This window comes from Hippopotamus amphibius, chromosome 6 (assembly GCF_030028045.1).
Source record: "Hippopotamus amphibius kiboko isolate mHipAmp2 chromosome 6, mHipAmp2.hap2, whole genome shotgun sequence".
In the NCBI taxonomy this organism is placed as follows: Eukaryota; Metazoa; Chordata; class Mammalia; order Artiodactyla; family Hippopotamidae; genus Hippopotamus; species Hippopotamus amphibius.
In genome coordinates this window covers 170852620-170974515 of record NC_080191.1, presented here as the reverse complement: position 1 = coordinate 170974515, position 121896 = coordinate 170852620, and the positions used below count along the sequence as shown (strand labels likewise).

Genomic DNA, 121896 nt, shown 5'->3' with positions numbered 1-121896 from the left:
AATAGGCAATGGGGGTTACTGAATTTTAGGAATTAACATAACTTCCCTGCTTCTTCCTGTGTATTTTACATGCTAAAAGTTTACTCACTGAACACAGGGGCAAAAGCTTCACTCCAATCTCAGTAACTCTCTCCAGCTCTGCATCTCCCATCATGCAGAAAAATAAAGTCCTTTCCCTACTTTCACTTATTAGAAATATATTATGGCTACTCCTATAAGATTCTACTTTATAAACTCAAAGCAGTAGGATCAAAATCTTGGCCAATCCCATTCTCTTCAATATAAAGCACAGAAACTGGTTTGTTGAATATATTCAATAAATGTTTTGTCCTACCCTGACTCCTTTAATAAGAATCACTAATAATTGACTTTTTAAAACCTTATACAAGAAAATTTAGACAATATGATTTTCTTCTCAGAGGAAAATAAAAGTGGAAGTAGAAATCAAACATACACACACTAGGGAATTAGTTTCCTATTCATCTTTAAATATTGGTAAACCTCATCTGAATACACTGAGAAAAAGGAATTTCAGTTACAGAATGGTATCGCATTTCCTTGTTTTATCAAGCTTTTAGGTGAAGAGATTTCAGACAGAAAGTAAACTGTAATGGCAGGGGAAAAAAGAGACATTCGAAGTCAACAATTTATAAACAAATCTCTAAATCCCTATTAATAGTCCACAATAGTCCGAAATTCTTGTTGTAAATGCTTGGGGTTTATTGGTGTCATTTTTAAAAAGGGGCTACTCCAAATTGATCTATGAAAAACAACTTGCTTTTAAGGAAAGCTTAAATCACATGCTTTTTTTTTTTTTTTACAGTGGCAAAAAACAAATAATCATGTAATTCTGATGAAATTTCAAAGGTATACTGATCAGAAATGCAGAAATCATTTTCTGCCCTAATACTACCTGCATTCAGAATATATGGTATTCATTCTCTGTAGTGCAAAGTCAGCTATTTCATCTCACTCTTATCTCCTTAGAATAACATAAATCAGAACAAAAGTTACCCTGACATTGTGTATGTTGTGTGAATTATAAAGCTACTGACAGCAAAATATGATACACATATCTATTATAACAAAATATAACCATTGGGCAATAAAGTCTAAGTTTCTTCATACTTAGAAGTATTTTATGATTTGCTTATAATTAAAATTGTGGTGAAGTTAATGCCCATTAGATAACAATACATAATGTTTGATTAGGAACATTTGCTTTTACTAATAGGTCTACCTAAGTGGAATACCAAAGTGATGAAATCTCATAATCATCACTGGAAGAGTGTATTTACTTCCCCTGCTACAAATGCTAAAGCATGGCTACGACCACTTAGGTATCTGACAAGCCAAACACCATTCCACTACTTTCTGCGGGTATTCAAATGAACTGAGAATTTTAAAGATCTGAGCTTAAAAAGTGACTCTACCACACACGTCTTGGAAAGCTGAGTCTCACTGAACCAAGATGTAAAAAGAGGGGTTAAACCGGATGATCTTTAAAGGCTCAATCAGCCTAATATACTGCATTCTAAATAAATTCGATTCTCTATTCTAACTCCTCCTGGCTACTTCCTGTTGGAGCTGTGAATGAAATGGTCAAAAGACAGTGAGATTGTCAACACGCGTCTAGATTGATTTAACAATTCAATTGGTAGGTAGTTTTTCAAATCCTAAAAATTATAGTCACTACAAAGTTCTTTGTAACACAGAACAATCTAAAAACCACAACTCAATCTTTATAGCTAAGAATAAACCATGTTAGACCTATAATATTTTATTTGTTAAAAATGAACAGCTTCAGAATAGATCTAAATGCAATGTTTCCAAAAAATGCCAAAAAGTACAGTGTAAAGTATCTCCTCATTAAATACAAACTTTCATTTTGTGATGCACTGCATCAATGTTTTGTATACACCTTGATGCAAAGGGAAATTTAAGTTGCATCCTATTTAAAAAAAAACAAAACTTTAAGAACTGAAAAAGAATGACTACAACCACATTCCAAGAAAATTTTCCTGCAAAAAAAGCATATTCTTTCGTTTATATACAACGTTAGCACTCAAGAATTTTAATTTGGCTGTAACAAAGGCAAGATTTTATATTTAAAAAGAAAATGAAGTATAGGTGCATGAAGAGCAAAAGTTTAATAAACCAAAGACTGTTTGATGCACTTAATATTTGGGGCAATTTTTAAGATTAAAAAAAGGCATTAATAATAGCTCTCTACAGTAATACTTAAAATAACAAGAAAACGAAAACATCTTTATACCATATTTTCACAAACTGTTCTAAAGACAGCAAACTTGTGTTCAGTTGTTTTTCCTTTGCTTTAAAATAAGTTACCAATAACTCTAAACCAGCCTAAAATGTATTGTTCATGGATCAAATCTAAGCATTCACACTTGCAAAAATGTTTTGCAGTGAGTCCTTGGCCTACGGAGAGCCTAGAATTTACTTTCAAATTGTATGACTGGCTTCCAATAATCCTTTATCAGTAGACTTACAAGCAAAATACCAGATATTAAGGATCAGATTTAATTCTTTGGTATAAACATGAAACTGTTATTGACAGCTTTCTGTGGCTAGCATAAACCAAGTAACCCAAGGAGCATGAGAGACAACGATGAAGTCTAGTATACACCGCAAGGCAGGCAGGAGCCATAACTTAATGTTTGTGTTTTTTTAACAGGGAAAACCAACACTAATAATACATTGTAGGGAAACTAAGACCTACTTAGAGATTTTACCATTATAGCAAACCAAAAAGTTAAGCTTCAAAATGACCAAACGTAACTTGCAGTTTGAATATTTTGCTGCATTTTGGCATTATACCATAACTTAAGTTTACAACCATCTGAGGACTTTTAGCACTAGCTTGGCACAGCAAACTAACTCCTCCTAACCCTCCAGAGTGTGTGGGGAAAAACCCTTTTTTCACCATAAATGCCTGAACTTTATACAAGAAATCAGAAGCAAAGGTACAAAACAAGGCTATATTGTAACACTATTATCATTTTGCACCTTTTACCTTGTGACATATACATTTTTTTTAGAACTATATACTGTTTAATTTAGCAAACTTAAAATTTAACTTTTTGAATAAGAAGTCTAGAACTTTATGGCTAATTTTACTATCAAAATATCTAAGGGACTCAATTTATTTTAACAATTATAATTATTCTAAATATAATTTGAAGAATTCTTTGTGGACACTAGACTTAAGACTACACTAAATCCAAACAGTATACCTGTGACCTAGGTTTTAAAGTTTTTCACCTCAGTTACCTGTCTTCCACCTGCTACTTCCTATCATAGAAGTAAACATTTACTAAGCACAAATTTTCAGATTTTTATACTGGACTTTCCTGCGAGGAGGCTCTATCAGATTAACTTTGTAAACTCCCAGTTACAGCCTTCAAACATTAACATTTTAAACTGAGCCTATGCTTAGAGTCACATTTCTTGTTAAAAGTTCAGCATTAAAGATTTACAACTCTGGAAGATTAACCTAACGTTATTTGAAAAATGAATCAAATTCCAGATATTCCCATAAATCTTAAACCCCCAAACTGGAATTCTAATAATTTTTTTATATCCCTAATGAAGTCAACTGCACTTATTACAGAAACACTATTAAAGGATAAGTGACAGCAACAAAGAGACCTACTTCAAATCTTGAAGACCAAGATTTACCATGGCAAGGTGTAAAGGGCAAAGGTGATGAGATCCTAAATACCACTATCATAAAAATAATCAATTTCTATCTTTCCACCCTCTTTCTGCTGTATGAGGAACCAAAGAAGTCAAATAGAGAATTGTTCTGTCTGGGCTAACCATGAAATCTTTAAGAACACATAGGTATACTCCCTGTTATTCTTTTAGGACATTACTTATACATGTTAAAAAAAAAGAAAAAACTTCAAAAATAAAAAATAAGAGTTATTTAGCCTTGTGAATATTTTGAAATAAAGTTTCTTGAATTTCTGTGATGAACTCTTCAAGCAATTCAACTTTTAAAAGAGTCATCACTCAAAAGTCCCTTTGACATGGGATCTATCCCACAGTTACAAAGCGGCTTCCTCCTTTGTTGAAAGTGAGAGTGGCTCTTTGTTCCTTCAGGATCCCAAATCGCTCATTCAAAGTCATCCCTGTCTAGACAAAACAAAACAAAACAAAAATTAACAACTTGACTGTAAGCCACATTTGCTTTGGGACAATAATGTAATCATAATGGTAATTCACAGTAACAACAGCTAACATTTCCTGAGTATTCATATGTATGAATTCATTTAATTCTAACAAACACCATATGAAATAGGTGAATTTAGTGAAGTTTAGAGAAGTTAGTTAAGTTGCCTACTTGCAGCTTTAGAATTGAAACTGACTCCGAAACCCTATCTCCTAACCATTATAATGCCTACATTATAAACTATATAAAACACATATACTCTAATACTTACAAGTTATATACCCAAAGATTTCTCTGAATTATTTTTAGGCTCTGCAAACACTGCCAACAACTCTAATGTTGCCGCTGATAAGTTATTTAGACTTGTGAATATTTTGTAATAAATTTTCTTGAACTTCTGAGTTCATAACAGAAATTTAAATCAAACTCAAATCAAAATCTGGTTTTGATTAATAACAGAAAAAGCACCCAAATTACATTTCAGCATTTCTGAAAGGAAAGGAATGTGACAAAATAAAATAAAAATAAGCGAAATAAATTTGGTCAAATTTCTGTCCATACAGAAATTCTTATCTTCAATTCCACAGATTCTTATGTCAATGGACACACACACAAAATTTGACAAAATGCAATGCCCATTCATGATAAAAATTCTCAGCAAATTACAAATAGAAGGGAACTTCCTCAATCTGATAAAAACAACCTACTGCTAACACCATACTTAATGGTGAAAAACTTAATGCTTTCTCCTCCAGCCTGGGAACAAGGCATGCAAACAGGCTCCCAATACAGTACTGAAGGTCCTAGCTGTTAATAACAAAGAAGAAAAAGAAAAGGTTTAAAGATTGGAAAGAAACTCAAAGAATGACATGACTGTTTACAAAGAAAATCCCAAGTACTCTATAAAATTACTAAAAGTAGTAAGTGAATTTTAGCAAGATTACAAGATACAAAGTTAACACAAAAACTGTCAAAAACATGGTGACATATACCACTTCACCTGCATTTGAACGTCTTAAATCAAATGACAAATAACAAATGTTGGCAAGGACATGGAAATATTTAGAACCCTCTTACATGCTGGTAGAAACTATACTGCATCTACTTCTCTGGAAAACAATCTGGTACTTCCTCAAAGGTTAAACAGCATTACAACAAAACCTGGCAATTCCACTCTTAAGTATTTACCAAGGAGACATGAAAACATATACTCATATAGAAAAACATGAACGTACAGGTTTTTGTGTGAGCATACATACATGAATGTTCAGAGGAATACTATTCACAATAGCCTAAGAATGGAAACAATCCAAATGTCTATCAATTGATAAATAAAATCAGTATATCCATATGGTGGGATGTTATTCAGCAATAAAAAAAAAAGTACTGATAACCACTATGATTAAACCACGAGAACCCCATGCCAAGTGAAAGAAGCCCATCACAGAGGTTCACATATTATATGACCCCATTAACATGAAATGTCCAAAACAGGCAAATCCAGAGACAGAACACAGATAGACCAGTGCTAGGACTGAGGAGAGTTAGGACATCCTATGTAATTCATTATACAACAGTTGTTTTGTTAATTAAAATATTTCAGTGAATGGCCTAGAGAAATACAGGGAAAAAAATTTACCTGTTTTCCAACACTATTTATGTCAAATTGTAGGGGGACACCTTTAGGAACTTTCTTTACATCAGATTGCTCCCGTTTTGTCAAGAATGAGGGCACACCAGTACGAGTTAATCGTGGTTTCTGAGTTCTATTAAAAAAAAATTAAAATGAGACCAGCTTAACAATCAAAAGAAGAAAAATAAATCATTTGGTACATAAAACATCTTGACTTGTACACAAGTTTAAATGTATGAAGGCTACTTTATTTACATTCTCAAAAAGAACCCCAAAACCTGGTTCTTTTTATTTTTTGAAATATAGTTAATTACAATATGGTGTTAGTTCCAGGTGTACAGCACAGTGATTCAGTATTTTTGCAGATTATATTCCATTACAGGTTGTTACAAGATAACAGGTATAATTCCCTATGCTTTACAGTAAATCCTTGTTGCTTACCTATTTTATATAGAGTAATTTGCATCGGTTAATCCCATACACCTAATTTGTTCCTTCTCCCCTCCCTCTCCCCTTTTGAGTCTGTTTCTGCATTGTATATACATTCATTTGTATTATTTTTTAGATTCCACATATATAAGTGATATCATACAGCATTTGTCTTTCTCTGACTTATTTCATTAAGCATAACATTCTCTACGTCCATCCACGTCGCTGCAAATAACAGTATTTCACTCCTTTTTAATGGCTGGGTCACATACACACACACACACATATATGTCACATCTTCTTTATCCATTCATTTCTTTTTTTTTTTTTAATATTTATTTATTGGCTGTGTTGAGTCTTCATTGTTGCATGCAGGCTTTCTCTAGTAGTGGCAAGCAGGAGCTACTCTTTGTTGTGGTGCGCAGGCTTCTCAGTGCGGTGGCTTCTCTTGTGGAGCACGGGCTCCAGGCACATGGGCTTCAGTAGTTGTGGCACATGGGCTCAGTAGTTGCGGCTCACAGGCTCTAGAGTACAGGCTCAGTAGTTGTGGTGCACGGGCTTAGCTGCTCTGCGGAATGTGGGATCTTCCCGGACCAGGACTCGAACCTGTGTCCCCTGCACCGGCAGGTGGATTCTTAACCACTGTGCCACAAGAGAAGTTCCCATTCATTTCTTGATGAATAATCAGGTTGCTTCCATGTCTTGACTACTGTAAATAGTACTGCTATGTACATTGGGATACACATATCTTTTTTGTCTAGTGTTTTTGTTTTTTCCAGATATATACCCAGGAGTGGAATTGCTGGATCATATGGTAGTTCTATTTTTGGTTTTTAAGAAACCTCTGTGTACTGTTCTCCACAGTGGATGCACCAATTTACATTCTCACCAACAGTGTGCAAGGGTTCCCTTTTCTCCACACCTTCTCCAACATTTGTTATTTGTAGACTTTTTGATGACAGCCATTCTGACAGGTGAAGCGATACCTCACTGTGGTTCTGATTTGCATTTCACTAACAATTAGTGGTGTTGAGCATCTTTTCATGTGCCTGTTAGCCATCTGCATACCTTCTTTGGAAAATGTCTATTTGGGTTTTCTGCCCATCTTTTGTTTGAATTATTTTTTTTTTGATATTGAGTTATATGAGCTGTTTGTATATTCTGGATATTAACCCATTGCCAGTTGCATCATTTGCAAATATTTTCTTGCATTTTATAGATTGTGTTTTGATTTTGTTGATGGTTTCCTTTGCTATGCAAAAGCTTTTAAGTTTAATTAGGTCCCATTTGTTTATTTTCGTTCTTATTTCTTTTGGCTTGGTAGATTGATCCAAGAAAATACTGCTACGATTTACATCAGGGTGTTTTGCCTTTGTTCTCTTCTAGTAATTTTATGGTTTCATGTCTTACATTCAGGTCTTCAGACCATTACAAGTTTATTTTTGTATATGGTGTGAGGGAATGTTCTAATTTCATTGTTTTACATGTGGCTGTCCAGCTTTCCCAGCACCACTTGTTGAAGAAACTGTCTTTTCTCTATTGGATAGTCTTGCCTTCTTTGTCACAGATTAACTGACCATAGGTGCATGGCTTTTATTTCTCTCTATTCTGATCCACTGATCTATGTGTCTGTTTTTGTGCTAATACCATGCTGTTTTGACTACTGTAGTGTTGTTGTATAGTCTGAAGTCTGGTACGCTCGTATCTGCAGCTTTGTTCTTTTTTCCTCACAATTGCTTTGGTAATTTGGGGTCTTTTGGGGTTCCATATAAATTTTAAGATTATTTGTTCTAGTTTTGTGGAAAATGTCCTGGGTATTTTGATAAGAATTGCATTAAATCTGTAGATTGTTTTTGGTAACATGGCCATTTTAATAATATTAATTCCTCCAATCCAAGAGCATGTAATTAGCTTTCCATTTCTTTGAATCATCTTCAATTTTCTTCATCAATGTTTTATAGTTTTCAGCATCTAGGTCCTTCACCTCCTTGGTTAACTTTATTCCTAGGTACTTTTAAAATGCAATTTTAAGTGGGATTTTTTTTTTTAAACTTTCTCTTTCTGATTTTCATTATTAGTGTATAGAAACACAACAGATTTCTGTATATTAATCTTGTATCCTGCAACCTTGCTGAATTCAAAAAAAATACTTGGTTCTTGACTGACTAATCTAGAGACCAAAATTTATAAATCGCTCACAGAATACCTCTGTAAGTAGAACTACAAATTTTTCAACAACCTGGAATGACTGGTGGTTTACAAGTTTTGATCTTCCGCTAAAATAAAGCAACCTTTAAAATCTTAGAGAATCATCCTATGTTTTCATTTCAATCATTAAAATGGCTGAACAGGTAGAAAACAAAAACAAAATTCCAAAAGCGTAGAAAGTTAAAAAAAAAAGTTATTTTATTTTCTTTTAAAAATATGTTCATAGCGGGCTTCCCTGATGGCGCAGAGGTTGAGAATCCGCCTGTCAATGCAAGGTACACGGGTTCGAGCCCTACCGAGCCTGTGTTCGACAGCCCACACTACTGAGCCCGTGCTACAACTACTAAAGCCCATGCACCTAGAGCCCATGCTCTGCAACAAGAGAAGCCACCACAATGAGAAGCCCATGCACCGTAATGAAGAGTAGCCCCTGCTCGCCGCAACTAGAGAAAGCACACGCACAGCAACAAAGACCCAATGCAGCCAAAAATAAATAAATCAATTAAAAAAAATGTTCATAGCAATTCACAGAATTGGTTTCATAACCTACTAATGGGCCACACACATAATACGAAAAACATCAACACAGAGACATTTTCCTCTTCTGTGTTAAAAGCTTGAGTACATCTACATAAAGTTCCAAGAAACTAGCCAATCTGCTAGACTACTGGCTGATACAGGACTTTCTTTAAATTGTAATTATACAGCTTAGATTTTCATTCCTGATACTTTCTGATGGGAAAAATTTAAGAGTGCCAGTTATGGTCTGGTCTAGTGAGGATCCAATGAGGTTTCCCACGGCTAGGTCAACTATCAGGTTGAATTTGATGATATGGTTTTATTAGAACTTTCCTGAAATGCATCCTTGACCTCCAGGCCAGAGCTGCAAGTCTCACAGCTTGCCTGTCAAATCGGAGGTCAGCTCACCCCCTCTTCCCTAGGCAACATCACTTCCAGCTTCAGCCTAGAAAGTTTATAATGCAATAAATATAATGGAATGGTTAACTAAATTAAGGTCATCTAGATAAAAGAATACACTATGAAGCCTTTAAAAAGAAGGTAGATCTGTATGTAATGAAAAGTAAAGAAGTCCAAAACATTGGGGGAAGGGGGAGAAGGGAGCAAGTATGTACGATATTATCTCATTTATGATTATACACAAGAAGTAGATGTACATATTATGTTATACAGGCATCAATTTTTTAAAATAAATATATGAATTGTTAAATGTGCTTACTTTGGGGCTGTAGAATGAGGAATCAAGGGAGCTTTTAAATTTTTTTATTTCTAGTTTTTTTGTTTGTTTCTTTTTTGGCCATGCTGCGTAGCTTGCAGGACTTTAGTTCCCCACCAGACCAGGGATCAAACCCAGGCCCTAGCAGCGAAACAGCTGACTCTTAACCACTGGTCTGCCAGGGAATTCCCTACCTTTAACATTATATTATACTATTTCCACTCTGTACCACAAGTATTACTTTTAACCTTGTCTCAGTTTATCCTAACTTGGACATCATACTCTGAGCAGAAGTCAAATATTTTTCTATTATCTTATATACTGAGAGGTTATAATTTTTTGCAAAATAAAAAAAAAAAAGACTTACACTGGGCACTGCACTGCTCCTGGATTATCAATGGATACAGTTAAAATTCCTCCATTTGTGGTGGAAGTCCGCCATCTAGTTTCAAAAAACCAAAAATTTCATTAAAATGAAAGTTTATAAATCCTATAGTACACTCCACATAAAAACATACATTTTAAAATAGCCATTACTTTTTATTAGTTTTTAGGAAATACAGACACCTGGGCCCCACCATGATACAATTAATCAGCATCTTAGGTGTAAGAACTGGACACCTGAATTTCTTAAATATTTTTCAGTGTAACAAATATATGCACATAAAAAAGTCAAACACAAAAAGGCTTCTAATAAAAGGCAACAGTCCTTTACCCCACTATTCTCCCTTTCTGCTTCCCAGAGGCAGCACTTTTAACATTTCCTGTTTTTCCTGCTTGCTAGTTAGTTACCTCCAGTTCACTAAACAAGATGCTTATGTAATATCTTGCTATGATAAGGATTCGGCTCATCACACTATCTTCTAATGTCTCTTCCTAACTCTAAATGTTTTGATGGCTATATGACTATTTTACTTCCATTATAATTTTAAATGTACTTAAATCTCTTTTTTTCAGTAGTCTCTCTTGACATCATTCCCTTCCCACTATGTATAAAAGGACAGTAGCCTCTCTAATTTCTTCCCTCTACCTCTCCACCCACTCTGTACCTCCCATTTTTTTAATCAGCTTTACTTTTATATTTAAGTTGGTCAAAAGCTGACATTTAAATTACACTGTTACCAAATTATTTTGTGCTTTGTTCTGTAGGTTGATTCTCAAATTTCAAAATAAATAAACAGCATTTACTTTGTTATAATTATGGAAATACTGTTTATTGCTGAAGCAAATAGGTCCTGATTATTATTTCCTTCCTTTTGGTTTCCAATGCCTGACTCCTGTGCAAAAGAATATTGCCAGCATCAAGTTCAAAGAGGTGCCTTTCTACACTCCAATTGCTCAAAATCATGCCATTCTACATGGCATCACATCTGGACCATGATGTTTTATATGCTTTGTTTTCCCAGAAGTAGCCATAATTTTAAATGATTTAATTTTAAAACCTGACCATATTGATGTAGTGTTACAACTCACACTCGGGGAGTGCAATTCTAAAAGACAAAAATACATTCTTAAAAAAACCTTTTTGGGGTAAAGAGAAAAAAACAATATATGAAAAGAAAACATCCTATTGTTTTTAAAAATTTATAAATTTTCTAAAAGCTCTACCAGATTTTCTTCTATTTATTCCCTGAATTGGTTCATTTATATGAAAGTAGTTATAAAAAAGTTATTTCATTAAAAAGGAATAAATAGGCAAGAAAAAAATTAAAATATAGAGTAATGTATTTGGTGCTAAAACAGTGATGTGAAAATGCAAAAGGTTTCTGGGGAAAAAACAACAAAAACAAAATAGGATTTATTTATTTCAGGCTCAATGGTTAATTCACTTTGGGTCTCATTTAATGTCTTTTCTACTAGGGCACAAAGTAATTTGGGTCACTACTATTCTGGGAGTTCTGAAATGACATCTTGAAAAACAAATTGAAACTTACTGACGAGTTCTCTTTGCTACTACATCGTCTAGCAGTTGTTCTGAGTTCAACTGGGCCTGAACCTGAAGGGAAAAAAAAAGCAGTAGATCCCATAGAAAGCAGAGGAGTTGAATCTAAAGAGCTATCCTGCTCTGTAACTTTATAACCCAGTGTGGTGTGTGAATGCAGGCGAGGAGCATGTGCCTATTCTTGACAACACCTCTTTGCTGAGGTTCCTGTATCAGAAGAGTAGTAAAAACAAGTTTATTCCTAAATAACACATTAAATTCTTATAAGACACTGCCACTGAGGACAACAAAAGAGAAAACAGGAAAAAAAAAAAAAAAAAAGAATTAATCCAATGTCATGTTCTCAATGTCCTAAACCCAAACCCTACCTCAATCATGGGCCATGTCTATGATAGAGGATTACTAAAGGTAGATGTTCAGGATCCTTTGTTTGGGTAAAAAGAAAACACTACCATGGGTTTTTTATACCTTCAGGCCTCTTCTGAAAAGAAAAGTTGCCTGACGAGTATCTTTCTGATGACTTAATTTATTTCCACTCCTGGGAAAGTTGGCTGGAATGTTATTTCTGCAACAAAAATACATACACCGTGAATAGTCTGGGCCACTTAACAGCTTTCAAACATCTTGAAAAAATAAGCAAAAATAGTTAAATTCATAGGATGAAAATCTGAGGTACACTAAACACACAGACTCTGAATTACATCCTTCTTTACATGAAGCTATTGAGATTTGATTTACAAATATCTCCCTCTGTAGCATATTATTTTGTTTTCTATTATCTCCTATATGAGATGAATAAATGGCATTTGAAACTGAAATAATAAGAAAACTTTGCAGCTTGTCAACTTCTACTTTATCTTACAGAGAACAGAATGCCATAACGATAGGCCACAATTTTAAAGTTTTGTTATACCTTCTTAAAATTAATATAGAAATAATTTTAGCTTAAGAAGTGCTCATACAAAATTCTTTCAGGTTTGCTTTTCCCACAAATAATGTACACTGTTCTATTCCTGACAGACCATTGAGACTATATAACAAATTATATAGTCATTAAATAGTCATTGAGACTATATAACGAATTCAGCTTTCAGAAATCTCAATTTTGAATAATTCTGGCTGAGGTGTTTTTACCAAAACAATCACCTTTTGCAACTTTATATGTCAAGAGAGACAAACAGAGTGATGCTTTTTAAAAAAGTTTATAATTAGTTAAATTCATCAATAACACTGGTTCTAAGAAACAAGGACACTATTACTGAATGCTTCCATACTGGATGTGCAAAAAGACATCCCAAATATTTGTCTTGAAAATGACCAGATACCTACAAACATTACTGCAAATTCATTCCTTTGAACTCTCAGTGCAAGAAATCCATCTTTATTTATGAAGGATAACATAACTGTCTTATACATGAGTACTTACTTTCTATTTAACTGGTTAGGTCTCTTGAGAGCTGCAACTGGTTTTCTCTGCACTTCATTTTGTCTCAGAAGGTTTGCCTTCCTTTTTAACGCTGGAAAATATCGTTCTATATTCTTTCAGAAGGCAAGAAACTATGTTACTTAGATTGCTTTTTGCTCTATGTCCTACTACAATAAACATTTCCGAGGCAGAATGGACACGGACTGACCACTGCTTAGATGTGCAGGTTAGAGAGACAGAGAAGCTACAACAATTTGAATATTTCCCGTCTAAGCGACCAAAAATATAACCACATTATACTTAAAATACTTGCAACAAAAGAAGAATTCAAACAGAAGAATGAATTTTTTCTATTTTGGTTATGTTCGGTTTGAGGTACTCTGAGGGATGCATAGGGGATAAGGAAACATGGCTCTGGAGCTCAAGAGAAAAATCAGAGAGCCAGAAATGTAAATTGGGGCATCTTTTATATAAACATGATTTTGATATCCAGTGAAGGGATAAGAGAGCCAAGTTCCAAAACATATGTGTGACAAGGAAAAAGGGAGGTTGCAATAGCAAAGAAGCCTGAGTAGAAAAACAGGAATTAAGAAAATTCAATGTCATAGAAAATAAGCACACAAAATGTCCACTTTTTCTCTCTCCACATACATAAATTCAGTACATCATTAAAGCCTAATTCAGGTTTCCACATTTTCCATGAAGTCGTTTCAAAAGTCTTTGACAATAATGTCTATATCTTTTACTTAATCTGGATTCCCTTATATTCTAAGAATCAGACAAGGGATTAATCTCTAAAATATACAAACAGCTCATGCAGCTCAATATCGAAAAAACAAATAACCCGATAAAAAAATGGGAGAAGATCTAAATAGACATTTCTCCAAAGAAGACATACAGATGGCCAAAAAGCACATGAAAATTATTAGAGAAATGCAAATCAAAACTATAATGAGGTATATCACCTTACACTGGTCAGAATGGCCACCATAAAAAAAATCCACAAACAACAAATGCTGGAGAGGGTGTGGAGAAAAGGGAACCCTCCTACACTGTTGGTGGGAATTTAAATTGGTACAGCCACTATGGAAAATAGTATGGAGGTTCCTTAAAAAAACTAAAAATGGAGCTACCATATGAACCAGCAATCCCACTCCTAGGCATATATTCAGAGAACATCAGAATTCGAAAGGATGCGTGCACCCCAATGTTCACTGCAGCACTATTTCCAATAGCCAGGACATGAAAGCAACCTAAATGTCCATCAACAGAGGAATGGATAAAGAAGATGTGGTACATATACACAATGGAATATTACTCAGCCATAAAAAGGAAACAGTGCTATCTGCAGAGATGTGGAGTAGACCTAGAGAGTGTCATACATAGTGAAGTAAGTCAGAAAGAGAAAAACAAACACTGTATAATATCGCTTATATGTGGAACCTAGAAAGATGGTACAGATGAACTTATCGGCAAATTGGGAGATTGGGATTGACATATATACACCACTATGTATAAAACAGATAACTAATGAGAACCTACTGTTTAGCACAGGGAACTCTACTCAATGATCTGTGCTGATCTAAATGGGAAGGAAATCTAAGAAAGAGTGGATATATGTATACGTATAACTGATTCACTTTACTGTACAGCAGAAACACAACATTGTAAAGCAACTATACTCCAATAAAAATTTTTTTAAAATATGAGAAATATTTTTTAAATAAATACTGATTGACTAAAAAACACAAAAATTATAACAGTCTTCACTTTCACGAATGTTTGGAAAAGAAGTAAACGTAAAAGCAGGAATAAAGAATAACAAGAGTACAGGAGAAATACTATGAAATTCAGACTAATGATGGCCCATTCTGAGCTTTGTATTTTGTCTTTAATAAAAACACCAAGGCCCATTTTATAGGTAAATGTAAAAGTTCCTTCTATGATGCTACTGTCACATGTTGTTTTCCTTCAAAATACCTGCCATATTATAATCACAGTTATTTGTGTGATAAATTATTTAAGTTATTTGATTTCTCTATGAGGACAAGGATTTTCTACTGAGTTACTGCAGAATCCCTTGCATCTAGGACATACTGAGTATTCAGTCAACATGAGTTAAATGATGAATACATAGACAAGAACTGTAACAACCCATTACTATATGGGGAATATGTATTCCATGAATTTAAGGTTTGTACATGTGTATAAAAAAGTGTTTAAAAAATAGCTAAGTATAAGTTTTTCTTAAAGAATTCTGATATAAAAAATTATTCCTTGGGACTTCCCTGGTGGTGCAGTGGTTAAGAATCCACCTGTCAATGCAGGGGACACGAATTCAATCCCTGGTCCAGGAAGATCCCACATGCCACAGAACACTAAGCCCATGTGCCACAACTAGCCTGTGTTCTAGAGCCCGCGAGCCACAACTACAGAGCTTGTGTGCCACAACTACTAAAGCCTGGAGCGCCTAGAGCCCGCGCTCTGCAACAAAACAAGCCGCCGCAATAAGCCCGCGCACCGCAAAGAGCAGCCCCTGCTCGCCACAACTAGAGAAAGCATGCACTCAGCAATGAAGCTCCAACGCAGACAAAAAATAAACTAAAAAAAAAAGTTACTCTTTGAAGGAAAGAAATTAAGGTAGTTTATTTTTAATGCTATTTTATTAAAGTAATATTTATATACAATAAAATTTTAAGTATACAGTTTGATGAAGTTGGGTAATTACATGTAATCATGTAACCACATTATAATCAAGATACAGGACGGGACCCTCAACCTTAAATGTTTCCTCGTGCCCCTCTACAGTCAATTTCCTTCCCTCACCTGACTCTAACCCCAGGCAATGACAGATCTGTCACTGTAGTTTAGCCTTTTCTACAACTTCAAATAAACAGAATCATAGTACATAGTCTTTTGTGTTTGAGTTCTTTCGCTTAGCATGATATTTTGAGATGTATCCACACTGTCTTGTGCATTAACATTTATTCCCTTTCTACTGCTGAATAGAATTCCATAGTATGAAGACAGGTATTTATAACTGTGAAAATCAGATAAAAGATCAAAACTACCCACTGGCAGAAAATAACTGCTATATATGCAGCAACAACAAAATTTTTTTAAGTTCACAGAACTACTAAATGGTTTAGTATCATCAGTCAAGTTAATAGTTCTATAAAACATGACATACCCTCAGTTTTAAAAAATGTAAATCTAAAAGGGAAAAGTTATAGAATTGATACTGACAAGGTTATATATTCCAGTAGAAGAATCCCTTAAGAACTTTCACTAGGCAGATATTTTAAACTGACTTTCTCTAAACAAAAGAAAATTCATTCTTAGAGATAAGCATTACCCTCCTAGCACAGCCATTTGCTCTCTCAGTAAATACTAGTAATGTAAACGCGTATGCTGTCTTTCCCACTTGGTAATTCACTTCATAGGTAAGAAAATGTACATGTATTTTATTGATTTATTTTATTTATTTGACTATTTTATTGAAATTGATTTAATTTATTTTATTGAAATAAAATCTCACTAATTCATATAAACTGTGGAAAGGAAGAGAAGTAACAAAAAGTCTAATTATGGTCAGGACTTTTTTTTTAAGGTACACAATTTCTAAGCATATATAGCAATTCAAGGACAATTAAGTTATTTAGGTGATTTGTTTAATGAGTAGAAAACGATGGTGTAAGTTATTTATATGTAGAAAGAAATTTTCTAAATTGCTAGAAAATGATCTGCTTCACAAGTACCATAGTCCATCCTGTTCAGACATTAATCTATATTCAGATTGAGAGAAAGGTTCTTAAGAAACAGCAAATTTCAAACCATATCTTTTCCAAAATCATTCCAACTTTGAATAAAAGGATCTTAGCACTCAGCACATTCTTAGTATTCTATTACTTAACACTTCCAACTGTCACTATTTTTAAACAACTCAAAAGACTACCACATGTGGTGACTGAAAATTTTTACTGGAGCAAGTTCTGTGATAAAGTTTTAGAGAATAGTTGTTGGTGATAGCAGAATTGAAAAATTAAGGGGTGAAGACAGAATACAGACACTTAAGATAATCTAAGAAATGAATGTCTTAAATTTTATTACTAAAATATGTATTACTTTCATAATCAGAGAAACTAAAGGGGTTAAAAAATATAAAAGTGGAACATTAAATTCCTTGATGGCTCAAACTTACTAAACATAAGAAGTTAAAGAAAAACCATTTGTGAAACTATTTTAAATAATGCTTTATTTAGCCTTTTCAAAAATTACTCATTGAGATGTAAATAAAAATTCAGTTAAGATTTGAAAAGTAGTTAATTTATAGTGGGTAAATAATTGTAACTGATTAAAAATATCAACTATGGGAGATAGGTACCTACCCAAGAGAAATGAAAACCTGTGTCCATACAAACCTACAGGCGATGTTTGCAGCAACATTATCCACAATACCCAAAAAAGTGGAAACAACCAAAATGTCATCCATCAACTGGTGAATGGATAAACAAAATATAGTATATCCATATAATGGAATATTATTCAGTAATAAAAAGAAATGAAGTACTGAGATGTGCTACAACATGATGAAACTCAAAGTATTAAGGCTAAATGCCAGCCCACATACTATTGTATGATTCTATTTTCAAGCATACCTCAGGAGTTACTGGGGATTTGGTTCCAGACCACTGCAATAAGCCAAATATCTACGAATTTTTGGTTTTCCAGTACATACAAAAAGTTATATTTACACTATACTGTAGTCTATTAACTGTGCCACAGCATTATACCTAAAAAAACAATGTACATACCTTAACTTAAAAATACCTTATTGCTAAAAAGTGCTAACCATCATCTCAGCCTTCAGCGAGTTGTGATCTTTTTGCAATAGTACCATCAAAAACTACTGATCACCGTAACAAATATGATGATGAAAGAGCTTGAAATATTGCGAGAATTACCAAAATGTGACACAGAGACACAAAGTGAGCAAATATTGTTGGAAAATCAGCACCAACAGACTTGCTCAATGCAGGGTTCCCACAAATCTTCAATTTGTAAAAACAAAACGCAGTATCTATGAAGCACAATAAAGTGAAGTGCAGTAAAACAAGGTATGCCTGTATGTGAAACACTCTGGAAAGGGAAATTTATAAAATATCTACAGCAAGTAGATTAGTGGCTGCCTAGGGCATATTACGGGGTGTGACTGTGAATGGACATGAAATTTATTTTTAAAGTGACAGAAACATTCTAAAAATAATTATTGTGATGACTGTTCAACTCTGTAAATTTTCTAAAATTCACTGAACTGTACACTTAAAACAAATGAACTGTATAGTATAAAACTATACATCAATAATCCGTTAAAAACTGCAGACACACACACTAACCTGTTAAAAACCATACACACACCACCCCCCACCCCCACACATACAGAGCAAGTCAAGAACCTGTAAAAATAATTTTTATATTTGAGAATGTGGAAGTTTAGGTATTCCTCATGAATAACAATAATTTTTATTTAATTATTAAATTTTTTATAACAGCCCAAAGTACATTAAAAAACCCAAATAGTCTAATAAAATGCTCTCTCAAGCTCATTCATAGAAGTATTAGTACAAACAAAGGAAAAGGGTTTCTTTCCTTTCTTTTCCTAATTGAAGTATAGGTGATTTACATATTGTGTTTGTTTCCGGTGTAGAGCAAAGTGATTCAGTTATAAATATATACATATTTTTCAGATTATTTTCCATTATAGCTTATTATAAGATACTGAATACAGTTCCCTGTGATATACAATAAATCCTTGCTGCTTATCTATTCTATGTATAGCAGTTTGTATCTGTTAATCCCATACTCCTAATTTATCCCTCCCCTCTCCCCATCCCCTTTGGGAACCATAAATTTGTTTTCTACATCTGTGAGTCTGTTTCTGTTTTGAATACAGATTCATTTTTAAGGAAAAGAGTTTCTGACTCAGGATTAGCCATCATCCTACCTTGTCGCTTAGAGGAGGTCGATTCATAGGACTAATTCCTTTTCGAATTCCAGTTGCTTTCCTAGCTGCAAGGCCAGTGATAACTCCATAAGGACGTCTCTTTCCAGGCATCACTCTTCCTCTACGGCTCAGACTATTCTTACCAAAACCTGTAGGGGAGGGGGGGCGGGGGTGGGGGAGGGAAGCAATCTAAGAATGCAATTGAGTGGCACACAGGTCACAGGATACTCTATTTCTTAAGTAGGGTGGAGAATATGAGTTTTTTCATTTATTATTATCTATATAATATTTTTTATTATATTACTATTATATTACTATTTATATACATTTATTTAAAATTACACAAAATATTTCATTTTTAAAGAGGCAATAAGCTGCACTGGAAAGGGTTCTGCTGCTGTTAATGAACTGCAAAGGACTAGAGGATTCTCACATTTCCCTCCAGCTATTCTCTCTTTGGCGTTACTTTCTCAACAAACAGAAAGGTCTCACCTTTCTCTGTGCAGTACGGTAGCCACTAACCACATGTGGTTATTGAGTACTTAAAATACAACTAGTCTGAATTGAGATGTAACAAAGAATGTATAATATTTCATTAATAATTTTATATTAATCATATGTTACAATGATATCTTGGATGTACTGGGTTAAATAAAAATACATATTAATATGTGGCTCACATTTTATTTGTTGGATGGCACTGATTTAGAGTGGAATCACCATCTCCTCTCCTATTTATTACTGTGTTGCAATCTGGCTTCTTTCTTTTCTTACTGTATTCAAACTGCTTTTGCTAAAGTCTGCAGTAAACTCCAATGGGTATATTTTAAACTCTGCAGCACATGACATTAATGACTTTGCTTTTTTCCATTATGTATCTTACCTATTTAAATACTTATTTTCTAATTATGAAAAAGTAAACATGCTCACTACAGAAATCTTAAAAAAATACAGAGTACAAATAAGAATATAAAAGCCACCACCATTAGCCCACCATTTAGACACAACTACTAACATTTTATATTTTTCTAGTCTTTACTTGTATACATATATTTCAAATTAACACTTTTAGTTTCAACTGTTAAGTAACTCAAAAGACTATTGCATGAAGTAATTCACAATGTTGTAGTACGACACACCCAGAAAGTGGACTGAGTCAATCTTCCAGCAATCACATTTCACTACTCTATATACTACTTTGTAGTCTACATTAACACTGTATTGTAAATATTAATCTTATGTCTTCAATATTCATACTAATCATTTTAGTTACCTCTAATGTTACACTACTATAAATAACATTACAATAACACTACAGATAACATTTTTATACACATTCATGATTATTTCCTTATATAAATTTCCAAAGGGCAAAATGCTATATCAAAGAGTAAAGCAAAATTCTTAAGGATTTTGATTCATATTGTAAAAAATCCCCTCCAGAATGACTATATTTATTTATGTTCCTTGGAACATAAGGGTGCCACTTTGTCCATATCACTTGACTACTCTGAATATTATTCTTTTTACTCTTTATCACTTAGTGTTTGAAATAAAAAAAACTTGTTGTATTTGGTAGTTTACTAGTAGTAATGAATGCTTTCCATGTTTTTTTTGGCTATCTGTACTCTTCTATTCACAAACTGTCATGTTCATAAATCAGTTTTCTTGGGTCAAGTTCTAATTACCTTTGATGCTTTGATAGAAGAATTACTTTAAATTTATAATTAATTTTTCAAGAATTGACATCTTTACAATATTCAGGAACATGTTATGTCTTTCCACTTATTTACGTCTTCTTTTGTCACTAAATTGGCTCAGTAAAGTTTCAAGCTTCTCCTCCCATAGGTTCTGCACATTTCTCGTTAAGCTTATTACTAGGTATTTTATACATTTGTTGTCGATCACAAAAAAGATCCCTTATTTATGAATAATTTTCATATTGTCATTCCTGGGATTACAGAAAGCTACTGAGGTTTTAATTAATACCTTTTAACCAGCCATCCCACTGAATTTACTTACTGGTTCTAATAATCTTTCAAATTATTTTCTGGGGATTTCTGAGTGACAATCATTTCAGCCACAAATGATACTATCTTTTTCCTTCATATAATTACACCTCAAATTCTTTTACTTATTAATGCAATGGCCAGAAATTCCAGAGAATTATGCTAAGTAACAACTGTGATATTGGGCATTCTTATCTTAATTCTAATTTGTGGGGGAATGTCTTTAGAATGGAATCCTGTATAATACTATACAACCTGTTTCACAGTCAACTAAACAAAGTTAAAAAAGTTTACTGTAGGAATTCTCAGGACTAATGTGTGTGATGAATCTCTTAAGCCATAGTCTTGTATATGTCATTCTCAAACGTCTCTAATTCCATAATGCTTTTTTCTGGTGTATCTATTTTGAGACCAGAATTCAACAAGACAGTTAGAAAAACCTGTTATGATGGTTGAACCATTTACCAATTTATTGCCTTTCAGCTCCCAATTCACTTTCTACTGCTCCGCTTCCGTTACTGGAACATTTCTCTTACCAGCTGGCACGATGTTAAGCTTTGTCAGCAGAGGGCGCTGAAGGGACTCTAGAAGAAGGAGCTTTTCTTCCAGGTTCCAGTGTGCACCTCAAGACTTGTTCCTGTGGCATAGGACACCCAGTGGCACTCACTATCCCTCCCCCACAAGCTGAGACTATGGTGAGGCAAGAGAGACGCCTAGGGCAAAAAATCTGAGAATGAGTGATGCCTTAAATTTTAAGCCCTAGGGATCTATCGAGATCTAATCCTAGGCATCACTCTAATTCTGGCCCTGCTCACCCTCCAGTGATTTACAGCTGCATCACCCCTATAGATCAGTTCCCAGTGAATTCTACCAGCATGGCAACTCAGTGCGGTATGAAGTCCTTGTAGATTTGTTCTCTTTTTGGGTGCTCTGCCTCAGTACTAAAGGTACTGATTTTATTACTTTTATAAAAAGCAAGCAATAAAGCAATAAAGATACAATTTTTAAAAATATTAGTATCAAATAATTGCTGCTCTATGTGTGATTTCCTTCTAGAACTGCAACCAAATGAAGATTAAGCATGTTGGGAAAATCTGTCTATTTAAATTAAATCTACAACTACTTGCTATTTTTATTTGTATTAAATAATGAAGCAGCTACCACTATGCTAGGCACTGTTCTGAGTACTTTAATTTAAATGAGAACTTGATGTTGATGCTAATATCCCAATTTTGCAAGTGAGCAAGTGAGGCTAAGAACAGTGACTTACGCAGAGGTCACAGTTAAAAAATGGCCAAGCCATAATCTAAGTGCAAGTTTGTATGGCTCGAACAATTGAACACTTTTCCAAACTGTTATATATAAAAATTAAAGAATAATAAAAAGCAGAATATCATCTATGGTACATTTCCAAAGAGAAAAAAACAGCTATGACAAAAAAGGCAGGCTCTGAGCTAGGTATTATAAAACAGGCAAGATGTGAATAGGCAGACAGGCATAAAGTGACAAGTATGAAGACATGGGCCACCACAGTGTATTGAGAGACAGTCTAGAGAAAAGGATAAGAAGTGAATGGATATGGTGGGCACAAATCAGAGGGCATTAAGTGAGGATAAAGACTATACTTGAAAAGGAGGGACTTCCCTGGTGGCACAGTGTTGAGAATCTGCCTGCCTATGCAGGGGACATGGGTTCGATCACTGGTCCGGGAAGATCCCACACACTGAGGAACAACTAAGCCCGTGTGTTGCAACTACTGAGCCCGTGTGCTGCAACTACTGAAGCCTGTGCACCTAGAGCCCGTGCTCTGCAACGAGAAGCCTGCACACTGCAACAAAGAGTCGCCTCCACTTGCCACAACTAGAGAAAGCCCGCGTGCAGCAACGAAGACCTAATGCAGCCATAAATTAATTAATTAATTTTAAAAAATACAAAGATTCAAAAAAAAATTTTTAATAAAAAATAAAAAGAGGTGGAATCCATTATTATACCAAAGTTTGGGGTTTAGATGAGAAAGACTCATGAAAAAAATCTCATTAGCAAGAATAAAAGGGAGTGGGAGAGGGAAGGATTGGGAGTTTGGGATTAGCAGATGCAAGCTAGTATATATAGGATGGATAAATAACAAGGTCCTACTGTCTAGCACAGGGAACTATATTCAACATCCTGTGATAAACCATAATGGAAAATAATATGAAAAAGAATACATATAACTGAGACACTTTGCTGTAGAGCAGAAACTAACACAACATTGTAAATCAACTATACTTCAATAAAATTTTAAAAAAAGAATAAAAGGAGAAAAGTATTAGATAGAATTCTATTCCTGAGTGCCTTCTATTTTTGACTGTTATAGTCATTGTTCCCATACTCATCACCTTTCTACTATCTTTTATTTCTTTCTTATCAGTGGCTTCTTCTCCTCTACCTTCTAACAAGCCTAGATCATCTCTTCCTCCTCCCTCCTCTTCTACCTTTGAACATACTTCACTAGCTCTATCTCAGTTTTAGCAATGGTTTTTTTTCCCCACCCTTTCATTGTCATGTTTCATGCAACAGTCTTTTCTTAGTTTTCATCCATTTAGACCCTTTAGAAAGTTCTCATCTTTCCAGAGTACCTTCATTCTCATTACTTCAACTACTACCTCTATGAATATCCTTTCACATTTTCAGCTCCACTAGAGCAGCAGTTTGACACTACTAGCTATGTACCAGAAGGACATACGGAGCTTAAAAAAAAAAATACCCTGGCCCTACTTCTGCAGATTCTGGTTCAGTAGCAATGGAGTTCAGCCAGAGCATCAGTCTAATTTATAAAGTTCCACAGGTGCAACCAATGTTCAGAACAATTAAAACTAGACACAGGAATTTTCATCCTTCCTTTGAATCTTTAGCCCAATCCCTTTATGAATTTCTTTCATACACACATCCAGCTTCCTAAATAATTTCTGTAGACTGATCACTTACACGAAGATTTAAGGGATTTTCTGGGAAATACCATATCACAGAGTGTATGCAATCATATTACTGGCTCCTTTCCAAAGCAGCATACAAATATTTCCCTGTCTCTCCTACCTCTAAAAGAAATAGCATTCTCTGGGCTTCCCTGGTGGTGCAGTGGTTAAGAATCCGCCTGCCAATGCAAGGGACACGGGTTCTAACCCTGGTCCAGGAAGATCCCACATGCCAAGGAGCAACTAAGCCCACGCACCACAACTACTGAAGCCCTTGCACCTACAGTCCGTGCTCTGCACAAGAGAAGCCACTGCAAAGAGAAACCCTCGTACCAAAACGAGGAGTAACCTCCGCTTGCCACAACTAGAGAAAGCCCATGCGCAGCAACAAAGATCCAATGCAGCCATAAATAAATAAATAAATCTTAAAAAAAAAAAAAAAGGAAATAGCATTCTCAAACTTTCGGGTCTCAGGACCTCTTTACACTCTTAAAAATCATTGAGGACCCCAAAGAGTTTTTGTTTTTGTGGATTTATGTTTACTAATATTTACCATACTACAAATGAAATCTAAGATATTTAAAAACAATGTTATTTTATTAAAAGAACAATAAACTCACTACATGTAGAGTAAGTAACATTTTTAATGAAAAATAACCACTATTTTCCGAAACAAAAATATTTAATAGGAAGAGCACCATTGATTCACATTTTTGCAAATCTCTTTAGTGTGTGGCTTAATAGGAGACAGCTAGATTCTCATTTCTGCTTCTGCATCCAATCTGTTTTACTTATCACATGTCATATAGACTTAGGAAAAATTCCACTGTATGTTCATGAGAGAATAAGACTGAAAACATAATTAATGTCTTAGTAATAGTTTTGACCATGTGGACCCCTTGAGTCTTGGGGATTCCCCAGGATTTCTGGCCAACACTGAGAACTGCTATTGTATAGTATTCTATCCCTGAAGGACATTTAGGTTGTTTGTACAAATATGTATTGAGTGACTAAATTATATTTCAGGTGCAGAATTAGGAAGACTTTATTCACTTACTTGTTCAGCCATCAGAAATAAATTATTGGGACTTCCCTGGTGGCTCAGTGGCTAAGAATCCCCTTGCCAATGCAGGGGACACGGGTTCAAGCCCTGGTGCAGGAAGATCCCACATGCCACGGAGCAACTAAGCCCGTGTGCCACAACTACTGAAGCCCGCACACCTAGAGCCCGTGCTCCACAGCAAGAGAAGCCACCGCATCGCAGTGAGGAGCAGCCCCACTCGCTGCAACTAGAGAAAGCCCGAGTGCAGCAACAAAGACCCAATCCAGCCAAAAAATAATAAATAAATAAATAAATAAATAAATAAATATTTTAAAAATAATAATAAATTATTGAGTATTTGCTAGGGGCTCTCTGTGCTACTTATTCTCTTACCTCAAGCTAACATCCTCACTGACATTACGACATAGAAATCTGAACTTTTCCAAACCAATCAGAGGTTAAGAAAATCCCATATTTCTCTGAACATTCAGTGACAGCAGCAGCTATTCTATTTTAGGCCCTGTCACATGTAAGTGGAGAACATACAAGCACAAATTCAATCTGAGAAGATCCTAAGCTGCCCTGGGTATCATTTAGCTCAAGGCTCAGAGTATAACCGCTGTAAAAGGAAAGCTTTTCTGATCCTTCATGAACCAGATCCTATTTCACCTTATCCATTTAAATCACCACCAATTTTCTTAGCACAAAATCCCTGTCTAAAATCCTATAGTACAATCAGAATTTCTCTTATGATATTTCTCAACTCTATGTTTTCTACTTTATCTCTGTCACCAGAAATTCCTTGAAGTAAAAGCCTGCATTTTTACATACCCTGACAACCTGGTCAGTTCAGAGCATTAATATAAATCACTTGAATTAAATACTAATTTCCTATAGCCAAACACCTATCACAAGATTTACTCACTTGGATTCAGGTATCCAAGAAATTATTATGGAAGAATAAATTTTTCTGAAGGGTCTAATCTTAGTTACAGGCATATGTTGAGGCTATGTTGGCACAGTAGCTTTTAAAAACAGGATTAATTATGTTCAACCTACTGGAGATTATTTTTTACATTTTTTAACACATAGGATAAAAATCAACTTAGGAATTAGTTCATCAAATATTTTTTCACATGTGTAAAAAAGACCTAGAGTTTTAAAAACCTGAACAAATGTTTATCCTAAAATGCTGATGTAACTGCTAAAAAAGTTAATGAGTCACATATAATTAACAGTGTTCAGTTACTGCCTTAAGTCCATTTTGGAACATGATGTTATAAATGAATAAGCTTCTAGATTACCAAAAATAACTGTATATGTAGAGTTCCAAGATCATTAGACCACACCTAAGCATTTAATTCTGTGTTACCTTTGGTGGATTTAACAAATCCTAAAGGTCCTGGATGATAAGATAAATAATCTAGAAGTCATTTTCTATGCTGAATAGTAGTCTCCACATGTTTATAAAAGGTTTTCATATAGAAGAGGGAGTCTGTTTCCTATAACTATAGAATTAACAAGAAGGCGTGATTTAATTAAAATAAGAGAATTTTCTAGTAAACAGTGCTGTCTCCAATAATGGAATAAGTTATTTTGTGAGGTGGTATGCTCTTTCACCAAATATATTTAAGCTGGAATTATAAGTCATCCATCAGACAGACTAACATCTAACTGTGAAGGAGATTAAGACTTCACGATATGTAAGATCTTTTATAAATCTATAGCCCTAAATATAATCAAGACTTTATTCACTGAGGTTATTTTAAAATGACAATGTTTTTAAGAAACAGTGTTATCACCTATTTAAGGAAATCTGAATTTTTATCACATTTTAAGATTAAACAAAACTCTGAGAGAAGGAAAAATACAAATCACAAAGGGTGATTTATTTCCTCCATGTTTTAAGTATGTATCAAAGATAGTATACTATGAACCCAGAAATAATGGCTCTTTATTAAAGCTTACTTGAAAAACTTACCAGAATTCTGCTGAATTCCCCATCTCACTCTCATCCTGAATTGCCGGGCACCGCTTTGCTGGAGTCTTCTATTTAGTCTCGGGAAATTCTGCTTCTTTCCTTCCTTTCGATTCAATTTGATGATATCATCTGTGATAGATGAAATGCGATGAGATGATTTTCATTTTAACCTAATGACTCAATTACTCAGTCTCATTTTCTAGTTGATAGATTTCCTATGTCCCTAACTTCTTTTCTACTTTGAAAGCACTTTGATAAGAGGATAATAATAAGAACATAAAAGCTCAAATCAGTCAATATGCTTGGAGCAATGAAGAAAAGTTTTATAGGAAAAGTTCAATAGCTCAAAACACAGCTACCAATTAATGAAGATTACTGTTGTTCACAGTATTTCTTTCCCAATTAAATGTAAATAAGTAAAAACCTGTTTACAAAAATTACTCATACTTACTTTCCATACTCACAGAAGTCTCCAGTTTTTAAAGTTGACCACCCTTTCAATAAAACCACTGGCAGTCAAAAAATAAATCATTCAAAGACTAAATTTCTAAGTTCATCTAAATTCAGCAAACATTTATTGAGTATATACTATGCGCAATGAATACACATGGTAATCTGTGCTGTAACAGAAACAAACAAAAGTAAAATACGATCCCTATTCTCAGTAAGTTTAAAATTAGTGATGGAAACAGACATGTAAATAGTAAACAAAAAGTTAAACAAGTACCATAATAAAGGTGTAGTACAAAAAGAAAATATTATTGGTTCTTTGCTCCTTCAAGCAAAGCAATTCAGGGTTACCTTATTTTTCTTTCTACAGTGTTCTCTCTCTCTTTTTTTTTTTTGGCAGCACCGCTGTGAGGCATGGGGGGATTGCAGGATCTCAGTTCCCCAACCAGCGATGGAACCTGTGCCGTGTGCAGTGGAAGCATGGAGTCCTAACCACAAGACCGCCAGGGAATTCCCTCTACACTGCTCTAAGTCTCATTATTTCCAAAAATACTTTCAAACTGTCCCAAGGTAATTCACAAACATCACATTGCTCTAATACCACAACAGAACAATGTGAAGATCAGGAAACTAAATGTGCTCCAGATCCCTATTCACATCTGCTAAAAGGAGATTACTAGAAGACAAAAATACTCATTTAAGAATATCCAAACACTTTCTCTAAAGTTCCAAGTCCCAACTCCAATATTAACTTTGCCAACTGAAAACAGAGTAAATAAACCAAATAAATTGAACATGGTCAACAACTTCTTAATAAAATTAACAAAACTAACCTCAGTTATTTTTTTCCAAACTGCTCTTAAACACAAATAATCTAACTATATCTATCCATATAACTAGTCTTTTCTGAAGTCAAAGAAGGAAATATAGATTATAGGGATCCTTTCTTACATACTACTACTCTACCTCACCCACCTCTAATCTTTAGGACTCTAAATTACACTCAAACAAATATTAATATAGAATAATTCAAATCTCCTCAAAGTAGTTTATCTTCTTAAGATCAATCTTTCAGCTACAAAAAAGTTCATCAAGGGTAAAGACACTCAAAAACAGTTTTTTACAAAACAGAAAGATTTCACAAACATCAGAGGTATGAACATGTTAAATTCTCAGTAAGCAAAAAGGCAATAGTTAGAAAGACACTACTTTTGGAGCATTACTTTCCTTTAACAGGGTGCTACTTATTCTTCACCAGAAGTCTGAAATCTCAGAGCCATGAGAGTACCCCCCCAAAAAATGAATTTGGTCTGGGGAACCACAAAATAAAAAAAGGCAGAGTATAATTTTGATGAATCAGGTTAATTTAAAAATAGACCACTACAGAGTATAAACATAACTAAAAATTAAAAGCAAAGCATATCAAATATAAAATTATGTTTTATATTTAAACATTTTATTATCTAAATCCTCAAGTTAAATGGAGCTACTATGAAAGAGAAGATTCTTCCAATCTAAAAGAAAATGGCTTTCTCCTAATCAAGGAGCAGACAGGGTAGGTATCAGAAGAAAAAAAAAACCCACTATGAGCTACTTCTATAAAAAAAAACTAGGGGTATATACATAATAACAACAGTAATAGTAGTAACTGAGTACTAATAGGATTGTTCTGAAAACATGTATTCATTCAGTTCTCACAATAATTCTATGAAATAACTATTATAATACCCATTTTCAAATTAAGAAACTGAGCCACAATGAGGCCAGCTATTGGTAACCTTGGTAGATAATTCTATATGAATATTCACATAAACCTGATAGAGCCACAATTAAAAACAAAACAAAAAATTAGATTCTAAAACCTCTGCACACCTGATAAAAAGGGATATTCACAAAGCATAATAATTGCCTAAAACACCTATCTCTTCATCACATCTCTGTAAAGTTCTCAAAAAAAAAAGAAAAAATAAAAAAATAAAAAGGCACCAGACAGAATGCCGTATGTTCTTAAGGGAGAAGAGAGACCAAGCTCTATTTTAGCTTTCCATTGCACTATTTCTACCTTCAAAGAGAATTATCCCGCAGTTTTCTTCACTTGAACATCCTAATCACCAAACAAAATATAAACAAAAAACTTAGAAACTTAAGAAACGTAATGGTTGTGAAAATACCTGTTTAACACTTCCTATAGCTATAGCTTGGTGCTCTAGAGCCAGAGTGAAATCCTGACTCCATCACTTATTTGCTGTATGACTTTGAGCAAGTTTTTTAATTTCTCTATGCCTGAGGTTTTGGAAAATGGGAAGAACAATGGCTTATATAGTGTGTGTGTGTCTCTACCTAAATATGGTGCTTACTGTGTACCAGCTACTGTTCTGAGCAGTTTATGTATGCTTATGGACTCATCTACTACTTACAGCAACGCTCTGAGGTAGTGCCACACCTTTTTACAGATGAGGCACTGAGAAGCAATTTGCCCAAGATCAAGTGGCTAGTAAGTGGCAGAGGTAGGATTTGAACTGGGATATGAGATTCCATGGTCTTTATCATTAGGAGCACCTACCTCACAGGGTTATCAAGGGGATAATTTAGCACATATAAAATGCTGAGCCAGTGCCTGGCAGCTAGTAAGCGCTCAATAAATATTCGTGATTATATTTTTTCTTGGCCTTCGTTCAAAAGATTCCTCCTTTCTTTAGAGGTCTCTACTGACTAGCAGTAAGGCAAGACTTGAGGCCAAACCTATGATTTCTGATGATTTGCTTAATTCATATATTGGGTTCTAACTTATGACAACCACAGACACCAAGAGTTCTTGACTTCTGATTAGAACTTTGCAGAAAGACCACAACAAAAAAGAAAACCACCGTCCTCGGAAAAGTTAACACATCTGCATCGCCTGGCAGGGTACTTTTCAAATACCAAACACTGCAGGCCTCAGGCAGAGCTAACCACATTTAATACCATAATCCCGACAAAACGGAATTACTTTTAAACCAACTAAGCCAAACACAGAGACTAGTGCCTCGGTGGTGGTAGGTCTGCATTTTTAATTGAGTCGCCAATCTTCCTGCTTTTTTACCTAATCGCCACCAAACCACCCTTCTCGATCCTACGCTTTACCTGGCTTCCCATCAACCCACGGAAACGCTCCTTCGGTTTTCGCTTGGCGTTGCTCTCGTTCGCTAACTTGCAGGGCTGGACGAGGAGAGAGTGCCTTCCTAGGCCCCGCCCGAAGCCCTGCCTGCCTCTCTCCTTGCTGTCAAGCGCCCGGGCCTGGCTGTGCTCCGGTGCCGGCCAGGCAGGGCCAGCTCTCGGGCGTCCCCACGCCTCTGCGCGGCGCCAGCGCAGGCCCGGGGCGCACGAAACGCCCACCCAGCCCTTCGCCGGGGCCACGGACGTAACCGAAGCAGCCGGGCTCTCGAAGACCTGCCCTCAGAAAGGACGACTCCGCCAGACCCCCGCCCCCGGCGCACACGCCTGAGGCGACGCCCGCCGAGGTGGCCTCACAAAGAGCCGGGGTCGCCGCGAGTGGCGGCGGCCCTCTGAGGGGAGAGAGGGGCCGCACGCCTCCGCCCCCTCCGACGCAGCCCCGCCGAGGCCGGCCCTCGGGCTGGACCGCGACCCCGGCGGCCCCCGCTTGGTCCCGCCCACCCGCGCGAACACTGCCTCCACAACCGCCGCCAACTGCCCCTTCCCCCACAAGCCGCGGGACGCGCTTTCACCCACACCTCCTCCCACCCCGACTCGGTCCGGCTCGGCCCCTCACCCAAAGACATATCAATTTTGTCCAGGTTTTCATTGCTGCGGGCTTTCGGCGGTGGCGGCGGCGTCGCGGTGGCTCCCATTAACCGGGTACTAAACCGGTTCATGGCTGGAGACGGCGCGCTGCAAGAGTCAGCGGAGAAGGCCAGAGGCTGAGGCCTGCCACCTCCCACTCACGCACGCAGACCCGCCGCACCGAGGGAGCGCGCACGCGCGCGAGCGGCGTCCTCGCCCTCGCAGCCGCGGCTGAGGGCGGGGGAGGAACCACCGAGATGAGCGGCCTGCGAGAGTGGCCCCACGCCCGGGGTTCGCGGCTCGCGCCCCTTGCCGGGCCGGAGGAAACACTGCACCCGCTGCTCTGTCCGCCCGCGAGGGGCGCGGTTTCAGCCGTCCGCCTCTCCGTCCAGATTACGCCGCACCCTGAACACCTCCGAGGCACGTGTCTTAACTGCGATCGTGTCCCTCCGGGCCCTTCCCGTGCCTTCTGCCAGAGAAAGGCCCCCGGGTCCTGGCACGCACGCACCTTCCACGCCGCGCTGCGGGCCGCGCCGGAGCAGCTCGGCTGGGCGCAGAGCGGAGGCCGCGCTGCTGAAACCAAAGGCTGAGGGCTCGCGCGGCCGCGCTGCTGCTCCGCCGGCGCTCGGGACGCGTCGCGCCGTCCTGGCTGCCTTGGGAAGCGCTCACCTTCCCGTGGGCGAGGGGTGAGTGCCTCTGCTGTTTGGCCGCATCTTTTTCTAATTCACTTGCGCGGGAATTGACAGGGGGATTCGTCTTCTTTCTAATCACCGCTGTGAGAAAACTTCTTCATGTTTGATGAATTCCTGCACAGCAACTTTTTTTCCTATTTACAAAGCGTGATAGTCCCTCTCTTCTTACCTCCTCCTCCTGCAAAGTAACTGCGCTTGTGTGGAAGCGTTTAGGTCATATCATCCTCATAGCAGCTTAATCGAAGACATTTGTGTCTAAGAAAAAAATCGGGCGGGTATTTTGTTCATTTAGAAATCCCTACCACCTCCCCCCTCTGCACTTCCTAAAGTTTCTTCTTGCATAGAAATGAACCAGTGACCTAAAGTATCTCAAATCCGCAATAGCCCATACTTTATTTTTTCCCCAAGACAAAAATACAACCATATGAGAAGAGTGAATCAGCTGAAGATGCACCTATGAAGGGATACAAGAAACTTAAAAGGTGGAGGAAGGTTAGGACTCAAAAAAGACCCACGAGCAATATTCAGCATGTCAAGGAGAGCAGCACGTGTGCTCTTAGCACAACGTGCTTGATTTTATTACTGTTCCACTCCTCAGCTGCCACCCCTTTCCCAACTGCTAAGAACTAGGGAACTGGATTGTGGAGAAGTACAAGAGAGACCTGGGTTTTATTGAGTGAGTGGTTTCACTCACTTCAGTCATTCGCCTTGTGTACCTAGGAAAGTGTCTGGGCCTCATAACCATCTTGGAAACAAGAAGTAGTTGTGCTAAACATGTTCTACTGGATTACTTATAAGAGTCCTTACAGTTCTAAAGTCTTCTAAGCACATTTTCTACATACTATCCTTCTCTCACTAGATATAACTTCTGCATTCTCCCTTTAGTTGTAGGAGCAAACTACAGAGAGGAACATTGGGTTAAGTTCTTAATTTTATGGAAGAGAACTAATGAATTTAGAGTTGGGATACATTCTGTACTTCAGGTGATATAGGACAGATAATAAAAATCCCAAATGTGCAAAATCCTTCCAATGCCTGTTTATAAAGATTCCCTTTTATCCTGGTCTTTTTCCCAAAACTGAAGCCCCATACCAAATCTCCATACCAAATCTAAAGGGAACATGCTCCAAGGTTTCATGAAGCAATCCTAGCCACTGTATTTCAGACTTTCAGATTTCTCCAAGGGCTGAGGCTCTCAGAGTCTCAGAGCAATCACTCTAATTCCAAAGGGAAAAACAGGAAAACGAGAGGTACTGTAGTTAGATAGGTCAGCCACACACGAAACAATACAAAGCAAAAGAGCAACCTGAGACATACAGCAATAGTGAAGTGGGAGAAAAGCCAAGAAATCAGAACTGGGGCTTGTCCAAAAAGTTGGCCAGTCAGCTACAGGGCTGGAGTTAAAAGGTCAAGCCTGCATTTTCTGGGGCACCAGAAGCAGCTATTCATCTAATCATATATTCATTGAGCACCAGGCATTGTAATAAGCCCTGGGGATAAAATCATGAGCAAGATGGATGCTATCCCTATCTTCACGTAGCTTGCAAAGCAAAAAACATTTTCTGAGGATGTATTCTGAATAAGGCACTGTGCTGGACACTGAGCGGACAGCCTTTGTCTTCAGTTCAGCAGCTTCATCTAAGTCAAAATAAACATGGAATTCAATCAGCTACCCTTTCTGGAGGCTTGATTTCATACAATGTAGATAAGACAGCGTCTAGGATTGCCAGATAAAATACAGGACCAGTTAAATCTGAATTTCAGATAAAAAATGAACAATTGTTTAGTATAAGTTTTATCCCAGGTTTCAGATAGACAGCAGTTGTTTTTTTTACCACAGAATATCACATGTAATATTTAGGATATATTTATACTAAAAATTATTCGTTGTTTATCTGAAATTAAAATTTAACTGGGAATCATATTTTTGTTTCTAAATATGGCAACCTTAACCACATCATACTTTTCCATTAACATGTTCCAGCTATCTTTTCAAAATGTGCATAGAGATCTATATTCTCTTTCAAGGTAAGCACAACTCATGTATTAACCCCTTATCAGTTTGATATATCTTTTAAGTACCCCCTGCTTTTTTCAGTTTTATTGAGGTATAATTGACAGACAATAAAAGGCACATATTTAAAATGTGCAGTTTTTACAGGTGTGAAATATATACCTGTGAAACTACCACCGTAATCAGGATAATAAATATATCTATCATCCCCCAAAGTTTTCCTGTGCACCTTTGTAATTCCTCTCCTCAACCTCTACCTAAGCAACCACTGATATGTTTTTGTCACTACAGATTAATTTGCACTTTTTAGAATTTTATATAAATAGAATCATACAGTATATACTCTTTTATATTTGGATTGTTTCACTCAGCATAATTGTTTCCAATCTGTATGCTTTTGTTATTTTTCTTGCCTTATTGCACTGACTGGGGACTCCAGTGCCATGTTAAATAGGAATGGTAAAAGTGAGTATCTCTGACTAGTTCCCAACCCCAAGGGGAAGGCGTTGAGTCTTCACCACTGAGTATGATGTTAGATTTTTTTGTTGATGCCCTTTATCAGGTTGAGGAAGTCCCCTTCTATTTCTGGTTTGCTGAGAGTTTTAGTTATGAGTGAATGTTGAATTTTACCTAGTACTTTTTCTGCATCTGAGATGACAAATGGTTTTTCTTTTTAAATTTATTAATATGGTGAATTTATATTGGCTGGTTTTCAAATGTTGAACCACCCTTGCATTTCTAGGATAAAACTACTCGGTCATGGTGTATTGTTGGATTTGGTTTGCTAATATTTTGTCAAGGATATTGTTTATTTTTTCATGAGTGATATCGATGTGTGATTTCCTTTCCTTGTAATGTCTGTCTGATTTTGGTATCAACTCTTGATTTTCAGAAGAGTATTTTTAGAATTCATGTGTTGATGTAATTTGTATTACACTGGAATAATAAGGGAGCTAGGTATGCATTAGTTAAGTATGACTATTATTATCATACCTAACTACCTTAAGCTACTTGTATGTACAGTACAGTTTTTCTTCTCTTTTCTCCTCAATTCTTCTCATTACCCCCTTTTGCCACTGTTTTCTGCTGTGGTAGCCTTTCTTTGCCACCTTGCTACAGCTTCCTCTTTCTCTTTTGTGTAGCCCTTTTCTTTTGTTCTAATTGTTTCTAGCTGTTTTAGTCTTCTGCCTTTTAATGTCAGGATTCACTCCTTCATTTATTCGAACAGAGCTTGAGTCCCTACTCTGGGCAAGACACTGTGCTACACAGTGCAGTGCTACAGCCAAGGACATGCGAGGCAGGATAGCAGGCATAGCTGGAGGCATTACTAGTCTCCAGGTCTCTGGCCATCAGTTTTCTCTGACTAGGTAACCTGGTTGGATAGACAGGGGAACTTGAAGGGGAATTCTTCCTGGGCCCAGGGGTTGGACCTCTAGCCCACGCCTTATTAGGCCTTTATCTTCTCTGGCAGGTTAACCTTGGCAACCAAAGGTTCTAGGTCAGTTCACTGAATGACTGTGGAATTTTCTAAAGCTACACAAATTTACATAAATCACACAATTTCCCCCTAGTTATGTAAAGATTGTTTCTTTTAAAACTATATACCTTCGGGACTTCCTAGGTGGCGCAGTGGTTAAGAATCTGCTTGCCAATGCAGGGGACACGGGTTCAATCCCTGCCCCAGGAAGATCCCACATGCCGTGGAGCAACTAAGCCTGTGCGCCACAATGAAGAGTAGCCCCTGGCTTCTCACAACTAGAGAAAGCCCACGTGCACCAACAAAGACCCAACATAGCCAATTAAATAAGTAAATAAATAAATAAATTTATTTAAAAAAATATAGATATCTTCAATTTCCTCAATTTGCAATAATAGATAGATGGGTAGTCTAGGAAGGCTCTGGAGAGCCAGGATTCTAGGCTCCGCATGCTGTTGGACAATCTAAGTGTAAGCTGCAGACACCATGACTCTGTAGAATATATATCTCTAAGGATATTCTTTTATATAACCATGCTAAAATGATCAAATTCAGGAAATTTAACATTGATGCAATTCTGTTCTCTGACATATAGTCCATATTCAAATTTTGCCAACTATCCTAATAAATAATTTCTTTCATGACAATTTTTTTCCAATCTAGGATCCAATCGTTTCATATGTTGCATTTCTTTGTACTGCCTATTTTGTCTCCTTCCATCAGAAAAAGTTTGTTACTGTTTCTCAGTCTCTTATGATACGTACAATTCTGAAGACTGAAGACGATGCATAGATTGTCCTTCAGTCTGGTTTTGTCTTATCATCAGCCTATGATTAGATTTGAGTTACTCACTTTTGTCGGGAGTATTACATAAGTGACTTTGGGTCATATCGGTACTTATCAGGAGGCACATGATGTCATTTTGTCTTATTGGTGATCTTAACTTTAGTCACTTGGTTAAAGTGATGTCTGCCAAATTTCTTCATTGTAAAGATACTTTTCCCCCCATATATAATGAATAAGTAATCTTTGGGGAGATGGTTTGAAACTGTAAACATTCAGAACAAATTTCACTAACGGCTTTAGCATCCATTGATGATTCTTGCCTGAATCAATTATGATGATGGTGGCTACAAAATAGTGATTTTCTAACTCTATCATTCCTGTATATTCATAAGTTGACATCCTACTGTGAAAAGAGCTTTACCTCCCTGCCCCCTTTCTTCCTTCCTTTTTCTATTTATTTATTTGCATACTTATTTATATATACATATGTTTCCATAGAAATTCACAGACTCACTTCGTGTTCAAAAATTCTCTTCTGAAAAGCAAAGGGGTCCAGAGTGTAAGGGTCGTGCTTACCTTTGAAAAAAGTGTAGATATGTAGACATATCATGAATTAACTCATTTTGATGCTCTAGTTGTTTTTGACTTGGCAAGTGGGCAACATCCCTCAGGTTTTAAATTCTGAATATTTTAAAAAATGCTGCTAAGAATAATTTTAGTGAATATAATAAAAAAATATTCATGACTATGATATTTGTTGAATATATTCAAGAAGACTATTTCTTAAAACCAAACTTTTAGCAGATAGGTAAGTGTAATGAGCTTTAAAAATCTGTTATTTGAATAAATGATTCTTGAGTGAAATTAGCTTTCTGCCAGTAGTACTCTAGGACCAACTACCGTTTGTATAAAAATTGCATCCTGGTGATCTTGAAAACAAACAGATTAATCAAGATCAATAAAGTTCTTTTTTGACTTTTAAAATATTAATTCAGCAAGCAGTTGGTGAGTAAGGCCATTACATTTACGTGACGCTTATTTGAACTCTGATGCTAGATACTCTTGCCTATTTGACTTTTTGCATTTGGATCCCAGATGCACAAAATTGGGTAAATCATAATCCTTGGTTCATGATACACTCTCATCATTTTCCATGCATGACTGATTTTTGTTTGTTAATTATTTTAAATAACTGATTATAATTAGTTATGGTTTCATAACTAATTGGTTATTTTTTAAATTGTGCACCTACAAACCCATCACTCAAAACAAAAGCTAGAATAGACAATAACCCTATGACCTGGCAATTCCACTTCTAGGTACGCACCCAGGAGAAACCCTTGCTTATGTACAAGAGGCGACATGTAAAAGAATATTCATAGCAGCACTGTTTACAATAGCAAAAATTTAGAAACAGCCCAAATGCCTATCAGTGGAAGGCAACAAGAATAAACCAATATATTCACACAATGAACTATTATATAGCAGTCAAAATCAGTGAACTATAGCGACACACAATATAAACAAATCTTAATGTAACATTAAGCAAAAAAAGGCCTCGAATAAATACAGCTTAATATCCTTTTTTATAGTTAGAACACAAAAATTTTTTTAAATTTATTTATTTATTATTCTTTTTGAGGTACACGAAGTTCAATCATCTGTATTTATACACATATTCCCGTATTCCCTCCCTCCCTCGACTCCCCCCCATCCTCCCTGTCCCAGTCCTCTAAGGCATCATCCATCCTCAAGTTGAACTCCCTTTGTTATACAGCAACTTCCCACTGGCTATCTATTTTACAGTTGGTAGTATATATATGTCTATGCTACTCTCTCACGTCATCTCAGCTTCCCCTTCACCCCCCGCCCCCCCAAACCTCGAGTTCCCCAGTCCATTCTCTGCATCTGCGTCCTTGTTCTTGTCTTGTCACTGAGTTCATCAGTACCATTTTTAGATTCCGTATATATGAGTTAGCATACAATATTTGTCTTTCTCTTTCTGACTTACTTCACTCTGTATGACAGTCTCTAGGTCTATCCACCTCATTACACATAGCTCCATCTCATTCCTTTTTATAGCTGAGTAATATTCTATTGTATATATGTGCCACATCTTCTTTATCTATTCATTTGTTGATGCGCATTTAGGGTGCTTCCATGTCCTGGCTATTGTAAATAGTGCTGCAGTAAACATTATGGTACATGTTTCTTTTGGGATTATGGTTTTCTTTGGGTATATGCCCAGTAGTGGGATTACTGGATCATACAGTAGCTCTATTTTTAGTTTTTGAAGGAATCTCCAAACTGTTTTCCATAGTGGCTGTATCAACTTACATTCCCACCAACAGTGCAGGAGAGTTCCCTTTTCCCCACACCCTCTCCAACATTTGTTGTCAAAAATTTTTTAAATAATACTTTTTTAGGAATATGGACAGATGCAAAGAAACTATATAGAAAGAGAAGCAGTGGAATTATAAACAAGGGATTTAGGATGTGGCTACCTGGGGTGAGGGAAAGCAGAGGGATGGGATGGGGGAGTGGGCACATGGCTAGTGTAGGTTATTGTCATGTTTGTTGACTACTTTAAAGAAAATAAGTGTAGGGAGTTCCCTGGCGGTCCAGTGGTTGGGACTCCACACTTTCACTGCAGAGGGCCTGGGTTCAGTCGCCGGTTGGGAAACTAAGATCCCTACGAGCTGCGCAGCGTGGCCAAAAAAAAAAGTGTAAAACCCAGTCTTGGATATATGAGGAAATTCCTGTTTTCTAGAACTTTTACTACAATTTTAGTTCTAGAATTTCCTGATAAAGCTGACTCACTTTCATGTAAATATATGTTAAAATCATGTGGCATTAACTTGGGATTATACTTCAAAAAGTGAAGTACATAGATTTGTAGAAACAGAAGGTACTGAAATACCAATAACTGACACTGCCCCTTTCCTAAAAAGTATAACCCTTTAGTAGGAAAATATGAGAAAGCTTGAACAAAGAGTATTTTTTATATAAATGGAAGCTGAAAAATCATAATTTGCATTAAAAGGCTCTCACTTTTAATTCACAAAAAGTTTTCTCAAGTTTTAAAATTTCTGAAAATCATGTTTATTTTTTTTTTGAAAGTCATGTATTATTTCTAACAGAGTAACTAGTTTTTATGGAGTTAACCTAGATCCCTGCCTAACAGAGTAGTGCTGATTTTGTTGCCTTACCATGGCTCGAATCCCAACCTCCTTGTTCCCTACCACCACTGCCCAAGTTTAGGTCTGGACTTGGAAACCCAATGTCCACATTTAGCCTACAGAATTTTTTTTTTTTTTGGCCTGCGTAATATTTACATTTAAAAAAATTGTTGCCTTTTAAAAATTGGAAATTGTACTTAAAATGCAGATTCCAGCTTTATTGAAAAATCAGAATATTTGGCAACATTCAGCTATAGCTAACATGAGACTTCCCTGTTTGGAGGAGGCGTGGCGGTTCCAGTTCAGAGTTTCTGCCATTCTCCCACAGCTGGCTCTCTTCATTCATTGGCACTACCTGCTTGGCATCACCCTATAGGGACTTCCAGCCTCTTCTCACATCCATTCTTTTGCCCTTCCCTCCAACATGGTACATAACGCAGTACCTCTTAATTGTCAAAAGCAGCTTTCTAAGCAGGTCTGATCAAATCACTTCTTGATCTGCATATCCTTGATTTGCTCCTCATTGTTCTCGGGATAAAACCCAAGCTCAGAACGGCTTCCTGATTCGGTCTGCCTGCGCACTCACACCATTCCGCTCTTCGCCTCTTCGCAGCTCTGAGTACTCCTCAGAACCGGCCGTTCCCAAACCAGCTTCCTCGTGGCTGTGCTGCTCTCTTCACCTTCTCTTCCCTTCTTCTCCAGGCTAACGCATACTCATCCTCAAAAGCTCTGCTCTGACATCATTCCTCCAGGACACCTTCCTCCGAAGCCTTTCCCTTCAGCTCTTCGTTTGTGATCCCACAGCAGCCGGAGTTCTTCGACTTTGTGAGTTCTTCACTAACGTTTTTGAGGTCTCCACACAGCACCAAGAGGTGTTAAACCCGGGCACGCTGAAGTGGGGTTGACCGCACTTGGATTAAGACCAGAGTCTAGACCTCTGCCCCAGTTTGGTCCCAAAGGTGAAGTGCGACAGGCGTGTGTAAGGGTCCCAAGAGCACCAACTCCGGAGACTGGCGCTGCCGGGCGTCTCAGACACGGGCTCCGCGCGCGGCGCACTACGGCGAGCTCGCCGCCAGGCTCTGAAGCCGCTGCGAGCGCGGCCTCGGATTGGATAGGGAGGTGCATGCCGGTAGCGGCCGGGCCTTCGAGGTGCTTGCTGGGAGTTGTAGTTCTTGGAGCCGGAAGTGGGGGCGGCAGGGATAGAAACCGCCGCTGAGGCAGCAGTTGCTGCCGCTGCGGTCTCCCGGCTGTAGTGCATCTCTCCGAGCCCACCGGCCGTGGGTGCCTCCTCGGTTCCCGCGGGGCTCCGGGAGCCCTGAGGGGCGAAGCGACAGGGACGCCTCTCTTAAGAGAAGAGGCGACGTCTGAGCCCCGGATGCGGCCAAAGGGCGCGGGAATGGAGCTCGGCGGCTGCGAGGAGGGCTTGCCGGAGGAGAGCAGGTGGGCTGGGAAGGGGCCGGGGAGTCGCGGGCGGAGCGAGGCGCTGAGGCCCCGCGGGGGGCTTGCGAGGGCCCAGAGGGCCGGGGAGACCTGCCGGGCGCGACGGACGTGAGGGCGACTGCTGTGGGCCGCGCGTTGGAGGAGAAATTCTGAAAGGAGGGACGGGCGGGGCGTGGATGGGGCGGACGCGGGTGAAGGAGCGGGGATAGGGCACGCCGAGGGCGGGCGGCGGCGGAGGTGGCGGGCAGCGCGCGGTGAGGCTCAGACCCGCGGCTGCTGAAGAGGCGGCGGGTGTTGACAGGTGCGGCGGGGAGGTTTCCCAGGCCAGAGTCTGTGCGTAGGTGACAGCATCTCGGGCCGGTCACGGGAGGGCTGAAGGAAGGCCTTCTGGAAGCAAAGGTTGGGTGTTAGGAGCGGCCTGGAAAGAAGCCTCGGCAGGACGAGTGTGAGGAAGAAGGAGCGAAGGGGGCCTGTGGATGAAAGCGGGCGGTGGTCCTGGCGGTGGAATGAGGGTGGGGGCTTGCTCTGGAGGCCGGAGATGGCCTGCGTGCCGTTTGTCAGAGCGGGATCCCCGTCAGAGAGGGACAGGACCTCCCTGTCGTGTCCTTTTCCTCTTTAAACCCTTTCCTCCTTCCCCACAGTGCAGCTAAGCAATTTCCCATTTCTTTATATGAAATTGTTACTGAGTGCATGCCTTCCAGAAATTAGAGGATTTAAGAGTTTAAAAACTACTTTGAACGGTGGCTTGGACTCTGCAGAGGCGCTTCCCCTGTGTAGGGGTTGCTTCATTAATAACTCCGGTCTTAACCTCTTAAGAATCTGGAATGGACAGGATAGAGCAGGCACGTGGCTTAAGGAAGTCTTCCTTGACTTTTAAAAACACTCGATATAGTTAGGGTCTGAGGAGCAGTTGGGATCCAAAGACTGGAGGTGGAATATTTACCTCTGAGAAAAATATCGACAGGGGAAAATTAATGAGATGTTGTGCCTGGGTGACTCCTCTTTTATGTGCGGTTAGCCTGTGGCCTGCTGTACACAGCTTGGGCTGACAGGACCTTGGGGTTCCTGCCTGAGACTTGTGAATGATGTATTCAGTGAAACTGAACATCTTACTTCCCTTTTCCATGTTTCAGTTTGTGCTTATGTATATTTGGCTATTTATTCTTCCTCCAGATGTCTGTGAAATGCTTCATGTAAAAGGTCCTATATACATTCTAAACAAATTTTAGGATTATTTTTATTTTCCTCTTCCAGTTCATGTGGGAGAAGCTGGGTTGGAAATTCAAATTTCCTCCCCATCTACTGAGTTATATGTTTATTTAATGTATTTAACAAATAGTTACTACATGCCAGGCATTGCTTAAGAGCATTACAAGTATTAGTTAATCCTCATAACAGCTGGGTGAGATAGGTACTATATTACCACTGTTTGACAGGTGAGGAAGCTAAGATACAGACAGGGTAAATAACTTGCCAAGGTCACACGGTAGATCCTTGGTGGAACTGGGATTCAAACCCAGGCAATCTTGCTCTACTTTTAATGCCGACGCCTTACTACCTCTCACTATGCTAATATACTGGGACAAAGAAATGTATAAGGTAAAGAATTTTGTAGCATTCTTTGCCTGTCATTAAGGCTAGTGGGACTGCTCCTTTGCAGGTATCTTTTTCTTTTTTCTTTATTTTATTGGCCGTGTTGGGTCTTTTTTTGCTTTGCGCAGGCTTTCTTTAGTTGCGGTAAGTGCAGGCTACTCTTCGTTGTGGTGCGCAGGCTCCTCATTGCTGTGGCTTCTCTTGTGGAGCACGGGCTCTAGGCACATGGGCTTCAGTAGTTGCGGCACATGGGCTCAGTAGTTGTGGCTCACAGGCTCTAAAGCTCAGGCTCAATAGTTGTGGCGCACGGGCTTAGTTGCTCCGCGGCACGTGGGATCTTCCCGGAGCAGCGATCGAACCTGTGTCCCCTGCATTGGCAGGCAGATTCTTAACCACTGCGCCACCTAGGAAGCCCTGCGGGTATCTTTTTCTATCATTCTTTCCATGCTTGCCTCTTAACCAAGGAACTTTAATCAAAACTTAATTTCAGCAGTGGGATTATCCCCACAAAATCACTATTATATGTTGCCATAGCCTACTCTCTGTGGGTGGCTGGTTAACTCAGAATGTGTTATTTAATGGGACATCATGGCACTGGTGGCCTCCTTATTTCCATATAGTCAAATGGTAAATAAAATACATGCCTTGTGCCTGAGAATTGAGGCATTGTGGCTGGGTCACTGCAGACCTAAACTTTATATGGCCAATAAAACACCTAATTCAGAAGACATCTTCTTGATGAGCTGACATCATTTTTTTAATGTGAAGGATAAAACTCAGTTCTTTTCTGAAAGCAGTTGATGTGGTGAAACATGCATAAGCTTTATAGCCAGGTAGATCTGCGTTTGAATTCTAGCTCTACTGCTTAACTTGGCTTATCCTGTCTGAGTGGGAAGGATGATGCCTTCCTGAGCCGTAAGTTGTGGGGATTGGATGAGATGATGTGCGTGAAGCTCCTCACAGACCACCAGGTGTGCGGGGTGCAGAAAGGGTCTACTGCCATCTCCTCCCCAGTTTTCGTGGAGTAAGGTGAGTGTGTGCTCTTCCAGTTGCTGTTTGCAGTGGTATCATTGCTGCTCTTCCTTCTTCCATCGCTCCTCTATCCGAGTTGAACACAGTGAAGACTGGGGTGTTGGCCTAGCTTTTAACTTCATCCTTGGAATAGAATGTCCTAGATTCTCCTATTGTTTTCCATCTAGCTGGTCATCACTAGCAAAATACTACAATGCTTAGGGAGGATACTTCACTTTTACTAGGGTTTCCTAAATGCCAGTTGTTTGGAGGTTGGCTGGTGAAACTACTAAACAATTAAAGGAATGGTTCTTCTAGCATTGCTCTGTCACCCTCAGCTGCCTTGGGCTATGCAATCTACTTCTGAGCTTGGAACCCAACTACTTCCACAGTTTTCCTGGTACAGTGATTCAGATAGTCAGAATTCAAGTATTAAGATACTTTTTCGTGTCTCCAAACTGAACCCATTCTGTTGACCAGAACCTTTTCCTCCTCTGTCCTCTATCTCAGTTAATAGTGTTTTCCACTTAGTTAACCAAGCCAGAAACCTCAGAGTGAAATTTGATACTTCCCTCTCCTTCATTTCCCATATCCAAGCAGTTACCAGGTCCAGTAAGTTCTGTTTCTGCTTTTTCTCTTGAAGCTTTCTTTTTCTCCATTTCTAAATTACATTGGCTTAAATTACAGAAAAGTCCAGGGAGTAGTATTGCTTCAGGAATGGCCAAATGTAGGTGCTTAAACAAAAATTTGTCGCTGTCTGTATGCTCCTTTTCTAGATGTGTTGGCTTCATTCTCAGGCAGATTTTTCTGCGGAATAAGCCTTGGCAACTTCCAGTTTAGCAGTCCACTGAAAAGAAGGAAGCAAGCAATCCCAGTCGGTATAGCAAAAGTGAAAATTCTGGGGCTGAGTCTTTTTGGGCTGACTTGAGTTATGTTCCTGTTCTTGTAATCAAGGTATGGAATATGTTGCTCAGTCAGGCCTAAGTTATATGCCCAACGCTGAATCCTGGGGTAGGGTGATACTTTCTTAGGACTTCATGGACCAGATGAAGTGCCAGAGGGTTGATTCCCCTGTGAAAAATCAGTATTCTGTTACCAAAAGAAAGGGACGTGAATTCTGGGCAGACATAAACAAAATGTTCACTAAGGCCTTTATTATTTCTCATTGTGGATTCTTCAGTAGCCTCCTGACTAAGCTCCCAATGCCAAACAGCTTCCACGCTGCTACCAGCTTAATTTTTCAGAAGCAAAGTTACTGTAGTATTTTGCTCAGAATTGTTCAGTGATTTCTCATTGAAAATAGGGAGTCAAAACTTTCCTGGTAGTCAATATGGAGTTTCCAGTTACAAACCATGGCATTCACTCACTCACATCTCCTTCCTCACTGTTCCGATCTTGTTCCTCCACATTCCCGGCATTACTTCCTCCTTTGCCTGGAGAGCTCTTAGCCCTCTTTTAAATCACGCTGCTTTAGAAGGCATCCTTGACCTGCCCTTTTCCATCTCTATTATAGCACTTCTCACTCTGTAGCATTTTTTTTTTAAATGTAAGTGCCCATTTCCCCCATTGCATTTTGAATATTCTGAGAGCTGGGGACTCTCCCTCTGTAACCACTATAAGCCGGGTGCCTGGCACAGTGCCTGACATATAGTTGGTGTTCAATGAACATTTGCTCAAGGAATGAAAACAGTAACGGTTTGGCCATGCTTCTTATAGTTGGGCAGGTGTCATTGGTACTGTTGCTATTGAACGGTCCTCTTTTTTTCCCTTTCTCTTTATTCATTTTTCACATTAATTTTCATTTTCTATTTCTTCCCTTTCTTTCCCTTTCTCCTTTGATCATGCTCTAGCAGTTTATATAGCACTGGTAGCAGAGGAAGAGGATGACATTTTTGAGCAATCCATACTGCTAGTTAAATTATTAGAACTCCCCCTCCCCACCCCCTCACCACCAAAACATACTCTTGAAGCTTTTGGGGAAAATGCTATTGTCAGAACCCAGAAGCTGGAGGTGTGTCAGCTGACAGCAGGGACCAGAAGCTGAAGCTTTTCTTAGTATCTACCTTCCCCACAGCTGTTTCTGCTTTTTATAGCCGCTTTATCACTTCTTCCATAAATGGATTTTTTTCCTGTTTTTTATTTTGTTTTGTAATCTTTCCTCCATAAACAACCTACCTTGGTGTTTATAGACCAGCTCTGTCCAACGTGATAGCCACTTAGCCATCTGTGATAATTTAAGTCTAAATTAATTAAAGTTAAATAAAATTTTAAAATTTCAGTTCTTTTTAGTCACTTTGCAGACTTCAAATGCTTAATGGGCCACAGTGGCTAGTGGCGGCCATATTAGACAGCATAGATAAAGAGCATTTCCAGCATCACAGAAAGTGCAGTTGAACAATGCTGCTGTAGATTTCAGCTAGCGTTTTCAGGATAGAACTGCAGCGTGCTTACATATTTTAGCTCCTCTGGATCAGGCTCACTTGAAGTGTTACCTACACTTGTTTAGGAGGAGAGATTATTAAAGGAAGTCATCAATTGTAGTGACTAAATAGGGACTTAGCAAACTGTCTCTCAGCATTTATGGGGCCATATCCTTTGTCAGTGAAACTCACAGGAGCCCTGCTGGATTGTAGGACTGAGCGATGATTGATTTTTGACTAGAAAGCAGCAGAATCCCATAATTTCTAAAAGGGTCCTCAGACCGTCTCTCTGTGAGCTGTCCCATTTGCATACTTTTGAGAAGAAAGCAGTAAGAGTCATAATGCCATTCCTCTTCACCCACCTTCCAGTCCCTGATTTTATTTTTGTCTCCTAAAGAGTCCTTTGAGTTTTAGATTTTCCGAGGGTGGTTTTTGTGGTGGTTGTTGCTTTTTTTTTTTCTTTTTTCTATTTGTTTGTTCTACTTTTGTTATTTGCTCACTGTTTTATTGCTTTCTGGCCAGAGAGTATGTCTGTACTACTTCTACTTTTGAGGATCTATTAACTTTTTGACTTTTTCATGCGTGTGCCTTAGTACAAGGCCAATTTTTGTGACTGTTCTATGTGTGCTTAAAAAAAGTGTTCTTCAGGATGTAGTTTTCTAGATGTAATAGAACAACCTTGTTAATTATATTTTATTCAGCTCTTCTAATCACTTTTTTACTCTTGGTCTTCATGATCTCCCATTACCATTGTTTTTTCTTTTCCATTTCCATTTTTCTTTTTGTTTTCTGCAGTTTTTATTTCCTGTTTGTGTGTGTGTGTGTGTATGTGTGTGTGTTGTTTTGTTTGATGTATTTTGAGGCCATGTTACCAAGTACATAAAAACTGAGTGCTGTATCTTCCTTATTCCCTGTTTGTCTTTTTAAATGATTCTTGCCTTGAATACAACCTTGATATTAATATAGTTTCCTCCTACTTTTTTGTTTGATTGGCTGTTCTGTTTTAAATAGTTGTTTATTCCATTGACACTTTTTTTTTAAGCTCTTTATTGGAATAAAATTGCTTTATACTCTTGTACCAGCTTTTGTGGTACACCAGAATGAATCAGCTGTATTTATACATATATGACACTTATTTTTATCTCATATCTATTGGGTCTTAATTCTGTCATCTTTTAAAATTGATTTTTATAATGTTCGCTTGCTGTTTTCTTTCCTCAGCAGTTTTTGAGATAGTTTAGTTTTAGTTCTAATGACGGTTATCTTTTACTTTAAAATAGCCTGCCTAAAACTGAGGCAGCTGAGGCAGTGTCTTTCCTCTTTTGCCTTTGCTATTGGGGTGGTGGTGTATGCCTCCTTTGTCTTGCTTGTAAAGCACTCTTCTACCCACACAACACAAGATGTGGCTGTAAGCTACTGAGATTGGCTTTCTTATGTGACTTACAAAATCAACCCTATTTTTTTGCAGTAGAACCTTACAAGTTTCTTTCCTTCTATCCAGTAAGCTGATTTGAGTCTCTGTTATATACAAGGTCATCCAATATCGAGGAAGTCTTTCCAGCTATCCTGCTTCAGTGAGAGCGCCATGAACATAAAGAGGGCCTTGGGATATGTGCTGAGAAGAGAATTGACTCTAGTTTAAATGCAGTTAAGATGTTATTTGTATGTGGAGGACTGTGACTAGTCTTAATTATGTCACATACTGTCCAGTCCCAGAATTTTCTCTGAAGCAGAATGGGTAAGAAGCCTTCATACTGGGTACCCTTTCTGATTTAATTGGATTTATTAGATTTATGCAATGGAGGTTCAAAGGAAAAGGACAAAGAAAAGGGAAGTAATACTACTATTATCTGCTCGATGATGGTGCTTTCAGTAGATTATCAGTTATACTCCTTTATGAAGCACTTGTTCTCTCCAGTTTACAGATGAGGGAACCGAAGCTTAAAGAGTTTAATGGCTTGCCCAAGGATGTACAGCTAGTTTGTGCAGAGCTAGGATTCAAATTCAGGTTGGCCTGACCGTGAAGCTTGTTTTCCTTCCACTGAGTGCCATTTTCCCTCTGCTTATTAAAACATAAAATGCAAAAGAAATAGAAAAAAACGTGATCCTTCTCCTTAAGGAAATCAACCATATACTGATAAGTAACAATGTGTTTTGTTTTGTTTTTTAAGGATTATTATTAGGATGAATGGTGTGTTGATAGCATGTGGTCAGAATTTCTAATAAAAAAGTTGTAGCAGGTCAGATTATTTAGAATTTCTTGGAAGACAATTGAACTAGAGCTGAACCTTAATCCCTGAAAGGGACAAAAAGGGAATCATTCCAAGTGGAAAGGTCTCCATGAATAAAGTCATGGGAGTAGGTGTGAGGTTAGCATGTTTGTAATAGAGTGTGGCAGAGAGAGAGAGACTATTCAAATTGAGGAGTACTGAGCAGGATGGAGAATTTTGAACTCCATATTAAGGAATTTGCATATTATCAGTGGTTAGGTTTATGACATAAGGGGTTTTCCTACCTTTTGTTAAATCTATCCATTGTTGAAATTCAAGAAGTTTTATATCATTAAAATTTAGTATGATTGGTGAAGCATTTGTTGAATAGGTATTAAGTTACAAAGACATGGATTTAGACATGGATTCCTAGACATTGAGGTTCCCTCCTAGAGTCTGAGATTCTGCTGTCAACCACTAAAGGGATGAGACCGCCAATGGTCAGGTTCTCCTAAGTGCCCCAGAGCTGAGAGCTGTACAATAGAGTCAAGTATGTTTTTTCTATAAGCATATTGTTTATTTAAAAAGCATAATAAATATTTAACCATATGCTGTACAAGTTAAATACTGTGTAATTAAAAACAGAAAATATGAAGCCAGATAAGAAGTTAAATGCAAATTAAACCTGGTCATTTCCTGCTACCTTAGTGTTACCACTATTATATAGTGTACTACTATAACTACAATAATTATCTCCCTAATTATGTTTTTCTCTACTTTAAGAATGAACCCATTACTTCTTTCTAGGAAGTGCTTTCTGGCATTTAAAGTCCTAGGTGCTTGCCTGACCACAATTTTTCAGCGTAAGATGCCTTTGGTACTTGAGTATTTAAAAAATTCTCTATGGTACTTTCCAGCTTCTTGTTCACTACCTTTGTTCATATTATTGACCTTTCATTAATTGCTAGCCTCAAGGAAGGCCGAAATAGTTCCTCTCTTCTCTACATTCCACTTATATCACCAAAAGTAATCGCTGTTAACATATCATTACTTCTCTCAGTATATTTATGTTGAGATCATAAATATAATTTTACATTCTGCTTTTTATACTTCTACATACTTTCATTAGCTTTGGAAACTGTTCCTAATCAAAAATGTTAATGGTTTCATGATATTTCACATATGGATATCACATACCTCACATTTCAGGGATCAAATCATTACCTGACTTGGGACAAGCTGACCTTGAACTCTGGTCTCAGGTAGATACCACATTCCAATCCAGATGACTGGCATACTGTAGATGGGATACACTAATACGTTGAAGCTGTTTCCTTTTACTACTAAAAAAGCGCCTTGGGGGTGGAAGATATGCCAATACATATTTCTTGCATTGAATCTCATTTTGCAGTTGCACAGTATTTACTATTTATTTGCTATTGATTTCACTTATTTTTAGTGATTAGCTTTATATAAGTTGTGTGCTATAACACTTCTTAAAAAAAGAACATTTGCTTATAACTTTACTGTTTTAACCTGAGTGCCACTTCTAGTTGTGATTTGGCAAGCTTAAGATTGAGTTGGCATTTAGGGAAAATGTTTTCCCTTGGGTATCCTTACTTGAGTTGCTTAAGCAATTCCTGTTCCTCTTCAAAGAATGTAGTCAAAAATCCTCCCAAAAGAAAATAGGTAGGACTTCATTCTGAGATTGGCTTTGCTGTTTGTTGATAGAAGTGATTCCTAGTTCTTCCTTGACATAACGACGAGATACTTAGACTAGCTTTTAATTTATGGTGATTAAAGAAAAGCACTCTGTGTACTTGCAGAAGTAGCTATACAGAGGGCTGCTTTGAGCCTAATACAGTCCTTGCCTGTGCCCAGGTGAAGGTTACATGTGAATGCAGGTTGATACCTTCCAAATAATTATTACCAAACAGGTTTAGCCTAGGAAAGACGGACCTCACTTGCTAACAGTCTGGGTAAAGAATGAGGAGGGATATTTTATTTCTCATGGTGATCTGTTCATTTGCATCTAAGATTCAAGTATGAATGGATTAATCCAACCACTGTGTATGGCTTCAGTTGAACTTAGTATATCAGCTCTCTGAAAATGATAACAGTATCATAGGATAAAGGATCCTAAAAAAGGTAAAGACACTAAACAGACTAGCTATTTAAATCAAAAATTTTTTAAAGTTTACTTTTCTTCTACATGAGCATAACCAAATATAGATTGTTTGGTACATCTTAGAGTAAGAGCCACCTTCTTTTGTAGCTTTGGTATCTCAGGAACACTTCATTTTGGGGAAGAAAAGTTCTTTAGTTTGTCCAGAAGTTGTTAATAGATCTGAATGCTCAAGGTTTCTAAGGTTTCAGTGCTTTCTGTAAAATTTTGGAATCAAAACCCTAGGGGGATAGGGTAGTTGGTAACTACTTTCAGGATTTATTATACGTGCTTTGACAGTTAAACTTGTAATACAGAATGAATCAGAACACAGATATACAGAGGAACCAGACTGGCTCTCAGGTCCTGCAGAACTTGATTGTAACCTGTTGGAATGTAAAACTGTGTCAGTTATGATAGGCCAGATGAGCCCTGGGGAAGCATAGGAGATGGGGAATCACTGAAGCAAAAGCTGGCAGTCAGTTGGCCTCTGTGAAGGCAGTTTCTCACTGTACAACAATAAATGACCTTTTAATGACCACCTCAGTCCTGTGTGCATCTTAGTTATCTTGAAAATCTCTCAGGACTGGTTTAGAAATAGAACAGGGAAATGGCCAACAGGTATATGAAAAAGTGCTCCACATGACCAGTCATCAGGGAAATGCAAATCAAAACCACGGTGAGAGGTCATCTCATACCTGTTAGAAGGGCTAACATGAAAAAGACAAGAGGCAACGAGTGTTGGCGAGGATGTGGGGGAAAAGGGACCCTAGTGCACTGTTGGTGGGATTGTAAATTGAGGCAGCCACTATGGAAAACAGTGTGAAGATTCGTCAGGGTATTAAAAGTAGAATTACTATATGATGGAGCAATTCTCCTTCTGGGTATATATCTAGAGGAAACAAAATCACTATCTTGAAAAGATATCTACACCCCTCCGTGTTCATTGTAGCATTATTTAAAATAGCCAAGACATGGAAACAACCTGAGTGTCCACTGACACATGAATGGATAAAGAAAATGTCACACACACACAGAGGAATATTATTCAGCCATAAAGAAGGAAATCTTGCCATTTGTAGCAGCATGGATGGACCTTGAGGGCATTGTGCTAAGTGAAATAAATTAGACAGAGAAAGACAAATACTGTATTATCTCATTTATATGTGGAATCCAAAAAACCCAAACTCGTAGAAACAGAGAACAGATTGATGATTGCCAGAGGCAGGGGTTGAGGGAGAGGGGGAAATGGTTGAAGGTGGTCCAAAGGTACAAACTTAGAAGTCAGTTTTGGGGGTGTAATGTACAGCATGGTGACTATAGTTAACAGTACTGTTTGTATATTTGAAAGTTGCTAACAGAATAGATCTTAAAAGTTCTCATCACAAGGAACAAAATTTATAACTATGAGATGATAGATATTAATTAAACTTGTGGTAATCATTTTACAATGTATACGTATATCAAATCATTATGTTGTATGCCTTCAACTAATATAATGGTATGTCAGTTATTTCTCAATAAAACTGGGAGGAAAAGAGAAATAGAACAGGGGAGTCTGGTGACTCAAATGTTTGATGATGTAAGGTTAAAACAGCCTGGTGTTTCCCAGTTTGAATAAATTTTCGGTCCCAAGGCCGTCAGAGCAGAAGACCTGAGTGAGATCTGTCTTGCTTTCCCTTTCTAGATAATACTCCTGTGTCAGACCTAGCTTCATTCATTTTATTTTGTTTGTCTGCCTTTCATCCACTTTTTAAAAATGGCTCAGAGGTTAGTTTTGAGCACTGATAGAGTTAGAAAGGATTCCAATTCAGGACCCTCCTACCCTTATAGGTATTTAAATGATATTAAAATAGTTATAGTGAAAATTCCTTGAAGAAATTTAACCATTCCCAGGACTGTGCTTAAAGAGAAAAGAGTAGTATTCTAATAAGAAATGAAAGGGCTAGGTAAAGTGTACAACAGAACAATGCAGGGCCCAAGAAAAGGAGTTTGACACTTGATCTCCTCATGTTTTCCTTATCCAGTTTGACTCTGTGCGTCCAATTCTTTTCATTCAATGCAGCTGATTTTGAGTTTCTGCTAGGTTGGAAGCTATGTTGAGAAGATGCTGGGAATTTGAGAGGAACCTTGAAGATCATCTAGGGCAGTAATTTTCAGGATTTTCCACTAAAGTGCTTCAGATGGTCCAGGAGAATAACCCAATAGTTGATTGATTTGGGGACATGTCCTAAGTGTCTCAGTGCAAGCTTAAAATATTTTGTATCAGTTTTAGCTTAAAAAATCATGGGGGAAAATCATGGGCAATTTGTAAACTTATCCATGATATTTCTGTACAGATATATGTACTTAGTACTGGAAATATAGTTAATAAAAAGTTGTTTGGGGGCTTTTTTGTTTGGCAGAAGATTTCTTGTTTTCAGCAAGTGCCCTCATCTCTTTATATATTGCCCATGTAATGTCATTGTCCAGAAATGGATCTTAATGGGTCACACTCCTAGAAACACAGGGTTATAGGCTACTTGTGTGAGGATGGAATGACAGTAGATGAAGATCACCTTACAAAGCACAATATGCCATGTAAATTTGAGGGGTTTATTTTTCCATTTTTTAAAAAAATATTTATTTTATTTTTTATTTGTTTATTTTGGCTGCACCAGGTCCTAGTTGCAGCATGTGGAATCTTTACTTGTGGCATGTGGACTCCTTAGTTGCAGTATGAGAACTCTTAGTTGCAGCATGAGGGCTTCTTAGTTGTGGCATGTGAACTTAGTTGCAACATGCATGCGGGATCTAATTCCCTGACTAGGGATCGAACCTGGGCCCCTGCTTTGGGAGCACAGAGTCTTACCCACTGGACCACCAGGGAAGTCCCAGTATGAGCGTTTTAAAACAAAATCTTAGCGTTCTTTACAACTTTAGTCCTCTCAGAATTGGGTCTTAAACTCAAGCAAAAAATTAATAGGGGAGACAATGTTAGGATGTGGGGCAGGAAGCTTCGTGTCTTAGACTTTCTTTGGTGTGGTCTAAGTAACTAACCGTTGGTATACTTGATGCCCTTGCAGGAGGGAGCACTGGCAGCTGCTGGGTAATTTGAAGACTACTGTGGAGGGTTTAGTATCAGCCAACAGCCCCAATGTCTGGTCCAAGTATGGTGGCCTGGAGCGGCTCTGCAGGGACATGCAGAGCATCCTCTATCATGGGCTCATCCACGACCAGGTGTGTACACCCCTTCTTTTCTTTTTTGCCAGATTGGCTGAATCACTTGTTGGAAAGAAATAGTTGCGTTAAGTTGTTGGCAGGGAGAAGGTAAAGGCAACTAGCCTGTGAGCCCTTAAGAGCAGGACCGTGATATGACGATAAGGAGGAGGAGGAGGAGGGCAGTGCTGATGCATCATGGAGATGTTCCTCTTAAGAGTACCCTAGGACATAGCTGAGAAATACAGGATGTTGTCATTTTTAGACTATCCTTTGAGCATCATTTTGTTGATAGCTGGTTGATGCTTATAAATGATAGTTTTAATTATAGCTTACTTTTTTTCTATATAAACTTTATTGATGTTGAGTTTCTTTTCCTTAATATCCACAAACACTCTAATAAGCTTTGAGTATTAAAAATGAGTAGACTCCTAATAACACTCAATGGTTTCTGCTTTACTTCTCAATGGCGGTTACACCATTTGCAGTGTTTTGAATAAGGTTTAGTTCTGGTTAAAATTGTCAAGTGGGTCATTGGATCTGATCCTCCTAGTTTTTAAAAATCAAACCTCACAAATATGTGCATAATTTGTGTTCCCAAACACTCATGGCTCTTCCCATGTCAGGGCCTAGTATTCTTTCCTGAAACTCTTTTTTCTAAGCCAGGCTTGTCTTTCTTTTTCAATCAGAATTTATTCTCAACTAGCAGTCACACTGAACGAAATTGATTGGTATTTAAAAAAAAAAAAGATGTTCATAGTTGATAGGATTTAATGTGCTACCCTCCCTTCTAAAAATATGAATATATTAACTCTAAACAAACTCTTTAAACCATTGTTCTTGTTTTTTTTTAAGAATTCAGTGGAAAAGTAGGCTTAGGTTAGATTTTCTTTATTCAGGGTGAGTTCTGAAAGTGAGGCCCTCTTTCTAAAGAATTTTGAAGATATGGGGAAATATTTTTAGAGACAGCATTGTATAGTAGACTGACAGAAGTCTTGGAATCAGACAGAACCTGGATTGAAATAGCTCAGGTCCTTGGGGGAAAAATGACATAGTAGTAATAATTATGGATTTTTGAGTCAGACTGCTCTTATTTTAATCTCAGCTTCACTACTCTGTGCTATTGGGTAAGTTACTAACTGTTAATGCTTCTGTTTCCTCATTTGTAAAATGAGGCGGTAACACTGGTGGGTAAGATTGTCGTGAGAATTAAATGAGGTAATACCTGGAAGAGCTTTAGAAAGCATAAGTTGTCTGTCAGTCTTAACTATTAGTGATATTAACTTTTTTGAGCCTTTTCTCATCTGTAGAAATGATGACAATTTTATTTATATCATAATGTTTGATGGAAAGATTAAATGAAACAGCATACAAACTTGCCTAGCACAGTTCATGGTACATAGGAAGTCATTAATAATTAATAAATGTTCCTTTCATATTTTTTAAGTTTCAAGTTACATGTTGTCCTATGAAAAAAATATGTACGTTGGAATTTACAAAACAAATAATTTAACCCACTGCAATCTGGTTTCTGCCCTTACCACTGTTTTTCTTGCTACTGTTAAGTTTAAGTAAGTCCATGTTACCATATCCAGTGAACATTTCTCCTTTGAACACTGTCTTGTGCTCTTCACTGTTGAACATCATCAGATCCTGACTCATATTCCATTATTATCTTCCGATGTCATAGAGACCTTCTCCTACCTCTATGACCACTCTTTCTTAGTTACTTTCCCTGGAATCTCTTCCTCTTGTATTTTAGTTTTTAATAGGGTCCGGTCCTATGTCCATATTTCTTATTACTTTGTACTTTTTCTGAAACAGCCTCATTCACTTGCATTGTTTTAACTATCACCTGTACACTAACAACCCCCAGCTCAGACATCTCTGCTGAACTTCAGCTCTGCTAGACTAGCTGTCTAGCTATCTGCTGTACATTATCATCTGACTGGCTGTCCTACAGGCCACGCACAGCATGACCCAGAACAAACTTATTTTCTCTCATAAGATTGCCCTTCCTCCTGATATTTTTAATACTCATCTGTTGAATTCCCAGCTACTCAGTCTCCCAAGCCAGAATCAGGCACCACGCCACCGTGTTTTTCAAAAACCCAATATAAGTTTCCCAGACTGAACACCAGGATAGCTGCCAGATTAGAGGCACTGTCATTTAGTGGTTAAAGTACTTGCATCTTGATAACAAAAAAGTTCTTTTCTTGGCTCTGTTACTAATTTTACATTGTCATCATTTTACTATATTACTTGACAGTTTTACCATCTGTGCCATAAAGAGCAAATGTGTCATGATGATATAGTAAAGTTAGTGAAATTCCGAAGTGAAAGGTGCTTGGTAAATGCAGCACAGTGTTATTGTTATAAGTAAGTAATAAGATCTGTGAAGGCAGCTGGTCATCAGAGTGAAAACTGTTGAAGTGTATGGTCACCACAAAGCAGCAGTATTGCTAGTAAATGCAAGCAGAGCAAACCAGACAAACCTGTCACACACACATACATTTAGCAACTACAGGCTCTAGTGCGAAGAATTAAAGACAGAAGATCCATACCAACTTCACTGCTGTTCTTTTCTGCCTTTTAAAGAGCTAACAATTAAAGTCTGTATCAAGGACTTGTTTTTCCCTTTCACTTCCTCCCTAAAGATTAAGGCTTTCAAAGGCTTCTGGCTGCTGTGTCATCAGGAAGCTATTCTGGGTGTTGTGCCCTTGGAGGGAGGAAGGGATGCAGTGATTCATGCTGGCCATATTTCTTCTGTGCTTTCCTAGGGATGTGTTATAGAATGTGAAGTGAATTGTTTTTAATCACTCGGGGCCTTAGGAAACTATAACATCATGACCATATTCTTAGAGGGATCTCATTTTCCTTGACATCCTCTGGGCTACTTTTTCATCTTTCCATAGGGCAACGTATATTTGATAACCCCTTTTCTGCTGCTTAGAAATGTGGCGACGCTTAATCCCTGAGATTTCTCAGCTGACTAGAGGTGCAAAGCTCCCCACCTTGTCCACCGCTAAGAAGAAACCTGTACTTGGCAATATAGATGGCCCAATGTAAAAAATAATAACAAAAAAGACCTCTGTGTGTATTTCTTTTTCTTTTCTTTCTTTCTTTTTCTTTTTTTGCCTGCACTGTGTGGCATGTGGGATCTTAGTTCTGTAACTAGGGTTCAAACCTGTGCCCCCGCATTGGGAACGTGGAGTCTTAACCACTAGACTGCCAGGGAAGTCCCTGTATATCTCTTTTCTGAATATACAAATAATATATATGTTCTTATTTGCTGAAAATTTGGAAAATACCAGAAAGAGTTTAGAAGAAAGTAAGTTATTACCCGTAATCTCAACATCAAGTAATAACAATCACTCTTTAACATTTTGGTAGATTCTCTTACATTTTTCTGTGTATTTACATGCTTTTTAAAATATTAAGATTATACTGTATCTATCACTCTGTAACTTGCTTTAAAATATTTAGTTTTTAAAATAGACAATACAGGGAATTCTCTGGCGGTCCAGTGGTTAGGACTCCACGCTTTCACTGCTGAGGGCCAGGGTTCAGTCCCTGGTTGGGGAACTAGGATCCCACAAGCTGTGCTGCGTGGCCAAAAAAAAAGGTAAAATAGGCAATACATTTATATGGTTAAAAAAATAGAAAGTATAAAACTGTATGCAGTAAAACATCTTCTTTCCCTCCAACCCCATAGGTAACTACTGTTTTCTAGTTTCCTTCCAGAGAGTTTTTATGCTTACATAAGCAAATATGAATAATTTTTTTGCTACACCTTTTGATTTTTCATGCAGGTAAAAGCATACTGTAATCAGTGGTCTACACCTTGCTTTTTTCACTTGATGTATCTTGTAATTCATTCCAATCCATTACATAAAGAGCTTCTTCATTCTTTTTTACAGCTGTCACTTTATGATAGTCCATTCTGTGTATGTACCATAATTTATCTAATTAGTCCCCTGGTAATAAACATTTAGATTGCTTCTAAGCACTTACTCTTAGTAACAGTGCTGCAGTGAAATAACCTTGTGTATGGGTCATTTTGCCATTTACCATAGGATACTCCTAGAAGTAGAATTCTTAGGCCGAAGAGTATATGCATTTCAGTTTTGATAGCTCTGGCGAAATTGCCCTCCAGGAGTTACGTCTGTTTACACCCTCAGCAGCATTGTATGAGAGAATCTGATTCCTCATACCCTTGACAACATAGGGTTATTTAAACTTTAAACTATTGCCAATATGGTGGGTGAAAAGTTACATTTCTTTTACTCTGAAAGATGTTTATAAGAGCCATTAAAGTATTTTTCTGTGAACTTTTCCCTATATTACCCCCATTTTCCTTAGATTGTTAGTCTTTTCCTACAGATTTGTAGAATCTCTTTATTTATTAAGGGAATTAGTTATTTGTCTGTAGTGTGTATTGTAAATATTTTATCCTAGCTTATCTTTTGACATTTCTTATGGTGGCTTTTACTATACAGAAATATCTGATTTTTACTAAGTCAAATTAATCATTTCTCTTAGGGCTTCTGGGCTCTGTTTGATGCTTCCCCGCTCTATGATTATTAAAAATGTTTCTCCATGGTTTTGTCTATTACTTTTATGGCTAATGTTTTACATTTAAACCATTCCATCTGTAATTTATTTTGAATATTCTTAATTTCTTTGGCATATGGATCTACTTCTGGATTTCTGTTATGGTCTGTTCTCTGTTTGTGTGCTATCACCACTCAGTTTTAATTATTATAGCTTTTCATTATGGTAGGAGTAGTCCTCACTCATATAGCATCTTTTGTTCTTGGTTATTTTCCTCCAACATTCACCTGTTTGTCATTTTATTTTCTTGTTAACTACCACATCATTTTTTTATATAAATTTATTTATTTATTTATTGACTGTGTTGGGTCTTTGTTGCTGCACACGGGCTTTCTCTGGTTGTGGAGAGAGGGGGGCTACTCTTCATTGTGGTTCGTGGGCTTTTCACTTTGGTGGCTTTTCTTGTTGTGGAGCGTGGGCTCTAGGCACTCGGGCTTCAGTAGTTGTGGCACACGGGCTTAATAGTTGTGGCTCGTGGGCTCTAGAGTGCAGGCTCAGTAGTTGTGACGCATGGGCTTAGTTGCTCCACAACATGTGGGATCTTCCCAGACCAGGGCTCAAACTCATGTGCCCTGCATTGGCAGGCAGATTCTTAACCACTGCACCACAGGGAAGTCCCCACATCATTTTTTGATAAGGACAGGAAAAGCCTTCTTATACATCATGACCTGGATTATTAGCTGATTGATTGAGGGATATTAAACATTGGTAAGATACATCACTGAAACATTTTATTTTAATTTAAACATCCTAAATTTACATTTAATTAACAGTCTTTGGGTATAGGGTCAGACCTCTTCTGTGAGTATGAATCCACTGATGGAGTTCCATATCATCTTTCTTGTATAAATTATACTCAAGACATGACATAGGACTTCTAGCTTCCATTTCTTTATGTTGGACTAGCAATTTAAAGATCCTGTAATATGAATATAAAAACTGCTACATTTTTAGGTTTTCTCCCCCCTAACTTTCAAAGTAAGTTGTCTTGCCCCTACGTAATTTGACATCAAGTTTTTATTAAGATTTTTGTGTGTACATAAGTAAATTGCTGGATCATATGGTAAGAGTATCTTTAATTTGAAACTTCCGAACTGTTTTCCAGAGTGGCCATACCATTTTGCATTGCTGCTAGCAATGAATGAGAGTTCCTGTTGCTCCATATTCTCAGCAGCGTTTGATATAGGCATTGTTCTGGATTTGGGCCATTCATTCCCCGCCCCACCCTCTTTGGGCCAATCCAATAGGTGTGCATCGTGTTGCTTTAATCTGCATTCCCCTGATGACATATGATGCAGTGCATCTTTTCACATGCTTGTTTGTCATCGGCGTATCTTCTTTGGTGAAGTGTCTGTTAAGGTCTTTGGCCCGTTTTTTAAATCTGATTGCTTGTTTTGTTATTGTTAAGTTTTAAAAGTCCTTTGTACATTTTGGATAACAATCCTTTATCAGTTTTGTCTTCTGCAGATACCCCCCCCCCCCCCCCCCCCCCCCCCCCCGGTCTGTGGCTCAGCTTCCCATTCTCTTGACGTTGTCTGTCACAAAGCAGAAGTTTTACATTTTAATGAAGTCTGGCTTATCAACTCTTTTTTTCTCATGGATCATGCCTTTGGTCTTGTATCTAAAAAGTCACCTCCATACCCAATATAGGTTTTCTCCTATGTTATCTTCTTGGAAGGTTATAGTTTTCCATTTTCCATGTAGGTCTGTGATTCATTTCAAGTTAACTTTTGTGATGGGTATAAGGTGTGCATATGGTTGTCCAGTGCTTCAGCACCATTTGTTGAAAGGACTCTCTCTGCTCCATTGTGTTGCCTTTTGCTCCTTTGTCAAAGATCAGTTGACTGTCTGTACATTGGTCTATTTGGGGGCTCTCTGTTCTGTTTCTGTGATCTTTCTGTCTGTTCTTTTGCCAGTACCACACTGTCTTGATTATTGTAGCTTTCTATAAGTCTTAAAGTCAGATAGTGTCATTTCTTTCTGAAGAAAAATATTGTTCTTCTCCTTCAATATTGATTGGCTACTCTGGGTCTTTTCCCTCTCCATATAAACGTTAGAATCAATTTGTGGATATCTACAAAATAACTTGCTAGAATTTTGAGTCGGATTGCATTGAATCTATACATCAAGTTGGGAAGAACTGACATCTTGACATCATATTTGTGAACGTGGACTATCTTTGCAACTTAGTTCTTTAATAGCTTTCATCAAAGTTTTATAGTTTTCATCATAGAGATCTTGTACATATTTTGTTAGATTTATGCCTAATATTTCATTTTGGGGGGGTACTAATGTGTATGGTGTTATTGTGTTTTTAATTTCAGATTCCACTTGTTCATTGCTGATGTATAGGAAAGCAGTTGACTTTTATTTTTTTTCCGGATCTTTATTGGAATATAATTGCTTTACACTGTTGTGCTAGTTTCTGCTGTACAACAAAGTGAATCAGCTCTGTGTATACATATATCCCCATATCCCCTCCCTCTTGAGCCTCCCTTCCACCCTCCTTATCCCACCCCTCAGCAGTTGACTTTTATATATTAACCATATATCCTGTGACCTTGCCATAGGAACGCTTACTAGTTCCAGGAATTTTTTTGTTATTAATTCTTTCGAGTTGTCTACATAGACAATCATGTCATCTGTGAACAAAGACAGTTTTATTTCTTCCTTCCAGATCTGTATTCCATTTTTTTTGTTGTTTTTGTTTTCTGTCTTATTGCATTACTGGCAGGGTACTTCCTGACCTCAGGGACAGAGCAGTGGTGGGACCAGTGCAGAAAAAGGATTCTCGTGGTCTGGGCCTTCTTGTACAGCCAAAAGGTTAGCAGCTGGTGTTTCTCTTTTCCCTTCAAGGCTTGAGGGTTCGCAGCTTGATAGATAAGGGCAATCCTGATCTTAAATGGACTGCATTTGCACAGAACAGTGGAGGAAGCCTGTCCCTTCCTGTCTGAAATCCTGGTGCTTGCTTCTCTTCCTTACTAGTACGTGTCCTTTGTGGCATTTTTTTTTCTCAGAATAGAGCACTTTCATCTGCATTAAAAACCTGTTCAGGCAGATATCCTTTCTCCTCAGTTATTTCCTTAATGGTGTCTGTGAATTTTTCTGCTGCCTCTTGGTCAGCAGAAGCTGTTTCTCCAAACCTCTTTCTAAAATTTTCAGACCATCCTTTGCAGGCATTAAATTCTCTAGCTTTAGATCCTCACCTTCTTTTTGCTTTCAGTTGTCACATAATGACGCTGGTACTTCTTGAATCATATTAGAGTCTATAGGCATGACTTCCCTATAGCAATCCTGTACCCACATAAAAGCTGAATTTCTCAATATGAGATTAAAAGGTATTTCTCAAAAAAGTGGAAGGTTTTTGTGCCTGCTGTAGTAGCTGAGGCACAACTTCACGAATTTCCTTTTCTTTTTTTACCATGGTCCTTACACTGGACTCATTTGTCGTGAAATGGTGGGTCGCTGCAGCTGCAGGCCTCAATCTCCAGCGCATATCGAGCAGTTCAACTTTTTCTTCTAATGTTATGACTGTGCTTCTTGGGAGCACTCCCAGGGTCACTAGTGGCGCTTTGTATGAGTCCCATGGTGTTCTTCAGAGTCTTTGGTGTCACACTCAACACAATGGAAAATGTACGGGAACTGGGAAAGGTCACTGTTTATGGCAGTATGTAATTTACTGGAGAGATGAGCTGCTCGTACAGAGATGATTAAGTGTCACGTGGCATTTGAATGGACACTTGCAACACTTGAGCTCACAACAATGAGGACAGGAGGTGGCTACAAAATCACAGTGGTGCACAACTGCATGACATTAACCACAGTTAATTTCATACTGCTTCTTTATGTTTGTGTACGCTTCTCCTGACTGCAGATGGCACCATCTGTGGTACATAAGTGTGTGTGTGTCTGTGTGTGTGTATAGGTTTTGATACACTTTAACTTTTTGTAATAGGTTGTATGTGTTTTATGGTAGTCAATGATAAAATAGGCTAGCATCTACATATATTTTATGCATTCATGAGATATCTAACTTTCCTAATTTTTCCAATATTTCTAGGCTATGCAGTTCATCTGCAAGTTACTTTCAAATTGTTGCAAATCTCCAAAAAATTTTCCAATATATTTATTTTAAAAATCCACTTGGAAGAGGACCCACAGTTCAAACCCATGTTATTCAAGTGTCAGCTATATAACCTTCTATATCATATGCATGTATTGCCTCCTCAAAAGTACGATTAAAATAATTTTTAACGATTACCCTTTAAAAGGGCGAACATCTGTATGTATTCCTTTTATTGCTGCTGAGAACATTTGTTGAGGCAAGGGAAGGTTAGGCTTTTCTTTTCCTCTCTTTAAATGGCAATATGAGAATTAGACATGGTCCAAAACAGCAGTGACTGTTTACCTTATGTGTTCCGAAAACAGGTGTGTTGTCACCAGACCGATTACTGGCAGTTTGTGAAGGACATTCGCTGGCTCAGTCCACACTCAGCCCTTCATGTGGAGAAGGTAAGGACTGAAGGCAACCACAGGGCTCTGACGCTCGCTGTTCTGTATGAAGAGTCTCCTAGGCTAGAAGCACCGCATAGATCAAGTTTCCTATTAACTGAGGAGAGGACGTTATCCCTGTATGACTAATTTGGAGGGGAGGACGATTTACTTTAAAAAATAAGCCTTGCACACCCGTTGGGCCACTTTCTCTCCTCTGTGGAAGGCGTGAAAAAGTTCTTTTTTATTTTCAAAAGATTTGCACATATGGGACCAGAGTGAAGCTTTTCAAAATCTGGGCAAATGGCAAGAAGTTTCCTGAATGGTTGGGGATAAGTAGGACTGATATGCTGATAACTATTTAAGAAGAAGAGGATGCACCAAATAGAAAAAAAAATGTGAGGTTTCTGGAGGCGTGTGTCAAACAGAGCCTCAGATGTTACCATCTTAGCACTCTACTCTCCTGTCCTGTCACCTCAGCATAGTACCCCTGATCCCCAACCAGGGACACAGCTCCAGGAGGTTAGATGACTTGGCCAGAGTTCCACAGCTCATTCCACATCAGTCACTGCCAAATTTATATATTTATTTATTTAACCCTTGTTTATGGCAATTTTCAAATATATTCAAAATTAGAACAGTGTAATGAACCCAAAAATATCCATCACTCATCTTCCGTACTTACTGATTCATGACCAGTCTTGTTTCATGTATATTGTACCCACTACCAGATTCATTGCTTAAGTGATGTCTGGAAAAGTAACTTCTTTTTAAATGATCAGGGAACCAGATCACAAGGTGTCACTCTGACCTTTTTTGTGAGAAAAGGCCAGAGCCCAGTGATTTTCTTATGGATTTTGTGTCCTTATCACTTTATGTTTCCCACTAAACTCCCTTCTAACTTTCTTTTCTAAAATATATTGCTGTAGTCATTTCCTCTTAGAAGCTGCCTGAAATTGCTGCCCATTCGTTTTTTTTGCTCTGATCCTGAGTTATGAGACCTTGCTTTTAGAAACAGCCAATATAGAAGGAAGTTCCAAATAGAGACTGCTGTGGCAAGAGCTAACAAGAAGTGCTCAAATGGTTTCTCTTTGATGAAGAATCTTTGGGGGCATTTTTCCTAGATTTTTTACCCCAGGTTTTTCTTGTATCCTCTTCAGGAGGCTACCTGAAATAGAGGACTCTGTGAGGGAAGCCCAGAGGTCAGGTTCATTCTTCCTCTGAATACCCCCAGATAGATGCCTCTTTGGAGTTAAAATAGAGAGACAGGTGTAGCAGCTTCGTCCTCTGCAGGAGCTGCCTGTCATGTGTTAACTGCTCAGGCCCTTTCCAGTGGCCCGGGTCGGCAGCAGCGCCTGATCCCTTCCTTCCCTCTCCTTCCTGTGTAACCTCTCAATGCTAGCTGGGGGGCAGATACCTCTGATTACCTGCTCTTACCTGTCTCAATGTAGTGCTCAGGTCATGAGGCCTCAGTCTTGCTGGGTTTATCAGGGTGTGCATTTTGACTTCTGCTTCTTTGCCTCCCAGTTTGTCAGCCTGCATGAGAACAGCCAGAGTGGCGCTGCGGGCGTGAGCGAGCGTGCCGTTGCAGAGCTGTGGCTGCAGCATAGCTTGCAGTGCCACTGTCTCTCAGCCCAGCTCCGACCTCTGCTGGGGGATAGACAGTATATCAGAAAATTCTACACAGGTGGGTAGAGGTCACCTAACCCAGAACTGGCGCACGTCCTTCCTCATTCTCTTCCACTTTACTCTTCCTTTACAGATGCACTCTTTCCCGAGGGTCTCATACTTTCACTTGATGCCATGGAGATTCTAATCAGAAACATGTATCGAATCTTCTCTCTAACCTGCTATTCCCACACACACAAATCAATAAGAATAACTGCTGCTTACTGAACTTCCTATGTTCCAATCACTGTTATGTATTTTTATACATGTATACGTAACAGCAGCCCTGAGAGTTGGGTATTAACACCCCTGTTTTCCAATCAGGGAAGCAGAGCTCAAGGAGGTTAGGTGATCTGGCCAAAGTCACGCAGAGCCGGCGTTCAAATCTGGGTCTTTCTGATTTTGAAGCCTCTTGTCGTGGCCTCTCTGCTGTACTGCGCATGATTTACCCTCTGCATTCTTTATTTGTCCCTAGTCCCCCTCTGTCCACAGTGGTATGATTCTCCTCAACTCTTCTTTGCCTTTTCCGCCTCTCCTTCCCTGAGCTTCTCCCAGGGCCATGCAGGGAGGCCGAGGTTCTCCGAAATGGGCCCCATCATGGCAGTAGTCTTCTCTCCTCAGATACTGCTTTCCTGCTGAGCGATGCCCATGTCACGGCCATGCTCCAGTGCCTGGAAGCCGTGGAGCAGAACAACCCTCGCCTCTTGGCTCAGATTGATGCATCTATGGTAAGGTGGCCAAAGAATTATTTGTGTCTGTGTTCTGGCTTCGTAGCCCTCACCATGATGTAACCCTGTGTGGGAAACTGCTTAGGCAATTGTAAACGGAAAGGCTTTCATTAAAACAAAAGCAAAAATACAAACAAAAAACTTAGAAAAGAAGAGGACGTGCCATTAAGTACCTATTGAAGTAAAAAGTATTTATAAGTAAGCTTAAGTCTGTTTGAGGAGGGAGATATTTATTTTTTTTAATCCTTAAAAAAATCCTTAGTCTGAGTAAGCAGCTCCTTAGGGCAGGCTGGATAAGGCGCTAGGGGGCAGAGGGATGGTCCTGAGTCAGGCTGACTATAGATAGCGCGTAAGACGTAGCGTGGCCTCATGTTACACAGAGTCATTTTTGTCCAAGAAAATGTTACTGTCTTAGGTTGCTTATTACTATCCAGTTCACTCATCCCATCACTCATATCAGTGCCTCAACTAGAAAGGAACCACAATCCCTATTTCTTTCGTGGAGGGATCCCCTGTATCTCCTGGTTTTTAAGTTTTGATTCTTGCTTACTGTCTGTTGAATACTTTCTGTGTGCGTGGCACATGCATCATCTCATTTATTCCTCAGAACTCTACAAAGTAGGCATTCATCTCATTTTATAAAGGAGGCCACTGAGGGACAGAGTAGAAAAGTCACTTGCCCAAAGTCTGGACCAAATAACTTGTAAGTGATCGGGCCTGGATTTGAGCCCCAGTGTATCTGACGTCTGACTCCTTGTGTATAGTCTTAAGCACTTTGCTGTACTGCCTCCATGATAAAGCACTTCTGATCTGACCACCTAGAGTTCCGGTGGCAGAAGCTGTGGTGTGTGGCAGGACTTCAAGGTTTCAAAGTTGTATGTTTTACTAGAGGAAAGCTATGCTGTATCTATCGGTCCTGGCTGCAGTTCAAGCCTGCTGCAAAAGGCCAGTTCCTACCAGCATTTCTGTAGTGCTAAGTGCTCCTTTTCTGAGGGCCTCTATCCTTGACTCTGACACATGTTGGGTTTTTTGTTTGTTTTTGTTTGTAGTTTGCCAGAAAGCATGAGAGCCCGCTACTGGTGGCAAAGAGCCAGAGTCTGACAGCACTGCCTGGTTCCACGTACACCCCTTCCACCAGCTGTGCTCAGCATTCCTACTTTGGGTCCTTCTCTAGCCTCCACCAGTCCGTACCCCACCATGGCTCAGGTATGGGGGCAGCAGGGGTCGTCAGATCATGCATCCCCAGGCCTGGAAAGCAGAGGGCTTAGTGGGTGCTCACAGGCTGGCTATGGATAGAGCTTTGGGTTGATGCAGTTTGTCACACTTTATGTCTTGATATAGACATCTTAAAGAGGTATGTAGCAGCTAACCTAAGATAATCCAGCAGAATCATTGAAGTAACAGAGGAAAGAGATGTTTTTAGTTTCTCCTGGGTTTCTAATCCACATTGCCAAGAAGGCATTTCAATAATAATAGCTAGCATTTATTCAGTGCCCGCTACGTGCCAGGCTCTGTTGTAATCAATTTGTATATATTATCTCGTCTGATCCTCAAAACAGTCCTGTGAGGTAGGTGTTACTATTACTGCTCCTTTTACAGATGGGGAAGCATGCTGATCAGCAGGGAAGCCCCTGTCTCAAGAGCCCATGTTTTTGGTTTAGCTGCTTCTAAGTAATTTTTCACTCACCTTGAATGGCTTAGCCTTTTCTGAGGTGACACCATGTGTCCTGGGCACCCAGTAACAATAGGGATTTTGGTCTTTCGTTGTGGAGAAGCCCTTCACAGGTACCAAAGGCTTCCAGCTCACCTTTCCTTTCCCTTTCTTTTTATATCCTAGAAAGAAGATCTACTTCCTTTTCACTCTCTGGCCCGCCCCGGAAACCTCAAGGAAGTGGCAGGCATGTCTCACCAGCAGAGGATCAAACCATCCAAGCCCCTCTGCTTCCAGACTCTGCTTTAGCCAGGGACTCCCCCTCAACACCAAATGATATGAGCTCCAGCACTCTGACCAGCCCCTTGGAAGCATCCTGGGTCAGCAGTCAGAATGATTCCCCAAGTGATGCCAGTGAAGGGCCTGAGTACTTGGCCATCGGCAACCAGGATCCCCGGGGCCGGACCGCCAGCTCTCAGAGTCACAGCAGCAATGCTGAGAGCAGCAGCTCCAATTTGTTCTCCTCCAGCAGCTCCCAGAAGCCAGATTCTGCTGCTTCCTCTCTAGGGGACCAAGAGGGAGGTGGACAGAGCCAGTTGTCCAGTGTCCTTCGCAGGTCTAGCTTTTCAGAGGGGCAAACACTGGCTGTCACCGGTGGAACAAAGAAGAGCCATGCTCGCTCCCATTCGGATACCAACATTGCCTCCAGAGGAGCCCCAGGTAATGATGACCACCAGCCCCTGGTCAGTAGGTGGCCTCCTGGATTTTGGGTGGAAAGGAGAGTTTGTTCTTAAAGGTCTTCAAGTGGCAGAAAGAGAAGTTATGTTTCTGATGATAGGATCAGTATTCTGCTTATAACGAAAAAGAAGTTTGTAATGCCATGTGGGTACCTAAGACATCTCTCTGGAAGTATTTAGGTTTGTTCCTTTGTACACTGCTAAACAGTAAATGCTGTCCTGGGTTCGTTCACTAGCTCTTTGGCATCAGAGGATAGTATGGCTGATCACAGTCCGAGTTTCAAGTGCACCTCTCAGAGGGAAAGTAATAATGAGCTTTAAAAATACTCCCGTTGAATTCCTTCCCTTTCTGTGATTCCTGAGACGTTTGGTCAGCATATAATAAAATGGGAGAGAGGCAAACGGATATTAGTGTTTCCTTATTAACCCTAGAGATGTAGTGAGTGTGGGGTGATGGGACCTGGTAAACAAGTAGGCGGAGCTGACTGCCGCATCACTAATTCAGGTTGAAAGGCAGTCAGGTAAGGAGGCCTTGGCTACTGGGACCGCCCTCACACAAACACCAGCTGCTAGCAGAGAGCGCCCCCCTAGGCATGGCCAGGTGGGTGTCATTGCTTCTGCCGTTTCCCTGCCATCATCTTTCCTAGGTTACTCAGGTCTGGCAGGCTTTGGTTGGGTTTCATTTGTAAGAACATCTCCCTAAGCGCAAGTGGAACATACACCTTTGTGCTCAAAGCCGGTTCTGGGTGGAAAAGCCTCAGAAATAAAGTGTAAAAATAAAGTACAAAAAATTAACAGCAAAAAAGGAAGATTTACTTCTACAACTAGAGCTGTTGCTTTCTCTTTATAATTTCTAAAAGATGGGAGCTAAGGCCCTCATCTGAAACTCCTGAATTGCCAACTTTTGTCTCTGTTTTCCCCTCAAGAGTGTGGTTTGGCTCCTTGGAACTCGTTAGGGAAAAAAAGTCTCCAATCAAAGCCTGTCTTCCCACGAGCTTTCTTAGATGTGAAGGGTGCTTGGGTTAGACCCTTACTTCACATCTCCTGGAGCAGACCTGGTGTCTGCTGTACTCCAGGCCACTGGTGTTTGAGCATGTAAAACCTCCCTGCCCCTGTTCTTGAATCCATGTGGATTCCAGAAACCACGGAAAGCTGCACTAGAAAAGGGAGCCAGAGAAACCTGAGCAGAAGGATCTGAGGGCGTGTGGGCCACGCACAGCTTCGCATACGAGTCGGCCCTCCCTCTGCACTAGGGTTCCCACCTTTGCTGGATAAAAAGACGCTCTTTTTCTCACTCTGTCTATTCTTGTTCTCTGGACTCTCCTCTGCACCTGTCTGCCTGCGTACAGGAGGCCCCAGGAATATCACCATCATAGTTGAAGAGCCCATTGCAGGTTTGGGAGCCAGTCCTCCTCTCTCTGCTCACTACCCCCTGCCTCCGTGTGCTCCTCTGTGACCATCTTGCTTAGTCCAGAACTTCCTTTTCCATTCTGGTGTCAAATCAAGTCTGGCTAGTCTGGTCCTACAGTGATGCTTGGACCTGTTTGTAAAATGACACTAGTGTCTTGCATGATATGTTTTCTGCCCAGGACTTCCAGATGCCTCATTCAGTCTCTCAGCAGCTTCTAGGAGATAGACTCAAGACTTGTGAAGCGTGTATTTCCCAAAGGTGAAACTGAGGCCTGCTGTTTGTCTAAGACATCATGATGGATCACTGGCAGAATTTTCCTTGTAGCTGAGTACTTACTATGAATTACTTTACTTTCCTTGAATTAACACCAGAATGTGTGCTCACCTCTTTCTGTGGTCTTGGATGTGAGTGCATGTTTTTGCCTCGCCTGCAGTCCCCTGTTTTCCTTTTTCTTTCCTCTGTCTTCCTTCCCCTGTATATTTCTCCCCCACCCCCTCATTCCAGCCATCACACAAGATTTTTCTATTGACTTAAGTCTGTTTCTTTGGTTTTCACAGTGGTGTTCAAACTGCTTATTGTGTTCCATTCTGGGTACATAATGCATGGAGATATTGACACTAGCATGTGTCTGCAAGACAGAGTGGGGAGGGAGACCTGAAAACGGTGGCCTCCTGGTAACGGGTGAAGCCGCTAGGTATGTTAGCTTCGCAGAGAGGTTAAAGAGGAACAAGTCTGCGAGACCTTTGTTAAGAAGGGTGTCGTTCTTAAGGAGACAAGAAATTGTAAGACAAGAGGTTTCAAGTCAGTGTGAGGAATTCCAAGAATTAGAGCTGATCAACTGAACGGGCAGCGTCCGGAGGTCGTGAGCTCGGTGAGCGAAGGCTGGGTGGCCTTCACGTGCTGTAGAGGAGTAGGGCTCTGGTGTTGGAGTTTGACTGGGGACCTCAAAGGTTGCCTCCAAGTCGTGGCTTCCTGCCACGCATCGCAGACACTGCTGGCTTGTCGTGAGGAGTGGAGCCCGCTGCCAGCACCACCAGGGGAGCACAGTTATCCCTGACCAGGCAGTAGCATGTTCTGTGAGGGGAGCGCCTGGCAGGTTGGCACCCTCTGTCAGGCAGGTGGGTTGGATGCCGCTCAGTCATGCGTTCTCCCGGCGCACCCTGCACGTTTCTCAGGCACCGCCTGCCTGGCCGCCTGCTCTCCCTTCTGTGGCGCCGGGAATCGTGGGTTTCCCTCTGGAGAATATCAGTTGCCGTTTCCTGTGAACCATGCCTGCTGCGATTCCTCCACTCTCAAGGTTTCTTGATGAAATCTTCTACCCAGACACTCCTACTCAGTCAGCCTTCTCATGAAACCTCTCCCTTGCTTTTCCAGGAAGGCTGTGTCTGTTAGCCCTGTGGCGGAGCCCTTTGTTACAAGGCCGTCATCCTTGGCTTCTCTAGCATTGTCTTGATGCTTCTTTTAAGGACATGGCTGGGTGTTACTTTGTTGTTTCTGCTAGTTCAGAAGTGGGTTACATTTGTAGGTGTGACACACTTACATTTCAGGTTCAGGAGAGGCCACATCCCAGTATTTCTTTAGTGAGTTTAACCCTTCTGGTATTGTATGAAAGTCTCGTGTCGAGGTATCGGGAAAGGCTCAGTGTGCTTGCTCCATGTGAGGACTGCTTTCTAAACTGGCCTGTCTAGCGGGTAGAAATGGGCTTATGCTCCTGGAACATTTGGTAAGAAGAGGAAAGAAGGGAGAACTAAAGTCACGAATCCACTGTGATTTGACTCTTTTCCACCTCTGTGCTGCGCATCCCGGACCGTGTGTTCTCCTTTTGCCTTAGAATGTGCGGACCTCCCACCCCCCTTCTTCCGCGTGGCCCTGCACCCTTAGACTGCCCCCTGTTGGTGCGCCGCCCCTCTGCTGCGCGGGAGGGCGTGGGAAGGGAGCCGGTAGACACTGAGATTCCAGAGCTGGGGATGTGTGTGTTGCTCACCTCGTGTGTGTGTTTTCACTCCCTGGTGGCCACGGATGCTAGAATCCTGCAGCGATAAGTCGAAGTGGAGAGGCCCCTTGTCCTACTCTGGTCAAAGCAGTGAAGTCAGCACACCCGGTAAGTGAGTACTAGGAAGGCCGAGGCTGCAGTCGTGTCTGTGCTCTGCCCTCCCTGCGCCTGCCACGCTCTGAGCTGTGTCGCTCATCTTAGCTCTGTGGACGGTGTCTGCCGTACAGTCTCACCCTCCCTTTCGTTCTTTTCAGCCCCTGTGCTAGAAATCCCACTGTCCCGTCATTTCTCTTGCTCCTCTTTGCCTTGGGGGCCCCACTGTCTCGTGCTATGGGTGAACGTCTGATGAGCCAGCTAGAATGCTCTCTGAGTGGGCAAGAGAGCCCTCAGAAAGAGGCCTTTGAGTGTCCGAGCTTAATTACCACAAGATAAGCTCCACATGGAAATCATCCACGGGAAGAAGCCATTTCTTTCCTTGTCTGACTCTCAGCACAGGTTTTTTGGTTTCTTTATTTTGTGTGTAGGAGGATGAGTATGTCATCTTTAAATTTAGGTGGTCAAAGGGTTGTCTCCAGGCTCTCTTCATTTAATTCCACCATTCTCTAAACGAGGGGCCTAGTGCTCTGGGATTCTGAGATTCAGAGAAATTCCTTTAGAAGGTAGACATCTTTCCAACCTGTTATCTGAGAAGACTTGGGAGCATCTTTAGTGTTAAAATCATCAGACTTCTTGAAGGAGCTTGTCTGTAAAAAAGACGTGCTTTTCTAAGCAGGGCTTTTCACATCCACGTTCCATTTTCCCACAGAGGGCAGTCCGTACCTGTGCTCAGGAGAAGGCATGTTCCGAAGACCATCAGAGGGACAGTCCCTCATCAGCTACCTGTCTGAGCAAGACTTTGGCAGCTGTGCGGACCTGGAAAAGGTGAGAACTCGAAGGAGTCACTGAAAAGCCCGTGAGTTGGGCGATCTGGCCTGAGGGTTTTGTGTACACGGCAATAACGCAGGTGTAGACTGCAATACAGGTCAGTCACAGCAAAGAGAAGCTCAACAAGCTCTGTGTCTGGAAGACTCTTTTGGGACCCTGTGCACCTCACTGAGTCCAAAAATATTACTGATTTTGTCTTAGAAGCTACCTCAGACAAAGCAATACTGAATTTTAGTCATATGATTACTGTTTTCTTGACCCTAGAACCTTAGGTAAAGACTGTCTCCAGAATCAACTTCTATATTTAGTTCTAAGGCTCAGATATGTAATAAATAATGTCCCTGTAGTGTTTTATAGCTAACAAAGCACTTTATCTTGAGACATCACATTTACGTTAATACTTTGTGTATAAGTGTATGGCTTTAGGAAAGACCCGACTTCTTCTCTGTCACATTTTTATGGGGAAAGTGGAGCAGGAAGGCCAGGCATGGGCATACAAGAGCAAAGAGAATGTAGAACAGGTTTTCTGGCCATCAGCCTTGCTTATAGTAGCAGTGTGCGTCTCCCCTGGATGTTTTGAATGAAAGCAGTGCATGTCCTGGAAGCTGCAGTCAGTGTGGTGTCCCCATGTTGGCACTCTCCTTCCCCAGGAAAATGCCCACTTCAGCATCTCAGAGTCCCTGATCGCTGCCATTGAGCTGATGAAGTGCAACATGATGAGCCAGTGCCTGGACGAGGAGGACGGGGAGGAGGACAGTGACAGGGAGATCCAGGAACTGAAGCAGAAGATCCGCCTTCGTCGCCAGCAGATCCGCACCAGGACTCTGTTCCCCGCGTGCCAGGAGGCGGAGTACGGAAGTGAGTGAGGCTGTGAGCGCCTCTTCCTGCTTCTTCGGGGCTTCGGGGTAGGACTTGGTGCCTTGTGGGCTTTCTGTCTTATCTTCATATGTTCATATGAGATGCTGTACCCAAGCCAGGGGTTCCTCTGCTGTCAGAAAGGTTTTCTATGCTGTTCTAATTTTTTTTTCCTACTAGATCAGAGTCCTAGAGCTCATCTGTTTTGTACCTCAGAAATTTCTTCCAACAAATAGGTTTCTGCTACGAGGAGAACTAAGGCCACTGGTCCCAGATTCACTTCCTAGAGCGTAGTGCTTTCTGCTCACAGGAAACTTTTAAGGGGATCAAACAAGACGGGGAAAGTAGTAAGAGGAGTTAGTTTTCGTTTCCCCAGCATAACTCCCAGCCAAGGTTCTGTTTACTTCTCTGCTGAAGTCATACCAGGTCCCTTTTGTTGTGACCCTAGGAAGATCAGGAGACCTCTTTCTATCCTGTTTATTACCTTTTTTTTTTTTTTTAATGTAACAGGCTTTCGGGTCACTTCCAGCAGCTCCCAGTTCAGTTCACGTGATTCAGCACAGTTCTCTGACTCTGGCTCTGCTGATGAGGTTGATGAATTTGAAATCCAAGGTATGAATTAACACTTTTCAAGGGAACTTTCATTAACTGTTTCTTTTAATTTAGAATCGTAGACTGAGAAGCTTTCCCTAAGTAGGAGCTGTTTGGTATGGTTCATTATGGAATGTTGTTGGCTGTTGTAAGGGGTAACTGTCCTGTTAAAAATAAAACCTATTTAAAATTTAAGCAGAAAAGAACACTAAAAAGAAGTGTTCCAGTCGAGTGGGCTGGCTGTTGGTGTCAGCCTGATGCTTCGTCCTCAGTTGCACCTTTCTCTTGGATTCTCACTCTAATTCCTTCTACTAGCAGTCCAAAGTGGGCCCACACCTACGTGAAATTAGAATCCTATTCTCTTTTGTCCTATAACACAACTGAAGTTGTTTCAAAGTGTTTAAAAGGAGAAAAGGACAGGATAGTCACTGGGAGAGAAAAAGTAAAAAGGGAAAAAAAAATCAAGTTTACAAAGTAGAGCTTTATTTTCTGTCCTGTCAGTGCTAATTTGCTTAGCAGAATCACAGACTCTTGTTGTGAGCTTCTGCTTAGAGAAGGGGAGGGGCTTTTATCTGGAAAAGCAGTTGTGTTAAATCAGGTTAACCCACGATTAATGGGTTAAACTATTCCTGAAAATCATTAATTTCTTCAGCTTCCTATCAGAGCAACCAACAAATAACAGACAGAAAACCAAACAAACAGTTCAGGGACATAAGCTCTTCCCCCATGACTGGAACCAAGAGTAATTTTCTTATAGAGGTGAATTGTGTCTGTAGCTCTCCATTGTAACATGATGGTGAATAGATCTTTTATTGCATGAAGCTCTGACTTACTGTTTACACCAATCTTGAGAACTCATTCAGCTCCAGGTGTGGTAGCTGGGTTTCTTCCCCATTCAGAAATACAGTTTTTACACATATTTTTCCAGGTCTCCAAGAAGTCTTCCTTCTGTGTTCTCCTTAATGCATCAATACTAGATAGTCACTTAAAACTCCACTTTTTCCTTTGTGCGTGGTGTTCCAGCAGTTCTCCAGTTCTCTGACACTAACTGAGTGTCCTGCGTTTCAGTCGTGACACTAATTCCTGGAGTTAGCACAGACCCCACAGATGTAGGGTTCAAGTGCACCGGACGGCTCCCTCTTCAGATGCCAGCTGCCGGGGGGTCACCAGGCTGCCTCTGCTTCTCCCTGGCCAGCCGCAAACCCAGGGGTTCCCACAGCCCCCTGCTCAGGTTTGGTAATTCACTAGAGTGACTGGTGGAACTCAGGGAAGCACGGTACTTGTGATTACAGTTTGTTGTAAAGGACACAGACGAGTAGTCACGCGAAGAGGTGGCACACAGGGCACGGGCCCAAAGTGTCCTGAGCACAGGAGCCTCCGTCCCCGTGGGGCCAGGCTGCGCTCCTCGCCCAGTGCACCGACACGCTCACCCACCAGGAAGCCCCCAGACCTCACCGTTGTCAAGGCTCACTAAGTAAGCATGAGTGATTAAACCGCTGGCCACTGGCGACTGAGTTCCTGGGGTGGGGCTGAAAGTTCTAGTCTTCTAATTAGCTTTTCCTTCTGGCAGCCAGCCCCATCCTGAAGCTATCTGGGTGCCCCCACGAGTCACTTCGTTAACTTAAACTCAGACATAATGGAAAGGGGCTCATTACAAATAACAGACACTCCTGTCACTCACGAAATTCCGAAGGTTCTAGGAGCTCTGTGCCAGCAGTTGGACAGAGACCAGATATGTACATTTTTATTATGTCACAGTCTGTGATTGACTTGATTTCCAAGTTAGAAGAAAGTAAGAGGGTTCTGCCCTCTCTCTCAGGATCAGCAGTCAGAATTTCCCATGAGTAATATTAAGGTAAATCCAAAACATGCGACTTCACTGGGTGTGGAACGGTCCACTTGACAGCAAAGTCTGTTCTTTGCAGCAGAGCAAGGAGCCAGGGGGAGTCGTTCAGACTGGAGGGAGCTAGATGTGAAACAGCCCGCCCGGGGGGCACGAGGTGCACGTCTCCTGGAGCCGTCGCTGCGTTTGTGGCCGCAGAGGGGGTGTTTAATCAGCCAACTCTCTAGTCCATTCAGAGCAGAAGTCCTTAAAGGGAAGACCCTCAGGGCGGGGTTTCTCAGCCCTAGACCAGGTCGTTCTTTGCTGTGATAGACTGTCCTGTGCATCGTACAGTGTTTAGCGTCCTCCCTGGCCTCTCCAACCCCTGGATGCCGGTAGCATACTGCCCTTCTCCCCAGTTGTGACCATCAAGAGTGTCCCCAGACGTCGCCAAATACGTGCAGGGATGCAGAGTCCCCCCTGGTTGAGAACCGCCGCCACAGGAGGCATTTAAGGCGAGGCTGGTGTGGGGAGGCAGCGGGGACCATCTCCCAAGCCCAAGTGAGAACCTAACTGCGGACGTGGTTTTCTAAAAGCAGTGTCATCTTTCGGAGCAAAAGTCAAGTCCTGATTCCAGGAACACGTGCTACAGAACTGTCATTCTCATCGATTTACTTCCTGTCTGAATACTAAAGGGCCCCCTTTTATAATCATTATTACACAGATGGTAGCGAAGGATCTAACCCGACTCACATGTCAAAGAACGGACTCTCAGTGTCCGTGGCCTCGCTCTTGTCAGGTAGCCTGTGTTGGAGGCATGGGTGTGCTCATGTATGCGTGGGTGTGAATGTCTGCACCAGCTTTTATGTGTCCCCGTGACACCTGTCAGGGTTATGTGGACCGCAGGGTCTGGAGAACTATCCGGGGAAAACTGGACTTAAGCCAGCCAGGAATAACTCAGATACTCATTTTCTTTCATTTTTTTAAAAAAATATTTATTTTTAATTTTTTAATTTTAAAAAATTTTTGTTGGAGTGTAGTTGATTTAATAAAGCATTGTGCTCATTTCTGCTGTACAGCAAAGTGAATCAGCTATGCACGTAAATATACCACTCTTTTTTAGATTCTCTTCTCATGTAGGTCATTACAGAGTATTGAGTAGAGTTCCCTGTGCTGTTCAGTAGGTCCTTGTTAGTTATCTGTTTGATATGTAGTAGTCAATCCCAATCTCCCAGGTTATCCCTCCCCTCCTTTCCCCCCGGTAACCATAAGTTTGTTTTCTAGATCTGTGACTCTACTTCTGTTTTGTAAATAAGTTCATGTGTACCATTTTTTTCAGATACTCATTTTCTTCTTCCTCATGTGATCCCACCTATCCTCCTCACTGAGGTTGTCTTTGTTGATCCTTCTCTACACACTTTAAGTGGTCATTGCGGCTGACAAAGGTAGTGGACAGTTCAGAAAGGCGTGTTCAGGTGAAGAAATTATATTTCTAACCTATAGCTAAGTTACTGCCACACATTCAGACAGCAAAAGTCAGATACAATGGTATGAAGCTTAGAGTCTCTTTAGAGTTTTGAATTCGCAGAGCCAACTTTCAGAAAGTTCTCTCTTCTAGATACGCTGACTACTACAGTTAGGATTTATTGCTTCAAATGTTTGACCTTAGTAACTGCTTTGTGATCCAAACAAGTAGGCTTTCTGCAGGTGGGGTTAACTGGAAGAAAGTAGTAGTTTTCTGTTCAAAGCGGTTCTCAAAGTAGTTTTCTGTTCTTTAAAACACACAAATGGGACTTCCCTTGTGGAACAGTGGTTAAGAATCCGCCTGCCAACGCAGGGAATACGGCTTAGATCCCTGGTCCGGGAAGATCCCACATGCCGCGGAGCAGCTAAGCCCATGCGCCACAGCTGCTGAAGCCCGTGTACCTAGAGCCCGTGCTCCGCCACAGGAGAAGCCTGTGCACCTCAATGAAGAGTAGCCCCTGCTTGCCACAAGTAGAGGAAAGCCCACGCGCAGCAACAAAGACCCAACACAGCCCCAAAAAACCACCAAAAACCAAAAGACCCACACACAAATAACAAAATTCAGGGCTTTTATTAATTTAATTAATAGTTAATTATGTTATTGATTTAAAATTTTAATTAAGTTATTTTTAACTGTTAATATTGTTAGCCATTAGAGTTTGAAATAATTATATGTAGAAGATTAAGATGTAGCGAAATAAAAGTAATTAGGTACCTTTTACTCATGAACTGTTGTGATTTAGTCTAACACAGGCTTCTCTGCTTGAGAAGTAACAATCCTAAATCGCTGTTTTTAACTTTTGGCCTGCCACACGGCTTGCAGGATGTTAGTTCCATGACCAGGGATCGAACCTGGGCGCTAACAGTGAACGTGCCGAGTCCTAACCCCTGGACTGCCAGGGAATTCCCCTAAGTCACTTTTACACTGGTTTCTGATGTGTTTACAGCCCCAGTCCTTTGCAGGTGCATTTACTGACTGTCAGCTACTTCACAGTCAGTCGGCTTTAACCATAAGGCGTACTTTTATTTGGTCTTCCTGACATCCTTCCTTCCCCCATTATGGGGCGCTTTAAAGCATTTTTTTATACACCAAGAGTATGAAGTATTTTTCAACTAAAATACTATTTTTTCTCTTGACCCACAATCCCAACACATTTTGAGAGCTTGGAGGGACAGCAGTCAAAACAAAGCTGGCTCCAAAGTAGTGACTTGTTTCACTTTGTTTCTACACACAGATTCCCAATTATGAAAGCATACTTTACAATTCATCTTTCTCTGCTCTAGGTTTCTTTATTGCTTTCTGCTCTTTTTCATTTGTTTCTGGTCTTTGATCAAGTCTATTACTGTTACCAAATTCTTTCTGAAAAGGGTTGGTATACTTCTCATTAACAGTCTTCCTGATCATGTCCAGAGGTTTTCAGATGCTTTGCTTTTTGAGCACCTTAAGTGATATACGCCATTGAAACGTCTCTTGGGCTTCTATCAGGAATAGCTATCAGAATCCGTAACACCCTTAGAAAAACTGCTTATGCCTCATAGTGTAGACATAGTCTGTGATAAATACTCTGTGTAATTGCAGTACTTTGCTTAATATAATCACTTTTCTTAGATCCTAATTCAGCAAGTAGAGCTCATGGAGCAGAAGTGTTTACGAAGGAAATAGGTTGAAAGTCACTTCCTGCTCGCGGTAAAGTCTGTATAAACTTGTGAGCGTGGAAGCGTTGTACTCATTCGCATCTGTCCCCTTTGTAAACAGCAGTTTTACTGAGGAATAATTACATAGCAGAACCCACCCACCTTAAGTGTACAGCTCACTGTTTTTGTAAATTTACCAAGTCATCAACCACCACCATAATCTAGTTTTAGAACATTTCCATCACCCCAGTAAGACCCCTCACACCCATTTAATTAATTCACATCCTGCCCCAAGCCCCAGTCCGCCACTAACCTCTCTCTCTCTCTCTCTCTCTCTCTCTCTCTAGATTTGCCTCTTCTGGACATTTCATGTAAATGCAATGCTACAGTGTCTTTTGTGTCTGGCTTCTTTCATGCCATCTGTTTTTTCTGATGGTGTCTGCCAGATTGATACGTTATCATTCATAGGCTTCCAATTCCAGGCAGTCTTTTCAGTGTCTATGGTTTTAGGGTTTTGTTGTTCTTTCCCCGCTCCTCCTTCATCCTTTTCTACTATACTGTACTTCTTCATCTTCCTTCTTCTGGAGTTTCAGCCTTCCTCATGTGTGTACCTAGTCCAGGTCCAGTCAAGAGACAGAAACCACATGGTAATTTAAATAGGGAAAAGTTAATATAAAGAATTATTAAGTATGATGGGGGTTGAAGTGATGGGAGGCTGGCTCATGAGGCGTGACGAGACCTCTGAAGAATGCAGGAGTAGCAGACACAGGCAGCAGTCACCATCCCTGGGGCTGGGATAGAGCCCCCGGGAAGGCACAAATGTCGAAGAGGGCCATGTCCCCAAGGCTGAGATCCAGCCTTCCTCGCTCCCTGGATGGTGGAGAAGTTCTCTGAAGCTGCAGAGCCGCCCTGAGGGGGTGTTGGGGGACACCGTCCGTGAGCGCGGCCGTGCCAACAGCTCTCACCAGGAAACCATCCCCTGGGGTGCTGGAGAAGGCTGCCCCCAGGGAGGTGTTGTGCCCCAGAGGGTGCTGCGGGAAGTGGTTTATGGGAGGTGCCAGGCCTGTGGCACCTGCTGGGAAGCTTTCCCAGGAAGTCCAAGGGAAGCCATTTGTGAGAAGTCCCACCAGTGGCGCGCTGGTGCAGAGCCTCCTGAAGCCAGGCTTACCCTGGGGAAAGGCACACCCGACGCAGCCAGAGAAATCCTTTCCTCCTCCCGTGCCCTCCCGTGCCCTCTGCTGCGCAGCTCAGCGTTGTCCCAGCTGGCAAAAGGTCAGTGTGTTCAAGTCCAGCTCCATTATCGCAGAGCAGACAAAAAGGAGGGCAGGTTTGGAGCTGAAAGGCAATAAATTGATAACCGTCACAATATGTAAAGAGGAAAGTTCACGGACTGTATTTTTGGCAAGTTTTAAAATTGCTCCTCCCCACTCTCCCTCTTTTAATAATTTTTTTTTCTCCTTCTAAGACAAAAGTAATTGTGGTTCTCCATTTTAGTGTTTCCTCTTGAGTCAGCAGTTACAGAAAATTCATGACAGTTGGATTTCTGAAGGTGTTGGGTATCTCCTTATCTGCTAAAAGGAAAACAAAGTGCGAACCAACATCAAATTGGCCCGTAAATTCTGAAGTTGACTGTATTCTTGTGCCTCACTTATTTTGTTTAAAAATGTGCAGATTAAAATGGGATTGCTATTCCCAAGCCCCTAGATAAGCCCCTGATATCCAAATGACAGTCTTATTAGCTTTAACTTTAATTGGTTTTATACAATCAGTGCTTTAAGTTAGGTAAATTCACTTCTCAATATATTTTAAGTATTACAAGATTACTTTGATGTCTAATAAAAATAAAATAGTTGTATTAGCTTTAAAAAAAAATGTGCAGATTTTGCTACCAGGGTTTTAACCAGTTCTTCCCTGATCATCCCAATACCAGTGTCTAGACATGCAAAAATTCTTCTTATAACATGTCATTATTTTTTGTGGTGGTTGTTTTTATATTTTTGAACTTTTTCCAGTCATTAGTAATAGCCTTATCCTATCTAAAGCATCAGAAGCATTTGAAGTCAGTTCCTGTTAAAGAATTGATAGAAAGTTTCATAATTATGTTAACTTCCATTTGGAAGGAGCGCTTCTCAGACTTCTTTCTAAAGTGCTCTCCTTTGGGGTACATTTAATCCATTCAGTTGAGTACCTTCCCTCTCTCTCTTTACTCCTTAATTGTCTTAGACCCTGGTCTACTTTTATCTAGCTCCTCAACTAATGTTCCAACCACATAAATCTAATCATCTGCTTGTACTGACTAGAGAGTGAGCAGGACAGCGGAGGCCTCGTACCCGCAAGGCCTTCATGGTACGCATTAGTGACAGGTGTCATGTGCTTTTTGATATCAGGTACTGCCTCTTCCTCTCCACTCTTGGGGTAAAAATCCTTGCTTCCAAACCTGTGAAGTCTTCTGCACTCTTGGAAATATTCATGATTAGCTAGGAAGTCACTGCACCTCTGGTGAAAAAGAAGAAACATGATAAAGTATGACTTGACTTTATCTTCCAAAGAGGAGAGACTGTTTTGTTTTGTTTTTTCTCTCAAAGAAAAGAAGAGTTCCTCTCTGTGAGGATGAAGAACTGCTAAGTAGTTTTTAAGACAGTGGTTTTCAGCAACCATGAATTGTCACCCACCCTCCTCTCTGGCACGCCACGTTTTCTCTAATAGCCTGGCCCGCAAGTAACAGCATTGGTTAACTCTTTATTCAAGGATATCTGTCTAAGATTTTCTCTCATCTTTCCTCTTCTATCACTCCTAAACAGGTTGAAATTTGCCTTTTGCTTTTAGCCAGTTATTTATTTAGGAAGTATTCTTTGAAAACCCATTACATACAAAGCTCTCTGTGGGTTTTAAGGACAAGGCGAGACTGATGTACAATCCAAGGCAGTTTAGTTTTCTCACATCAACGTTGCAAACCCAGTGGTCTACGAAGGTCTAATATTGCCTAGAATTTTTTTTCTCCAGTAGCACCATTTAGAATGGAATACACAACTAGCGGTGTATTGGGAACTGGATTTCAGCAGTGCAAACTCAGACAGAGTATATGATGTACATGAATTTCTTTGTTAAATAAAATAGGATTTGTTATTTACTAGTCAAAGATTTTGTTGCTGTCAAGTTTTTCTGTGCTTAGAGAGCATATGAAAGCTGACAGATTTCAGTTCCCTTGTTTGTGTTTATAGCTTTGAAGACATTGATTTTTCAGGAATATTATTTGAGTATATGCTTGTATAGAGAGCACTGTGTTAAGTATTTTAGGGCGAAACAGAAGAATTAGATACAATCTCATTTCCTCACGAGGAGATATTATAATCTAGTGGTACGTACAAATATATATGTATACAGGGGAAACGTGAAGAACAATTGAGCTACTCATGGCCAAGTACAGTGTGATATCATGTAAGTTTAGCGCTCTGTTGAGGGGCTTAAATGCAGTAGGTTGATCTTTGTGTAGGTTTAACGAGAAAAAGGTCCTTTCAGTAGGCAGCAGAGGAAGTGGGGATGGAGGCTTATCAGAACCATCTTGTTTTCAGGACGTGAGTAGGCTCTGTCTGCCTTCCTTGAACATGACTGCTGTATTTCCCCAGTAAAAGTATCTGGGTAGATGAGGTCTCTAGAGATTCAGGCATGCCATCATTAGAAATCCTCCTCAACATTCTTTATTGGAAATAGGCTTTGGAAAGCCTGCCGTAGTCTCCCGTGGTTGCGTCTGCGAGGTCTGCAGTAGAGATCGTGAATAGCTCCATGAAAGGTTGTTGTTGACCAGCCATCTCCGGGGAGCCGCCAGGCCACAGAGGAGTCCTCTCCTCCCCTGTGCCACCAGACAGGAAAGGCGTCTCTCCGCGAAACTTTGTTGAGGACGTGGGAGACTTCTCACATCCAGCAGTAATAGCCGTAGTGGTCAGATGTCAGACGCAGCGTTTCACTTCCACATACGTTTAATGAGTACCTCTGTGATCTAAACTCTGTATTAGGTTCTGATTCTGATATAAAAAACGTTAGCGTTCTTGTTTATCATTTAAGAGGGCTTGAGATTTCGAGAATGAGAGAGAGTTGGGGTGGTTTGTTTCTGCTCGGTAGAGAGTGTGTCCCCGTTTGCCTCGGGATGCTGCGTTTCCTCCTTCGCTGCTTTGCACCAGATCTGAGTGTGTGTTTCCGGCAGGGTTTGTAGCCTCTCTGACCTTCTCAGCGCTATGCATAACGTCACTCACGGAGCCTGCTGTGAGCCGCACCGCGACGTGTCTGTAGAGCCCCCCCCGGACTCTGCCTCTTGTCCTGCGTAGAACGTAGCGCCTGGCTGCCGCCCTGAGTGCTGAGCTGGCAGTAGCCTGGATGAGTTTCCGTGATTATCCCTTTCCTCCTGCCTCTCCATTTCCTGCTCCCCGTAACTCCTGTTTCCATTTAGATGCTGACATCAGAGGGAGCACACCCTCAAAGAGCAAATCCTTCGTTTCCTCCCAGTCCTTGTAAGTACTTTTTTTTAAAATAAAACTTTGGGATACGTGGAGAAGCAAACCCAGGTCTTGGCATATGAGTGGGAAGGCCATGGGATGAAGCCATCTGCATTCACAAAGAGGCGTGGTCCATGTGACGGGCCTGCCTGGTGGTGGTGAGTCCAGGAGAGAGAGCAGAAGATCGTGGGTGCAACAGGGGGGCCCTGCTGCAGGCAGAGCTTGTGAGGTATTCCTTCTCCGCTTACTCTGATTAGACCAGAGGCCCCAGGAGATCAGAGCCCAAAACAGAGAACAGGGATCGTGATTTCTGATTATGAAGAATTAGACACAGGTTCCAGGTAGTGGACTCAACCAGAGGCAGTAGTTGCTCACGTGGGCAGGACAGTCGTCTTCATAGTCCAGAAAGCAGTCTGACTCATTCTGTTTTGTAAACAGTGTTATCATCCCCATTTTGCAGTTAAAGAAACTGAAGTTTAGAGAAAGAATTTGACACAGAATTCTTAACCAGCAGTGCCATGAGTGCTAGTAAGTGGGATCTGAGCCTAAGTCTGAGGACTGTGTGTGGACCGGTGTATTCTGCACCATACACGTGTCTGAAGACGGTGAGGAAAGAAGCTTAGTGCACAGGGGGTGCTGTGTTTTCTCGGCCCAGAAATCGCTGTGTGTGGTATCGGGTCCTGAAGGGAGGGCCCCCGTCCTCCCGTCTTTTCTCTGTGCTCAGTCTTCCTGGACGTTCTCCGTTTCAGCTCCCACCTCTGCCTACACTCCACGTCCGCTGAGGCCGTGGCCATGGGGCTCCTGAAGCAGTTTGAGGGGATGCAGCTCCCAGCCGCCTCGGAGCTAGAGTGGCTGGTCCCAGAGCACGACGCCCCTCAGAAGGTAGCTCCTGCGGCGCTTCCCCACCCACCGCCCAGCCCGCCAGGCTGGGAGCCTTCCTAATGCTGTTCTCCTTTGCCGCACCTCTCCAGTGTAGAGTGAGCCTGCGTCTTTCCTTCCTTACTCACAGAAGCCACGCGTGACAAACGCGTGGCGTGAGTAAGTGAGGGAACGCGTGCACGCTGGCCTAGGCTTCCCCGGCCGGCGTCAGAACAGGAGCTGACGGCTCCTTCACTGCCCCTCCTCCACACGACGGCGCTCCAGACCTGGGGCAGCACGCCTGTGCTCTGACCACCGGGAGACACGGGAAGCGTGAACGATTCAGCTGCTTCTTTGCTCTACAGCTGAATAAGGCGTGAAGCACCCTGGCGTAGCAAGGGTCCCGGGGTGGGTTCCGGGACAGCGTTACCAAGGGGTGCCACCAGCTGGGATGCTGTTTCTGTTCCTCCTGGTTCTTGGAACCCAAGGCCCTCACTTCTGGTAGCCTGGTGCCTCATCATTTATTTCGAGGGCCAGAGTTCCCTGAGTCCCTTGCTTATGGTGTTCCTGACGTGGCTTTCATTAAGTATGCTTCTGCCGTGGCCAGAAGGTCGGGCATGTGTATTCCCAGAGGTTGTCTGTGGTAGATCACCCTGTGCTTTTCCCCTGCAGCTCCTGCCCATCCCCGACTCACTGCCCATCTCCCCAGATGACGGGCAGCACGCGGACATCTACAAGCTGCGCATCCGTGTCCGCGGCAACCTGGAGTGGGCCCCGCCCCGGCCTCAGATCATTTTTAACGTCCACACAGCCCCAGCGTGAGTAGGCGGTGCCCGTGCCCTTCGGAAAACAGATGCATCCTCTTTGGACCGTCAGCGCCGCCTCCTCGCCCTCTTGTCTCTACCCCCCGCCCGGTTCTGAAAGGCAGAGGGAGGGGATTATCCGTCTAGTCTGCGAGTGTTACTCCTAGTCCTCCCGTTCCTTCCCAGAGCTCGCCGGAAATGGGCTCTTTTATCACTGGCCTCTCAACCTGTTGCCTTCCTCCTGGTAGTTCTAGGATCTGGTTTTTTTTTCCTCCCTCTTCTGAAGGTGAATGGATCCTTTTCTTTCCTTTTGTTCCCTCCTCTTTACTATTTCTCCTCTCTTACGTTTGCACAGAAAGTGTGGTTCGTTATTGGGGAGTCAGTGCCTGGACCTAAATTCTAACCTTACCATCCTTGGTTTGAACCGATCCTCCCGATAGGTTCATTTTGTCCAACTCTAAAAAAATAGGTGAACTCCCCCTCCTCCCGTCCTCCGGGGGCCCCGTGTCTGTGTCCTCTTCCTGTGTGTCTCGGAGGCCTCGCGCAGCTGGTGTCTGCCAGTCCCTCTCCTTGCCGTCCCCTCAGGAGGAAGATCGCTGTGGCCAAGCAGAATTTCCGCTGTGCGGGCTGTGGCATCCGCACCGACCCTGGTGAGCGACATCTCTGGCCCCGCCGCTGCCTCCAAGGGCTTCACCCTCTCACACAGCTGGGCGAGGGCCTGGACAGAGAGGTGTAAGGGGGTGACAGAGCAGAGCTGGGGGAAAGGGAGAGAAGGGGCCCGGGGGAGGGAGAGGGGTCGTACTGGGCGAGGGCGCTGGGGGTCAGACGGAGCTGGTTCCCAGGCGCCCGCTGCCAGGGTTGTGTGCGGGAGCACATTGTGTCCTCTCGGCCAGGCTCTTGGAGGCTGCGTCTTTCCACCTCTGGCAGCACTTGTTTCCTCGGTGGCCTCCAGGATGGGACACAGAAACCACAGCCCCACTGTGTGGGTTTCTGCCAGCTTTGGAAGCTCAAACAGCGGTGGTGGGAGCCCACTGGCCTTCCTCCTCTTTCAAAAGGACCAGCAGGGCTGCCTCACCGGCTTATAGATGGGAATGCCGACTCTGACCTTGTGACTTTCCATTTTTTTCAGATTACATCAAGCGGCTGCGGTACTGCGAGTACTTGGGCAAGTACTTCTGTCAGTGCTGCCACGAGAACGCCCAGATGGTCATCCCCAGCCGGGTTCTGCGCAAGTGGGACTTCAGCAAGTACTACGTCAGCAGCTTCTCCAAGGACCTGCTCATTAAGATCTGGAACGATCCTCTCTTCAACGTGCAGGACATCCACAGCGCCCTCTATAGGAAGGTCAAGCTGCTCAATCAAGTCCGGGTAAGACCCTTGAAGAGGTCACGTCGTCGAGTACCCTCTGTCCTTAGAGGTTTCCCAAGGTCACCGCACGTCTCCGTGTCTCTGTGGTAGAGCCGTCACCAACTCACCACTCTCGCTTTCCCTACGTGCTTGCTCTCGCCATTTGCGAGGTCTCTGTCTAGTTAGTCTCACACCTGACAAGGCAGCTCTGAGGCTATAGATCGCACTTAGTCAAAAGCAGGATTTCTCCCTTCACTGAAAATATTACTGAACGGAGAACAGGGTATCAGGTCGGAAATTCAGCTTCTGGATTTCTCAGCAGCTCCCAGCTGTGTGTGTGAAGTGGGCAGGCAGACCTACGGAGGGGCCTTCCTTGCCTGGGGGTCCCTTTGCCGTGAGTGTTGAGTTAGAGGTGTGGAGACGGTCTGGCTCGCAGAGCCTCCAGACCCGCGGGGTTTAAGGGTGCTGGTCTTCCTGACGGCTGTTTCCCTCCTCTTCCCCCCACCGCCTGCCCACCCACCACCGCAACGCCTTCCTCTGCAGCTGCTGCGGGTCCAGCTGTACCACATGAAGAACATGTTCAAGACCTGCCGCCTGGCTGGAGCGTAAGTCCTGTGTGGGGGAGTTAATGTCTCTGAAAGAATCGTGTCCCAGCAGTTGGCCCTTGTTATGTGAAGCAGGAGCGTGGGGGGATCTTGCAGAAAACTCCAGAAATAGTAAATGAGAAGCCTGCAGCAGTAGCGACGTGTGTATCCTCCTCTCTGGAAGGGGAAATCTGGTGGTTCTGTCGAGGTCAGGCCCGCCGCTCTTTGCAGGCTGACGCACATCACTCTGCAGAAGGCTCCAGAGGTCACGTCTGCCCTCCAGACGCCTGCTGGTGCGGAGGGTGGGGCTGGCCCGGGCTGGCTGAGGGCTCCCCAGCCTCGTTCCCTCTGCCTAGCACCCTCCTCTTCCCTGTTCTGCTTCCGGACAGAAATCCGTCTCCTCTCACGTGCCACGGAGCGCTCACTCTGCTCCCACCCGCGTCCCCTCATTCCCTGCAGGCTTCTGGATGCCTTTGACACAGTTCCGGGCCACCTGACCGAGGATCTCCACCTGTACTCGCTGAGTGACCTGACCGCAACCAGGAGGGGGGAGCTGGGGCCCCGGCTTGCTGAGCTCATCAGGGCGGGGGCCGCGCACGTGGAGCGCTGCATGGTAGGAGACCTGACGCCAGCGAGCTGCCGGGCCCTTGCTCGGGGACGCGGAGAGTAGCGTGGGCCCAGGGTTCTTGCCGTTTCGTTCAGGAAGTTGAATGGCCTGTCAACACTGAGAGAACTGGACGGGACTGCGCGTCCCTGGGTTGGTGAACAGCTAGATGGTCCGGATCTAAGGAACCTAGAATTAGAAGAGGGTTTGGTGCTAGTGTTTCTCCTGGGAAACAGGCAGGACTAAACAGGCCTTCAGTAGAGACGTGTCGTGATGTGGGAGGAGGACCATGGGTTAGCATCTGGGGAGGGACTGGGTCTTGGCCTTATCGTTTTCAATCACTGTGACCAGAGGAAATACGCTGCCCTCCTGAGGCAAGCCTCAGTTCTCTTGTCTCTAAAATGAAGGTAATGATTAGTACCCACTGTCCTTTCCCCTTGGTAGTTTTCAGGGTTGATGAAATAATTTATGTGACAGCGTCGTGTAAACTTGAGTATTCTGTAGATGCAGGTTGTTATTGTTCTTGATATATCCAACATGCCAGAAATTCAGAAATTCCATTTTTAGAATTTCCCATCTTAGAACATGTCCAGTTTGTGTGCCTGTAACAGCCCCAGAATTCAAGCTTAGAATGGGGCCTGTGTAGAGGTCCTGTGTAGCAGGGGGAACTGGAAAGACTTCACAGTGACCTGACTCGAGGCTGGGTGTTATTTTGGAAAACTTTACTTGCCCTTACATGTTACCTTCATTGGTTATGGTTCCTATTTCAGAATAAAGTCTTTATTTACCCAGGCTGCGATGTTGACTTTAGGAAGCCCTTTGTGGCACTGTTCCTTCCTTTCCTTCTCTTCTCTGAGAGCCACTCTCATGGCTGGGGTTTCTCAAACGCGTTCCTCTCTCGTCTCCACCCTGAAGCTGTGTCTGACGCTGCCCAGCCCTGGCCCCAGTCGGGCTGTCGTGCCTCGTCCAGTCCGGGTCTCCTTCCTGCGGGCGGGAGGGCCCCTGAGAGCCCCTCGTGTCTTACTTATCGTTTGCTCCTCCCCGGCGCGGGTTCACCCTCTCCGCCGGTTCCTGGCGTGCTTTGCCTCCTTTTGCCACCTGTCTCTTTCCTCCCCAGCTCTGTCAAGCCAAGGGCTTCATCTGCGAGTTCTGTCAGAATGCGGATGACATCATCTTCCCGTTCGAGCTCCACAAGTGCCGGACCTGTGAAGGTGAGGCTGCTGCCCGTGAGGGGTGGGCCAGGCTCGTTGGTTTCCCGTCAGCCGCCCATTAATAAGAGTTTGGTTTGGTTCAGCCACTGCCTGTGTTTGACCACAGGTGGGCCAAGCCGTGGTGGTGAGAAGGGTCATGGCAGTGACTTGCTCTCGGCTGGGGATGATACAAACTGTTCTCTTCTCTCTCCCCTTCCCACTTGAATAGAGTGTAAAGCGTGTTACCACAAAGCTTGTTTCAAGTCCGGAAGCTGTCCCCGCTGTGAGCGGCTGCAGGCGCGGCGGGAGTTGCTGGCCAGGCAGAGCCTGGAGTCCTATCTGTCAGACTACGAGGAGGAACCCGCCGAGGCCTTGGCCCTGGAGGCCACCGTCCTGGAGGCCACCTGAAGAGAGCACACAAAGCGCTCTTTCTAGGGGCTAGGGTCACACATAGTGCAGAACTGAGCCACCCTTTTAAGGACTTTTCCCACTTAGGTTTTTTTTTATTAATATTATTATCATCATTGTTAATTTCTGTGACCTGTCTGATGGCCGTGTATCGTCACCCTTATTTAGGTTGGTGGGGTCCAGTCTGTTGTGACAATTTGTAGGTACCAAGTATTTCCACCAGAACTGACACTTGGGTCCCTAAGTGGAGCTTCTGGTGCCTCTGTTAGGGGGATGGACAGTGAGACCCAATTCTGCCGACGTCCATGGCCTTCTCCATTTGGACCAGATCTGGTTTCAGCTGCATCTCAAGTATCATTTCCAGTTTTATTTTGTTTTAATTCTGGAGCTTCTGAGCCAGACCTTTCTCAGCGAATTCACTTCTCCTTTGCTGCTGAAACAGGAGGATGGAGTTTTCTCTCTCCCAGTCCTGGAATAGGGTCAGACTGTGCCCTGAGGAGAAGCAGCAGAGAATGGGACTACATCCTGGGCATTCTTCATTAGGTGTTTTTGAGGCCATAAAAACAGCGTTATTGCTACCGTAGAATTTTCAGAGACCTCAAGGAGGCAGTCGTGACTTCCTTGTTTGAAATATTCTAGGCTAGATGATGTCACAGGCTGGCTTTCTTTATCTACCCTGGGGAACTTGACACAAAAAAAACAGAACTGATACTTAGACCAGGCCTATTTCTAGCATAAGTGAGGCTAAAACTTGTTTAAGGAGCATTTATTTAGTCAGAGGAGCTCATGGCCTCCTCTTAAGTGATCAGGTCCCTTTTAGTCCGCTTAGCTCTGGTGCAGGTTTGATCTTTCAAGCTCAGACAAGTCCCTGACACCATCCTAAACTGAGGACAGAAGCCCCGTCCACATCTTACCAGTGGGTCTCTTGCCGCTGTGCCCTCTGCTAGGTGGTCACTGTGGTTCTGAGCAGAAGTGCGCCCAGCTCCCTGCTCTCCCGCCCCTCCTGCTGCAGAGCTGGGACCCTCCCTGGTGGCTGATCTCTTGCCTTATTTCCTTTTGTCAAAGTTGAGGAAAAGCCTCCTGCTGTTAGTGATGTGACAGCGTGACCGTCTGTGGTGTGAGCGTGAGTGTCCCTGTGCTCTTGGGGCAGCAAGAGTCTACGCCGATTATGTGCTTGACTCTTCAGCCTGGTGATGGTCACAGGCTCAGTCATGCTCTTCTTATTACTCATTTTAACACACACACACACACACACACACACACACACACACACACACCCTTTTTTATGTGTTTTGATGGGATCATGTATATGTATGTGGTATTCGGTAAGTTGCTGTAGCTCCTGACCTGTATGTAAAACTCTGGTCGGGGTCCCTGCTCCGAGGGCTGGCAGCTCTGTGAACTAAAGCCCATAGCATTTTTGTCCTGGGTCTGATTTCTTCTCGGGTACTGTCTTTCCATAGCTGGTTGTTAGTAGGAAAAAACTTGCTGTGGGCGCTGCCCTGGGACGCTGAACGGAAAGTTGCACGTGGTTGGTGAAAGCTGATGAATGCGGACCTGGAGGCAACCAGGAGTCTCACAGGAGGCAGAAGGGACAGTAGCGTAACAGCCAGAGCGGAGGCTCCCCCAGGACAGGAGGCAGCAGGGAGCAGCTACCTGTGGTATTGGTCCCTCTGCCTCAGACTTGGGATCTGAAGCCTCTGTCAGGCTGGAAGGTCCTGAGGCTCTTCCCGCTTCCGTTCGTGGGTGGGGCAGGGGGGCTCTGGAAGCCAGGACCTCCAGCCCAGCCCAGTTTTGAAGGGCAGACGAGAAGTTCCCTTTTCCTGAGAAGTTCCCTTATCCTTCGAGGAGCCTTGAGAAGGGACCTGCGAAGTTCAGGCCTGCCTGCGGAGGCAGCCTCAGATCAGACGGAGGGGCTTGTGAAGACGGTGAGCTCTGCTTCCAGTTTTGGTTTAAGTTACAAATCTAGCTCCTTACTTCAGGTCATGACACTGGAGGAGCAATGCTCTCGTTGTTGTGCGTTTCACATAGCATAGGATCAAAGGGTGGAAAATGCCGGCACTGTTTCTCAAGCTGAGCTCAGCAATCTCCCTGCTCCTGGGTTCTCACTTATTTTTCACCACCGCCCTCACGCCGTCCCTTCAGCTTGCGTATCTGTTTTAGTGACCCTGACACTGTGCTGTCATCACTGTCCAAATACCCATTTATTTATTTATTTGAGAGTAGGTAGGTAAGAGAGGAAAGAAGATGGGATGTTTTGAAAGCACTTTGCAATGTATGAGTATGAAAATCCCTGCTGTTGTGGGGAGAAGCTTTGAATGCACTGAGGAGAGTTCCTTCTGAATGAAATGGGAAGGAAAAAGTATTCTTTTCTATAAATAAAGGGAAAAAGATTTGCTTACCAGGTGGAGATAAGATTCAAGACATAGCAGAAGAGTGGAAGGCAAATATTTTCCACTTACATGAGGCTTGACTTTCTCTACCAAACCTTAGAGCTTTTGTTGAATTAACACAGAAGGAGCAAGATTCTAAAACTCGCGTTTCCAACTGGGTTTCCAGCTGCTGTGCTTCATACGCAGCCTAACAGTTCATTGTCATCTTTAATAAACTAAGGAAATGAAATTCTGCCTTTTATTTACCTGCCTTTATTATCAGGAAACGATACTGAGTATCCACTGTAAATCAGGCATGTCTGAAAACTCGGGAGGTTTCTGTGTTATAATGCAAAGAAAACTGGACCTCACACGTCAGGAAAAGTGGGTTGGAAAGCTTTGTCACTGACTTGCTGTGTAACCTTGAGCAGATCACGTCACCTCTCTAGATGTCTGTGTCTTCGTGTGTGAAGCACTTTGTGGCACTTTGCAGGGCACGGGGTGTGCCCCCCCCCGTCCCCTTGGTGTAGCTGTCGCTTAAAGCGAGGTCAGTCTTCCTCTCCACAACATCTGAATCTTTTTAGATGTTTCAGGTCCCACTTCTGTGAACAACAGGCCCTGAGTTTCTCTCTTATGCTTCTGGCCCGCTGGAGCTCCAGCTCTACCCTGCGACTTCCTGAAATTTCCCCTTCGCTGCCCCTGGTCAGCTCCAACCAGTATGTCTAAAGCCAACATAAATATCATATTTCCCCAGACCTAACCATTAGTCACCTGGTTTGAAAATTTAGTTTCTTCCTGTCTGAGTCAGGTGGCATTTTTGGCTAGAAAATTATCTCCTTCCCCACCCCCTGTCATCAAGTTCTGTTGATTTTTCTCTTTAAAATAAATGTATCTCATTCCTCTTCTACCACTGCACACAAATTTAAATCTTATCTTAAATCTCAACCATCTCCAGCCATGCCAGTCTCTTCCTATTTAATCATCCATCTCATATTTGGGTACCTGTTGTGTGCTAGTTTCTGTGCTAGGTTCTGGGGCTGTCGCAGAGAGGAAAACAGAGATAGTCCCTACCCCTTAAGGCACTCAGAGTCTTGCGGGGGAGACAGACATTGCCCAGAGTTCCCAAAATGAATACATAACTACAAGCTGTAATAAGAGCTGTGAAGGAAAAGAGTAGATGCTATTAAAAAAATAAATAACAAGGGGACCTAATTTAGATTGGAGAGAAGTAAGGCCTCTGAGAAGGTGATACTTCAACCAAGACCTCAAAAATGAGGCTTGGTATTACTCAGCCATAAAAAGGAACGAAATTGGAACATTTGTAGAGACATGGATGGACCTAGAGACTGTCATACAGAGTAAAGTAAGAAAAAAATATCGTATATTAATGCATACATGCAGAATCTAGAAAAATGGTACAAATCAGCCAGTTTGCAAGGCAGAAATAGAGACACAGATGTAGAGAACAAACATATGGACACCAAGCGGGGAAAGGGGGGCGGGGCGGGGGCGTGTTGGGGAGGAATGAATTGCGAGATTGGGATTGCTATATATGTATTACTAATAAAAAAATATCAAATTGTACACTTTAAATACATGCAGTTTACTGTATGTCAGTTATATCACAATGAAAGTCCTTAAAGGAAAAAAAAATGGGGTTCAGAGTAGGGAGAAAAGGGCTCCAGACTGGGACTAGCATATATGATGGTCCTAAGATAGAAGGAGTTTGGGCAAGGAACTGCTAGAAGGACTTCCTGAGAATTTCAGGTTGTATTGTAAAAACATTGGGCACTAAGGATTTTGGATTTTATTCTGAGAACATTGGAAAGCCATTGAAGAGTTTTAATCAGAGGAGTGACTAATCTGGTTAAAATGTCAGCATCCACTTTGCAGAAAATAGAGTAAAACAAGAGTAGAGGCGGTGGCTGTCCTAAGGAGTTGACTGCAGCAGTTCTGGAGGGAGACTAGGGTGTAGCACAGCACCGTCACGGTCACGACATTAGCCCCAAACCTCTAAAAACAAGGTAAATTCCAAATGTTTTATTCTGACTCTGACATTTTTAAGCAGGGAGTAAAAGCCTGGGGGTGGGAGAGGGGGGCCAGATATTAGAAAGATACTAAGATACAGGATCCAAGGACAATTAACCACCAGGTCTCAGGAAGGGCAGAGGCCAAGGCGGCCCTGGAACCTCAGCTGCAGGATTTGCAGACCTCTGGAGCCTCCTGCCAGCGAGGCAGGCCAGACAGTAGAGTTATGACTGTGTCGGGGACTCCTTCCTGAGGACTGGGGGCACCTCACAAAGAAAGGGGAACTGTGGGTGCGGTCATCCTTTGTGGCAATTGACTTTGTTGTCCATCATCTTCTGTGGCTCCAATGTGTGTATTACTATACCCCCTAATGGTATAAAGGGTAGGCATAATTTTCATAGCATCCTGGTTAAAGTGAGGCTCAACCCTACTCCCTCTTTCCCTTGAACGTTTGGCGGAGAGGGTGGGAGAAAGGGATCATATGCACACCATATCCTGCTGGCTCTTCTGCCTGATCAACTGTAGTCCTCTCCCCTTTCTGATCTCCAGGGTGTCAAACGATTTGCTTTTAAAGCTTCAGTGAAGCAGTGGCCAGATGGGCTGAGCGTTCCCACTGTGAGCTTGATGTTCTTGGGATCAAAGATGAATGTGATTAAGAAGGAAAGAGAATCTACCTACACTACTAGTCTAGGAGCCTGGAGAACACGAGGGTGTGCTTTGTGTATACCCGTGCCTTCCTCAGTTCTGTGAACTGTTTCTGGGAGAGGAAGAGAAAGCAAGGAGAGCTGAGCTCTGATTTTGGAGGGACACTTAATACCAGCCCGGCGAGGTTAGAGTTCCTGGGTTAAAGAAACCTTGCATGGTTGGAAGGTCCTTAGGATGTAGATGGAAGTTTTAGGGAGCAGCCCTCCAAGACGCTACAGCAAACCAGTCAGACTCAAGTCTGAAACAGCACAGCACAGATGGCCTGTAACCATTAGGCAACGAGCCCTAGCTCAGTCCTGTCCTTTTCTTTCACAGCGCCTGCAATTTCTCACCTGTTTTCCTTTCAAGCAGTGATGCCTGTCGTTCCCAAATGGTTTTCTTTCCCCACTGGCCCACCACAGGGACAGAAGCCAGACCCCTGGCTTCGCCCTCAAGCTCTGTTTCCACAGCAAGCACAGAACTGCTGCAGCGCTGGCAGCAGAGGAGGGAAAGCAGGGAGGCCAAGGGCACCTTTCCCCGCCCCCCCCTTACCTCACAGCCTTTTCCTACTTAGCACCTGAGGAAAGAGATTCCACCTGGAAGCCGACAACGGGTGCCTCTACACAGAGGTCTACAAGAAGAGCTGCACGTGTCTCCCTGAACCACTGGGAGCCCTCAACCACAGAGCTACCAAGGGGAGCCCTGACAAGGCCAAGGGCAGGAGTGAGGCCTGCCGAGGGAAGAAGGAACGCCGAAGCGTCTTCCCTCTCTCTTTCTCACCCTCCCTCTGTCTCTTTCTCTTGGTTATTTAATAATTTTTAAATGTAGTTCCCTAATACATTCACATGATTAAAATCCACAGAAAGGCGTGCAGCGAGAAGTCCCTCCCGTTTCTGTAGCCGTGTGCCGTTTCTGCCTCACCCCCTTCGGGAGCCACTCGTGACTTTTCCTTTCATCCTTACAGAGTTTCTTTATGCAAATACAAGCAAATTATAATATATATACATAATTTATACATGTATATAATTCTTCATACTTCTTTGAAAAATAGCATACTGTATACACATTTCTGTCCCTTGCTTTTTTTTTTTCCTAACAGTGTATCTTTGAGAATTTTCTATATCATTGCCTGAAGAGTTTCTTTATTCTTTTTGATAGCTGTACATTTTCCATTGTATGGACGGATCGTCATTGAGTCAAACATTTACCTATTGAGGGTCATTTAAGTTGTTTACAATCTTTTATTAATACAAACAGTGCTGCAGTGAAAAACCTAAGCAGATGTCATTTCACATGAGTGCAAGCATGTCTGTAGGATAAATTCCCCAAAGTGGAATGGCTGGCACGTGTGTAATTTTGATGACTATTGCCAAGTTGCCCTCCACAGTGGGGATAAGGAGACTGGAGCAGCGGGAGGACAGAAAGCATCACGGTGAGGTCATACTTCCCTGCCTAAAACTCACCAGTGCTTCTCTCCCCATAAGGTAAGGTGTGGTTTCTTCTCCTGCTACGTAAACGACCTTCGATACGTGACCACACTTTAGTATCATAGCCTGATCTGCCATTCCCTCAACGACTAGCAGTTTTCTAAATACACCTTGACCTTTCCTCCTTTAAAGAGCTAACGTCACAGCTTTCCCTGCCTGCATTCTACTCTGCCCACCCACCGTGAGCCCTTGGCACGCTTCTTTAAACCTTCTATTAGAGCACCTCTCACACAATCTTCTTATTTAGTATTTTCCCAAATAGAACAAATCAGACGAGTGACTGGAGTGAATGAAAGTAAGGAATTGCCTGTTGTACGCAGAGGCAAGTGGACAGAGGAAATGGCCCTTCGAGGGTCTCTCCTGACAAGCGTTGCCTTTGCTGCCGCAGTGGCCTTTCCCGTCCTCTTTGATCACCCTAAGCTCAGCAGTGCCCCCTCCGCAAGACCCCAGTGAGAGCCCCGAAGGCCCAGCACACGCCCTTCCAGATTAAGCCGGAAGAGTCCATGCTGAGGTCTTAGGCAGCAAGGAGGCCCTGACAGCGTCAGCCCGCAGTGGGGTCCTGCAGTCAGCTGAATTTGCTCAGTTTTCCTCTTTGCCGCGTGGATCTCTGTAATAACCGTTCTCTACCTTTTTACGACCAGCAGGAACAGGTCTGATTTCTTCCAACCAGGAGAGCCTGGACTCACTCGCATCTGAGATGGACATGAAGCCAGCTGCCCCAGGGGCTCTAGTCTCACTGCACGATTTCTCTTTGAGGTGCCCCTGCTGTTTTTCAGATCAGGGGTGCACAAGGGACTGCACTGCAGGTGCGTCCTGTGGGTGTCCACCCGCTCAGGGCCTGCGTGGGTTCAGCTCTTCCACAAATAGACATGACTCTTCCTAGACAGTGGGAGAACCACTTGGGAAACATTCTGTTCTTGATAGTTTTTCCCTCTCTGCCTGTCGGTGGGAACAAGAGTGATCAGAAGTGCATTGCAGGACGTGGACAGGACTGTCCTGACCTCGCCTCTGATCACCTCCCCTCTTAGCTCTCATCTCTTTTCTTGCCAGCAAATATCTGCAGTGATTACTCTCCCAAATCTTGACGTGATGAAAATGTCCTCATCTCCCTCCTCCCTCAGCTTTGTCTGCGACTGTTCCTGTTTTCTTTTGTCCAGCAGTCATTATCAGAGTAGATAATGTTCCAAATGTCCTTCACTCACTTTATTATTAAACTGCCAGTTTTTCCTTGCCAGGGACTAAACCAGGAGATATGATGGTATTTATATGCCCTGAAAATACCCTAGGCTGGGGGGGGAATGAATTGGGAGATTGAGATACCAAATTGTACACTGTAAATATATGCAGTTTATTGTATGTTAACTCAATAAAAGTTCTCAAAAAAATACCCTAGGCATTTTAAAATTATTATGTCTACAAAATAAGCAGAGAGAAGAACGATAAAGCCATGTGAAAGACTGCTGAAGTTGATCGAATACCCACATGTTTTCCAACCAGAGATAGAAAAATAGTACAAAGTCTTTGCTTGTTCTGAGGTGTTTTGTTTATTGTTACAAACTAGGTGTGGTTCCCAGGAAGCCAAAGCTTGATTTCCAGCAGGTTCTCAAGCGTCTCTTCCCAGCATTTAACTTAGACTTGAAATCTTCATAGACCAGGAGAGAGAAGAGTTTCAACAGGGGAAGAAAGAAGGACCACTGGACTACACTGCAGCGCAGCATTCATTCGTTTATGTATCCATCCGTCCATCCATCTGTCCCAAAGAGCGTATAGTGAACACTTATACTCCTGTGTTCCAGATACCACGCCAGATCTGGAATACAAAGAGTCACAGAACATGGTTTCCACAGATGTTGACGGAAACGTAATTTATGAGCGTATAGAGTTAGTGGAAAATACCCAAAAGTAGATGCAACCATTAAAATGATGGTTATAAAGACCAAGATGGTAACATGGAAAAAAACACATTACATGAAAAAAGAGAGAAAAAGTTTATGTCAAATATACATGAGTCCGTACTGATAAATAAAGAATTGAATAAATAAGTAAATGGGGGGCTTCCTAGGTGGCACAGTGGTTGAGAATCCGCCTGCCAAGGCAGGGGACACGGCTTTGAGCCCTGCTCCAGAAAGATCCCATATGCCGCAGAGCAGCTAAGCCCATGCCCCACAACTATTGAGCCTGCGCTTTAGAGGCTGTGAGCCACACCTATTGAGCCCATGTGCCGCAACTACTGAGGCCCAAGTGCCTAGAGCCCAAGCTCCACAACAAGAGAAGCCACGGCAATGAGGAGCCCATGCACCACAATGAAGAGTAGCCCCCACTCACCACAACTAAAAAGAAAGCCTGCGCACAACAACAAAAAAAAAACCCAACACAGCCAATAAAATAATTAATTAAAAAAAAATAAGTAAATGGGGAAGAAGAGACAGAATTCCAAACAATTTATGTAAATTCTACACCTGTCCAGGAGATGGAGTTTAAACCCCTCTCCCTATGAGGGTGGACTGAAATTAGTGATTCACTTTTTAAACAAAGCATGGTAAGAGAGAAATAGCAACTTTACATTGGACAAAGCTGGCCAGCACCGCCTTAACCAAGTGATCAAGGTGAACAACGCCAGGGGTGCTGTGGGATGTTATGCACCCCTGTGATGAGAAGGGCATATCGCCACGTGGTATTCTTTCCAGAAACCCATTACCCCAGTCTAAACATGAGAAAAACACAACAATTTGACAGACGTTCCACAAAATACGTGACCAGTGCTCAAAACTGCCAAGGTCATGTAAAACAAGAGACCGAGTAACTGCTGCAGACCAGAAGAGCCTAAGGAGACGTGATGACTCAACGCAGTGTACCATCCTGGGTTGGGTCCTGGAACAGAAAAAGGACATTACTGGCAAAACCAGTAAAATCTGAGTAACGTCTGGAGTTTGGTTAAAAGTAATGTACTAATGTTGATTTCTTAGTCTTGAAAGAATGGAAGGTGGTACTGCTAGAGAAAACTGAAATTGGGTGGAGGGTGTGTAAGAACTCACACACTGTCTTTGCAACTTTCCTGTAAATCTAAAACTGTTCCAAAATACGACATTTATACATATATATAAAAGTATATATACCCCATTATTGCAATTATGGAAGAACATTCCTGGAAAGCAAAATGCCCAAGGGAAGAGAAGGAAATACATAAAAATAAGTGTAGCTCTGCAGAAATGATGGAAATATGGAGTGATTTTTCCCCCTTTTTATCTGCCTATTGAAATATCTGTAAAATGGTCATATTATTTTTTGTAATGTAAAGAGTTAACTTTGGTTTGCTTTTGCTTTAGGGGAAAGATTCCCTTGAAATGCAGAGGGAATGTACAAAAGTATATAGATACTGGAGGGGAGTCAAGATAGCTATTGCTTTAAAATACCCCCAAACATTACTCTGCACAAGATACACTGACCCACACTGGCTCAGAAAACATGGAGGGCTCCCTCCTTCTTTTCCTTTTTTTCTTCCAGTTTTCTCCTTCCTTCTCGATCTCCCCAGCCTCATACACAGTTCCCCTGAGAACTGGTGCCTCTGTCCAGCCCTTCTGTCCTGAGAGCACAAGGGGAGAGGACACCTTGGAGTTTCCATGAACTTTCGGCACATCCAGGCTTAGAAATCTTGGTTTCCATCCTTGACAGTTTGTAGGGTCCCCACCATTACCTTAGTTCTGGAGGACTTTGGCTTCTGGGGTGGGTTCAAAATAATCAGGGTCCCTGGGAAGGCTGGGGCAGGATGGGGTCAGGGACAGAGACAGCGCTAGTGGGACTCAGGAAAACCCTCTTGACTGCCAGGTTTTAGAGTGGAAGGTCCAGCAGTGACCATCTGGACAGCTTTCCAGAGGCATCTAGGACTCCAGCTATTCCAAAGACTACAAACAGCACTATCTGACTCTGGCATGGAGCTCCCATCGTAAGCACCTGTGAGCAGAAACTATTCCTTCATTTGCACTTACTTGCCGTTACCATACCCCCTTGGGACCCAAGTAGAAAAGTAAAGTTTTAAAACTAAAGGCAAAGCGTTTACCAGCCAGACAGAAATATTCATCCAGCTTTCATTCTGTTCACAATGTGCCACTCAAGGTTCCCAGAGAAAAGATAGAGCAAGCCTTCTCTTTAGTTCTAAATTAAACTGCCCCTCCTCCTCAAAAAAACATTACCAGAAATACGTTCATTGTTTTAAACCCCTGACCAAGGGGTCGGCACATGGATCAAGCTGGGTTGCTTGAACACTTTCCCCAGTCTTTGAACCCGGAGCAAATAAGACAAAGACCATAAAGGTAGGTGGGCTGGCACGTCCTCGTTCTAGCACAGGGAAGAGACTGTCCTCGTCTCTCCTGGATTCTGGAGCTGCCAGTTTCCTATCCTGTTCTGAGTCCAGTTCTTTAGCTTTTCCTTCAAATCTCTTTAGCACATTCCTTTTTTTTCTTAAGTCAGCAGAAGTCAGTTTCTGTTGTTGGCAAGCAAAGAACCCTAGTACAGGCAGTGAAAGGGCCAAAGAGAAGTCAACGACAAATTACTCAGTCCAATATTGGCTTTATTTGTCTGACTTAAACTGATCCAAATCACGGATGTGTGATTCTTTTCATCTACCATGTATGTGACTCAGTGCTTGTATGCAGTTCCTGCCCTTTAGGAATTTACAGTTTAAAGTTGGACGTACACACATGAAGTCATTACATATGGATTGCTTACTGTGTGCTGAGCACTGGTCTAAATTCTTCACATGTATGACTCATTTAGCCCTCCCAACTACCCTGTGAAGTAGATACTGTTATCATTTCCATTCTATAAAGAAGTAATTAAGGCACAGAGAGTTTAAGTAACTTGCCCAAAGTGACCCAGCTAGTAAACAATAGAGCCTGGATCCAAATTCAGCCAGTCTGGTTCCAAAACTCCCACTCTTAACAATTATGTTATACCGAAATGAATACTAAAGACAGAGTTCTGGAAGTTCAGAGACGGGGAAGGTCAGCGTGGCCTGAGGGATCACGGGAGGCCTCAAGGGCCCCTTGGCTCTGGAGCTGTCCCGCAGAGGCGGGTGGGACTTAACCTGCCGAGAGCAGGGAGAAGGGCCTTCTGGGCCAGAGAGCAGGGTCGGTACAGCAGGAGCAGGAAAAGAGCTGGAAACAGAACAAAGCTGGAACTGAAAACGGGGTTTAGACAACTATGAGACATACGGAGAGAGGATCTTTCGCAAAGTGTTCAAGGAACAATTGGATAGTTAAGCAGGGCGGTTGGACCATAAGGGGCCTTGAATGGCAGGTCAACCACTATGACTTTACCCTGCGTTGAGGGTGTCTGCAGCTTTTACAGGGAATAACATTTGGAGACATTTTGTTGTTGTTGTTGTTGTTGTAGAAAATTGGAAGCATACACAATGATACTGAGAGAAGAAAACTGAACCCTCATGTACCTTTTATGCAGCTTCAGCAATTATCAGCTCACAGTCAATTATGTTTCATCTATATCCCCACCCACTAACTACCCCTACCAAGATTATTTTGAAGCAAATCTCAGACATCATATTATTTCATCTGTACATACTTCAGAATATGTAGAAAATCCCAAGGAATCTATTCTTTAAAACCCTCCTAGAACTAACGAGTTTGGCAATGTTGCATGACATAAGATAAACATACAAAAATCAATTGCATTTCTATATACTAGCAATGAACACGTGGACATCAAAATTAAAAATACCATACCACTTACAATCACTTTTTTAAAAAGAAAAAAAGGAAGAAAAAAGAAACACTAGGTGTAAATCAAAATATGTACAGGATTTGCATGCAGCAAGTACAAATTTCTGATGAAAGATATCAAAGAAGATCTAAATGAATGGAGAGGTATATTATGTTCATGGATTGGAAGAGTCAACACAGTAAAGATGTCAGTTATCTCCAAATTTATATAAAGACCATGCAAATCCCATCAAAGTCCCAGCAAGATTTTTTTTTGTTTTATGGACAAGATTATTCTAAAGTTTGTATGAAAAGACAAAGGGACAAGAATAAAACTATTTTGAAAAAGAAGAAGAAAGGAGAAGGAATCAGCTAGCCAATTTCAAGACACTATATAGTTACAATAATCAAGAACTGTGTGGTATTGGTGGAGGTATAGACACAGATCAATGGAACAGAACAGAGAGTCCAGCAATAGACTTACACAAATATGCCCACTGGATTGTTGACAAAGATGCAAAAGCAATTTGATGGAAGAAAGATAGTCTTTTCAACAAATGTTGCTGAAACAATTGGAAATCCACAGACAAAAAATGAACCTTGACTTAGTATCACAACTATACAAAAATTAACTCAAAATGGATCACAGACTTAAATGTAAAATTTAAAGTTATAACCTTTTAGGGAAAAAAAAACAGGAGAAAATCTCAGGATCTATGACTAGGCAAAGAATTCTTAGACTTGACACCAAAAGCATGATTTATATAAGGACACATCAAAATAAAAACGTTTGCTCTGCAAAAGTCCCTATTAAAAGGACAAAAACACAAGCTACACACTGAGAGAAGATATTTGCAAACCACACATCCAGTAAAGAGCTAGTACCTAAAATACATAAGGAACTCTCAAAACTCAACAGTAAATGCATGTCAATTATACCTCAATTTTTAATAAATTAAAAACAGTAATAAAAGAAACAATCCAATTAGAATATAAGCAAAAGATATGAAGAGACATTTCATTGAAAAAGATATACAGATCGCATATAAGCACATGAAAAGATGTTCAATGTTACTAGCCACTGGGGAAATGTAAATTTAAGCCACAAGATATAACTACATATCAGAATCACAAAAATTAAAAATAGTAACAATACTAAATGTTGGGAAGGATGCAGAGAGACTGTATCACTTGTTTATTGCAAGTGGGAGTATAAAATGGTATAGCCACCCTGGAAAACAGTTTGTCAGTTTCTTATAAGACTAAACTCTCCTACAACCCACCAATTTCACCCTTGCACATTTACCTCCAAGAAATAAAAATACATATTCACACAAAAATCTGTATGTGAACGCTAATAGCAGCTTTATTAGTCAAAAACTAGAAACAACCCAGATATCATTCCACAGCTGAATGATAAAATAAACTATAGTGCATCGATACCTTAGAATATTACTCAGAATTAAAAGGAATAAACTATTGATACATGCAACAACATGGATGAATCTCCAGAGAGTTGTGCTGAGTGGAAAAAAGTCAATCCACAAACGTTCTGCAGGATTCCATTTATATAACATCCTTGAAATGACAGAAGTATAGAAATGGAGAACAGAGTAGTGCTTTCCAGAGGTTAAGGAGAGGGTGGGGGCAGGAGGGACGTGAACGTGGCTATAAAAGGGCAATAGGAAGGACCCTTTGCAATGTTCTATACCTTCACTTTTTTAATGTTAGTATCCTGTTTGTGATGTTGTATCATAGTTTTGCAAGATATTACCATTGGGGGAAACAGGGTAAAAGGTATGTGGACTGTCTCTGTATTATTTCTTATAACTGCACGTGTATCTACAATTATTTCAAAATAAAAGTTTAATTAAAAATTGGTGTTATAAATTGCCATGAGAAAGAATCAGCAGATGTAACAGAAAAGTTCTCCAGGAACTACAGAATTTAGAGCAACATGAAAGGGAATTTAAAATATATTAATTTACATGGAAAGGGAAAGGGCTAAAAATAGCCAAGGAAATTCTAAGAAGAATAATCTTGCTTCAACAGGTTATCAAAATATATTCTAAAGCTGTCATAATTAAGATAGTGTGGCACGTGTGTAGGAAAAGACAAATCAGAACAATGAAACAAAATGGCAAGTCCATAAGTAGATCTATACATACAAAGAAATGACAGGTCACAGAGGTGGTATTGCAAATCAATAGGGCAGTGATCAAGTATTCAGTACATGGTGATTTAACACTGGTTATCTATATGAAAAAAATTGTTTTAGATCCACACCTCAAGTCAACATACCAATTCCAGGTAGACTAAAGACCTAAATGTGAAAAATAAGCTTTTATTACTGTTGGACATAGCCCCTCCAACATATCTGTTCAAGTCCTAATTCTTGGTACATGTGAATGTGACCTTTATGAAAATAGAGTCTTTGCAGATGAAATCAAGGTAAGATGAGGATGTACTGGAGTAGGGTAGATCCTAGATCCAATATGACTGGTGAACTTATAAAAAGAGGAGGAGAGACACCGAAGGAGAACCCTTTGTGATGACAGAGGCAAGATTGGAGTGATGCTTCTATAAACCAAGAAACGCCAAGGATTGCCACCAACCATGAGGAGCTAGGAAGAGGCAAGGAAGGATCCTCCCCTACAGCCTTCGAAGAGAACATGGCCCTACCTATGTCTGATCTCACATTTCTATCTTCCAGAGCTGTAAAAGAATAAATTTTTCCTTGTTTTAAGCCATCCAAATTTGTGGTAATGTTACAGCAGCCCCAGGAAATAAATCCAAATACTTTTAGAAGAAAATAAAGTTAAAAAAAAATTAGAGGTAGAGAAAAAATTCTTAAATCACGAAAAGTACAAAACACAGAAGAAAAGACTGATAAATTTGCCTTAAATGAAAATATAAAGCTTCTGCACATAAAAAGAAACAAAAGTCAAGCCATACCTAGGGAGGAAGATATTCACACATAAAACCTACAAAGGAATAGTCAGTGGAATTTATAAAGGATGCCTACTCTCAGTATCAAAAAGATAAACAACCTCATAAACTCATAAAAACAAAGTCATACAAATGAGCACATTTGTGGTCAGTAATCACAAACTGAGTACTACTCATGGAAACGCAAATTAAAACCAAAATTAGTTATGATGCCGCATCGATCAGATTGCGGGTGGGGAGTGAAAATATCAAGTGTCGGTGAGAATGTGGAAAAACAAGAAACCCTCCTGTGCTGCTGGTGGGAAGATAAATCGTTGTAAAGACCACTTGATCACATTTAGGAACGGAAGATGTGTATAACCTACAACTGAATAATCCCATTCCTAGAAGATATGGGAAGGGAAACGTGTAAGAATGTTTATAGCAACATTTTTATAGTTATGGAAAACGGGAACCAATCCGTATCTATCCACAAGAGAATGGCTGAATAAATGTTGAATAATCATTATGCAATGTTTTTATAATGGTAAGATATATGTAACATAAAATTTACTACTTTAACCATTTTAAGTATACATTCAGGGGTGTAAAGTGCTTTCACTGTTGTGCAACCATCACCACTCTCCGTCTCCAGAATTTTTTAATATTCCATATTGAAACCCTGTACCTAATTAGATAGTAACTTCCTATTACTCCCTCAGCCCCTGGTAACCACTGCTCTACTTTCTTTCTCTATGAACTTGACTATGCCAGGTACCTCATGTAAGTGTAATCATATAATATTTGTCTTTTTGTGACTGGTTATTTCACTTAGCTTAACGTTTTCAAGGCCCATCGATGTGGTAGCATATATCAGAATTTCCATTCTTTTAAAGGCTGAAAAAGACTGTATTCCAACATGTGCACATACCACATTGTGTTCATCCATCACTGTTGGTGGACACTTGAGCTGATTCTATCTGTTGGCTGTTGTGAGTAACACTGCTGAGTACTGGTGTACAAATACCTGTTTGAGACCTTGCTTTCAATTCTCTTGGTATATAACTAAAAGTGGAACTGTTGGATAATAAGGTAATTCCATTTTTATTCTTTGAGGAACCATTATTCTGTTTTCCACAGTGGCTGCACTATTTTACATTCCTATCGTAATGAAATATTAGACAGTAATTAAAACCAATGATGAGACTTAACTATATGGCATGGGAACCTCTAAACATGCCATTCCCTCTTCTTGGAACATTCTCCCATCCCGCCCAGTGCTCCACCTGGCTAAATCCTACTCATCGTCTCAATTCTGGCATAAGCAATGTACTTCTAGAAAGCCTTTCAAGTCCACCTGCTTCCACCGCCACCTCCCAGACCCCTCCTCTGTCTCTCCTTTTCACAGTCATCATCACATTGTATTGCAGTTGCATTCCTGTGTCTCTTTTACTACTAGACTGAAGCTCCTTGAAGGTGGACTGTGTCTGTCTTGTTCGTTGCTGGATCCTCAGAGTTGTCTTAGAATAGCTGTTTAAATAGTATTGTTGAATTGGTTAATGAGTTTTAGGAATATGACAAAGTGACAGAAAGCATTTATGGTCCTGAGGTTCTCTGAGTCTGAGTCCTCTGCAGCAACTATTTAGAGGCTGTTAGAGAGGGAACGTCTCCCTGTCTCACGGTGCCCCAGAGTCTCTGTGCTGGAAGGGGCTTCTATGGGTCATTGTTTCCAGCCTCCCACCCAGGGCAGTCTCCACCATGGGCTCCCTGAGAGCATTGCAAGCCTGGCCTGAGCACTTCCCAAGGTTATCACTACATGGTTATGCTTTCAGTTGCATGGAACAGAAACTCCATGTAAGAATGACAAACAAATGGAGGTTTATTCCCTCAGATGCCAAGAAGCCCCAAGGTAGGCAATTGCTGACCCTGGTTCAGTTGCTCAATTATGTCTTTGGGCTCAGGCTTTTTCCATCCTCCATATGTTGTCTTTTCATCCTTATGTAATTGTTGCCTCATGGTTGTAAATGGCTGCCACAGCTCCAGGCATCACATCCATTAAAAAACAGGAAAAAGGGAAAAGGGAAGTGCCAGCAAGCTCTTCTCTTCTGCCTGTCCCTTTTGTAAGAAAGCAAAACTCCAGTTCTCCAGCATATTTTCATCTATATTTTACTGGCCAGGACTATATCACTGATTACCAAGTGAAAAAGGTGGGGAAAATAAGATTTCATTTTTCTGGAATCTGTAGTGGAAGGTGATAGGGTGTGGGTAGGAATGGCTATTGAGTCTGTCTTGAGCACTCACTGTCTCTTGTAAAGCAGACCCGCTGCCATGTGCAGAGGTTAAACAGAAACCTGGTTGGTCCAAGGGTCAGAGCGTAGTTGGCCATTTTGCAAGTGGCCAGTGGAGTCACCTTACTTTTCAGTTTCCTATAGCAGATATTCCCCCTCAAATCTCTAACCCTTAACCTCCTGTTCTGTCAGCATCCAAATAGCCCTGTGGTGTACACAACCTTACATCGACTAGGAGGGGAGTAGAGCTGCCTCGCTGATTTTCCTGGCTGATGTGACCCCCCAGGGGCATCTCTGAATACCTCCACTACATGTCGGCTTAAAGAACCCTGGGGTGAACCAGGAGATCAAGGCTCTCACCTTGGCTCTACAATAACTGAGCTGTGGGAACTCAGGTTGGCTCTGGTCTTCTCTGGGCTCCGTATCCTTATCTATAAAATGGGAAGGTCAGACTAGAAGATCTCCAAAGTCCCTGACAGCAATCACTCTGGTTTCTCTGATTCTGCTCTTTCCAGAGGCCTGGAGAGCCCAGGAGATGGGAAATTGTTTTCTTCACTGTGTCCCCTCCGCTTGGGCAAGCTATTCCAAGCAGCCGGGACACCTGTGCCCCTGTCTTGGCGCCACGCCTCCGCCCCTGCCCGTGACTGCCCAGGTGCCAGCTGGCTCCTCCCCGGGGGTGCAGACACCAAATGAGCTTCCTGGGACGGGTGGGTGTTAAACGCCCTGGCCGTGGCTCCCGACACACTGTCCCTGCTCGGTGCCTGCAGCCGTGCGGCTGGTTCTCCTCCTCTTGCTGTGGCTGAACCCTGTGGCCCCAAACCAGGAGGCAGGTGAGAAGCCAGGTCGAAGGGACCTGGCCGCTCGTCTCTTTTATTTATTCATTCATTCGTTTAACCCACCACGTTCTCCCCTGGCATGACCCACTCATTCATTAATTAAATACTTCATTTATCCAGACATTCACTGAGCATCTGCCAGTGCTTAAGGTGGCTTCCCTGTGTACCCACTCCCATCTATAAGTGGTCCTTGGATATTTTGCTTGGGAAGACCTGTCTTGGCTGGGGAGCCGGAGGAACGCCCCGGCGAGGTGCCGGTGAGCAGAGGCAGCACAGGGCTCTAGAGGGTGCGCTGTCGGGGGTGGGGGCGGCACAGGGTGGGGAAGGTGGCACAACAAGCCCAGACCCGGGTTAGCAGGCTCCCTGGGCAACCGCCAGGCACCAGCCCGTTCGGCCTGCTAGAATATTCCTGGAACTCCTGGAACCTCTTTTGGGAGAAAACTAGGTGTCATTGGTAGGAAGGACTTTTTGCAGGGGTGGCAGCCTCAAGGGGGGTGCTTAAGTAACAACTGATGTGTTAATAAACTGCTGTAAAAAGAACCTCTGCGGAGGGGCGGGGCTTCAGATTGCCCGAGGGAGGGTCGCAGGTTTGGGGCTGGAGCCGCGTCGCCGGGGACTGTAAGAGGGGGGCAGGGGCGGCCCAGCGCCGCTTTCCCACAGCTTCTGCGGCAGCGCTCACCCCCGGCCCCATGAAACTGTCACACACGTGTGGCCAGCGCTGCTCCGGAGGCGCGCACACGGTCAGCGTGGGACTCCCCAGCCCGCCGTCGGGGCTGCTCCTGGCCGCACAGGCCTCTTAGTCTGCAGCCGGCGGGGGGGTCGCGGAGGAGTCCCCGGGCTCCCTGTCGCCTCTTCACCACGACCTTGTCTCCGGTGCTCGCGGACCCCCGCCAACCCCGCAGCGCGCCCACCAGAGGGTGGATGACGCCCTGGCCCCCGGCGCCGCTCCTGGAGGGAGCTTTTCTTCGGAGGTTTCGGGGGGACAGGGGGATGTATGTCCACGACCCACCGCGGTTCCCCACTCAGAGCGTCACTCAGCAGAACAAAATGACTGAAGAAGTGAACGCGTGAGTGAGTGATGGTGCCTGGGCACCATGGGGTGGGCTTCCTTTCCCTTACTGTGCTGTCATTTTTCTGATGGGACCAGTCAGTGCCGCGAGGAACTGTAAATCTGTCCTGGCCGCTGGATACCCTGGGAGCACAAGTGTGAGCCCCAGGCCAATTCAGATCTTTTATTTTATTTATTTGTTTATTTATTTCTATTTATTTATTTATTTACTGGCTGTGTTGGGTCTTCATTGCTGCGCGCAGGCTCTCTCTAGTTGCAGAGGTGGGGGCTCCTCTTCAGTGCACAGGCTTCTTATTGCGGTGGCTTCTCTTGTTGCGGAGCACGGGCTCTAGGCACGTGGACCTCAGTAGTTGTGGCACATGGGCTCAGAAGTTGTGGCGCACGGGCTTTGTTGCTCTGTGGCATGTGGGATCTTCCCGGACCAGGGCTCAAACCCATGTGCCCTGCATTGGTGGGTGGATTCTTAACCACTGCGCCACCAGGCAAGGCCCAGATCTTTTAAATTAAGTATAAATTATTTGATACCAGAACTACAGAGATGCATTTCCTGCCTCAGTGAATTGGTAGGAAGGCAGATAAACGGACCTCCAGAAAGAAGATTATGACAATAAAGGCAACAGCGGTGAACGCTACCTTAGAAACCGAAATCAATAGGTTTTAAGAGTAAGAGGAAAAGGTTAATCCCAGTAAATGCAGTTAATCCCTACATCCCAACTAGAGGGGATGTAGGAAGGCCTCTCAGGATAGATCAAATTCATTTAAAAAAAAGTTTTATTATGGAAAATTTGAAACACGCACAAAAGTAAAGGAGATAGTTTAATGAACCCAGGGGACCTATTGGCTAGCTTGAAAATTATCAAGACTTTGCCCAAATTCTTATCCACCATATTAAAAAATACAACCACAATATCTTATCAGAGCTGAAATAATTAAAATAATTACTACCATTTAATACCTATCAGTGTGCACATTTCTCCAACTGTCAAAAAGTCTTTTCTGCAATCGGCTTATTCGAATCAGGATCCAAACAAGGTCCACACGTTACATTTAGCTGTTATGTTCTTAAGTCTCTTTCAATCTATAGCAGCCCTCTTTCTTTTTTCCATGCTGTTTTTTTGTTGACGAAATCAAGCCATTTGTCCTGTAGACGGTCCTGCATTCTGGATTTGTCTGATTGAATCCTTGTGGGTGTTCCTCTGTCCTTTGCATTTCCTGAAGTCTGGTAGTTAAGGTTCATTTCTTTTGGTAAGAATATTCTGTAGGTGAGGCTGTGTACTTCCTATTGCATCACGAAGGAGACAGGTAAGGTCTAGTCGCCTCACTTCTGCTGCTGTTAAACTTGACCAGCCAGATGCATCCGGTTGTAGGTCCATATGAAAGTTCCCCTCGACTTTCTCTAATGGTTGTAGCTTCCACGGATGATTGCTGCCTAGATCCAGTTTTCTCATTAAGGACTGCAAATGGTGGTTTTCTAATTCTATCATTCCTTCTGCATTTGTTAGCTGGACTTCTATAAAGAAGACCTTTCAACTATTTGGTTTGTGTGGAAAGACTGGATAAATGATTCTTCGTTTATCACTCTCAAGATAATGAGCTCGTTCCTTAGCAACCCTGGGAAGGTTGAATTTAATCATGACCTTGAAGGATAAGAATGTTTTCTTCTAGTGGCTGTGAGAGGGAATGGCCTTCCAAGCAGAGAATGCAGCTTGAATAAAGGCTCAAAATCAGGAGTACGCAGGGTATTTAGAGAGTGACAGAGAGCAGTGGCAAGTGCAGCCAGAGGCTTCCTGAAGGAGAACCCTGAGCCTGGATGTGGTGGGAGAAGCAGGAGGAAAGTCAGCATTGCTGGCTGCACGCGCAGCTCCGTCACCCACTCAAGCATGACCTTACAAACACTGCTTTCCATTTTTAGATCAGTGTCTTTCAAACTTTCTGGCCACAATCCACATTAATAGGTATATTTTACACTGTGACCCAGTACTTACATGCATGTATGTAAAAACAAATAAAAATTTCTAAAAGAACCCCAAGCAGCTTACACTTATATATGCAATATATGCGGATATTTTCTGTTCTGTTCTGTTCTGCTCTGTTCTGTTCTGTTCTGTTCTGTTTTATTTTATTCCATCCCAGGCTGTCAAAATAAATGCTGGTCATGACCACTGATTTGATCTCTGGGCTGCAACCCTCATTTGGATGGTGCCTGGGGCTCTTCTCCTGCTCCAGTCTTTTGATGGATTCCTGGTCTTGGTGACAACCTGACACGGACCCAGACACCTGGGAAGCGGCGGATGTGGGAAAGGAAATTGATCATTTGCGGAAGGCTCCTGGGCAGACCATGAGGCGGAAGCCAGACCAAACCCAGAGGCCACCACGCCAGCCCAGCCCACCAGCACCTCGGGAGTCCCCGAGCCGCTGCTCCTCCTTCGCCAGACGCCTACCTCCTGGCCCCTGTTTCCACAACAGGCTGGGTTGGCCGCGCCTGCCCACATCCACTCAGAGGCCCGCTCCTGTTGATCTTGTCAGCTTTGGAGGGTCCTCAAGCTTATCCCTAAACAAAGCGCCAGGCAGGTGCTCACCTAACAGGAGGCAGCTGGGAAGGTCAGGATAAAGGGAAGACAACATGGAGCGTCCCGGGCACGAGAGCACCTGGGTCCCCTTCCGGCCCGAGCCACGGACTCACCAGGTCACTTGGGCCACGGTCGCTACCCGGCCATGCCTTGTTTCCCTCGTGTCTTACAGAAGATAACCCCCACCTCTTGCCGTGGATACGTAATGAGCAGATAATAGTTGAGTTGAGCACCTCGGAGAAATGGTAGGAATCGGGGCTGGCGAGACTGTTTTGTGAACAAGGACCCTGGAGAACATCCTCTAGCTTTGTGGGGCTTTTCTGTCCCTCTTGTCACAACTCTCCTGTCGTTCCTCTGCTGCCTCTGTGTCTTCCTTGCTGTCACTCCCCTGCCACCCTCTCCTTTTTGTCTCTCTTCTTGCTCACTCTTAGCTCTCTCTCTGATAACTTTATTGAGATACAATTCACATAACATAAAAGTCATCCTTTTAAAGCACACAATTCAATGGTTTTTAGTATCATCTCAGGGTTGTGCAACCAACTCTATTACCGAAGTTTAGAACATTTCATCACCTCCAAATAGGTGACTGCAGTCACCCCCTACTCCCCACACCTCTCACCCCTGGCAACCATTAATCTCCCTCCTGTCTCTACGGATTTGCCTGTTCTAGTCATTTCACATAAATAGAATCATACAATATGTGGCCTTTTGTGTCTGACTTCTTTCACCTAGCATGATGTTTTCAAGGTTCACCCGTGTTGCAGCGTGTAGCAGCGTTTCCTGCATTTTTATGGCTGAATGATATTCCATTGTGTATAAATACCACTCATCAGCTGATGGACATTTGAATTATTTCTCCTTTTCGGCTATTATGAATAGTGCTTCTATGAACATTTGTGCATAGGTTTTTATGTGAACATAAGTTTTCTTTTTAAAAAATTATTTAAATTAATTAATTACTTGATTGATTAATTAATTTTTGACTGTGTTGGGTCTTTGTTGCTGTGCACAGGCTTTCTCGAGCTGTGGCGAGCAGGGGCTACTCTTCGTTGTGTTTTGCAGGCTTCTCATTGCAGTGGCTTCTCCTGTTGTGGAGCACCAGCTCTAGGCTCGCGGGCTTCAGTAGTTGCAGCACACGGGCTCAGTAGTTGTGGCGCACGGGCTTAGTTGCTCCTCGGCATGTGGGATCTTCCTGACCAGGAATCAAACCCGTGTCCCCTGCATTGGCAAGCAGGTTCTTAGCTACTGCACCACCAGGAAAGTCCCCTGAACATATATTTTCAGTTTTTAAAGTATATACCCAGAAGTGGATTTGCCGGGTCACATGGTAACTCTACATTTCATATTCTGAGGGACTGCCAAACCGTTTTTGAAAGTGGCTACACCATTTTACAATTCCACTAGCCATGTATGGGGTTTCATGTGCTCCACATCCTCACCAACACTTGTTGTTTTCTGTCTTTTTCGTTTTAGCCAACCTAGTGGGTGTAAAGCGGTACTGATCTGCATTTTCCTGGTGATTCGTAAGGTCGAGCACACTGTCCTGTGTTTATTGGCCATTTGTGTATCTTCTTTGCACACATCCTTTGCTCATTTTTAAACTGGGTTGTCTTTCTTTTTGTTGTCGAGTTTGTGAGAGTTCTTTACATATTCTGAATAAAATTCTCTCATCATCTCTATGATTTGCAGATGTTTTCCCATCCCATGTGTTGTCTTTTCACTTTCTTGATAGTATCCTTAGACGCACAAAACTTCTAAATTTTGAGCACTTCTACTTTATCTATTGTTTATTTTGTAACTTGTGCTTTTGGTGTCGTATCTGAGGAACTACTGCTTAATTCAAAGTCATGGCAATTTATGGAGAGTTACAGTTTTAAGTCTTACCCTTAGGTCTGTGATCCATTTTGAGTTAATTCTCACGGCATACGGTAGAGGTCCGAGTCCATTCTTTTGCACGTGGGTATCCAGTTGTCCCGGCACCATTTGTTCAGTCTGTCTCTTTTCAATGTCCCTTCTTCTCCAGGCAGCTGCTCCCAGCCTCAACGCCTCTGCTGCCTTGGGCAGGATCACCGCTGCAGGAGAGGAAGCTGCTACTGTGATGACTTCTGCCGTGTGGTGCCAGACTGCTGCCCAGACCACCCCGCCCTCGGCAGCCCTGGTGACTCCCGTGCAGGCTCCCGTCCACCCCCAGCAGAGCTGGATGCTGTGATGGGCAGAGGTAAGCCCCTGGCGTGTACGTCAGGCCGAGGCCAGGGTGTGGACCGGACGGCCCGCGAGGCCCCTGACGTTCCTGAGCGGCTGGCACGCTGTCCCTTCCACGTCCAGAGTGCCGACACGTTCCCCCCGGCCTCCCTTCCCCACCGCTCCTCCCCACGTGCTGCTCCCCTCTGAGCCACGTGTCCAGGCCCCACAAGGAGCGCTCAAGCTGTTGGTGGTCAGGGAGCAGGGTGGAGAACGGGGTGGCTGGGTTCCACCTAACGCTCCCCACTTCCCTTGCAGCATTGGTGCCCCCGGCCTGTCCCGTGTAGACCTCTGCGGGCAGACAGAGTCTGCAGAGAGGTGCGGGGGGGGGGTGGGCGGCGGCGGGGCGGGAGGCAGGGACAGGGACAGGGGCTGTCACCCCGTGTTGCTTGGCTCCTCGAGCTACCAGCGTGGTGTCGCGGGTGGTGCCGAGGACGGAGAGCCCCCCCAGCTCTGCCGGAAGCAGGCTAGACAGGATGCAAAGCGCGGGGAGGGTCCCGGAGCTGCTCCCAGGCGGGGTGGCCGGCAGCCTGCTCCTGCCTCCTGGCCTCCAGGCCCCAAAGTCGAGGAGCGATGACCAGAGGGGGCGGAGAGCCTGAGCTGGGCGGAGCGCCCCCACAGCCAGGCTTTCAGGGAGGAAGCCAGGGGTCCGGCCCACGGACACCGACGCTGAATGTCATGTAATTCTCGCGTCATGAAATACTCTTCTTCTTTTTCTGTTTTTTTTGATTAATCAATTATTTAATTTATGTATTGGCTGCATTGGGTCTTCATTGCTGCACACGGGCTGTCTCTAGTTGCGACGAGTCAGGGCTACGCCACATTGCGGTGCGTGGGCTTCTCATCGTGGTGGCTTCTCTCGTTGCGGAGTGCAGGCTCTAGGCATGCGGGCTTCCGTCGTGGCAGCATGCGGGCGTCAGTAGGTGTGGCTCGCAGGCTGTAGAGCACAGGCTGGGTCGCTGTGGTGCACGGGTGTCGTTGCTCCGCAGCATGTGGGATCTTCCCTGCCCAGGGCTCGAACCCGTGTCCCCTGCCTTTGCAGGCGGATTCTTAACCACTGCGCCACCAGGGACGTCCCTATTCTTCTTCTGACTATTTTTCAACCATTTAAAAATGTAAAAAACATTCTTAACTTGTGATCTATACAAAACACAGGCAGCAAGAAAGATTTGGTGCACAGACTGTGATTTGCTGCTCTCTGCCCTAAATCTCCTCCGTTCTTTACTTCTCTTCTGTGTCCTGGCTTCAGCCCTGACCTGTCCAGCCCTCTGCCCAGTGCTGCAGGAGCGCCCTCGGTCCCCACCGTAGCATGTCACGGCACCGGGCAGAAGGAGAGGCAGCAGGGCGCGAGGGAACGTGCCCAGACTTGGGAGCCGGGTAGCCCCGGGTTCACACCCCGGCTGAGGTCGAGCCTTCCGCTTTCCGAGCCTCGCTGAGCCTCCCTTTCCTCCTCTGCGCCCGGGCGCGCGCCTTGCAGGGCTGTCGTGGATGAACCAGAGAGGGAGGTTACCTGGGGAAACGGAAATGAGCTGCAGAGGGAACAGGCCGTCACTTACGGCTCCCCTGGGTCCGGCAGCGTCTCCAAACCAGCCTCCCGGGGGGGCCCCTCTCCAACAGAGCCTGGCGCCTCCCCGGCGCTCCCCCCCCACCCCGGGGCCAGCAGGGGCCCCCGGCGCAGAGCTCGGCCCCGTCCCGGCCTCCCGGCCCGGCGTGTGCACCTCCCAGCGCATCTCCCTGCGTGCATCTCCCTGCGTGCTTCCCCAGGGGTTCAGCCAGAGGGAAAACGGAAACCTGCTGTTTCTCGTACACACTCCTGAACGTGCGTAGAATCAGCCGTAGAGATAGTAGGACAGAGACGTGGTCACGGCGGGTGTCGTCCTGTGCCGGTTGCAGTGGACACGGCCAACACTTCTGGGCAGCAGCGAGTAAGGGCCGAGGCGCCCTGTGGCTGCGGGCCGCTCCCCCTCCTCATCACGCCTTCCTGGGCTCCGGAGCGCCGCCCGTCAGCCGCCACGCAGCCTGGCCCGCGCCCCGAGGCCTCGCCCGCCGCCTGGGCCCCCACGGTGGGGGCAGCCTCGCTGGGGTGGCCGCGGGTGCAGGATGTCACAGCACGGCCACAGCCAGGCCAGGGGCTTTGGGTCTGCTGAGCCCCTTTCCTTCCCAAACCGCCTCCTCCTCCGGTCCTCTGTGTGGCTCGCTGTGCTCCGGCCTCCCGGCCCGCAGCCCCCAGGTCACCGTCCCTCCTCCCTGCCCTGGCCGCCCTCGGCAAGGGGCCGAGTCTTCCCAGTTCTGCTGCCCGACAGGGTCCCCGGCCGCCCCACCGCGTCCCCCTGCCCAAGTCCCAGGTCACGGCCTCCCACGGGTCCTCTCGCCCTGACTGGTCTCAGCCCACACTGGGCCCCACTGCACTCCCCGAGGCAGGGCTCTGGTGGCGTCCGTTCTGCACTCAGAAGCCACCCGTGGCCTCCCGTGGTCTCCAGAGCGAGGCTGACCTCCCGCACAAAGCACGCCACGTCCTCCGCCACACGGCCCCGGGCACACTTCCGGCCTTGTCTCCGCTGGTCCCGGTCGAGGGGAATGAGGGGATCGCCCTACCCAAGCCTCGCTCAAGGCCTCTGCTCATTTGAACCCTGGCTTCTGATACGTGATTCTAGCACAGGATGCCCTGTCCGCCCAGAGCCCAGTCGTCGGCTCGTGGGTCTGTTTCAGCTTAATCTCTCTGAAAGCGGAGCCTGAATGATTTGTTTGGGGATGTAACCCAGAGCAGCGGGTGAGGGAAACGGGAAATGCAGCAGAGAAGCCGGCACAGGCAGTGGAAGCGGTGCTGCCAGCTGCCCCGCCGTGGTGGCCAGGTTGCTCCATCCGTGGCACCTGCCAGGAGTCCCAGGGCTGAAACGGGAGCGTCTGTCTGCGGGCCCCCCTGGCCCGTGGCTCCCGTGTTGCTCCTCACGGGCCAGTTCTCCCAGTCCTCTGTTGCTGTGCGTGAGGGCGGGAGCGTCCCGGGGCCCAGCAGCAGGGAAATCCTGGGACAGAGGCCAAACAGCCCACGGCAAGGCCCTGCCCGGTCACTGCGGCAGTGGCTGGGGTCGCAGGAAAGCCCGAGGGGACTTGAAATGGTGCAGGAAAGCTGTCCCACCCTCCGGCTTTCAGCAGCACATGCTGTATCCCTCAGCTCTTCCAGCCACGGATTTCTGTTCTTGCCCAGGGAGGGAGGAGCCTGGGGGAGAGGCAGCCTGGGGCCCTGTTTGGGAAAGCCCCACTCACACCTCCAGAGCCTGCAATCTCCCTTCCTCGGCAGGAAGGGTTCCTCAGGGGAGGCTCTGTGGGATACGGCCTCATGGAGAGCCCAGGGGTGCTGACGTGTGGGCTCTTTGCCCTTCCAAATGCCCTTCCGGAAACTCCATCTCCTCCTTCACTCGTCTCTCCTACATCATCCCCACCCCAACCAGGGTGCCCGTAGATGTTCCAGTACTGGCCCAGATTCCTCGCTAGTGAGTGTTGAGGTGCGTGCACATGTGCAGGCAGCTTTCGTTTCTACCTGGCTCTCCATCCTCCCTCCCTGTGTCCTTCCTTGTGAAAGTCGTTTCCCTGGCAGCGGCATACCACCTGGGAAAAGAACCGAGCTTCCTGTAATGTAAGTTAAAATCACAGTGAGAAATTCATGTCCACAAGAATGTCTAAAATTAAAAGGACGAGAACGTGGAGCAGCTGGAACTCTCGTACGCTGCTGGTGTAATATAAGCTGGCACAATCAATTTGGAAAACAGTTTGATGCTATATAATAAAGCTGGACACGTGACCCAGCAATTCCACTCCTGGGTGTATAAATACCCTAGACGAGAATGTTGATAGCCGTGTTATTCGGAATAGTGAAAGACTAGAAATAATCCAAACGTCCATTAATAGGAAAATGGATAAATACATTGTGGTATATTTATACAGTAGAATACTACCTAACAACCACAACAAAAAAGGATCAAGTACCATTATACATAACAACATGGGTGACTCTCGCAGGCATAATGTTACGAGAAAGAAGTCGGATGCAAGAAATTATACGTACACAATCCATTCATATGAAGTTCAAAAACAGGCAGAACTAGTCTAGGATAATAGAGGAGAGAAGGGTGGTCCTTGGAGGAATATTGACTGGAAGCGAGCACAGGGGAACCTGTTGAGATGCTGAAAACGTCCTGCATCGTGATCTGCGTGGTGAATACATCCTGGGTGTATACACGTGTAAAAATTCATCAAGCTGCGTACTTCTTGAGAGTGGCATAGTTCACTGTGCGTGGGTTGCACCCTAATAAAAGAAACGAAGGAAGAGAGGGCTCCCTGGAGGTCTCTGTGCTACAGCGCAAGGAAACAGGGCTAGGGTGTGGAGGGTCTGTTCTCAGGGCTTTGCAAACTCAGACCATTCCCACCACCTCTTCTTACCTACACATCTTGAGCCTGTGGGGACCCACTCAGACCCCCAGAGTTGGTATAAAAATTATTTTAAAGAGGAAACATTTCACTTACAGAAGAGGCAGAAAGAAATGTTATCTGAACCTCCCTTATCTGACTAGAGCAGAACCTTCTAAAAATACAGCTGCCATTAATCTCCCTCCAAGGGATGTTCCAGCCAGTTTGAGCTGCCGTGGAGACAGACTGCCAGCGGAACCTTGCGTGTTTCCCCACAGAGGGGCTGAGTCCCGTGCCTGTGTTGAGTGTGGTGCGGAAACCTTTGTCCCTGGTTGTTCAGTGAGTTACTCGTTACTGAGCAGCTCCCTGGTGCACATGTAAACAAACGTTGTCTTTTCTCCCGTTCATCTGTCTTTCCTCAGTTAATCTCAGCCTCTAGTCGCTGGATCCAGGTTGGAAGAGGAAAAAGTTCTTCCTGCCAGCAAGCACAGAACCACTTTGCTGAGGGCTGTGCAGCTGGGCTCTAGCTCAGTGGCCCAGCAGGTCTGTAACCTTGTATTTCAAGGACACTTTACTGCGTTGACTCTCTCATCAGACCCTTGGTGGGCCCGTGCTCAGGCTTTGCTGGACACCCTGGACTTGAGCTGGATTCGTCCCTACAGTGTGGTTTATCTGGGGAAGGGTTCTAAATCCTCTTCATGAGAAAGCCGGACACTAGTGGGGACACCTCCATGCTTCCGTTGTTCGGGCTGAGACGTCTGTAGGTTTCTTGACTTCTCTCTTCCTTTGACAGCCCAGATCCGTCTGGTAGGAACTCACGTCGGCTCTACTTTCAAAATACATCCAGCATCTGACGGCCGGCCGCGCCCTCCTCTGGCGCCGCTGTGGTCAAAGCCGCCCCCGTCTCGCAGATGGACTAGGGATGAGAAAAATCCCTCCTAACTCCCAGGCTCTGGGCCAGCACACAGCTGCCAGAGCGGCCCTTCCAAAACCCAAGGTGGATCCTGTCACTCCTCTGCTCGGAGCTCCCCAGGGGCTGCTCCCACCTCGCTCGGAGAGCCCAGCCCCCGAGGCTGGCAAGGCCCTATCACCCTGCCCCCTGCGCCCCGCCTCCGCCCTCTCACGTGGCTCCAGTCGCAGAGGCTCTTCGGAGCCTCTTGAGCGAGGCCCTGCCTTAGGTCTCTGGAGGGTTCTCTAGCAGTTCCGCTGCCCGGAGTGCTCTTCCCCGGGCACGCACTGGGCTCACGTTCTCACCAACCTGGGGTCACTGCTCGGATCCCGTGGTGCTGCTTCATTCTGCAACGTGTCCCTCATCTCTCCACGCCCCGCACACCAGGTTCTTCTTTTGTCCCCTTTTCCACACTGTTCATCGGTGTATCACTCACGTGTTCCCTGTGTTACTGGGACGTCGGTTCCCTGAGGGCAGGGATCTGTGTGCTCCGTGGTGCATCCCAGGTGCCTAGAGCAGCCCCTGGCATCTCGTAGGTGCTCCAGACACGTGTGCTAAATGAATAAAACGAGCCTCCGACGCTCATTCAGGGTGAGAGCTGAGTTGGGCTGAACAAAATGTCCAGGAACTTTCTGGATAAGACCGTCGTGGCCCCAGGGCCAACCGTCGTGTGTCCAGGCTTGGAAATTCCCCCAGACGCAGAGGAAGATGGACCGGACAAAGTTCAGCAAAAGCCAGGAAAGCATTCAGCCGGGCCTCCCTTCTAGCAGGTTCCAGGTGAGAGCCCATCGTGGGCAGCTGGGCTGGAGCTGAGCTGTGGATCACGGGTCACTCAGATGATCCGAAGGAAAAGGAAATGGAGAGGGGAAGTCCGTGGTGGGGGTGACAAGGGCACCTGGACTACCTCAGCCTGCCGGGGAAGCCACTGGCGGCTGGCATGAGGAAGTCCCTCTCCCCACTGGGGTGGGGCAGACGGGTGGGCCGGGGAGGAGGAGGTGGCGGAAGGGAGCTGCATTCTGGCAGGGTTTCTCCTCTGCGTCTCGAAGGCGAGGCCTCACTCTGGATCATTAGGTCTGGGCAAAGAGAATTCAGGTCACTGCTGTGGCCCTGGGCCTCCTCTCCCCACCCAACCCCTCCCCCACAAGGGGAAATCCATTCTCCCACTTTGCAAAGTGAAGGACTGAGGTTGACTGGGGGGCTGGAAGGGAGTATCGACACATTAACCGTGTGGCTGGAACTGGCGTCCAAGACCCCGACCCCAGTGCCGGCTTGAGTCCCGGGCGCACCCCCTCCGTCTCCTCTCACACTGTGTTCCTAAAGTGACTCCCTTCCTCTCCCAGGCTGCAGACCTCTATCCCAACACAGGGTGACGTTCTAGAAGACCGTGCTCACACCAGAGGGAGAACCTCAGGCTTCATGACCAAGAGGACCTCGGAGGTCTTGTTGACAGAGGCCCAGAGAAGGCGAATAGCTTGTCCAAGGTCACATAGCTCCTAGGCCACCACGAAGGAAGGCGCTGGAAGCAGAACACAGACCTTCTGATTCCACTTTAAAGTTCCTTCCAGCCAGGAGATTTTGTGATTTCTGGACACCCGTCCAGCAAGCTTTCTTCTACTCTAGACCTTCTTTCATCACAAAACTCTTTCCCTGAAATCCCCAAGGTACCTTGTCTGGCTGCTGGCTGTGGCCACAGTAGCTTATGTCCTCGGCCCTTTGAGGGATAAGAGGCTTCGCGAGGGCATTTGGGAATAGACTCCGCAGCCTTGCTCCCCTTCTTGTGGCCGAATCCACGAGCTCCCCTACGTCCTCGTCGTCCGTGTCCCTCCTCCCAGGCCCAGGGACCCAGGCCAGCACGCTTAACCGTTCCCTTTTCCCGGCTGTGCTCTTCCTGCCCCGCACAGCTCTCCAGTCTGGCCCAGGACAAGATCCTGCCTCTGGCTGGGATGCAGGGTCACAGGATGTCAGGGATGGGAGTCCTGCCCCACGCTGGAGAGCCGTCTCCTGCAGGCCTCCGGGGGCTGTTCCTTCTCTCTGCTGCTTGAAGATCAGGGTGGACGTCAGGGCCTTCCCTCATTTGTTGAGCACCTAAAATGTATATATTTTCAATAAGCACCAAGTATGTAGCAGATGCTGTGTTAGAGCCTTTTTATCTCATGTGATCCTCATGAAACAGCCCAGCGAGGAAAGGATTATGCCCATTTTACAGATGAGGAGGTTGAGGTTCAGAATGCGCTTTAATTTGCCCTAGATTATAGAGCTAATACGTCTAGAATTAGGAGTACACCCACGTCTCTAACTAGAGGTCAAAGCCCCATGCACGAGGGGAGAGGGAGGGGGGGAAGGTTGTGGGAAGGAGGAAACGTGTGTGAAACACTACCTTCCACGGCCTCCCTGCCTGCGGGCCCGGGGGCGAATATCACTGTGGAAATGACTCCGTATCTTCAAACCCAACGTCAGGGAGGAGGGTCAGTGGGCAGGGGGGCAGGAGGGTTAGCTCCTTGTCACAAAACCTGCCAGCCCTCAGCCTGCGTACTTGTCATCACCTGCTTGCATCCTGGAAACTACCCAGTCACACCTGGGCAGGTGGCCCGCCTCTCCTCCACAGGTTGAGGAAGCAGGAAAAGGAGGCAGTGAGAGGCCGTGGGCAGACCTGCTGGGCAGCGGTGGCCGCAGCCCCAGCTAGGATGGGCTTTCTCTGGGGCTTGGCTCTGTCCCTTTTCTTCTGCTGCGAGCCTGGGGCCGCCAGGTGCTCTGCAGGTAAGGGGGCGAGAGGGTGCCTGTGGGCTTCTCTCCTGACTCTGGGTGGGCGTGTCTGTCCTTCAGCCCTTTGTGGGTCAGGGCAGCTCTCCTGGGTTGATTATAATAAAATATAAGGCTGCACATGGAGTGTTACCATGTGGACTCGGGTGAGGAGTCCGTGCGCTTTGGCCGTGGGTCAGCTCGGGCACGTGTGGCGCTGCGGTGCACACACGTGGGAGGTTGCTGTGGCTTCGTCTTCACGCCCGTGGGGGGCTGAGCACGCAGGGCGGGGGAGTGGGGGCTCAGGGAGGCGCAGGCTGGTGATAAGTCTGATTAAGTCCCAAGAATGTGGCTTGACGAGATTCTTTCTCCTCTAAGTTGACTTTCTCGCACGATTTCCTTTAAAAGCCCATGTTTGTGTGAAAAGCCTGACTGCTACAGACTGCTTGTGGAGGGTGGATTCGGAGAGAGGCAGGGCTTTTAGGAAAGAAGAGAATGAACGTTGATCTGTGACAAGAACTGTGCCAAGCTTGTCACACGCATTATCTTTTGTAAAAATAGACTTTATTTTTTAAAGTCATTTTAGGTTCATAGCAAAATTGAGCAGGAAGTACAGAGATTCCTACATATCTTCTGCCCCACCCATCCCCGCCCCCACCCAGCCTCCTGCACTCATAACACCCTTCACCAGAGAGGCGTCACCAGAGGGGTGTCACCAGAGGGGTGTCACCAGAGAGGTACAGGTGTTACAGTCGAGGAGCGGGGGCTGCTCCTGGCTGCGGTGCGCGGGCTTCTCTCTGCAGTGGCTTCTCTTGTTGAGGAGCACAGGCTCTAGGTGCACGCGCTTCAGTAGTTGTGGCTCACGGGCTCTAGAGCACAGGCTAAAGAAGGTGTGGTGCACAGGCCTAGTTGCAGGGATCTTCCCGGACCAGGGATCTTCCCGGGCCAGGGATCGAACCTGTGTCCCCTGCATTGGCAGGTGGATTCTCAACCACTGCGCCACCAGGGAAGCCCCAAGAGACTGAGGCTTCTTACCAGGAGAAAGTAGCTTGTCTGCAGAGCCAGGATTTATCCCGTACACACCTACCCTCTGGAGCACACTGCCACCCGCAGGCACGCATGATCTGCCCGGCTTGCGCTGCACCTTCGACGTTTAATTTAATGTCAGGCTCACAGTCCTGTGCAGTA

At 43.0% G+C, this 121896-nt stretch overlaps 2 protein-coding genes across 15 annotated transcripts; one reads left to right on the top strand and one right to left on the bottom strand.

Annotated features, from left to right (window-relative positions):
• Window positions 1-1764: 1764 nt before the first annotated feature.
• Window positions 1765-31926, bottom strand: FYTTD1 (forty-two-three domain containing 1). Of its 5 annotated transcripts, none has more exons than XM_057739933.1 (9): window positions 31796-31926; window positions 27058-27186; window positions 19072-19220; window positions 13068-13180; window positions 12110-12206; window positions 11634-11695; window positions 10067-10141; window positions 5835-5961; window positions 1765-4158 (listed from the first exon to the last, which is right to left on the bottom strand). In XM_057739933.1, exons 2-9 carry the CDS (start codon window positions 27089-27091, stop codon window positions 4060-4062), a joined length of 756 nt encoding a protein of 251 aa, XP_057595916.1. In that variant the 5' UTR covers window positions 27092-27186; window positions 31796-31926; the 3' UTR covers window positions 1765-4059. The 5 variants fall into 5 exon arrangements, with proteins under 5 accessions (XP_057595916.1, XP_057595914.1, XP_057595913.1 ...); XM_057739931.1 differs by lacking the exon at window positions 31796-31926 and adding an exon at window positions 31277-31480 and having other exon boundaries at window positions 1765-4154; XM_057739930.1 differs by lacking the exon at window positions 31796-31926 and adding an exon at window positions 31277-31476.
• Window positions 31843-92255, top strand: RUBCN (rubicon autophagy regulator). 10 transcript variants are annotated; one of them, XM_057739922.1, is made up of 21 exons: window positions 31843-31973; window positions 40138-40260; window positions 53339-53492; window positions 62514-62597; window positions 64104-64263; window positions 64866-64972; window positions 66022-66178; window positions 66810-67343; window positions 70798-70872; window positions 71570-71685; window positions 72339-72546; window positions 73054-73155; window positions 82560-82620; window positions 83355-83487; window positions 84136-84281; window positions 84852-84916; window positions 85396-85634; window positions 86157-86218; window positions 86657-86810; window positions 87919-88012; window positions 88221-92255. In XM_057739922.1, exons 3-21 carry the CDS (start codon window positions 53454-53456, stop codon window positions 88397-88399), a joined length of 2715 nt encoding a protein of 904 aa, XP_057595905.1. In that variant the 5' UTR covers window positions 31843-31973; window positions 40138-40260; window positions 53339-53453; the 3' UTR covers window positions 88400-92255. The 10 variants fall into 10 exon arrangements, with proteins under 10 accessions (XP_057595905.1, XP_057595906.1, XP_057595911.1 ...); XM_057739929.1 differs by lacking the exons at window positions 31843-31973; window positions 40138-40260 and adding exons at window positions 40636-40875; window positions 75681-75755; XM_057739923.1 differs by lacking the exon at window positions 40138-40260 and having other exon boundaries at window positions 31864-31973.
• Window positions 92256-121896: the final 29641 nt, after the last annotated feature.

Excerpts from the sequence above, each read along its gene's own strand:
- FYTTD1 (XM_057739930.1), bottom strand. The coding sequence starts at position 31,379 with ATGAACCGGTTTAGTACCCGGTTAATGGGAGCCACCGCGACGCCGCCG. Across the intron at positions 19,221-27,057 it reads GGGAATTCAGCAGAATTCTG|GTTTTGGTAAGAATAGTCTG; the intron begins GTAAGTTTTTCA and ends CCTCCCCTACAG. Across the intron at positions 11,696-12,109 it reads TTTTCAGAAGAGGCCTGAAG|GTTCAGGCCCAGTTGAACTC; the intron begins GTATAAAAAACC and ends TTTTCCCTTCAG.
- RUBCN (XM_057739929.1), top strand. The coding sequence starts at position 40,811 with ATGCGGCCAAAGGGCGCGGGAATGGAGCTCGGCGGCTGCGAGGAGGGC. Across the intron at positions 67,344-70,797 it reads TGCCTCCAGAGGAGCCCCAG|AATCCTGCAGCGATAAGTCG; the intron begins GTAATGATGACC and ends CACGGATGCTAG. Across the intron at positions 72,547-73,053 it reads CCAGGAGGCGGAGTACGGAA|GCTTTCGGGTCACTTCCAGC; the intron begins GTGAGTGAGGCT and ends TTAATGTAACAG.